The sequence below is a fragment of the Passer montanus genome, unplaced genomic scaffold (assembly GCF_014805655.1).
Source record: "Passer montanus isolate IOZ18808 unplaced genomic scaffold, ASM1480565v1 scaffold41, whole genome shotgun sequence".
Lineage (NCBI taxonomy): Eukaryota > Metazoa > Chordata > Aves > Passeriformes > Passeridae > Passer > Passer montanus.
Genome location: NW_024368930.1, coordinates 2092748 through 2236138, shown reverse-complemented (window position 1 = coordinate 2236138; position 143391 = coordinate 2092748). Strand labels below are relative to the sequence as shown.

Sequence of the window (143391 nt, the reverse complement as noted above, 5' to 3'; positions counted from 1 at the left end):
TGAATCATGAAGGTGAGATAATGAGGCTAGCTGATAAGCTGAATGTGAACAAAAATGATACCAGGAAAGGAATATCCATATGCAATTGATAAACATATTTATTAGTGAAGTTCTGGGTCACGGATCCTCAAGTACATACAATCAGCTTTCAGGGACATCTTTCTTCTCAAGCAAAACCAGTAGAAAGTCATTAAATCTCGGTATCTTCTACTCAAATGGGGGAAGACTGCACTACTAGGATTGCTAAATCCAGTGAAATCCAGCCCAGGCATTTTCATCCTTGAGAGGACTTCAGGGCAAGAAAAATTTCTCAACAGGACAGCAAAGAAGGAATTACTTGTTTATTTTGCCTGGAAATCCTTGAAGAATGGGGCTGTGTGGGCCTGTCCTGGAGATGTGTGGGAATCTGATTGTCCAGGCAAGGGGAACTCTGGGTTCACCTCAAATCCTACTTGTTTATTTTGCCTGGAAATCCTTGAAGAATGGGGCTGTGTGGGCCTGTCCTGGAGATGTGTGGGAATCTGTGATTGTCCAGGCAAAGGGAACTGTGGGTTCACCTCAAATCTTCCTTAATCCGGCAATTTATGTGGATCCTCTGCACAAGGGGGAATTTCCTCTACCCAGCAGGTCTTGATCTTTAACCCCTTAGTCTAGCTGGGCAAAAAGAGGTGTAAAGTCAACACAGAGGAAAATAGAAGTGAGAATATCCATATTGCTTGTGTGGATGGGTTTTGCTGCTGATTCATGTGTGGAGGAGCAGACTGGTGCTGCTGAGCAGTGAGGCTCGCTCCCTTCCTGGGGACGAAGCAGAATTCTTTCAGCATCTTGGTCCCTTTGTCACCGAAGCTGCGGGAAGTATAAAAACCCTCCAATGATATTTGTAGTGTTAAAGATTCAAGGCATTACTTTATTTCTGGCCAGCATGTTGTTCTGGCCAGGATGTATCACAGAAATAATTTCATCTACATACAGCCCGCGTACGCAGAGAAAATGATTCCGTGACACGCGGATTTTACTGGATTTTCCACCAATTTTATGCAGTCAAAACCCACAGAGATTCACTGGTTCAATGTTCATTGGTTGCAAGTCATGTAGTTCTTAGCATTTGGTTTCCTAATGGTTACAGATCTCTTCTGATGCTAATTTGGTCTCATTCTTATTTCTTTTTCCCAGACCAGGTGTCTCAGAGCACCCCAGCGCTGTTGTTTGGAGTTGATGGTTCATTAATAGCCATTGATGGATGTTATCCTTTGAGTGTCTTGTGTGCTACTCTCAGTCTGCTGAGACAATGCCCATGGAAAGAAACTCTAATTCCCTTCCCCGGGGCAAAGGAGAACAGAGTTTGGATGAGAAAATGATTCCGTGACACGCGGATTTTACTGGATTTTCCACCAATTTTATGCAGTCAAAACCCACAGAGATTCACTGGTTCAATGTTCATTGGTTGCAAGTCATGTAGTTCTTAGCATTTGGTTTCCTAATGGTTACAGATCTCTTCTGATGCTAATTTGGTCTCATTCTTATTTCTTTTTCCCAGACCAGGTGTCTCAGAGCACCCCAGCGCTGTTGTTTGGAGTTGATGGTTCATTAATAGCCATTGATGGATGTTATCCTTTGAGTGTCTTGTGTGCTACTCTCAGTCTGCTGAGACAATGCCCATGGAAAGAAACTCTAATTCCCTTCCCCGGGGCAAAGGAGAGTTTGGATTTGGTGATATCAAGTCTTTTCCAACCTAGTTCATTCTGTGATTCTGTGAAAACTGACTAAAGTTATAAAATAAAATAAAAAATTAAACTTGGTGTATTTTCCAACACCTTGGTTGACACAAGGCAGCAGCATTAATTCTCCTCTCCACAAGATCCTCGCCAGTGATCCTCTGATGAGAGGTTTTTCCATTTGGCTGGTGTGATGTGCAGCCTTTTGGATGTGAGTGAGTGCGAATCGCATCCTGCGGGGTGTGGGATTGATAGCCCGGCAGAGCAGGGAGGTTATTTCCTCCCGGAGCAGCTGAACCCCAGGAGTGACAGGAGACTCTTCCTTGGCACCCACCGTGTCACCCCGACGGGGTGGCTCAGCTCCGTGCCCAAACAGCTCCCGTGCCCTGGCTCTGGGAGCCCTGGGCCACACAAAACTCCCTTCACAGAAGCACTGCAGCTCTCACCTTGCTGAATCCATCCACCTGGGCGACGTGTGAGGAGCAATAACTGCTGCACCCATTGCTGGCTCCTTGAGGTGTGTTTGCCACGGAGCCATTCCCCACTGGAACACAGGCTTTAACATAAACACATCTTTTTTGGTGCCCAGCAAAGTTTGCATAACTCACGTCTGTGAAGAATTTGTCAACTTCTACCCTTAGATTGATATTTATGTTGCACTGAAGTGCAAACAGTCACTGCTGTACCTGGGGTTTGGCATTTGGAGAAGATTTTGGATGGTTATTTATTTACCATTCAGTGCAGCCCACTATTTGTCATTCAGTGCAGCCCACTCCGAGGTGAGGTGTCGGCTCCAGACCTGCACCTCTAGAAAAGAGCTTTCAAACTTTGAGTAGCCCAGCAAAAGTGCAGTGTCTTGTGCTGATTGCTAAACACAGAGAGGCTGCAAATGATGCTGTGTGCCGAGTTCTGGCTCACATCTGCTGCCACTAGCACGGGCAAAGTGGTATTTTGTGAATACCACAAAATGATGGGGCCAAATTTGGAAGCTGAGCGTTTAAACTGCTTTGCCTCCTCAAGTGTGTCACACCTCACCTGATTCCCATGGACTTTCAAATTTGCACTGAGATTCTTCTTTAAATGTCAAAGCTTTTTATTTAGATTTAATTTTTGATTCCTCTCACTACTGATGATAACTTAGCTTCATGAGAACTTAAGAAAAATAAGCAAGAGATGTTTCAGGCTTTTAGGGAAGAGATTGTCCAAGGCCAGGTTGGACGGGGCTTGGGGCAGCCTGGGGTAGTGGGAGGTGTCCCACTGGATGGGACAGGATGATCTTGAAACTCCCCTCCAACCCAAACGTTCTACGTGGTTTGTATTTGTTTTTCTAAATGTTCAGCAATTTCAAATTGTTTTCCCGGTACAAGAGCCAGTTGTCCTCTTCCCCTTCAGGCTGAAAGCTGTGTAAATAGTTGATAACATCCTCTTGTAGCAGCTCATAACTCGCGTTCCCAAGGGCAGATTTTGCTGCCCTTTGCTCCTCACCAATTTTGCTGTGAAGCCAATTGTCAGTCCACTTAGATGGAACAAGTAACAGCCAAGGCCACATTCCCTCTTTTCCACCTCTCACTGCATAATGCCATAATGAGATTCTGCTCAAACTGTTCAGTGCAATGCAATATTCAATCTCTACTCGGAAAAGGCTGCTCTGAATTGCTGGGCGCGGTGATTAGCCCCTGTTTGTCCGAGGTTAGTGGAAATTGTCACCACATCTTGCAGGTGCTGTGCTGCTGTGCTGGGACACGGCCTTGGGGAGGAGTGACGCACTCTGTGCTGAAGGGACAGCGCCTGGGGTCTGGAACAGACAGCTTTGCTTTGCTCTGCAGGTCCTGGCAGAAGGAAAAACCCACCCGTGAACAGCCCTAGAGCAGGAGAGAGTGTTGCTGTGGATGCTCCAAGTGTGGGCACACGAGGCTTGACTCCATTTTCCTCAGAAGGCTGATTTATTATGTTATATATTATATTAAAATACTACATTAAAACTATACTAAAAGAACAGAGAGAGAAGACAGATCTGAAGGCTACAAAGAACAAGAATAGAATAGAATAGAATAGAACAGAATGCATAACAAAATCCTGTGACTGCTCACAGCCTCGGCACAGGTAGCTGTGGTTGGTCACTAATTGAAAACAATCCACATGAACCAATGGAAGATGCACCTGTTGCATTCCACAGCAGCACACAGTTATTGTTTACATTTCTTTCCTGAGGCTCTCAGCTCCTCAGGATGGGAAAAATCCTAGGAAAGGATTTTTCATAAAATATCATGGCTACAAGAGAGGGACCAAGGGGTCCTCAAATCCTGCCGGCTCAGCAGAGGAGCAAACAGCAAGTTCTGCACAAGGGGAGGTGCCCATGCTTGCACCTCATCTCTGTTCTTGCATCTGGCAGAGGGATAGATGGGATATTAGAAAAAAATTCCTGCCTGTGAGGGAGGTGAGGCCCTGGCACAGAGCACAGAGCACAGAGCAGCTGTGGCTGCCCCTGGGTCCCTGGCAGTGCCAAGGCCAGGCTGGACAGGGCTGGGAGCAGCCTGGGACAGTGCGAGGTGTCCCTGCCATGGCAAGTTCCAACCCAAACCATTCCATGTTTCTCTACGTGTCCTGACACCAGCAGGAGAGGTGCTTTCTTTTGGTGTCTTCTTCTGCTCTCCTTTTCAGCCAGAATTTGAGACACACCAAAAATTGAAACTACTTGAGTGGCCAAACTTTAAATAGTGATAATGTTGCAAATATCCAGGCACTTCACAGATGTGAGTAGTTTATAATGAGCCCGTGGCTAGGGAACAATGTCAATTACAGCCACAGCTATAAGCACCTTTTTATTCTGCTGATCTTCTTAACATTTAACAATGGGGAACATTCTGTTAAAGCATCTAACCTATCATTTATAAAAGATTTATGCCATGTTTTCAAGTGTGAATTGGTGAAGTAGCACCACTATAAATAGAGTCATTGTGTCTGAGGTTGTTGGCTTTGAGATATTACAAAATAAGGAACCTTTTCTGGGGCTCTGGTGCCCTGTTCCCATCTGGGTTGTAGTGCCAGGAGTGCCTGGTTCTGATCTTGCTTTATGGTGGAGCTGATTGTGTGACCTCAGGAGGAGGAGAGAGCCTGTTCTGTGCCTCTGGGAGTGTGCCCACCCTGGGACTCGCTGTGTGCTCTGTGGCACTGGCACAGGTGCCCGTCCCTCAGGCTGGGTGTGAGCAGAGATGTTCTGTGTGTATCCGTGAAATCCTTTAACACATCTGAACAGGCACTGCAGGAACTTGCTGGAGACCAGTGCCAAACTCCCTGCACCAGCAGGGAGGATGAGTGGAGGGATGTTGCCAGGCTGCTGATGGCATTTCTGCCCTGCCAGGCACATGCCTTACATCCTTCAGTCAATGGATGGCACTGCTGGCTTTTCACAGCTGGGCTGAATTCTGGAGTGCATTTATGACTCACGGCTCACTTTGAGACCAGCTGCTGGGAAGGGGCTCCTGCAGCAGCCGGGTGCAGCTCCTGGAGCAGGGGTGGGCACAGGCCTTGGGGCTCTGCCAGGGGGGAAGTGGCCCCAGGCAGCCTCCCCCCCAGTTCTGGTGGGCAGCCAGGCTTGCTGTGCCTCAGCTGGCTGTGCACAGACCAGAGGGGGCTCTTGCTTGCTGAGAAGGCTTCAAGAACATTTTGGGAGCTCAACCTGCTTGGGCTCAGCCCGGGGCCACTGCCAAGTATGAGCAGATCTCTGGGAATATCATGAAATCCCATCAGAGAATCATGGAATGGTTTGGGTTGGAGGGATCTTAAAGACCACCCAGTGCCACCCCTGCCATGGCAGGGACACCTCCCACTGTCCCAGGTGCTCCCAGCCCTGCCCAGCCTGGCCTTGGGCACTGCCAGGGATCCAGGGGCAGCCACAGCTGCTCTGGGCACCTGTGCCAGGGCCTCACCTCCCTCACAGGCAGGAATTTCTTCCCAATATCCCATTATTCATTATTTCTTATTAATAATGAGTAACATATTCTTCATTATTTGCTATCCTGTGGGATAGTGCATGAGAATTCACTTATTATTCATGGATTTAGCAAATTTATTGGTTTGTCACAGACTGCTCGCTTGAGCTTGCTGAGGCAAATTCTTAATTACACTGTTGTGATCCCAGAGTTGGTAAAATGGGAAAGAAGAGCAAGGAGATAGAGTAATGTGAATTTAAAGGGGAATCAGAAAGGAGAGCTGAAAAATGGAAAGCTATGAGAACCTGGAATGTTGTACAAAGGTTATTAAGCATTCAAAGCAAAGAAGAAACAGAAGAAGTGGAAGGGAAGGTTAAGAAGAAGAAAAGCCATCTGTGAACAGATCTTTTTCCAGAAGCCTGGATAACCCCTAAAAAATAACCCAATTCCAAAAGATCCTGAAGAAACAACCTGAAAACAGTCTTGGTTTAGCTGAGTGCAGCTCAGTGACATGAGTAGTGCTGCAATTATAAAATGGATGTAAATCAGCGTGATCTGTGCCTTAATTACCAGTCTGACAGAACAGCAGACCCAGTCCTGTGGGAACCCCAAGTGGTTTCTGTGGTGTCTCACCCCACAGACTAATTGGTCACTTGCCTTCTAGAAATGCTTTCAAGATAATTAAGAAAAATAATAAATTGGGAGAATATTTTGCTTCTAATTGGGTGTCAGATGTATTAAACCCTTGAGAAACTGAAGAGTTTGCTAATAACAAGAAACCCTCAGCTTTCTCTGGTGCTGCCTGCTTTGTTCTGAGTTGTTTTTGGAATAATCAGGTTTTAATGGATGTGACATTCACCACAGCTAACCAAGCATTTAGGAGAGCTGGGAGAAGTTCTGCTGCTGCCAATGTGGCAACAAATTTTGCTGGCCTGAAAAGAAAGAATTCCTCATTTTTGGTGTTACAAAACCCAGTTTTGCCTGTTATTTAAAATTGTTATTCCAGCTGCCTCTGACAGTACTGCAGGAAAAGTAATTGTACTGGAGAAAAAGGCCTAAAATACACATTGTCTGCATTAAACTTCTCTGGGCTGAGCAGCTCTGTTTTCTGCTGGCTTGTGAAGCAAATAAACATCAGTGTGTATCCATTGCTGGGAATGGACCTCAGGAATTCAGGTTATTGATGCAGCCTTTGGGGTTTGGAGCTCCTGGATGATGCTTGAACCCACAAACATCAGGCATGTGCTTCTAAGTGGTTTCCATGGAAATAACATTAAAAGCTATTTAAAGAGTGGAAGAAAAATGTACACATCTTTTATGGATTTTTACACCAAAATAATTGATTCTAAAAGCTGGTGTGAAGCAGTTCACTCTGATGCAGTGAGGCCCAGAGCTGTTGAATTCTGGTTTTGTGAGAAGTGAAGTGTTTCTAAACGCTTGTGACAGGAAAATACTGTGTAGACAGAAGTTACATGAGCATTTATAATTCTGTTTTGTCTTCACTTTACTCTCCTGATGAACATGGCAGTCTTTTGTAAGCCAGTATTTAACACCAGTATTTAATTCTCAGTGAGTAGAAAGGCTTAGTTCAGATTCTTTCTTTTTAGTTTTCAGAATAAACTCAAGAATTTAGGAGGAAACTATGAACTCTTTGGTCTATGTTGAAGTTGAGGAGATGGCACTGAAGTGACAAACAGAGACCCCAGAATAATAACCTGGCATGAAAACAGGCAGTGAAAAAAGGAGGAAACCAGCACCTCTGCCTTTCCTGGTAACTGCAGGAGCAGGGAAGGGAAAGAACGGGCTGGGAATGGGGGCAGAGGTGATTTGAGAAGCAGCAGAGGGTGGGAGTGGGGGCAGAAGTGATTTGAGAAGCAGCAGAGGGTGGGAATGGAGGCAGAAATGATTTGAGAAGCAGCTGCCAGGGGATGGTGACTACAGAAAATGTCCATTATTAATGCAACAGGACTGGATCTGCCTGGGCAGTGTCGTTGTGAGCTGGGTCACTGCTGCTCCAGTGTGACATCACCACCAGGGCTGCAGATGATGACATTAATAGAAACTGGGCATGTTAATTAAGAGCCAGGTCAGCTGTCCTCTGCTCTTAGTGACAGTGTCATCCAGCTGTGATAGCTGAGTAGATTTTCTCACCCGCCAGTGGCAGACAGGAATTTTTAGCCGCTGATAGACCCCAGATCAATAACTTACATAAAGCAGCTCCTGAGTCACCTCCAGCAAGCGCACACACGTGAAATTGGGGAGAAATAGTCTTGAGCTTGTGCTGCTCTGGGATCACAGAGTGGGGGAGATTGAGAGGGCCTCAGTGGTTCTCCAGTCTCCCACTGTTCCTCTTGGAGCAGGATTTCTCCCAGGTGTCTCCCACAGTTTCTCTTGGAACCAGATATTCTCTCCAGGTGTCTCCACAGCTGTTTCTCCTGGAACCAGATGTTCTCCCCAGTGTCTCCCATGGTTTCTCTTGGAACAGGATTTTTCCCCAGGTGTCTCCCCAGCTGTTTCTCCAGAACCAGATGTTCTCCCCAGATGCAGAGGGGCAGCCCTGCCCCCTGTGCCACTCCTGCCTGCTCCTCTGAGCTGCTCTGCACTGAGCAGCAGCAGCAGCCCCAGGAACTGGAATTTCCCTCCTTTCAGAAAGTTTCCCTTTCAGGCTGGAACAGATAGAAAATGTGACCCTGGAAGCACATGGCAACATTTGCCTCTGCCCACGTTGCCAAACACAGCCTGGCCTTGTAGCAAAGCATGGTGTAAGCAAGAAATGCTTAAAAAACCTTGGGACTGTTCAGATTTTTAGTTGAAGGAATGAGGAGATAATTAGTTCACAGGAAATACTTCAGTGGACAATGCCAATCCAATTGAAACTTTAAGCTGTATATTCACGCTCAGCAGTAGATTTATTTTTTTTTTTTAATGATGTAAAATGCCAGCTAGAAAAGTGTTTTCCATTTAGGTTAACAATAGGGGTTCTTGGATAAGCCACTGGAGCTTTCAAAAAATGCTTAAAAATAATTTCTTGCAAACTTTAAATGGAGTGGACTGAAGATAAAATTTGGAATAATTTCCATGGGGACCTACATTATGTTTAACTGGTTGGTATCAACACTTGAATTGAATTTCTAAGGCAGCAGCCATAGGTGCTCACAAATTAGGGTCTGTATTACATGCTTTTATTTTCATTGTCACAAATGCTCCAAATGAATGGAGGGACCATTATTTTTAGGAAAAAAAATTCCTAATGTTAACTTAAAAACCTCACCTCATCCAGCTTTTTATTTCCTGCTGTAGAATACCAGGGGCCAACTTTACATTTTTCTTCTGTAGCTGGAGCATCTGTGTCTTAGAAAGGTCAAGAATGTCCAATATTCAACTTTCTGGACAGTTTTTGAAGATCACGGAACATTACCAACTGTTTTTCTCTTCTAAATATACAATTTTCTTCTAAACATGCAGTTGTGCATTTCGTAAAGGTTACAGAGTTTGTGACATTCCCATTTCTTTGTTAATATGAAAGGACGTGAAGGTTGCACATTTGAATGCTCAGAGGTTGGCAACTAGAAAACAAACCCAGATGAGTAACCTGTAATGAATACTGGTTCTGCTTGGGGTTTTTTGGGGTTTCTGGGGGTGTATGAGCACAGGGAAAAAATCTGATTAACAGATTTGTCTCTGGTTTGCAAACAATTCCGATCTCTTCTTCACTTTCTTTCTTAGACCACAGTGTAAGGCTACTGTGAGCTCTCAGGCTCAGGTTTAACTGTACCTCAGAAGAATTAGTGGCTTTTTGAACATTTCTTGAAGCACATAAGATAAAAAGAATTCTGGTGCTGAGCAAGTACTTCAAAGCTGTATTTGGGACTCCATAAAAAGCCCAAACAACTCTTGTCCTCTGTTGCAGAAAAGTTTGAATGCAGCTGCTTCCTCCTTCACATGAAATTTTATTTTACTGAAGAATAAATCCTTTTGTAATGTGCTTTTTAACGAGCACCGTGGGCTGTTGTGGTGCTGACTTGTGTCTCCTGCTGGCTGCACATGGGGGTGTGGGACAGCTCCTTGCTGGCCAGCTGCTTCCCAGCATTAATCCAACATGCAGATCCTGAACCTTAATGAAGGACTAATTGATGATCTGGCAGAGCCTCAGCAGCCTGGCTGCCACTGCCACACTGGCTTTATCTCCTGAGCTCCTGGCTCAGCTCTGTCACTCTCTTGGCCCAGAAGGTGGAGCAGAAAAACATCCAATTCCTTTAAATTCCCCTCGGAGCTCAGTGCCAGCTTCAGAAGGGGCAGTTCTAATGACCTAGAGGTGATTCATCCATTATCAGGTAATCTGAATTAGCTGAAGTGATTTAAATTCACGACAAAAACCTCATCCTTTAACAGAGAGCTGCCCATAGAAATGAGCAAAGAATTTGAACAGAACACTTCCAAAATTGAAAAGCTCTGCCTGCTTTGGCCTGCTCAGTGGAAGCAAAGCTGAAGGAAATCTGATTTCCCGTGGCTTTAGATGGACTTTCTGGGATTCTGGGGCTCTGAGTAAGGCAGAGAAGAGGCTCACACATGGATACTCTGTGCATCTGAAATATCCCCAGGGAGGGAACAGGCTGAGTGCCCCATCCTGCAGCTCTGCTGACAGCAAAGCTCATATTAAATCCTGGCTTGCCCCTGAAGAAGTCATCATCTGGCAGAGTATTGACCAGTAAATAAGTCATCTCTTGGTTTTACAAAGCTGACATTACTGCATGAGCAGTTCCATGTCTTATTTTATGTCCCTGGATGAGAATGGAGCCTGGAAAGTGCTCTTCAACACAGCTTTACTGTCCAACGGAATACCTTCCATTTTAGTTACTTTTGTATTTATAAAAGAGTACATGGATGACACAAGGTTTTGGAAGAACCAGTGGATATTTTAAATTTTGTTTTGTTTTTCCATGCCTTGACATCTCTCTTTCCTATATCCTGGCTCTGAGTCACCCTCAGCCTGCAGTTAAGTATTGCTGATGAATTCTCCCCTGTATCACTCACAGGTCATTTGTTTCTTTGTCTCTTGTGTTTGATTTTCATCTTGCAGTGATGAAACCTTGCACGAGCTCTCCAGGGTGGCTACCCCGGCCTCCAAACTAACACAAGATTTTTCTCCCTTCACATATTTTTGCCATTTTTGAATTTAAGCAGCCGTATCACACACAGAGCTGGGATTGAACTGCCCAGCGATAACTCCCTGCCTCCTCCACATCCGTTCTTTGTTCCCTTCTTCCATTTTCTGTGCTCCTGTGGTTTTGTACCCTGGGCTGACAGAACTGACCTCTGCAAGTTACCAGTTCTGGAAGAGTCCTTAAAAATCCTTTGTGTGACTGAAGAGAAATTCCTGCCACTGAGCCCTTGATTGCTTTTCTGTCTGCACAGAGCAGCAGCCTCTGAGTGCTGGGGCACCCTGAGGTTGAGTGCCCTGGCTCTGCAGGCAGAGTGAGAGGGGGTTTTGAAGAGGGGTCCTTCCCATGGAGAGAGAATATTCCGTGTTAGAGGGCAGCAAGGAATTTCACTCCACTTGAAACAATGGCTGTTTCTTCGAATTAAGTTGTGAAGTTACCCTAAGAGGGGAGGAGGAAGAAAGAAGGAAGAAATAATCTGTGGGTTTCTTCCACCCACCTTGACCCCACAAACAGGGATGGTTTTTTGTGCTTTGAAAAAGTATCTGTGGTTAAAAAAACAAAACCCAAACCAAACAAACAGCCCAAACAACAAAACAACAAGAAAAACCTCTAAAACCAACCCCCTCTAATAAAAAAGTTCCTTTGCTGCTGTTTTGCTTTTCTAGAGATTAACCATGGAGCTGCCAGCTTGGGGCAGCTCTGGGGCGGTTGGGAGTGTGGAGGGATGAATTGCAGAAGAGCTGGGGCTGGAATCTGCACCCAGGGAACCCAAACCACATCCAGCTGTTTGTCACAGCCAGGGGTTATCCAGAGAGGGCTCTGGGGGGTGACAAATGAGCAGGAAAGCTTTCAGATGTACCACCTTGTTTTCTCTTTCACACCCAAGGCAAAAGCAGCATTTCACACCTTAGAGCAGTCCAGCTGCATAATTGAAGGATTAAGTGAAAGGTTAAGTGATACAGAAAGCCACAGACGATCCAGAACAATTTCTTCTTTTGAATGCTTATTAATTCTTTTGAAATCTTGCCTTTTGACATAGGCTGGCTCAAAATTTGAATTCCTGGCTCTGGGAAACTGGACCTCAGCCCTGCTCTGAGACTTTCTGACTGTGTCCTGTTGAAGGTCTGGATCCCCTCAGCACCCAGCAGGATTCCTCCTGCCTCAGTCCTGCCTCCAGCCTCAGCAGCTGAGAACAGACAGTTAGGCCATGATAGTTTCAGGTTGTATCCAGATGAACTCTGTACTTTCAATCTAATCTAATGTTTGATCTTTCCGACCCCAAATCAAAGCTATTTTCTGAAGCATTGCCATGGTGATGCACAACACACGGTGTTGTCATTGCCAGGGCTTTTAGAGCTTTATTGAAATGCTTTTGAGCTGCAGAAAAAGATCTATGGGAAATAATGGTACATTATGTCAGAGATTGATTTACAATGGGCTGCTCTATAAAATATTTAATAGAATCTCTAAAATTGTATCAAGACAAGTTACCAGAAAATTAAAAATACCAAAGTATATAGAGCTGCAAACATGGGCATTAGTGTGTGAGTACAACCAGGCCTCTCCTTCCAGAGCTAGGAAGGAAAATATGTTTGCTGGCAAATTGAGTAATTGTTTCTGAAAATTGGCAGCTCCCTCGTTTCTGGGTAAGCCTTCAGCATTACCTATTCCTAAGAAACTTCTTTGTATTCACAGAGTGCTTACTATTGTGAGGCTAATAGATATGTTTTTGATGAACACATTTTTCCATTTGAACTGTGAGAGCAGTAACCTTTAGTCATCCACAGACAAGATCATTTAAATTCTAGGCTCAGTGCAGCAAATTTGCTCGATTCAGACTCTGATATGCACATTGGCTTAATTATTCTTGGGGTTTGGCTTTTTTTTTCATTGTGATGAATCTTATGTGATGATCAGATAGTGAAGTTTATTTTATCTGTGTGACAAATTCATTTGTGGTCTGATGAATTAATTTCCCCCCTATTCAACCCTGCTCTTTAAAACACAGGATTGCTTTTATTGTTTTTTCAGAGCGCCCTTTGTAAACATCAGATTCTGTACATCTAATTCCATCTCTCCCAAAAACCAGCAGTGGGTGTTGGATGTGAAATCCTGACCCTGCTGAGGATTCAGCAGAATCTTGAACCATTCCCAGGCAGTTCATGAAATAAATGGGCAGGAGATCTTTCTCCTTTTTAATGCCTTTATTAAGAAGAATCAGCTCAGGTGGGGAGCAATCGACGGGTCGAGCCTTCACCGCTGCTGCTCCCGGGCGTGGCACGGAGGAGGAGGGTGATGGAGCTGTGTCCGCTGGTCTGCAGACAGAGCTGGGGACTCTGTCCTCACCGGAGAGTCGCAGATTCCTGCTTGTTTGTTTAACACCCCGGGGCGTCTCTTTAATCAACATCTTTTGAGGTCAGGGTGAGAAGCAAAAAGGATCCAAGCAGGTACGGGGCTACGCTCCCATCCTTAGACGTCACTTAGGTCACTTGTTGGCTCGTGATTTTAGGGGTTTTTCTTGTAAAAACTGTAAAAATTCGGGGCGCAGTGCATTTCTCATCTGCACACTGGCTCTGATGTCACTCCTATCCTCCTCGTACCTGGAGGGTCTGTCCCAAGTCCCTCCCTGGCAAGCGACCAGCATCAGGGGGACAATGGTTAATCACCAGCCATTAACAGGTAACTGAAGAACTCCTCTTTAACAGTGAAACTAACTTACAGCATTTGGTCTGACTTGTTTTTAACTCTGCAACCTAAAAAAAAAATAGGTAACTTTTTATTCATAACAGTTCAGACTCCACCCCGTGGAAATGAGGCCCAAACCCCCTCCAGTCCCCAGGTCAGGCCAGGTCCTGCAGCTGTTCCTGGGATGTGGGAGTTGATGAATCAGGGCCTGGGATTCAGGCTGCTAAAACAGCAGTCAGTGCTCTGCCTTTCACCTTGCAGAGCATTAATTCAAACATATTCTGTCATTTCCTCTCAAACTTCTCCTTGCCATTAATGGCAATAGAAACATTAAATTTGCATACATCAATTACTCAGCAGATCTATTAACCAGATTGTTAGGCTCATTAATACTGCTTGAAAGTGAAGCTAATTATATCCTGCTTCCCATTTGGGGTGTTGTTTCTGTCTGAGTTGTAATGTGACTAAATTATTATTTTGATTATGCTGATGAGTTAGTTCAGTCTCATTTGTCTCCTGATTCTTTTCATTCAGAAACCTTTGAAATCTGCACAGATGCTGCAGTCTGAGAAGCCTCCCACTGAAATTCAAGCAGTACAGTTCTGTTCTTCCCAGGACAGGGCTCTTGGAGACTGGGAGGAGGAAGAGAGTGGGACATTCTCATCCATAGGGGTATATTAGGTCACCATATGGATTTTCTGAGTGAGTTTGGGCAAGTTATTACAAATCAATGCAAACTAGTTCGGCTTTGCATCCAAGCAGCCCAATAAATGGATTGAAGCAGCAGATTGGAACTTGCTTGTGCTAACAGTCATCCTGATCACTCCTTTTTCCAGCAGGCCCTTACCAGGTCTGGAAAAATCCTTTCCCAAGGATCTTTGTTTGCCATCCCATGTGAAAAATCCTTTCCTAAGGATCTTTGTTTTCCATCTCATATGAAAAATCCTTTTCCAAGGATCTTTGTTTTCCATCCCATGTGAAAAATCCTTTCCCAAGGATCTCTGTTTTCCACTGCTGTGCCGTTTCCCGAGCCTGACAGCTCTGCCAGTCTGTAAAATGCTGTCTCTCCTGAAGGAGGCACCTGACACATTCACGGGGCCATTTCCTAAATAATGGCAGAGATTGTACAAGTCCTTTGGTGATCAACAAGAGCTCTCAGTGGTGAGGCTGACAGGCACTCCTGCCTGTTCCTATTCTCTCCCTGCCATGTCAATGGAGCTCCAGGGAATCAGGAGGGAGAAGAATGATGCTGAGTGCCAGGAGAGTCTCCAATCCAGCACACACCAAAGAAGTGGCACAGCTTTGCCTTTCCTCATCCCTTCACAAGGCACATTAGCACTTGGTTTACCGTGTAAAAATAAAAGAGAATGGAAGCAGAGCAGTTAAGGAGCAAATTGGGAATGACAGAATTGTGTCAGAGCACTGGAGCCCATTTGGTCATTTGAGGGCTGTGGCTTTACATGTTTGGGGTCAGTGCCACTCTGCTTTCCCACCCCTGCAGGTGTCCCAGGAACACCTGGAGGTGACACTCTGTGCTCTGGACTGGGTGACAAGGTGGCATCAGGCACAGCTTGGACTCTTGGAGATCATTTCCATGCTCAGTGACTCCGTGATTCTGTAACAAGAAAATTCTTCTTTGCCAGAGCTCTCTTCTTCCTGGCTGTGACATCCAGAGCAGCCTCGAGCTACAGAAAAGTGACACAGCCACCAGAGCTGTGCCCCCACACCCTGTGTCTGACCTTGGCATTTGTGCCATTGACTTCTCCATTCTCAGTGAACCATAAGGACAAACCACCAGCCACCAAAACTTGTTAATTAAACCAATAAATGGATTAAACACTGCACTTCTTTATATTAATAAAAGAAATGCTTCAGATTACCAAAGAGATTTTTGGGTTTGGGATACCTGGAGCACAGTCCTGCTGCCTGAGTAGTTGTAGCCAGTCCATTCTGTGGTTGCAGGCTGTCTCCTCCCACAGGAACACCAGCTCCTATTCCTATTCCTATTCCTATTCCTATTCCCATTCCCATTCCCATTCCCATTCCCATTCCCATTCCCATTCCCATTCCCATTCCCATTCCCATTCCCATTCCCATTCCCATTCCTGCTCCTATTCCCATTCCTATTCACATTCCTATTCCCGTTCCCATTCCTATTCCTGTTCCTATTTCCTATTCCCATTCCTGTCTCTGTTTCTGCCTCTCTCTCTCGAATGCACGCTGTGCACTATCCCCGTGTCCCTTGGCAGGCTGGATACAGTGCAGAGTAACTTAATTAAGTTGCTCTGGGGGGAAAAGCAGAGTTTGCAGCAGCCAGACGAGAGCACAAAAAAGCAGAGCATCCTCTGCAGCTAAATGATCAGTTATATTGCAGAGGAATAGAACAGAAATAGGAATAACTGATCCAGCTGGAAAAAAGGCTCTTTAGATAAGCCCAGGGATCTCACATTATGCTCGGAATCAGGACCCAGCTCATTATTAAAAAAGCAGTACAAGTGTTGTGCCTTTGTGTTGCTTGGTCTTTCTAATTGGGCAGCGACATTTAATGAAACGGTGATTTTTTTCCTCATTAATAATGCAAAATATTTAAGCAGCATGCAGCAGTGCTTTTAGAGGCTTTGCTGATAATTTGTGTTGCTCGAAGCAGGACTGGTCAGTGTCAGTGAGAGGAAAAGCTTGGTCTGGTCATGTCATGCAGCTCAGGAGCTGCAGGGCTCCTGCAGGAGAATCTCCAGGTCTGTTTTCAGGACCTGATTCCCCCAGGTTGGACAAATATCTCTGCTACCCTGCCAGCAGTGTCCAGCACCCTGGGTGTGAGCCATCCTGAGGCACAGCTCAGCGGGGAGTGCCCAGAGATGTGGACACGTCTTCCACCTTGGCACTGATTGTCTTCTTTTCTTTTTAGGACTTTTATCTCTGTGTGTGGCACAGGATGGTGGGTCAGAGATTGAACAAGTCTCCATTCTGTTGCTTTACTTCTCTCACAAAACTTCCTGATTCCCTGAGGCTTTTAGAGAGAGAAATGGCCTCTAACTTGTTCTTGGACAGAAAATAAAATGTCCACATGCTCTCCACTCTGCTTGGGGCATCATTAAGGCAGCTATAATTGCACTAATTTTAGTAGAAAGGAACCTGCTTCAGTTCCCTGAGTGCAGCAGGAGTTTTGAGATTGTTGTGATGCTGAAATGATTTTAAAAGTTAAGCACTGCAGCTGTTTCAGAAGCTGGCTTTAAAAATTACAAATCCAAACTCATTTTGATGTTAATTGCACTGAACAATGTACTGAGCTAATTGAAAGCTTTTAGCTGTTTTGGTTGTCCATGCACTCCTCACTTCCTTGTCCAGGAGTCCCAAATTACATATAATGAAAAAAATGGAAGCATTAAATGGTTGCTGCAAGTGCTTGGAGTGCAGTGTGCCATAGCACCCACGTCACCAGCACAGGAAACAGAAAATGTTCTTGTCTGGAACATTTCCATTCACAGAATGATTTGCTTGGAGAGGGAGCTCAAAGGAATCTCCACCCCTGCCATGGCAGGGACACCTCCCACTGTTCCAGGCTGCTCCAAGCCCTGTCCAGCCTGGCCTTGGGCACTGCCAGGGATCCAGGGCAGCCACATCTGTGCCAGGGCTTGCCCAGCCTCTGGGTAAATAAAGAATTTTTTCCTTGTAATTAATCCCAGTCTTCCCTCTGTGTGCCTGAAGCCATTCCCTTGTCACTCCTTGTCCTTGTAAAAGTCCTTCTCCAGCTCTCTTGAAGCCCCTTTAGATACTGCAAAAAAGAATGAGGTTCATCTACAAGACATCGGGAAGGATTAACTTGAGTTCTACATGAAAAATTCCTTTATCTTTAGATACCACAAAAAAGTTTTCTTAGCAGCCCCAGCACCTGGCAGTGAGCAGAGCACTGCTGGAGGGCTGTGCCTGCCTGGCTGTGGCAGCACAGCCATGATTAATGTATTGATGGTGCTTGGCAGGTACCTGAAAACAATTTTCCTTGAAAACAGTGCTGTGTTGTGTCCTCCAGTTACCTCCTCCTGCTGGAACTGCTGTGAGGAAGATCTTTGCTATTGATAGTAGAGGTGAGAAGATGGAAAAAAACCCACACCATCGTTTTGTGCCAATAGGTCCTAGGAAGGAAAAGAACTGAGTGTCCGTGGTTCTTTGGACTTCTGGTGTGTCCTGACTGTTTTACTCTGTAGTTACACCCTTATCCCTGTAGCATAAAAATACCTCCATAAAACATGAATTCGTCTCCTGGAGGAGAAGGGAGCTGAGTGAGAAGAGAGGGAAGCTTTAAGTCTCTAAATTAAATTAGTATTTGTATTACAGCTCTTCCCAGTCCTGAGATGGAGCTGCTGGTCTTTGGCATGAGCTGCACCATGGCATGACAGCAGCTTTGACATGAGCCGCACCATCAGGGTGGATGGGGAGCAGCTGTGCTTTCCAAAGAGGATGAAACCCTTTGGAACAGCTGTCAGGAGGAGTTTGTAGAGCCATGGAATTACTGAGGTTGGATCAATAATGGCGAGGGTGCTTTAAGCCCATCAAGTCTCCTTGTGAACCCAACACTGCCTCTAAACACCTCTAAACACCAAAGACAATCAAAGTCCACCTCTAAACATCAAAAACAATCAAAAGCCTTGGGAAGGGGCAGGAAAATGGTTGATTCTTCAATTTCTGAAGGGGCTGGAGAAGCCTCCTGCTTTGGGCCTCCCCACTTGCTCTGCCCACAGGAATTCTCCTGCAGCCCCTCTTGAGGTGAGTTACCCCAAACCTGTGTGGAAAACTGGCAGCTGGAACATGGTATTGAGGAAAAGAGGTCTCAGATAAATTCAGCATGAAATATTTACCATGTGTGGCACAAGCCTTCCTCCTTTTTAAACTATTTAACATTGTTCTCAGATCTACTCCTTGCAGCAGTAATCACAAAATCCCGTGTTGGTCATTTTGAAACATGTAATGAAATTTGCTAAAAAGTGTATGAAGTCTGCTTTTGATTACAGATGTAGCAGGATCTTTCCAGTCTTCCTCCCTTTATTATGTGGAGGAGGAAAAAAAAAATCCCTTTCCAGTGCATTATGGCAAACTTTTAAGTGGCAGCATGGCTGAAGTGAAAATGTGATCGGGTTGGCACAGCCAGGGTAAATCAGAGTGAGATTTCGGGATGATCTCTTCCCACTGTTCAGAAACACCACTGTGAGCCTCACAGCTGGCTTTTTTGGCTTTGCAGGAGCCCCCCAGAGAGAGAAGAATCATCTATTGTCCAAAACCCCCCCATTTTCTAACAGGACCAGGAGAAGGAGAGGCACGGCTGTGGAATTGTGGCAGCGTGTCACAAACGAGAGCGGCCAGGAGACAAGCAATGCACAAATCTGCTTCCTGAGGGAGCACAGGCAAGGTGCCACTGCCACCATCCAGGACAATAAAAGCAGCACGAAAAGAATCACTGATGATATGAGGAGTGCTGAAGCACTGGAAATGTCTTTCCTCCCATTCATTCTCCGTGGACACTTCCTTCAATGTCCATGGCCAGCAGCTGCTGGCAGTTTAATTTTATTTGGAGAATGTAGATGGAGAATTTGGAGTTGTAAATATTTGCATTTCAGCAGCCACACCACATAGTGACCAGTGGGCCACTTGTGTTGCTGCTGTGGCTTGTAGCTGCTCCCAGTCCCACTGCTCAGGGGTTCTTCTCCCAGTGAGGCTTCCAGCAGCACCTGAGCCCTCTGGGAAGCCCTCTGCCAGATTTTGGGAGCAATTTTTAGACATTCTCAAGCATTTTTGTGACTGAAGTGGGCCAGTGTAACAAGCCAGAGCTTGCAGCGTTTTTCAGACTAGAAAACCCCTGCCAGTCCCTCACAGTGTGGCATCAAGAAAGCTTTAATTATCATGTGCTTGACAGTAAGAGGTAATTGATTTGTAATTCGTCTTGGGTTTGTGGCTTGGTTTGGGTTTGGCTTTTAATAAGGAACTGCTCTAATTGCCATTTAATGTGCACTGTTCCATCCAATACTTATATTTTTCCACTTGAGTGACTCTGCCCATAGTGGTGTCTGTTTAAAAGGAAGTTTTTTGTCAAAGCAAGAATTGTGACGGGCCATAATCTTCCTCCCTCGAAAGAAAGCAATTATTCAGGCAAAATATGTACACTCTGGTGATTATGTCGATGTATCACTTCCTGCTGGGTATTAAACTGTATTATTTCTGGAGTCTGAACTGGGAATATGATTAATAACAGCTTCTGATACAGCAGATAGCAAATGAAGGCCGAGTAATAGTAATTTTTCATTTGAATCTCAGCCAAATTGGCTGTTTTGCAGTACTGGTCCGTGGCAATTATTTGTTGTTCTGCTTCCTAATGCTGATTTCCTTCCAGAGCTGAGCAGCATGAATCTCAGGGAAGCACTGGCACATTGCTTGTGTCCATAAACACTTGTGGCCAGGTGGAGAAGGCAGAACTGCTGACGGGAGCTGCTTGAATCCAGGCCCTCCTGCAGGACAGGGCTTTTGTGGAGTGCCTGCTCCTCCTCCTGCTCCTGGTTGTGGTCGTGGTTGTGGTCCTGGTCATAGTCCTGGTTCTGATTCTGGCCATGGTTCTGCTCCTGGTTATGGTCCTGGTTCTGGTCCTGGTCATGGTCCTGGTTCTAATTCTGGTCATGGTGCTGGTTCTGATTCTGGTTCTGGTTCTGCTCCTGGTCACGGTCCTGGTTATGGTCCTGGTCGTGGTCATGGTTGTGGTCCTGGTCCTGCTTCTGCTTCTGCTTCTGGTCCTGGTTCTGCTTCTAGTCCTGGTCCTGGTTCTGGTTCTGCTCCTGGTTATGGTCCTGGTCATGGTCATGGTCATGATCTTGCTCCTGGTCCTGGTTCTGGTCATGGTCCTGGTTCTGATTCTGGTCCTGGTTCTGTTCCTGCTCCTGCTCCTGCCCTGGGGTGGCAGAGCAGTGCCCACCTGCCCACCTTGGCCACCTGCAGACACCTCGTTGTGGATATTTGGGTCCAGGATGTGCAAACCCTCTGCAGGTGGCTGAGCTCCCCAAGCCACAGCATCCCCTGGCTGCCTAAATTTGCTTTGTTCCACTTGAGCTGCGGGTTTGGGGCTCTGCTGGGGAGCTGGGCTGGGCTCCTCAGAGGCTCCTCACTCATTTGTTATTCCAAACCAGGATCTGGTTGGGAACTGTTCAGGAGTGCTGCCCTGCTGAGATAGGTTTGGAGTCAAGCTTTGGGTGGATTTGCACGAGGAGTGCTCAGCACTGCACAGTTTGTGGTGCTTGTGGTCAAGATGCTGTTCTCTCCCAGAACTCAATGTTCCCATTCTCTGAATAAATTTCATAAAATCACAGAATTCTTTGGGTTGGAAGGATTTTAAAGCTCCTCTCATTCCGTGGGCAGGAACAGCTCCCACTGTCCCAGGGGGCTCCAGCCTGGCCTTGGGCACTGCCGGGGATCCAGGGGCAGCCAGAGCTGCTCTGGGAATTCCATCCCAGGGCCTCCCCACCCTCACAGAGAAAAATTCCTGCCCAATATCCCATTTTACCCTCCTCTCTGCCAGTGTGAAGCCATTCCCTGTGTGCTGTCCCTCCATCCCCTGGAAATCCTCTCTCATTTTTCCTGCAGCTCCTTCAGGCCCTGGAGGCCACACTGAGCTCACCCCAAAGCTTTTCTTCCCCAGGCTGAACAATCCCAATTCTTTTGGCCTTATCCCACTTTTCTTAGCCTGAAATTTGGCCCCAGCATGTCTTGAAATACACAGAGAAATTAAAGGGGAGAAAAATAAAATTTTTAAAAAGTCACCTTAATTTTAGAATTTCTCCATCCAATTTCTCCAGCTGTGTTTTGAAGTTCTACAAAATAAGATAAAAATCATAAGCTTGGATTGAGTTGACAGAATGTTTAGAAGAGAACCATTTGTTCATCTTTCTAAGTAAATTGTAAATTGCTTTGTGCCAGTTTATCTTCAAATGACCCTTGTAAATGTGTGGATCTTGTTTGTTTTCCACATTTTAATTGAAACTAGCTGGGTGTAAGGCAGCACAACTCAGGGTGCTTAAATTCTCATTAAAACAACATGAACAAAACCAACTTTCATATGTGCAAGGAACCAATGTGACTGCAAAACCCAGATAATTCCAGATTTTCTGTGAATTGTCAGCCACTGATTCCAAGTGTGGCTTCATCAGGAAAATGGAACATGGCTTGTACATACACTGGTATAAATGCATAGATATATATATATATATAAATATGTATAAATGCATCTCTAACTCATGATGACTGGAAGGTTCTTAACAAGCTGCTATTTTTTCCTGTGAGCTACCAACTGCAGGATGTGAAATGCCCATCTTGGCTACTTAGAGCCCATAAATGTCCAGCCCAAGTGGGTGTGATTACCCAGCTTCCAGCACACTGGCCCAGGCGCTGCTGGATTCACAAAGAAAACAAAATGATGTTTGAAATCCATTCATTACAGCATTAACATGAGTGTGCCAAGCAATTTTTTTGGGAACAATTACAACTTTTCAATCAGAAAAGGCCTTTTTTCCAGACTTTTCTCCCTTACAGAAATTACTTTTTGCTTTTAACACATGCTCACTGATTATGCAGATGGCTTAATGACCTTGTATTCACTGCTGCTTCAGTGTGGGAGCTGTATTCTTAGTTAATTCCATCTTTGCCTTTATTTGGAGTATCAGATTGCTCCAGGTTCTTTGATGTGGTGGTTTTGATCATGGAGGGCTCTTGCTCACCATTTACAGAGCTGTCCAGATGTACTTATCTCTTCAGAAAAAGTGATATTAAACCTTGTGCTGCACGTCCTGCTCATCCCAGCTCCCAACAGAGCAAGGAAGGGGGCAGTCCAGCAGTGATTTAATTTTCCAAATAGGAATATTTGTGCAAATGTCTCAGAAGTTATTTGCCTTTTCTGCTCAGCAGTTAGGCAACAAATTGGTAGTAATTATCACATTAAAAGGAAAGCATTACTTTGGGATAGCTGAATAATTTTTCATTAAGGAGAACTTCCAAAGGGACGGCATTTAAGAAAACAAAGCACAAAACTGTCACACAGCTCCAGCTCTCCCAGGGAATTCTGCTCCCTGAGCTGTCTCCTGAAGATGCTGTTCCCCGGGCTAAACATCCTCCCTGCCAACTTTTCTAGTTTCATTATTTGACTTTGATGAAGATGTGGGGTCCCCTACCTATTCTCTGATATCTCCCCTTCCAGGATGAGATCTCCTGAGCAGCAGGTTTTGGTGGCTAAATAAGAACTCCTGCTCCTTCAGGAGGGAGCACCAGCAGGGAGGGATGCGAGAGGTGCTTCTGTCCATGGTACCACTTAAGTCCCATTTTGGTCTGCAAGGCATCAACCAGAGCAAAGCAAAGCCCTTCCTGCAGCTTTTTTAAAGAAAAGCAAACCTGAGGTGCCCAGTGGGAAATCCAACACCTCTCCACATATTGCTTTGCACATAATAATTGAGCTGGGCTTGAATATTTCTCCTCCGTTCAGCCTGGCAGTGATTTAACAGCTCTTAGGTTCTGGTGAGGAGCTGCACGTAGGTCAAAAGATGATATTTAAAATCCACCCTGCCTGAGAAATAATGAGTTCCATTTGGAAGGAGAGCATTGATTTTTCACTGTGCTTGTGCTATCACACAGAACCTGTTAGAATATTTTTTGTTATTTGAACAAAAAAAAATTGTTATTCGTTATTGAAATTTGTTATTTGGTCTTGGGTGCTTTAAATGTCTGTATTTTAAGTTTTAAAGGATTATTGGCTTATTTGTCATTTAACCCTTACAAGTACAATATGATTTTAGCTAATACAAATTAACAATACTAAAACAGAAAGGCCAAAGCCACAGGGCAAAATTTTCTGGAATCTTTTGGAGTTTTTCCTTTTGGGAGCAGTGTTTGGGACTAATTCCCATCAAACCAACAGAAGGGTAGATAAAATAATGTAAAGTCTTCTTGCTAAGGGAGCAGGGTGGAGGCAAATGTTTTCTTGCCTCATTTCTGTGTTTGCCTCTGGAAACAGCTGAGCATGGGAAGTGCAGCTGCTGCAGCTTTTTCTGTCAGCCAGCAAAGGAGATATTTTAATACAAGAGCGAAAACCCTTTACAAGGAGAAGTCACAGTGGTGTGTCAGCTCCTGGTGAAGCTGCCAAATAAACAGCCAGAGAAAGTAGAAATCAAACCCAAACCAAGTTAGATAATATGATATGAGAAAAGAAAGCAATGAATTGAAATTTGGAGAACATAATGTTTTTTCTGCTTGGTGAATTGGTTTTTAAGAAGAATATTTGGTCACTTCTGTGTGCCCTGTCTGACTCCATGTATACCTGGTTTAATTTCAATGGATTTTGTACCTGTTTATTACCCACTCATAGAAATTCTGAAAAAGAAAGAACCACACTTTTATCTCTTGATAAACACATACTGTTCTATGATCATTTGCCTGCTTTCAATGTCATTCCCATTTTTCCAGCATTTAAAACTTAGTATTTAGTAGTTATTATCTGTGTAACAGAATTTATGAAATGTCTGGTTCGTATTTGGAAGAGACTTGTGTTAAGAACAAAAGAATCTATGGATTTTGGGCAATAACAAAAGGATGCACTTATCAAACTGTGTATCAGATCATCCACAATGAGTCTAAATTCCATGAATCAGTGATGGAAGCAATGCTTGCACTGTTATTACACCCACAAGTCCACTTGTACTTGTTCTCAGGTGGAAATAATTTCAGTTTCAACTTCTCTTGCTTAGTTAAAAGCAAAACTCCTGTGTTTTTTTTATCTAAATGCAGGTAGCCAAAGAGAACAATGGCTCATTAGCAAAAGCTTTTTACCACTGAAATATGCAACTGTCCCTTTGTCTACAAACACACACAATTCCTGATTTAACAGGAACTGTTGAATTGTGTCCCAGTGCACATTTTCCTGCTGCTTCTCTTTTTAATCAAAGGATTCTTTGATTTCATGAAGAATCCCATGTGGGGTGATGCTGGCTGATTGAATTTACCTGGGTTGAATGAAATGTTTATTCTGGCCTCTCCAAAGTGGATTTGCCAAGAGGAAGTTGCTCAGAGCTGCTCCTGGGCACACATTTGCTTTTTTTTGGGAATAGGAATGACATCCCAGCACCTGGAGCCACACAGCTGTAGGTTTATTTATGGCATGGCAGCTTTGTGTCACGTTACACGTGGATTATTGGGGTTTTTTAGACTTCTTCCAGCAGAAAATAGGGAAGCACCGTCAAATATTACAGAGGGGGAATTATTTATCTGTTGAATTTCATTTGAGGAACAGCAGAGGAGAGAGCTGAGAGGCTGCCCAGAGCTCTGGGGTGTGGCTGGCAGGGAGCTTTGGCAGACCCAAAGCAGCCTCTTCCAGCCCTGATTTGTTGGTGTCCCTGTCAGCTTAAACAAACTGGAGAGGAAAACTGATTTTAGAGAATTGTAGCTGATTCTGCTTTAAAAAAAGATCTGTTTTAGCCCTGCTTTGGTGTTCAGTGGTGGGCATTGTGTCCATTTTTGCTGTTGCCTTCCCCTGGAGCTGAATGTTCAGGTCACAGCACAATGCAGGAGTTGGTATTCTGCCTTGATCTGTGGTTTTAAATAGCCCCTGCTTTCAGTGAGCCACAGCTGTCCTTCAGGAGAAATAGATGTTCTGTTACATAAACATCAAAGACAATGCAGGTCCCCTTGTGATGACAGCAGTGAAGTGTTTGGTTTAAGTTTTGTGCATCAAGCTGGATGTTCAAACACATTAATTACTTTCTTAAAGATAAATTTACTGCACACCTCATATTTGGTCCTGCCTCCTTTCCGTTTTGTTTTGCCAAAAGTTTTGGATTCCCCAAGTCAGTTCCTTTCATGCAGAGAAATTTGAAAATGAAAGATGACATTTATTTACTCTCTCTGTGCCATTTCAAACCCTGAAATTATGAGTCCTTGATTTAGATTTAGACCTTTCCAAGTACATGCTGTACAATTTTAAGATTACTAAAGGCAAACTTCTTCACAAGTAGCACATAATTGACTGCAAGTAGAGGCAATAAAAGGCTGCCAGTGCAAGGTCTGGTGTTTTGCCCAAGTGAAGAATAAGCTCAGACTCACTTTGAGAGACAAGGGCTTTGTGAAGAGGTTCTTTGGTCCTGAAGGCTGAAGACAGGAGTAAGGTGCAGGCTTTGTGAGATCAGGCAGGAGCAAGGATGATCTCTGTCCTAATTAGCTGCACACTCTTGATTTCACATTTTGTCTCCTGCCTGGCACCAAAGATATTCACCCCCAGGGATGTCCCTGTCCCACATCTCAAACCTCACCAGGCACCCAGGGCTGTTTGCACACCTGCTCACACTCTGTGCCCACCCTGCCTTCTCCTGACTCTTTTTCACCTGATCTTTCCTTACAGGTGTTTCCTGGGTGAGGAAAGTCTGCACTGCACTGCCAGAGGGAGCTCCTGGTGTGTTAACATTCCTGGCTGCAGGCAGGGCTGGGGGATCGAGGAATGGTTTGGGTTGGGAGGGACCTTAAATCCCACCCAGTGCCACCCCTGCCATGGCAGGGACACCTCCCACTGTCCCAGGCTGCTCCAAACCCTGGCCTCGGGCACTGCCAGGGATCCAGGGCAGGCACAGCTGCTCTGGGCACCTGTGCCAGGGCTGCCCACCCTGCCAGGGAACAATTCCTTCTCAGTATCCCATCCAGCCCTCCTCTATTTCACTCTGAAGACTTGAACCACCCCATCAGAGTGGATTTTGCACTGATGTGGGGCCAGGGAGCCGTGGATCAGCTGCTGTGCCCCTGCTGGGTCTCAGTGCCCAGGTCCCAGGGCTGTGGAGCTGAGACTGGGCTGCAAACAGCAAAGGGATTTCCAGTGTGACACCCCCTCTGTGGGTTCCTCCCAGATCACCTCAGTGGTTTAGGTGAAGCCACCAAACAGCAAACCCTGGTCCTCAACAAATAGAAACTTCTAATTTCAGTGGCAGTGTAATGTTTGTACTAATGGCCTGAATAATGACCTTGTTTGACTGCAGAGTTCTGTGCCTGACTTGGTTATTTGCCCATTAATACAAATGCTGTCAATTATGAAATATTTAGACATTATTGATGGGGAAATTGCCTGCACAGTGCTGAGTTTAATATGAAAGAAACAAATCTGCCTGTAATTGGCAGAATATGCTGTGCTGAGTTGACTTAGCAGGATAACTCATGTTCCTGGGAATTCAAATATTTGTCTTAAATATATGAGGATTTCCTAACACATCTTTGAGCAAATGGCAATCCTACAGTGTCTGTGAACTTCTTGATTTTTCCTGCAGAAAAACTGACTCAATAAATCCATAATAATGATACCTTTAGATGCAAAATATATTATTTAGCCTGTAATTTCTTAGACCAGCTGGAGGAAACTGCACATATCTTGTTCAGCCCAGCACTCTCCTCAAAGAAGGAAGAAACATTTCTTGTTATGAGCAGATTAGATGTTGTTTTACAAGTGACAGCTCTGCAGTTGGTGGTATTTCACTGCAGCCCTGCTGAGGGGCAGATTCCCAGCTGGAAGTGCTGCTGTGGCTGCCAGCAGGGCAGAGGGGCCCTGCCCTGCCCAGGCTGGGTTGGGTTGCTGTGTGCACAGCCCCAGGGTGCAGGGCTGGCAGTGGGGCTGGGCTGGGCACTGCCCGTGGCTCTGGGTCTCCTGGGTGGGTCCTGCTGCAGTTCTGTCCCTGGAGGTGGCTGAGCACCACTTCCAGGGCCCCCCTCTCATCAAAATGTTTGTTTGTCCTGCTGGCTGCAGTGCAGCCATGTTCTTCCCTTCCTTTCCCTTTCCCTTTCCCTTTCCCTTTCCCTTTCCCTTTCCCTTTCCCTTCAATTTCCCTTTCTTTCCCCTTCAGTTTCCCTTCTTTTTCCTATTTCCCTTTTCCCTTTTTTCCCTTTTCCCTTTTTCTTTCCCCTTCCATTTCCCTTTCTTTGCCCTCCCATTTCCCTTCCCATTTTCCCTTTCCCTTCTCATTTTCCCTTTCCCTTCCCTTTCCCTTCCCATTTTCCCTTTCCCCTTCCCTTTCCCTTCCCATTTTCCCTTTCCTATTTTCCCTTTCCCTTTCCCTTCCCCTTCCCATTCAATTTCCCTTTCTTTCCCCTTCCTTTTCCCTTTTCCCTTTTCCCTTCCATTTCCCTTCCATTTTCCCTTTCCCTTTCCTCCCCCCCGGTCAGTAGCTGTGCGTATTCCCTCTCTAACTGCTGTTTTGGGGCTCAGCCCCACGGTCCTTCCTTGCTGTGATCCTGCAGCCCTGGATCCATCAGTGCCCCAAGAATTCCAAAGCCGGCTGGGAGCTGAGGGTGTGCACCTGGGGCTGAACAACCCACCCCACCTCCTGCACAGCCTGGTGCCACAAGGGCTGAGGGATCTTCGGGGGGTTTTATGGATTCTCTTCCTGTCGTGTTTGCTCATGGCACTGAGAATTTGGCTTTTCCCCCTCCTTTTTGTGGAGCTCTGTGGGCAGATGAAGAGTTCCAGGCCAGCAGCAGCTGGGACAGTGGGAGGTGTCCCTGCCCATGGCAGGGGTGGGACTGGCTGACAAAGGTCCCTTCCAACCCAAACCATTCCAAGATTCTCTGAATTAAGAGTCTTTTACCCAGTGTTAGACTGTGTTTTCAGTTTTGTGAGCCCCCAGACCGGTTTGCTGTGGTGTGCTGCTCTGACAGAAGCAAACACGATTCTCAGTGACCTCTCCAGATTTTATTCAGCAGAGTATGTTTTGCATAAAGGCAAAGCACTGTGTGAATCAGTCCTGCTAAAATTGCTTTTAAAAGAGAAAAAAGGAGGACATCAGAGAAATATGGAAGGACATCAGGTGCAACAAGAGCTAAATACACAATAACCTGAGGCAGAACATCGTGGCAAACCATGCTCCAGAGTGCAGGGATACAGAACACTGAGAAAAAGCAGAGATTTGTTACAACAGGTAGGCACAGTCTTTGCACACCACAAAAGTTTTGTGGCTGCCCATGCTGATCTCACCTCCCTGTGCCACATCAGCTGCTGCAAGGTGAGACAGGCTGGGCTGGCAGAGCACAGCTTGGTGCTGCTGAGCTGGGCTTTGTGACACACACGTAAAGCTGAAAGCATTTGGCTTTGCCACTCACTGGGATTGTCTTTGGTCTCTTCTTGAAACAGGAGATTTTTCATTTGTGCCTGCTCTGCTCCACAGTGAGGTTTTGCTTTTTTTTTTAAATTTTAAATTTAACCTTTCTGAAATGAAGGGTTATAGGGTTGGGTAAGTGTTGGAACAGAGAGAGTGCTGGAAAGGGGGAAGTCTGGAGGATGTGATTATGACAGGAAGTGAGAACTCAATTAGGGAATTTTGGGTGTGATCAGAGGGCAGCAGAAATAGGGAACCAGAGGTTGGTGTGTGGTGGGACAGAGTGTGGCTGGAGCACGGGGAGAGGTGGCTCTTGGCCCCAGGAGGATTATCCAGCCCATGAGACTGGGAGATGGGGCTGTTCCCTGTGGGGTGCTGAGGATCAAACCCAGGCCAGAGGTGCAGAGTGGGAAATGTGACTCCCCAGGGGCAGCAGGGCTGGGTGTGGAGCCACTGGCACTGGAACACCAGCACCAGTGTGGGGCAGAACTGAGGACACAGGAGCTGGGGAAGGTCTGGGTGCATGGACAGATTCTCACCTGGCAGAGGGCAGTCCCAAGGGAAAAAAAATAATCAACCCAGTAACTTCACCCAAAATAAGAAGGTGGGGATAATAAACCAGAGTTTTAAGTCAAATGAGATCTTTGAGATGTTTGAAAGCATCAAACAACTCTGAGGGTTTGGGGATCCCCTCCCACTGAAAGCAAGGTACCAGAAAGGTGCCAAGCAGCCTCTAGGATGGCTCAGGGTGCTCTCAGCCTGGCACTGTGGTGCCACTGCCCGTGCCATGTCTGCAGCAGCCCTGGCTCGGTGACACTGTGCTGGCCACCTGCAGGGTTTGCTCCTCACAGAGCAGAGGCAAAGGCTGAGCTGGGGCAGCTGCAGGTGCTTGCTCTGTGTGCCACTGACACAGGGGGCTGCAGAGGGTGGCAGCCAGCCCTGGTGCTCTCCTGTCCCCAGGGCAGGGGGACCCAGCCCCTGAGTGCAGGCTGGAGCTGAAGGAAGGACATTTACATTGTCCTGCCCCAGGAGATTTATTTCTCAATGGATAAAGTCCTCTCTGCCACACACATCTATTCCTTCCAGCTGCTGAACTTAGAGGTGGATCCTTCTAAGGACTCCCTGCAGCTCTTACACAAAGCTGCATTCAAAGTATTTTGCATTTTAGCTCTTTCTGCTGTTCAGATCCATGGATCTCATTAGTGAGGGTTTATCAAAAGGAGGCTTCTGTGAGGTTTTACAAACAGCAATTACTACACTGATCAGGGCATTCCAGCTTTAAAAAAATAATCAAAAATTCAAGGGTGTAATACTCTTATATCACAATAAATATTGCAAAAGCCTTCACATGAGTCAATCCTATCAGGCAGCTGTTGAAGCCACGCTGTCACTGACACTGTAGTGATAACTGATTTCAGAGCAAGAGAAATGTTTGCTTTCACCCTTTGAAAATGTACTCAGGCTGCAAGCAGCAAAAATGTCAACCTACTCTTTCATTAAAAGGTGGGTGTAGAACAATGCTGTTACCTGCTGGTGTTTGGAAAAATAGCTTTTCACAGAGGTTACCAATGAAATCTTTCAGAAAACACTGACTTGTTGGCAGTGGCATGGAGATAAAGCACCAGGCACAAATGAATGCTAGAGGGAATAGTATCTCAGTCTCTAGAAAGTGGCATTCCCTTTCAGGATTCCTTTTACCCAGTAAGTTTTTGAAGCTGTTTTGTAAGCCACTCTGGATTTCCTTCCATTACAACTATTTAAAAAACATCAAATAATTCAGTTGAAACCGGTTTTCACTCTAAAAAGTAGGAAACAAGGCATCATGTAGGAGGCTTTTGTCTTTCCTGCACCCTTCCTTCAGGCACTGCGTTTAAAGTGAGCTGCTCTGTATCTCAATATATACATCAATATATTGATATTTATACACCTAGGGCGTGTTTATTCCACCCCAAAACCAGGCGTTTACAGCATGCACTGTCCCACACTCATGCCATAGCAGCAACACACGATTTCTTTGAAAGTCTTCCTCATCTCCAGGCTCCTGAAGGCGTAAATGAGCGGGTCAATGACCGAGTTGCACATGATCAGCACCAGGTAGGTGTTGAAGTGCGCGGCGTAGCAGACGCAGTAGGGGTTCATGGGGCAGGAGATGATGAGGATGAGGTGGAGGAAGAAAGGCGCCCAGCAGACGATGAAGACGCCCAGGAGGATGGTGATGGTGACGGCCCCCTTCATGCAGGTGCGCTGGGGGGGCACGCCCTCGACGGGCAGCGCCGCGATGCGCTTGACGTGCAGGCGGGCAAACAGGAACATGTGCACGTACAGCGAGGCCATCAGCAGCAGCATGGTGAAGAACATGGTGATGAGACACACAATGACAGTTTTGCTCTCCGAGTAGGCAATGAAAATGATGCCACAGATGATGCAAGCCACCCAAATGAGCACAATGAGGGTCAGGGCTTTCTTCACCGTCATGATGCTGTGGTAACGGAGGGCATAGAAAATAGTGATGTACCTGTCGATGGCTATGACCAAGAGGTTGCAAATGGAGGCTACCAGAGAAATACAAATCATTGAGTCAAAAACATTGTCCATGTGCTGGATGAAGTGGTCGTCAATGATCAGGTAGCCACTGCTGAGGATTGCAATCATGACGGTCTCCAGGGCGTTCGACATGCTCACCAACATATCTGCCACGGCCAGGCTGCAGAGGAAGAAATACATGGGGGAGTGCAGGTTCCCGTTCTTCAGCACTGCCAGGATGACAAGGATGTTCTCCAGCAGGCTGATGATCCCCAAAGTCAAGAAGACCTCGGCTTTGATGAAGACCTGCTCGCAAAATCCGTCGCCGCTCCGGTTGGTCGGGATGGAGTCGTTGAAGTCCTCGGTGGTGTTGAGCAGCACGGGCTGGAATGAGAATGCAAAGCGTGTGGTGTTCATTGTCAGCAGAGCAGCTGAGCTCACCAGTGACTGGGGACCTGAGGCAGCACAGGTTAAAAAGAGAAAAAAAAAAGAAGAGGGAAAACGAGTCCTTCCAAGCTGCTGCTGTGCATATGGGGTGCAATCAAGCAGGACTTTAGCCACTTTTACCAGGGCAAACATCAAACAATCTGCATTTACAGTGGATTTTATGCCAGGCTGCTCTTTCCTTTAGAAGAAAGTGAGCTCCAAAGCCTGCAGGCAGCAAACAGCTCTCTCTGCAGGGAGGAATCGGCAGCAGGACACGGCTGGGCTCAGCTCTCCCGGTGATGAAAAGCCGGGAGTTTCCCCTTCTGCCGGGGCAGCTGGGCTGCCAGCATGCTGCAGCTCAGCCCAGCATCTGTTGCTATTCCAGTGCGAAGAAAGGAGACGAGAACGAAGGGATTTATACATGCAAGAAAGAAAAACCAACTCCTACTTCACCCTGCGAGCAGAGCATTGGCCACTGGAGAGCGAGCACCTTTGTGAGTGACAGCTGGAGCACCTGGAGAGGCATCCCGGCACATCCCAAACCGTCTGGCGCCCTCTGCAGAGACCCAGCAGCGTGGGTTTGCCCTAAAATCCCTCTGCAAAATGAGCTTTTCAGCCGGAAAAACTTTCTGCCTGCTCGGTGGGAGGGTTTGGGGCAGGCAGGATGCTCGTACGCCCTCCGTGCACCTCTGGGTAGCCACTAGGACTGGTCTGAACTGGGATTGTACCCATTTAAACCTCGGCAGCACTGAGGAGATTTTCATTTATCACATGTGAGCAGGCAAGCATAAGGTAGATTTTCCTTGCACTTCATTCCTTGTGTATTTCTGTGGTGTAATTTTCTTAGTTTGATTTTTCAAAAGCTGATGTCTAAACTCTTCCCACCTCATTAATTTGCAGAAATACTTTGGAATCAAGTGCAATGCCACTTATATTAATGTTTGGGGCTTCTGTTGCAGGTTTGTAGCTTAAAAAAGTAACAAATCTCTCCCAGTTTCATTGTGAGCACACAGAATTATTGTCTTGCACCCATAGTTCAATACCAAGAGGCAGCACTTCTCACATTTAACCTCCAGGTGACAGATTTACAAGGACAGTGTCCAGTGCAGCAGTTTTAAGTGAATAAATAGCTGGGGATTTGCTCACCAAGTGGCACAGGTAATATGCTGGGATAGGAAGCCATTAAATGTGTTTGCATCATGAATTTCTGAATGTATGTGACAGCAGGACAAGCTACCATTTGCACTGAGGTGCAATTTGAAGTGGAAATGGAATGTTGTACATCCAAGTGGATTAATGGCACCATCAGCTGTGCCATTAAGCACTAAAAACAGTGGGCTGGAGCCTCCTGTGTGACAGCCAACTCACACTGACACTGAGACCTGTGCTGAGAGGGGGAGAAGCTGTGTCTGCATGAAAGACAGCAACATGTGAGCCCTTATTTCCAACAGGATTTCTCTGCTCAGCACTGGAAAACCTCTGTGATCTGAAATGTCACTAAATATTTTGTTTTCTCCTTATTTCCAGAAGGATTTCTCTGCTCAGCACTGGAAAACCCCCATGATCTGTCACAAAATATTTTGTATTCTCATGTAGAAAGTTGCTGCTGCTCAGCTGCCAGTTCCTGCTTCATGTCCAGGGATCCAGAGAGTGACTGGGATTATTGCAATGTAAAAACAATGGCAATTGCAATTATTGCAAAGCAGGCAGGCTGCTCTCACATCCACCCCAGTGCTGCAGTGGATTTGTGTCCTGGCAATGCTGCTCTGCACCTGAGGAGTGGAAAATTGCCAGAATGATGTCTCACAATCCTGTCCTCAGTGTCCTGGGCAGTGATGTCCACTCGTCTTGGACAGGAGAGCAGAGTAAGGGCAGAGCATTGCTCCAGTCCATGGTGTATAAAATGAAATTATAGTTTGGTTTGGGTCCCCTTTCCATCAGAACCTGGTGAAGAGAAGGTTGGAGAGTTAGGGATGGGGATGTCTGTGTGTATTCCCCAAGTTTTCCTTGTCCATTGCTCTTCCACCTCTTTGCCAAGGCCTGGGGGGAAGGAGCTGCAGCCTGGGGCTGCTCAGGGCTGCTGGCAGTGCAGATCCACCATGGCAAACAGCCTGGGTGGCCCAGCCAAGGCTGGCATCTCCTGGCTTTGCTGCCTCAGGGCGGGTCAGGAAGCTCATGGAACAGCTGAAGGTTTCCTCGCAGCTCTGGCAATGTCCAGAAAGTGCCACCATCTGAAATCAGTGACTGAAATGCCCTCCCCACCTCTTGTCCTGCATCTCTGACCAGTGCTCCACTCACAGCCTGCTCTCCAGGCACTGTGCAGCACATTTGTTTGGCACCCAGGGAGCAGAGTCCTCCTTCAGCTGTGCTCTTGTTCACTCCCTGGACCCAAACCTGCTGTTTTTCCATCCCCTGGTGAGTGAACAAGAGGAGTCCTTGCTGCTGTCCCTGTAGCTGCTATGCAGCTGGCACTGCTGGAGCTCTCATGCCATGTTTGAGTCCCACAGCCCTGGGGCCAGAGGCCAGGGGAGAACGAGTTCTTGGGATGAAAAACATCCCTTGCACCATTGTTCATCCCCTCTCTGTTTTCCCTCTGCATCTCCTTCCCATATTTTATTCTTTCAGAATCCCTGACCTGTTCTGTTCCCTGCAGATGGAGAGGAAATGTGTATTTCAAAAACCTGCCATGACTCAGACTCTCACAGCTGTGCTCATCAAACAGGTAGGAAAGAAATCTCTGTGGGTTTGGCTGCCACAATCCCCCTCTCTGAGTATTTCTTAGAAGCTTTCACACCCCCAGAAGTTTATAGAGACAAGGGGGGATTTTCCTGCTTGTTTTACTTGACCCCCAGACTGATTCTGACTGCAGAGGAGCTCTTCAGCCCCCAGAGTGATTTACTGGGGGTGGGTTCTGGAGATGGGCTTCAGGGTCCCACTCAGCTGAGGAACAGAAACCTTTTGGGATGCACCTCGAGCTCAAAACTTTTCTGTGTGCAAACTCCAGCCCTTGGGTGGGCTGCTGCAGTTAAAGCCTGTTCTCTAACTAGGGCAGTTTTACAGAGGAAAACACCCCCTGTGCCTCTATAATGATTGTTTAAAACTCCACAAAAATGATGTTAAATGCCCAGATTGGACAATAGTTATCAGCAGCCTCATCCTTTTGGAGTGTGTTCAGGGGAAAACGCCTCTGTGCTGTTCTGCATTCTGGGCTCCTGACCTGTGCCCCTGCCAGGGATGTGCAGGACCCAGTTCCCACTCCTTCCTTGGCCAGAAAAGATGAGACATCCCGAGCACAAAGCTGGATTTGTCAGCTTTGCACTGCCAGACCTTTCCTTCAGCAGCAGCCTCTGATCCAGCCCTGCCACCATCTCTGCCTCTGTACCCACGCCGGGGCTGCCCTTCACTGTCTGAGGCTTCCAAACCTGAAATTATTATCCAGCCCAAGAATCTCTAATGAAAGTTTTGTGTGCTTTAATCATAGCAGATGGATTCCTTAAAGAATCCTGAGCAGCCCTTAAAAAAAGGTCAGGGCAACCTGCCCCGAGCCCACAAAGATGCAGTGGGTTAAATGTGGAAATCAGATTCATTGTGATGTCTCTTACATTATTCTCATTCGTGTTCTGTCCTAAAATAACTCCTTTTCTAAGAAAAATAACTGTAAATAAGAGGATGTCTGCACAGTTAATGAAATATTGGCTCTGATGAAGGGAGAGCAAAGGTTTGGTTGTTTTATCTACCAGCAGAAATGAACAATTTGCCCAGGTAAAACCTCTGCCATGTTTTACAAAGCAGTTAAAAGCAAGGCTGATTTATTTTTTAAATGCTGTTATTTCTCAGTTGTTTCTTCACTAGTGAAACTATTTAATCTTCAGGGAAAGAGAAAGTAGCATTTACTGCTAAATGTGGATCATGGAATTTCCTAAGAGAATTCCCCTGTGTTGTTGAATGAAAAATCTTGTTTAATGCTTGACATGAGACTAGGCTGATAATGGCTGATAAATGTGTATCACTTTCCTTTATTTTCACTCTTTTTAGTAACAGTTTCTGCCAGACAAAAGTGGCAATTTTAAAGGAAATTAGAGGATAATAAGTAGATATTTTCACCCATGCAGCAGGGAATTATTGTTGTCCTGAAGTTTCAAGTAGCCAAACCAGTGAGTGCAAAACTCCTGAAGATCTTTTCTCTGTGTTATTTTTTATGGAAAAGGACTTAAAAGATGAAATATTTTCTCTCAGCAATGCAAATGACGCTGGTTTTGAATTCTGTGCCCATTTCTGGCCTGTGCACTCGGGTTTGATTGGGAATATCTGTAAGCCCAGGCTGGAATTCATCACTGGACACTTCACAGAGGCTGCTCAGAGCTCTGCTGACCTGCAGAGCTGCTCAGTGCTCAGAGGCTGCCTCAGTAGAGTTGAAGTTTTTGATAAAGGAACACTTGACAAAATAAAGGAAACTTCAGATCTGATTCAGCGCTTGTAGAACATGAACTGCTTGACTACTGACTTAATTAAAGAAAAAACCTCTTTATTAATTTTCGCTGGAACACGGAGAGATCACTCGTTATGATAAAGAGCAGAAACACACATTGGGACATTTTCTACTATTATATAAAATGATTATGAAGTACTTAAAATTATATAAAATGATTTCTAATTAATGATAATTCAAAAAAATCTGGATTTAGGAACCTCACAAGAACCTGGCAGGTGAGGAGACCAAAGTAAACAGAGAGGTGATTAAGTTCTGTCTACTGAAAAGCTGTGTTTTTCTTCAGCATTGAGGTAACAGCTTTCCAAGAGCAATTTTTGTCCTGTCAGAGTCACAGGCTTCAGGATCACTTGCAATATCAGGTATTGAATATAATAATAGAAAGATTTCCATGCTCTTCCTCCAAGAAGTTGAAAAAGAGACAGCTCCCAGTCATGCCCAGTCATGCCCAGAGCTGATCATGTTATTTTCTAGTCTGAGGCAAGGATGAATCTGACATCTGCTGAGGTCAGTGGAAGTTAAATTTGTCTGTACCACATTTCTGGCAGAGGTTTTCACATTGGAAGAGTAAATCCTCACCTTACCCAAGGAGCTGAGTCCCTGCTGAAGCCAAGCACCAGGAGTTTGCATCTTTGGGATGTTATCCTCTCAATTTTCCTTCAGCCCTGCGAGTGGGGAGGCAGCCTGCCAAGCTGTGATTAATGAGGAGAAGGAGCACGAAATCCTGATTGCAATGAGGGGGCTTTCAGATGAAGATTTCTATAATTTCAGCCAGTTAAAAGGTTAATTTAAACAGACTCAACTTTGGGACATTTTGGACAATTCTCCTTCTCATCCCTGCGTAAAAGGAGACAAAGCAGACCTGATTGCAAAACACTCCCCAGCACCTGCAGGTGCTTCTCATGTGAAAGGGATTTTAAGGGCTTTAGGCTTAATAATGCTCAGCGTCAGTTTTGTTCTCTCATTTGCAGAGTGAGAGACAAGCAGACGTGATTGATCCAGCTGCATTCTGCTCTTCAGCTTCATCAGGGCCAGATATCCCTGGGATGTCTTCCTCATCTCCCTGGAAGCTTCCTGGATCTCCTTGCCCTGTGCTGCTGGGGCTGAGGGATGGGTGAATTTGGCATTTTCAAACCCGACTGCTGCTGCTGACTGACCTCATTCCTGGACCAGAGAGAACTGAGGGATGGAAAGATTTAAAGATGATTTTACTGAGCTGTGCTGTGGGTGGAGGGATATTGGGGCAAATTGTTCTGCTAATGCTCAAAGCTCCTCAGTTTGTTGCAGTACTTGCAGTGTTGGAGCTTTCCAGGCAAGAAGGACAGAAAAAAGCTCCACAACTAGACTAAATCCTTTAATTTTATTTACCAGTTAGATCTAACTTCTGCCTTTCTAATTTAGTCCAAGTCTTCCCTGCTCTATTCTTTGTTTTGTGTGGAAGATGGTGTCCTATGGTTATAAAAATTCCAACTTCAGTGCTTTTATCTGCGCTGCTTTTGCCAGTAACTTCTAGGACAGAGAGAGATTGGTTATTTGTTATGGTTTGGGGATAACAAGGAATTTGCTGCCCTCCAAAATGTTACTTCTCAACAATAAAATGGGATTTAAATGCTCTTCAGGTTTATAGAGGTTTTTTTCCCCAGACTCTGCATTTGCAAAGTGAGCCAGCTCTTTTCAGTAATGTCAGACTACAAGGTGACAATACAGAATATTTTCTGTCAGAAACAGAACCGCCTTGATTTAGAAAGCAAAATAGATTTGGAAAGCCAATCTGATTCATGTAACCTTGAATGAATTTATTATGGAAAACAGAAGTGACAACTAGCTATTCTACTGTTTCTTTCCTTCTTTTTATTTTCAGTTGAAGAGTACAAGGTTATTTACACATCTTTGAGTCTAATAATAATCTATAGTTAGGTGTTTCTGAATAGCACATTTTCCCATTTGGCACAAAAGGAGAAGCTGAGGTTAAAGTTTTGTTTGCTCTGAATATTGTCTTGAAAAGAAAAGGGGGTGTCATGAAAAGGTTACATCTGTCACTCATCCTGCACCACTTCTGATGGCAGAAATAATGGAATTGCAGCTGATTTCACACTTTTGTGGCTGCTTGGAAAGCTCCCAAAATGTTTTGCAGCCTTGCTCTTCCAGGCCAGTGCCCTGGAGGACTCAGGTGCCAGAAGCTCCAAGCAATAAAGGCTGACCTGAGGAGCTCCCTGGGCCACAGAAGGGTTTTGTGTCACTGCTCCACAGCCTGTGGCAGAGGGGCAGAGTGACCCCTCAATGCTCCCCCACTCCTCCCCAACCCCCTCTTTGAATCTGTGCTCTATTATTGTCTTCTGGTGGTTATTAATTATTTTTGGATATAAATCTGTCTTGGTTTGAAAAGGCAGATTTATGTACAAAAGGCAGGAGCCTCCCCTGAAATGAAGAATGTAAACCCTCTCTCTCCAAACTGTTATAATTTTGAAAGTAAGGGGCTCTCAGGGGAAGATGTGGGGGTAGAATACACACCCCCAGCCACATCTTTTACCCTAAGACAATAGCTGTGTCTAGATATAATATCTAAGAGACATTATCACTTAGGATTTTCTTGATTTCAGCCATGCCAGCTTGAAAGGCTTGTGTGGAAGGAGAGCCTCTGTGCTGAGAGGGTGTCCAGAGATCTGTCACTGCTGCAGATTCCCCCCCTGCCTCGTGGGTTATTGTTCCTTGCCTGGCTAATTAAGTGTCAGAGCATAAATTACTGCTTTGAGTGTTGTGCAGTGCAGAGCTGAGACTGGAAGCCAGCTACATCATTCCTGTATCTTAACTACAAGACAGGGGTTTTTTTCTCCTCAGTTTAGTTCTCCCTTCCCTCTCACTCCATGAAAAGCAGAGCATGAAGCTCATTCAGCCTGGGATCTGAGTTTTCTCCTCTGTAGCAGGACAGGGATTTTTAATGGAAATTTCCTTAATTTCCCTGTGAAGAGAGAAGTGAGGAGTGAGCACAGCCAAGCTGTGCAGACTCCTCCTGCTCTTCCCATTCCTCAGCCACGAGCCTGGCGATAAAAACGAGCAAAGAGCCTGAATAACTCCCTGACCCTGACACTGAGGCTGGAATTTCCAAAAGCTCTCACTAACAACAGCCAAACATCAGTGGCTGAGGTTTCCTAAGAGCAAAAACACAGGAGAGGGCAGAGCTGCGTGCTCCCCACAGTGTAAGACAGAGGATAAGGATGAATTCCTCCTGGAGGGAACACTGCCAGGCCTGGGCTCAGTTTAGCCCTTTTCAGATTTGTGGCTGCTGCTCCCAGGACTGTGTCCTCAGGGCTCTTCCCCTGGGGATGCTCCCCCAGCCCCTGTGCCAGAGTGCTGCCCAAAGGTGAGATTGTTTTCCACGGATTTCATCCTCTGAACAGCAGTTCTGTCAGTCCTTGTGGAGGAAAGCTGCCTGGTGTTCTCTGTGCCACAGCTTCAGGAAAGATGGCCCTTCACTCCTGCTTGCTGAATTTTGGGTGATTCAGTGCCTTGCTTGGGCTTCAAGTTCCACCACTGGATGTGAAAAGGGTGAGGATTTTGGGCAGTGCTTGGATGTTGAATGCAATTCCTGACTGCAATGGAATTCCCCGTGCAGGGCACAGATGGATGAGGAGCTCCAGTGGAATCTCTGACCTGGGGCACAGTGGGGAACCTTTGCTTCATTCTCATCTTGCTGCCCAAGACTGAAAACAGGGCCAGGGACTGGAGCAGAGCTGCCTCAGCCTGTGCTGTCCACACCAGACAGGTAAGGAGGCAGCTGCAATCTCCTGTTATGATTTTTAATATTTTGTGATTAAAAAAAATAATATTTGGTTTGTCAAAAACAGAATATCTGTTTTAATGATGAAAGGATTGAAGTTTCAAAAGGAAGCTGCAGCAGAAGGGGCACCCCTTGGTCACAGAGCTCTTCCAGGAGGAACATCCATCCTGGACCATGCAAGACCCTGGCTCTGTGCCCCTTCAGAGGGTGCTGCTGTTTCCCAGCTTTCAGAAGATGATCCAGCTGCCCCCAGGACTGCTTTAGCTCCATCTTTGATTCCACAGCCAGTTCCTTGCTGTCTCAGACCTTTCAGCAGCTGCTGCCTGCCCCTGCCGTGCCCTGGCCCCAGTCCCTGAGAGTCCCTGGCTTTCTGCCTCCTCTCGTTTAAACCCACAAACTCTTCAAAGGTTTTGCTTTATGACCCACTTTTTATAGCCTGAAATTCAGGCAGTTTCTGGTGCCACCTTGTGTCACAGAGGAGCAGATCTGTGGAGCTGTCACTTCCTCTGGGTATTGGAACAATGTGGGTTTAACTTCTTTATTTTTAACTTTTCTTTTGGGGTGCAGCATCAGAATTAACAAGGTCAGGTCACCAGGGAGATTCAGAGGGTGACACTTCTGCATGCAATGAGTTTGAAGCAGTTGAAAAATTAATTAAGTTATGAATTGGTGCTTTGGCTTTTCCTGGAATTGTTCAAGGCCAGGTTGGACAGGGCTTGGAGCAACCTGGGATAGTGAAAGGTGTCTCACAGTCCAGGTTGGACAGGGCTTGGAGCAGCCTGGGATAGTGGAAGGTGTCTCACAGCGAGGGATGGAACGAGATGAGATTTAAATTTCTTTTTCAACCCAGACATTCTGTGATTCTGTGATCTCCTTTATCGCTGTTTGCTGCACACAGTGAGGAGCTCAAAGCAAATTGCTCAGGTAGATGAAGAATTGTTATTTTTGGAAATGTGTGGGCTGCCCCTTTCCTTGATGCTGACCATGACCACTGTCCAAGGCAGAAAGCTGCTGGGAAAATTTTTGTTGTTCAAAATTCAGCAACTGGGTAGTTTGTGCATTGTCAATCAAGGGAATTACTAATAGCTCCATTGCTAATTACTGATTTGCTTTATTTATGTGTCAAGCCACCACTGTGCTTTGCAGATGTATTGGAAAATAAGTGAAAAATAAGAAAAGAAGCCAAAAAATGACACTTCCATCAATAAGACCTCGTGTACCAACTTCCTCATTGTCATGAGCACATGTATTTCCTCTACCTCCAAGTCCCTACTTTTATTTTTTTTGCTTTTATAGATCCTCCCATATGCATTCAGCATACTGAATTAATTTAAAAATTAACTCATATTGCCCCCAAAAAATTAAAACTCACATTTTATAGGAAAATATTTATTTCATGGCACATCTGGTGAAACATGGTAAAAGTTTAAATTTTCCTCATGAGTGAGGGTGCTGCAATAATGGGCAGAATTTGTGCTGAGCATCACTAGATGTCACCCTCGACCTGAATTTAGTTTCACAGAAGTTTTAAATTTAAATTACTCCTCTTCTGTTCTTAGACTCCTCCCTTCTTTTCCCCCCTTTGCATTTAATGCATCTTCCAGTTCAGTGCAGCACAACCTGTCGTGCATCAATATTTTCCTTAAAACCAGAATCAAAATTAGGCCAAATAGCAATTGCTGGGATCTGCAGTACCATCAATTTCTGTGCTAGGTCAGCACTGAGGAGACAGAAAAACCAAAACCTCCTGGGACAGGGTTTCTGTCTAAGGGGTCTGGTTGGATTTTGTTCAGATCCTGTTGGAATCTCCATCGTGGGAAATGAAGAGGAATGCTGAGGTCAAATGCCCATAAAGTCACGAGGAGCTCTGACTTCTCTGTTTCAGCACCATTTCCACAGGGAAAAAAAAAAAAAGAAAAAGAAAGGGCCCTTTTTATAAAACAGGTTTAGGCAGTAATTTTCAGGTGAAGTGAGTTTTCAGGGAAAGGCTTTGTTTTTCAGCTCTGAAATTCTTTGTGGGAGCATTCCGGCCGTGCTGGAACATTCATGCTTGAATGAGAGGCAAAAATGTGTTTATGAAGTTCATGCTGTATTTATTTAAAGAATGAATTAATTCAGCTCTCATTTTTTTAACCTGAAATAACTTATTTCATGATGTTAATTTCTTATGTATGAAAAAGTTTTGGAAAGTTCTTTAATGAAATGAAAAAGAGACTTTTGCCTATTAAACACATATTTAGGTTGACTGAAAACCTACTGGTCATAGATTTAGAGTTTTTTCCTTTAACTTTAACAAAAAGCACAAAACAATGAGTCCACATGGGGTTATCTGAGACTGGAAAACCCTTTGGGGTTTAGAATTTCAGGGAGAAGGCAGGGAGTTTGGTTTGTGGCCTGTGAAGTCACCGTGAGGTAACAGAGAGCAGGAGGTTGGAGGGGATGCTCACACCGCGTGGCTGGAAGGAAGCTTGGGAAAAGGTGTTCAGAACCCCTGGGAGTGAATCTGAGAGAATCCGGCCCTTTTAGCCTAAAAACCATGGGGTTTAGGGAGAGAATTGGCATAGTTCAGCCTGGAGAGGCTTTGGGGTGAGCTCAGTGTGGCCTTGCAGGGCCTGAAGGAGCTGCAGGAAAGATGGAGAGAGAGGATTTCCAAGGGATGGAGGGACAGCACACAGGGAATGGCTCCAGACTGACAGAGAATAGGTTTAGATGGGATATTAGCAAAAAGTCCCCCTGTGAGGGTGGTGAGGCCCTGGCACAGGTGTCAGAGCAGCTGTGGGAAGTGCCCCAGGCCAGGCTGAGCAGAGTTGATGTTTTTCTACAGCCAAACTTGCACTGCTGGTCCAAAACTTTCACCTGGTGCACTGCTCAGACAATGCACAAAGAGTTCTTGCTCTTCCAGGCTGGTTCCAAGCCCTTTCCCCCATGGTTTCCATCCCCTCTGGAGGGTGCTTTGTTCCAGCAGGGAATTTGCTGCAGCTCCTGGTTCTGGCATGTGCTGGAATCCATTCACTGAGAGCAAAGAGAGGGAAATTCCACCAGAGCCTTTATTCAAGGAAGGTGTAATTAAGGGCTTCAGATTAATTGAAAATGTTTGCTCCAAGAGCAGCAATTGAGCTCTGCTCTGATTAAGTGCTTGCTCCCAGCCTCTGTGGCCTCGCAGAGGGGAAAGGAGCCTCTCACATCTCTGCAGAGCCTTTGTGAGGGAAACCTGTCATTTCCCCACTCTGAAATGTTCTGTGCTGCTGTAATCATGTTGGAAAGAGAAGTTCCTTGGGATTCTCTAATTTCAAAAGAAAATTGTTGTTCCTCAAGGGCTGAGCATTCTAAGGGGAGCAGGCCAGTACTAGAAATGGGATTCTGGGTGAATTAGTTGCTATTTTATTTTAACCAAATGGCTTCAGATAGCTGTCGAAGAATTGTGTTTCCAATGAATCCTGTTTCTAGTTTAGTGGAAAATTTCCATCTATCACACTGGACATAGAGCACTCAGAACTGAGGGCATTGAAAGACAATCTTTTATTAAATATTTCTTTAGAAGAGCTGGATTAAGCCAGGCCCTGTTACATTATTGGCTGTGTTAAGCTAACACTCCATCAAAGAATTACTTTTAATCAGTTCAAATAAACCCTGGTTATATCAGTATGTATTGACCTTCCATTTAATTTCCAGTGCCTTGAGTGATCTGGGAGAGTTTATCCCTAATCCTTTCTCTCCCATTTGCTGCAGAGCTCTGGCACTGATGGATGGGATTTGTACTGGGGGGGTGTCACTGTGATATTTTCTGGAAAAATCCCTTCGCCAGGATTTCTCTCCTGGGAAGCTGAGAAGCCTCAGAGAAAAAGGAAAACAATTCCTATCTCATTTGCTTCTCCTGTGTTTTGCTGCTTTGGAATGTGTTTGGAGATTGTTTACCCACAGGCGATTGTTTCATTGGTTTCATGTGAATTGTTTTTACTTATTGGCCAACTGGGGCCGAGCTGTGTCACGGCTTTGGAAAGAGTAATGAGTTTTTCATTAGTATCTTCAGCCTTCTGTCTGTATCCTTTCTGTATTCTTTAGTATAGTTTAGTATTCTTTAAGACAATATAGATCATAAAATAATCAATTAGCCTTCTGGAAACATGGAATCAGGCTCATAATTTCCTTCCAACGTCGGGGCACCCCCCAAACACAAGAGTGGGGGCTGAGCCAGAGCCCACCCTGGGCTCACAGAGACCCAGTGGCACCTGCTCTGCCCTGACCCCTCAGCTTCCTGCCTTGTTTCTGTTAAAAATCTGCTTTTAGAGCAGCAGAGGAAGGAACTCAACCTTCATCAACCCCAAATGTTTTCAATTCCTGTTGCTTCTTAAAAACTCTGCTTTGCATTGACGTTTCAGAGCTTTTGATTTTCTCCTCTGCCTCTGCTTGGAGTAGAAGAACTTTCAAAATGTGCAGAGTTTCACCTTCCAGCTGTGTCTCCTCAGAACTTTCAGCCTCACCATTGACTCTGACACGGGTTTGTGATGTTGCAGGAGTCACCACAGAAAGGTGGGGAAACCAAGGAGTGTTTTCCCTGCAGCTGCTGAACAATTTTTGTCAGGGCTGGGGTTTGATTTCAGGAATGCTTTGCTGGTCATTCCCTCTCCTAATCACAATTCTCTCCAGCAGTACAGACAGCAAAGAGAAAGTTTAAAATGCTCTTTATCTTTAGAAGGAGCTTGTGCATTAAGCTGCAGGTGCTCCCCCCAATGTGCAGCTGCCCATGCTGGAGTTTGGAGATGTGTTAGAATTGCTGCTGTGCACAAAAACACTGCTGGGAACACTCAGCATTGTGTTTGTGGCTCCTCAGGCAAACTCCCTCACATTTAGCATGGAATTTATGTGGGAACCGACATATGTTGGGTGTTCAGACAGATGCAATGTAATCAATCATAACAAATAGTAATAAATCACCATTTCAGTGTTCAGGGCTCAGTGATTCCAGGAAGGCTCTGGAACATAAATATCAGTTCAGGAAAAGCAAACAAACAACTTCTACATTTTTTTAGTCTTTCCACAGAGCTGCCATAAGGAAGCAAAGCATCATTATTGTTTCTTTCAGTTCTCAGCATAAAAGGAAGTAACACTTAATAAAAGCCATTGGCTGCAAGATTTCATAAGAGAGAGAGGCAGAGAGAGAGAGGAGCAGCATGCTGTGGAGAAGCAGGTGTGATTCATGAATAAACTGCTCTTTGGCACCCTGTAGGATACTGATGAAACAAATAGAATTTCCCCAGACATGGATAATACAAGAACAGCAGACACTTTTTCACAGGTAAAGCACTAAGTGTTATGGCTGGTGTGGAAGTGCTGCTTGTTGTGTGTAGCTGAGATGGTTTGTCAGAAACTGGGGATGACTTTGTGCTTTATTGGCAAGGGATTTGCAGTAGGTTTTGGTGTAATGGACTATTATGTGATATGAGCTCAGACTGCTCTAATATATCCCAGAGTGTTTGCAGAAGGTGTGCAGGAGACAATATTTTTCTGTGCTTTATTCTTGAGAAAGTTGAAATGTGCAAACTTTTCCTGATACAAGGAGAGAAAATCAGTCTTTCTCCTGCCATGCTAGAGAGGATTTATTAACACTTTATATTATCTGTGCTAAAAATTTCCATAAGGTAATTGGAGGGGAGAAAAAGTGCTTTATATTATAGGCAAAAGCAGTCTTTTGATAATCCTAGTGAAATCGGAGGTGATTGATATGCCAGGATTGAACATACATCAGCTTGCAGCACTGTGGGTTTGTCTGAGTGCCTGCCACACACAGAGACCTGGAGCAGTCTGCTTGTTTCAATATTTGGGAGTATTGAGTCGTGGGAAGCTCCTCTGTGCCTGGGACAGCTGATGGGATTGGCAGAGGGAAAGAGGAGCCAGGGAGAAAAGCAGTCAGGGAAAAGAGGAATCAGGGAAAAGAGGGGATTGGCAACTAAGGAAAAGAGCAATCCAGGAAAAGAGGAATCAGGGAGAAGAGCAGGCAGGGAAAAGAGGAATCCAGGAAAAGAGGGGATTGGCAGAGGGACAGAAGAAAAGAGGAATCAGGGAGAAGAGCAGTCAGGGAAAAGAGGAATCCATGCAAAGAGGAATCTGGGAAAAGAGGGGATTGGCAGAGGGAAAGATGAATCGGTAAAAGAGGAACCAGGAAAAGAAGGATTGTGTTGTGTGCAGGCTCTGAGCTCTCCTGGCTGGCCAGGGGTGAGGGCTGGGTGGATCCAGCCCTGCTTGCTTGGCTCCTCTTGGTTCTCCAAGTGAGAGATTTGCCAGGCCAGGCTCTGGCAAACCCCAGAGCAATCACACAGACGAGGAGGAAAACAAAACCTCTTTATGGCTTTCTGGTTTGCCACAGGGAAAAGGGCAGGGGCTGCCCTTGCACATTTTGAAAGTTCTTCTCCTCTGAGCAGAGGCAGAGGAGAAAATCAGAAGGGCACGGATGGGTGGTCCAAACACTGAATTCTTGAGCTTGCCACACATCAATTGCTCCACCTGAAGTGCCATAAAATTGCAGCTCCCATCTGGCACTGCTGGAGGAGATGCTGAGGTGCTGCCATCCCTTTGGAGCAGCTGCTGGGGTTGGGAGGGCACAAGCCCAGCCCTGCAGGGTTTTTTCCCCTCTCCCTGCTGACCTGGGTGTTTCTGGCTGGCACAGACACTCGGGCAGCTCAGGGATCTCTCATCGTCCCCCTTGCTCTGCTGGGGGCTCAGGGGCAGCACAGGTGTGGAAATAATCAAATGTTTGCCTCCAGAGAGGGCTTTACTGAGGAGAGCAAGCAGGAAACCACGGCCAGGTGGTGCCACTTGTCACTGGCTTCACCCCCAGGAAAGCACATGCACAGAGCTGGGCTTGCAGGAGCACGAAAACACCCACAAAGACAAAACACCCACAGAGAAAAACCAGTTTGAAACTTCTTGTGAGCTCCTTTTAAAAGCAGACTTTATGTCTTCCTGAGGCTTTTCATCTGAGAGCTGCTAAGATCGTGCTGCAAGGTCAGACCCTTTTGCTTTTCCACCCTGCTTTTCTTTAATCAACTGCTTTAAAGCACTTTATCCCCATGGATTTCCCCTACAATTTTCATTAGACTTTTTCTTAAAGGCCACCTCTCTTAGATGATTGATTTTTTTTCCCTATTTCTTTTTTTTTCTTTTATTTTTTTTATTTCCCTGGTCTTTTCTAAGGTAGTGTAAAGTGGATTTTCACTGTATACTTACCAAGGGATCAATTCTATTTAAATGAGGCCAAATGAGTCCATATTTTCTGGTGTGTGTTCATGAAGGTGCACCCAGCCTTGGCAGCAGCTCTGAGGAACAGGGCTGAAGCACATCCTGAGGTGTGTCCTCCTCACACCAAGTTAAATTTCCTGCTCCTGAGCCATTTGGAGCTCCCTGTTCCTTTCTCAATATTGCCAAAATTCCTTGGAGATTTTGACGTTGTTACAGTCAATCACACCTTTATACCAGTAAGAAATAAATTACAATAAAATGTATTTTTATATACCAGTAAGAAATAAATTACAATAAAATGTCTTTGGGTTCCTCCATCTCCTTCTGGAAGTGGCAGAATGAATATTCCCAATATTCATTCTCCTGGGAGCACAATGAATGTCCCCAAGCCTTTTTTTTTTCTGAACAGAAATGATTTTCTGACTTTAAGACCCAGCTTAAATAGATTTCCAGGTAGCTGATCCTGAGGAATCTGCCCATTTGAAAAAAAAATAGTGTATTTTTAAAGTATTGAGAAAGAACAGAACAAAACCATGTACAGAGACAAGGATCACATCCTGCTGAACCTGTCAGAGTTCAGGAGGAGATGGACAAGGAGAAATTTACCTCAAGGTTTTGCTGGGATGATTTAACAACAACCCAGAATCCTGGAAAGGAAAAGCCAGGTCAGAAATGATACATCAGCAGATGGAAGCTCGTTGGGGTTTTTTTTTCCAAGCTCTTAGTCCATGTTTTGATTAGTGCATAATGAAGGGGTTGTTCATTAAATGTTCCAGCTAATTAACAGGAAACTGGTGGAGCCCCTGGATCCTCAGTTGCACGTGCATGAAATCAGTGCTGCTCTCTCTCTGCCACACTTCGTACCTTTTGCTTAGCAGGTGTTAATGTGATTTAATAAACCTCCAGCAGGATGAGACCTCTTGTTCAGCATTTAGCAATTTTAGCATTCCATTTAGAACAAATCTTTCTGTTACAAGACATGAGGGCACAGGGTGAGGTTGTGAGCAGAAGGATGCATGTTTTTCTCCTAAAAAATTAGATGTGGCTGTAAAGGAACCCAGCAATCTTTGTTTCCTCACAAAATTAATTTGACTCTCACATTAATAAGCAAATATGATAATCCTTGATACTTCTTATCACTGTGGATCATTTTAATTGCCATCACTAAGGGCACAGAGTGTTATTATTTTAGTAGCAAACTGAAATGCTCCTGTATGAGGCACCTCCTTTATTCTATTTCAGTCCATTTTGCAGCAGAGCATTTAAACTGTCCCTTGGTTCCCAAAAATCTGGGTAAATTCACAGTGAAGTATTGTTCTGAAATCAAGTCTAATTTAAACTATTCAGGCCTGTGGTGATGCTGAGGCTGGTTCTGACACACAACAATGATGCCTGAAGGAGATTTCCAAGGAATATCTCTGCCTTGGAAATAAAGGCTTGCAGGTTGGATGGAGTTTTCCAACATTTTTAAATCTCTGCCTGCCCCTTTCCCTGGAAAAGCAGTGGAGCCTTCAGTTCTTTGCAGGCTTGCACAGAATTAAAGTGCAAAACAAGGTTAGATATGGGCCAGGGCATTTGTTTAATTCTTCTTAAGGATGTGCAGTGGTGGGAGACTCCATAATTTTCCTTGGAATGGCTCAGTGTTATCCTTATATTTTCTAAACATCTCAGCAGAACCTCTTTTGCTGTAATTAATTTCTCTCTTTTGCTGTAATTAATTTCTCTCTTTTGCTGTAATGTAATTTCCCTCTTTTGCTGTAATTTCTCTCTTTTGCTGTAATGTAAATTCTCTCTTTTGTAATTTTCTCTCCTATTTGTCCTTACCCCACCACAGAGGGAGCCTCCTGCTCCCTCCCTTATGAACCTGTGCCTGTCCCAGGCTGTGAAATCCCAATCCTTCCCTTGGAAATCCCATTTTTCCAAAGCTCTGCTTACTCTCACTATCCTGAGCTGGACTCATCTAGCTTTTTTTCATGGAAATCCTGCCCCCCATTCCAGCAGGATCCTGTCAGTGCTGAGCTCTCTGATTTCAGTGTTTTGCTGCTGTCTGGAATCTCCCCGAGGGAAATTCCTTTTTATTGCAGCAGCACCACGGTGGGAGCTGCTGTCACTTTGCAAGCTGCTCAAACTTCTGGGCTTTTTCTGCAAAAAATATGTTCCTCAGCCAGTGCTTGTGAAGCTGGCAGCTCCTGCTGAACATCCAGATTTTTTCCTCCCTCTGCTTGCTGAATTATAGATTATTGCTGCTCTCATTTGTCAAGGTTGTTTGGAATTTGAATCCCCCTCTCAGTTCTCTCCAGCTGCCCAGCAAATCTGCAAATTTAATAAAAATAATCTCCAGCCCTTCAGCAGATCACTGATGAAACAGTGATCAAGTAGCACAAACTACATCAGTCTCCTGTGCAAGCAGCTCCATGCAATTTATCCTGAATTTTCACAGTGAAATGACTTTCCAAGTGTCATTTCCTGATGAGTTCTCAGAGCTGAAGGAGCAGGAGGCTCCGTGTTGGTCACTGAGGGAAAACCTGAAGTGTTTTCCTCGTGTGAGGCCTAGAAAGTGTCATTTTTTCAGAGGGAATTTTAAGAAATGTCAAGGCTTCGAGATTCCTCAATGTGGTGATATTTTCAATATTGAAAATAGTTAAAATTGTTGGCATTGTAGCCATGCTGTGGACACATCACTGGGCACCACTTTATATTTTCATGGTTTTGAGAACTGTTCTTGGAGATTTTGATGTTGCAATCAATCACTCCATACCTTTATACCAGTAAGAAATAAATTACAATAAAATGTCTTTGGGTTCCTCCATCTCCTCCTGGAAGTGGCAGAATTTCCAATATTTTCAAGGAAATCAAGCTCCCGTTTGATGAATCCCTTCTTCTTTGAATAAATGTTGACAGATACTATTCAGCCAGATATGGATCTGCAAAAATAATGCAAAACATTATTACAGATGGATAATTTAAATGATGAATAGCAGCTCTGTTTGACAAATAATATTGGTCTGTCTCTAGGCTGCAAGAGGTGGTATTGCCACATAAAATACCACATCAGTCAGCTGGTTTGGGGTTTCCTGTAAATTGAAACTGAAGGCCTTTCAGATACCCCAGTCCTAGGAGAAAACCACTGGAAATGTTTGGGAGCACTCAGCACCTTTTGGGCCGAGTTCAAACCTGGTGAAAGTGAATAAATTAGGAGAGGGAAGTTGATAACACCAGGCTGGAGCTTTAAGGCAATCCAGATTGTGTCTGTTGTCTTGAAAATGGCACATTCAGCATGCAGGCAGAGCCAGCCTCAGTCAGATTTATGCCTCAAAATTAATGAATTCTCTGTAAAGCATCAATTAGCCCTGACCTGATGCTTTTCCTTGGAGCCAGAAGCTGCTGCTGGAGGGCAGAGGATTTGGAGCAAGCCCTCCCAGCCCCTTCCCTCTGCATCCTGCCCTCCCAGGAGCTGCAGGGAGCAGTGAGGATGTTCAATGTTTCATCAGGACAAGAGTAAGGAATGCTTAACAATGAAAAGCTTGGCTAGAGCTGAATGAAAACCTCTCCTCTTTGGTGCAGGGAGCAGGATTTCTGCATGACTGGGCTTTGTTATCTCAGGAGATGATAGAGCAGGGTGGGTGAGCTGTGATCTCCCCCAGGTGTGTCTGGGATGATGTCTGACCCTGTCACACCAGTGTGTGTGACATTTCTGTGGGGTGGGAGCCACATTTCCTGCTCTGTGTCCCCAGAGAGGATAAAACAGGGCTGGGTGAGCTCTGAATTCCCCCCAGGTGTGCCTGGGATGATGTCTGACCCTGTCACCAGTGTGTGTGACACTGCTGTGGGGCTGGGTGAGCTCTGATTTCCCCCCAGGTGTGCCTGGGGTGATGTCTGACCCTGTCACACCAGTGTGTGTGACACTGCTGTGGGGCTGGGTGAGCTGTGATTTCCCCCCAGGTGTACCTGGGATGACGTCTGACCCTGTCACACCAGTGTGTGTGACACTGCTGTGGGGCTGGGTGAGCTGTGATCTCCCCCCAGGTGTGCTTGGGATGATGTCTGACCCTGTCACCAGTGTGTGTGACACCTCTGTGGGATGGGAGCCACATTTCCTGCTCTGTGCCCCGTGGGTGCACGTGCACACATCCCAGGAGCATTTCTGCAGGGGATTGCCTGGTGCTGTGGGAAGAGAGGAATAAGAACAAGCTGAGCCAAAGCCACGGCTGGCTCCAGTTCCTCTGCAGGCAGTGCAGGAAGGGCTCTCAGGTGGCACTGGGGGGATTGTCCCTGGGGAAGCCCAGGAGCCAGAGCCATGCTGTGACCCTCTGGGGCAGTGAACTGCAGGCTGAGAGTCAGAGAGAGCAGCCAGAGGTTTGGTGTTTTACCCCTGGCAGTGCCCCAGCTGCTGGGTGTTCCCTCTGCCTCTCATCCTGCTGTCAGGATGACCCCGAGAGTCTCTTTTTCCCAACCCAATGGTTTAATAAAGAGTTGGGATTCTTCAGCTCTGGTTCACAAGGTTGTTTATTGTCTCTTGTCTAAAACACTCTTTTTCTGACCCGCAGAGCTCTGTCCATCAGGTCTGTCAAGGGCACACTGCCTGTCCCTGGGCTGGTGTCTGCATTTTATACTGTGAACTACCTGTACTTCATTTATCGTTATTTTCCAATACCTGTCACCTATGTTAGACTGTCTACTTCTGCTCTAAACCAATCAAATGTGCCACCATCACCCAGAAGATGGAGGCTATGAAGAAGAGCAGGACAACACCCACATCCCTCCATCTTGCCTCCCAGACCCCTGTAGTAAAATCCCCAAAACTCCACTCTTCACCCTGTGATTAATTCATCATCTCTCTATTTAAACTTCTGTGACTTGTGATTCTTCACACAAGGTTGGTCATTTGCTCCAAGGGTTAGGATTGAAATCCCAAGTGTCTCTGGCCCCCTGGCCGGGGTGTCCTGGGCTCTGACCCCTGCCCAGCTCAGAACCTCCTGGGTGATGTGGCTTCAACCCTTTTCCTTCACGGGCTCCTGGCATTCCTGGGGTTTTCTCAGTGATGTTCTACGGCATCCAGACTCCCTGCAAACCCTCTAGTGGGTCCTTTTAGGGAAATGGGAGAGGCAGGAAGGCCTGGGAGGGGCCATGTGCAGGGCACTGCTGGCAGCTGCCCCAGAGCAGGGCAGAAATCTCCTCTCTCCCCACTAAACACATTTTATTCCAGGCCAAAAGCAGAAAAACCTCAGCTCTCCTTCCAGAGAAAGTCTGGAGCCCCAGGCTCTTCCTTCAATTGTGAATTCTTTCAAAGCCCTTGTGTGGCTCTGCTGAATTTGGGGAGGGTGATGACAATTTAATCTGTTTTAAACAAGCTGCTGTAACCTGGCAGGTGAGTGATTATTAACACAATCTTGTGTATTTCCTTAATGTGCCTGCTTTGTAATAGAAGAATTTATTTTTTTTCCTAAGTTTTGTTATTCAGTCTCGTGTGAAACATTCAGTTTGGTTGCTCCAGTCACATTTTATTAGGCAATATAACACAGACTGGCTTAGTGGCATTTTGGTGGATAATATGACAAATTTAGTTTCTTTTTTAAGAAAAATGTAACCAAAACAAACACATGATAAAAATTATGTCATGCTGAGAGAAAAGCCCCAGAGACACAAAAAGATAAAGGTCAGGGTCTGGTACAGAAGTCTTATTTGCAAGTAAAAATACCATGAAATGTGATTGTCAACAACCTAAAAGCGAGCCAGGCAGACTTCTGACAAATAATTCTGACAGTTCTCATGAGCTGAAAAATGCTTTTTTTACATCTCTTAGCTGTGGAAATGTTTCACTCCTGCTTCCAGATGTGCAGAGAGTTAAGAGAGGTGTAAAATAACAAGGTGCTGTTAAAAATAACCTGCCCCAAGCAGAGTCTTTTGTGCTCCTTGGGGATGGATTCCCTGTCAGGAGTCTGACTCCCTAACAAACCTTCCTGGATTTAAATACACAGAATGATTTGTTTCTCTTTTGTTAACATTTTTTCCCTCATCCATTATTAAGCAAATTAAGAAATGTTTCTTGTTGCTCTCACGTCTTGGGCAGAAATCCATTTGAGTGTAGAAGAGACTTTGGTGAAGGTAAGGAAGAAGAATTGAGTTGAATATCTTCCTTTCTGCAATTTATTTTTAAAAGAAAATATCTTAAAACATTAAATTTGAAAAAAAAAAAATTAAAATTGTCATTGTGCTGCAAAAATTCTTTGACCCTTTCTCCAAAAGGGCAAAGAGGCAAAAACACGTCCTGAGTTCCACAGGCTCCTGCAGTTTGGGGCTGGCACAGCTTTTCCTGAAGGTAACTCTATTTTCCAGTTCAAATAGGGCCACATTCCTGTTTGCTCACACAGAGCCTGTCCAGTGGGGAATGGTCTTGTCTGTCACAGTCATATTTTATGGAAAAATCCCTTTGTCCAGGATTTTCCCCCTGGGAAGCTGAGAAGCCTCAGAGAAAAAGGAAAACAATAATTATCTGATTGCTTCTCCTGTGTTTTGCTGCTTTGGAATGTGTTTGGAGATTGTTTACCCACAGGTGATTGTTTCATTGGTTTCATGTGAATTATTTTGATTTATTGGCCAATCAGTGCCAAGCTGTGTCAGGACTCTGGAGAGAGTCACCAGTTTTCATTATTATCTTTTTAAGCCTTCTGTCTGTATCCTTTCTGTATTCTTTAGTATAGTTTAATATTCTTTAATATAATATAGTGTCATAAAATAATCAATTAGCCTTCTGAGAATGCGGAGTCAAGTTCATCATTCCTCCCTTCACCTGGGCACCCCACAAATACAACACTCGTCCAGATCTCGTCCCACCCAGTGCACGTGAGGTGTGAAATGTGGCCATTTCAAATCCCAGCAGCGAGGTCACTGTGGGACCTGCTGAGAATGGACGACCAGGCAGCTCTCCCTCCTTCCCCACCGCTCCCATTTCTGTGTGCAGCTGGAGCTGGGCCATAAATTACCTTTACATTAGCACTGGAAACTCCAGGCCTTTAAAACCGGAATATTTCTCCTGCTCTGGGTTTCCTCTGGGGGCTGTAAAGGCGTGCAGAGTGTGTGTGTGTCCCAGGGAGTGGCTGAGATGGCAGAAATTTGGTGAAATGGAGTGTGGGGCACAGTGTGGTGTGGGAAAAGGGGGATCTGGGGGTTTGCTGCACCTCTGGGGCTGGTGGCTTTTATGGGGCTGGGGTGGCCAAGGAAGGACTGGCCGTGCTGGGGATCCATCACAGGCTGGGCACCATGGTCTGGAGGGGTTTTCCTGCCTCAGTGATGCTGTGTGGCTCCAAGAGGAGCTCGTGCTGCCCTGCTGGGTGCTCAGCAGAGGAGCTGCTCTGTTTGGGGGGTAGAACAAGCAGGGCAGGTCCTCAACAGCTCCAGCTGCAGGGGAGGCTCCTTCCCAACCCTCCTGGACCATTTTCAACCCTCCTAGACCCTTTCCCACCCTTCTGCCCCTTCTCAACCCTCCTGACCCCTTCCCTGTCCCTTCCCTGTCCTCCCTGAACCTTTCCCAACCTTCCTGTTTGCTGCACCTCTGGGGCTGGTGGCTTTTATGGGGCTGGGGTGGCCAAGGAAGGACTGGCCGTGCTGGGGATCCATCACAGGCTGGGCACCATGGTCTGGAGGGGTTTTCCTGCCTCAGTGATGCTGTGTGGCTCCAAGAGGAGCTCGTGCTGCCCTGCTCAGCAGAGGAGCTGCTCTGTTTGGGGGGTAGAACAAGCAGGGCAGGTCCTCAACAGCTCCAGCTGCAGGGGAGGCTCCTTCCCAACCCTCCTGGACCATTTTCAACCCTCCTGGACCCTTTTCCACCCTCCTGAACCCCTTCCCAACCCTCCTGGACCCTTTTCCACCCTCCTGATCCCCTTCCCAACCCTCCTGACCCGTTCCCTGCCCCTTTCCCAACCCTCCTGTCCCTTCCCAACCCTCCTGGACCCTTCCCAACCCTCCTGCACATCCTGTTCTGGGATCTGCACCCGGGTGTCCACTGGAGACTTTGAGAAGAACATTTGGAAGCCCCTGGAATCTCTCCAGGTGGTGCAGCTGCTCTCAGGGCACAGGGAACCCCTTGGATCTTGGAGTCTGGATAAAAATTTCCAAGTTCCTGAGCTGTGCTGGTAAAACCTCCAGGCTCTTCCAAGCTCCCATCCCTGCTGGGGAGTGGCTGTCACACGGGGTCTGTCTCAAAGGTTGTTTTTCCCCCCCAAAACCCTGGCACTGCCTTGCCAGTGGTGTCACAGCTGCACTCCTGTGCCCCCCGAGCCTCCCCTCTCCTTTCTTCTTGGCTTGGCTCCTGTTTGCCATCACAGCCACACCTGCTGCACTCAGCAGTGACAGAAATTCCTGGGGGAGTTCACTGGCAGCTCAAGCTGCTGTTTTGGGCAGAGAAAAAGGGGAAGTGGAACTCTGGCTTTTCCTGCGTCACTGAGTCCCCGTGGCAGCTGCACCTCCCTGTACCAACAGCAGTTTGCCCCCTCTTCATCCTGAACATTTCAAATGCTCCTGATTTTTCTTTCATGTTGTCCTGTGTGCAGGGCTTTACACTCAGGATGAGACAGCCTGCCATGCAAAATTGATGTTTTCACTTCTTGCCAGGGTTTCTAGCTCAAAAGGGTTTCCCCCTGGCAGTTCTATCTCCAGATATTACCAACACATCTTCTGAAGTTGTAAAAGCCCCTGTATATTTGATATCTTGTGGACTTTGACCAGGTTTCAAAGGGAGATTCTATTTGCTGGGCAGGTTGTCAGTAGAAGATAAAATATGAGTGAAATTGTAATTATATGGCAGCTACCATGGCTGTGTCACGAGCACTCTGTGCTCCACAGCCAGATGAAAAACCAGTCTCTAAAAACATTTGATTGGCCTTTTGTTTGTTTTTTTTTTCCCCCGCCTAGTTAAGCCAGGAAAAAATCCTCAAAATCATGAACATGGTGAAGAATAAAGAAGTGAGCATTGAAGGAGCTCTGCATCTGGCACAGAAGGAGGTGTATGCTGGGAAGGTGAGGCTGCTCCTTTGATGAGTTTGGTAACAAGCTCAGATGTTCTGGAGAGCCCTGCTGAGCTGAGAGGGTGTCTGGTTGCTCTCCAGGATACAATCCTGGTCTGGGAATCACAAAGAGCCCAATTGCCAGCCCAACACTGGCTGGTGCTGCCCGTGCCCTGTGTGATGCTGCTCCATGGAAAGGCTGGCATTGCCTGGGTTGGGGAGCTCAAACCCACACAAGGGGTGTTATTCCAAGGGTAGCAACGAGTCCTGCATTGATAAATGTGGGGCAGAATCCCAGAACTGCAGAATCACAGACTGGTTTGGGTTGGAAGGGACCTTGAAGCTCATCCTGTGCCACCTCCCTGCACCTCCCACTGTCCCAAGCCCTGGCCAGCCTGGCCTGGAACATTTCCAGGGGCAGCCCCAGCTGCTCTGGGCACCTGTGCCAGGGCCTGCCCACCCTCACAAGGAAGAATTTCATCCCAATATCCCATCTAACCCTCCTCAATTTCAGTGTGAAGCCATTCCCTGTGTGCTGTCCCTCCTGTAAATCCCATTCCCTGTGTGCTGTCCCTCCATCCCCTGTAAATCCCCTCTCTCCATCTTCCCTGCAGCTCCTGCAAGGCTCCTCTTCTCCAGGGCCTCACCACCCTCAGGGTAAAGAATTTCTTCCTCATAGTCAATCCAAACTCCCTCTCTGTCAATGTGGAGTCATTCCCTGTGTCCTGTCCCTGCCCTTGGGGATAATCTCTCTCCCCACCTTCATTAAGGTGATTAACAAAAACCAGGAGGATTTTTCCATCTGTCTCCACGCAGAATTCTCCTGCAGGGCTCCTGTGTTGTTTCTGCTCACAGAGAGAGATTTCACCTGAGCACAGCAGGGTTTGGGTGGCCCAAGGTTATCCCAGCGTGGGATGTGTTCCTGATGTCTGTTCTGCTTTCCAGGATGCCCAGGATTTGTTAACTGGCTCCCAATTTAACTTCATTATCTACAAATACAAACACTACCGGTGGCAGAAACGGATCCTGCAGGTACCCTTAACAATTCTCACTTTTGGTGCAGTGTATAAAATATAATAAAGCCAGCTTCTGTCAACATCACCTGATGGTGATTTCCTGTTTCATGAAGTCAGGGACTAAGGTTTCATGTTTTTTTCCTGGATTTCACTAAAACTTTTTTCAGTTTGGACAACATTTGATAAGGAACAACCCAAATAATGCATACGACAGGGTGGATTTTATTTACTACATCTTAACTGTACAAAATATAACTTTTCCAGCATTATCCACCATTTTTTTGGAATGAAAAGGTTATTTCTTTAGACATAAAGAGGAAAAATGGAGAGACGTGTAGTAGATGTGGAAGTTACCAGTCTGGGAAGCTGGATTAGCTTAATTTCAGTTCCCTAATTACCAGCAGCCTTCAAAAGTCAGAGATAATCTTGAGAAAGGTTCTGCTTTGGAGGTTTCCTGCTATAAACAGGACCGAGGAAAAGGCCACAGTGTGGGCATTTGGTGGTGTGGTCTGAGCAAGTTTTAACTTCTAACTTAGAACTGCTTTTCTGACCCCCTGCATTTCAGAGAGCGAAGGAGTGAGGAACTGGATGAGTGGTTCTGCTGTTAGCTTTTGCTGAAGGGGAAGTTTCTGCACTGGGTTTTGTGAGACAAGGAGAATTTAAAAAGAAATTACATTCCAGAGTGATAAATTGATGGATATTCATCAAAAGAGACGTGTGGAAACACAGCTTACAAGGAATATCTGGGGGGGGTTTTGTCACTAACACAAATATTGGGCATTTTGTCACTAAAACAAATGTGACATTCTTGATGGTGGGATGTAATTATAAATTATATTTATTCTGCTCTTTTATCTAAACACCTTCACGTGGCAAAATTGGGATTCTGCCTTTGCCTTTCTACAAAGATTTAGTTGGTTTTTTTTAACATCACTTGCCTGGAGTGCTGCAGAACTTTCTCTTGCAGCTTGATTTCAGCACCAGGACCATTTTCAACATCGAGAAGGGCACAATCAGGAAGCAGTTCCCCTTCTCCCAAGTGAAAGGCTGCGAGGACTCGGAGAGGAGGCGTTTCAGCATCCTGTTCCACGGGAGGCAGCACTACGAGCTGGAGGCGGTGTCCCTGGATGACAAAAGGAAGGTGAGCTGGGAAGGCACTGCAGTGAATCCCAGCCGGGATGGAGGCTCCAGCAGGTGCAGGCAGCTGTGGCTGCATTTCCCTCCACAGGGAAAAGCAAGGCTCAGCTTCCCAGGGGTATTTTCTGGGAATCACAGCAAGGAACCTCAGAGAAAGAAAAAACCAATTTTTATCTCATTGTTTGTGCCAAAGTAGAATGGAATATGGAGGTTGTTTACCCAGAGTGATGGGTTTTGTTTCTTTGACCCAATCTCTGCAAGCTGTGTCCTATGGGTCAGGAGACAGCCACAAGGTTCTGAGCACGGGACCTGAGTGCTTGTGCAGATCCAGTTTAGATGTAGTGTAAGATAATATAGAATAATATATTAATATAATATAACGTAATACAATATAATCTAATCTATTATAATATAATATAATATAATATATCTATAATTAATATAATATAATATATCTATAATTAATATAATATAATATATCTATAATTAATATAATATAATATATCTATAATTAATATAATATAATATATCTATAATTAATATAATATAACATGACATGACATAACATAATATCTATAATTAATATAATATAATGTAATATAATATTGTATTACATTATATCACATTATATTACATTATATTGCATTATATATAATATAATATAATACTATTATAGTGCTATAATACCATAATAAAATTCTATAAGAATTCTTTATTATAATCCAATAAAGTAATTAATTAGCCTTCTGATATCAATGGAGTCCTCCTCATCATTTCCCCCTGCCATGGGGGTTGTTTGAGTCCTACAGGCAGGGGAGGAGGGATGGATTTGTTCTGCTGGGACATGGAACAAAGGCAGTGTGAGCTCGGGGTGGAGTCTGGCCTCAGATTTTGGCACAGTTCAGAGGAGCTGTAAAGGCAGCTCGAGGTGAGATGGGAGAGTGGGGCAGCTCTGCAGCCACAGCATGGCTGGAGCTGCTCTGGATGTTAAAACAAGCAAACAAAGCTGGTGATGCGCACTGCTGAATCCTAATTGGAGCTTTCCAAGCACTTTTTGTTCCCTCTATAAGATATTTCATAAAGTGCCCCATTTTAAGGATGAATTAGGATTGTCCTCATGCTGAGAAAAGAGCCAGTGGTTCATCTTTGAGCTTTGTCTGAGAATTTCAGCTGAATCAATCAAGTGCTGCTTGGGCTTGAACTGAGCTGAACAGAAACTTTGTGCTGGACTGCTTTGTACATGAATTAAAAAGTTCTGGTTTACAGTAACCCCTTCAGAGTAAAATTATATCTTCCTTAGACTGACAGGTTTAGGATTGTGGGAATAAAACCAAATTGCAGTTAAGGAGTTTTGCATCATAGAAAGACCTGAGTTTTTTTATGTGGATTTCTTTTACCCATTTGACTGTGGCTCTGTACTTGTAAAATCCAACTATTGATGTCTTATTCAAGGGAATTTATGTGGAAAATAGTTTTCTCTCTGCTGCCACTTATTATCTAGATAATCTACCTGCTGAGCAGAGTTATTCAGAGCAATTCTTGCAAGAGACCAGCAGAGTCCTGCCCTGGGAGAGCTGCAGGATGTGATGTGATCCACGAAGGGCTGCTGGACCTGCAGCAGAACACCTTAACCTCCTCTGAATGGGTGAAGTATGAGCTCTGGATTTTGTTAAAACTTCTGATAGATGCGTTTAGATTTGAATGTGCTGGTAATAACTTTATTATTTAGTTGGTTTTTAAAGTGTAAAGGTAGATGCCCAGTCTGCACGAGATGGAAGCACAGCAATCAGCTGTCAGGGCACCCAAAAAACCAAAGTTGTGACCTGGAGCCTGCTGGGAGCATTGGCAGCACAAATCTCTAATGGTGATGGTGCTCAGAACCAATTTGATGCTGGGACTTTGTTTCTCTCATGACTTTTTCCTTCCATTTTCAGTAACCCAGTGGTTTTCTTCCATGGTTTGCTCCCCATTCTGCCAACAAACCTGAGACAGCTCCTAAAACACCTGGAAATTTCTTAAACCATCAAAGGAAAGAAATAGAGAGGAAAGAACTTCTGTCTAGCTAATGAAAAAAATTCACATTGTAATTATCTGCACTGGACTCCCCATTCTGCCAACAAACCTGAGACAGCTCCTAAAACACCTGGAAATTTCTTAAAGAAAAAAAATTTCTGTCTAGCTAATGAAAAAAAAAATCACATTGTAATTATCTGCGCAGGGTAATTATCTCAAAAGACTTCACACTTCACAGAAAATGATTTTAATTGGTTTTAAAGGGCTGCCACTGTATGTGCTGTAAACACTATCCTCAAGTGTGTCCAGGATTTGTTACCTTGCAACACTGAACAGGTTTGTGAACAAACACAAATTGATTTCTGTTTATCTGGTGAAGCAAAGCCCTTGTTGTGTTCTTCTCGATATTAATCCTCTCTTTTCCTCCTTTTTTTTTTTTTTTTTTTTTTTCCTGGCAAAGTAAGTGATGGTGGCAGCATCTGGAGATCCGATTAAACCATAAGTCCCTGCTGGAAGAAAGCAGAGATCAATAGCACTGCCAGCCCCATTAAACAACTCTTATCACTTTGACTGCTTGTATGGGAATTGATGCAATTTTTATTTTATGTTTAATTTGTTCTGGAGCAGCTAAACTTACTTAAATTCTTCGCAGAACGCTTTAATCAACCAGCCACACCTTGAAGAGAGAGTGAAGGGAGAGTTTTGTAGAAGTGCCAGAATGAAAAAGAAAGGCAGAAACCCTCCAGAAAAAGGAGCAGGCAAAATGTTAAATAAGAATAAACCCACAGCAAAGCCCAACCCCTTGTTATAAAGAGCAGGGCAGAATTCCAGAGGAGAGGCCAAAGCACAGGACTCTGCTGCAGGGGAAGCTCTGCATGCTCAGGCCATTTCTTCCAGGGTTAATTATAATTTAAAGAGCTTTTCCCCAAATTTTGGCACAGTCAGATCTGCTGGAAGCCCTCAAGAGCAGAATACTTTAACCCTTTCCTGCCTAGTGACTCCTGGGAATGATGGGTCCAGGATGGGTTGCCACGGAGTAACAGGAGCTCCAGGAGAGGGATATTGGGCTGGATGGTGGGGAACTAAATTTGGGGATTTGTTTATAGCTCGGTGGAGTGAAACCTGGAAGACACAGAAACTCTGGAGCCTTATGCACTGCTGGAATCCACAGGTGGAGTCCTTTAGAAGCTCAGAGTCCCAAAGATCCACTACCCCAAATAAACAGGAGGAGCAAATGGAGAGGGAGGGACAGAGCATGGCTGAAAAATTAGCAGGACTTGGGTGATTTTGAATTGATGATCAGATTTAATTTTAGCTCTCACTGGGCATGGCAGGCTGCTCAGATTTTATGTCACACTTTATTTAGGTGTCAGATGAAAACAAGAATCTCTCAAATAAGAACTCAAAGAGTTTATTCTCTGCTATTGATATTTTTGACTGTTCCATGGAGGATGCTGTAACAATGGGGAGGTTTATTGACATTGTGGGTGCTTTAGCAAGGGCCAGGCTGTGTAAGAAGCCATCAGTGAGGAATGAGCTGTGTGTCCATCCCTTGTCCCCCAGGTGCCTGGCAGAGCTGCGGGAAGGAGAACTGGCCTTGTACTGCCTGGGGCTGGGGGGCAGGAGCCCTGCAGCCACAATTCCCCTGGCAGCTGTGAGCCTGGGGGAGGGCAGGGACAGTGCCTGCAGCACCTTCTCCCTGCACACCAGAGACCACCACTACCTGTGAGTACAGCTGCTGCTTAGTGACCTGCTGCAGCAGAGCTGTGGCTGCATTGCCCTCCACAGGGAAAAGCAAGGCTCAGCTTCCCAGGGATATTTTCTGGGAATTGCAGTGAGGAGCTTCAGAGAAAGAAAAAACAATTTTTATTTCACTTGCTGTGCCTGTGTTTGTTCAGAAGTAGAATGGGATATGGAGATTGTTTACCCAGAGTGATGGGGTTTTGTTTCTTTGACCAACCTCTGCAAGCTGTGTCCTGTTGGTCAGGACACAGCCACGAGTTCTGGTTGAGTTCTTGTGTAGACTCAGTTTAGATGTAGTGTTATATAATACAGAATAATATAGTATAATAAAGTAATTAATTAGCCGTCTGATATCGATGGAGTCCTCCTTGTCATTTCTCCTGCTGTGGGGCTGCCTTGAATCCCATAAGCAAGGGCCAGGCTGTGTAGAAGCCATCAGTGAGGAATGAGCTGTGTGTCCATCCCTTGTCCCCCAGGTGCCTGGCAGAGCTGCGGGAAGGAGAACTGGCCTTGTACTGCCTGGGGCTGGGGGGCAGGAGCCCTGCAGCCACAATTCCCCTGGCAGCTGTGAGCCTGGGGGAGGGCAGGGACAGTGCCTGCAGCACCTTCTCCCTGCACACCAGAGACCACCACTACCTGTGAGTACAGCTGCTGCTTAGTGACCTGCTGCAGCAGAGCTGTGGCTGCATTGCCCTCCACAGGGAAAAGCAAGGCTCAGCTTCCCAGGGATATTTTCTGGGAATTGCAGTGAGGAGCTTCAGAGAAAGGAAAAAACAATTTTTATTTCATTTGCTGTGCCTGTGTTTGTGCAGAAGTAGAATGGGATATGGAGATTGTTTACCCAGAGTGATGGGGTTTTGTTTCTTTGACCAACCTCTGCAAGCTGTGTCCTGTTGGTCAGGACACAGCCACGAGTTCTGGTTGAGTTCTTGTGTAGACTCAGTTTAGATGTAGTGTTATATAATACAGAATAATATAGTATAATAAAGTAATTAATTAGCCGTCTGATATCGATGGAGTCCTCCTTGTCATTTCTCCTGCTGTGGGGTTGCCTTGAATCCCATACAGAGGTGTCTTGTCCTCATCAGTGAGAGCTTTGGTATATCCTTATTATAATGGGCATTACGCAGATCAAAAGTTAATTTGATCCTGAGAATTCTGATTAATCTTCCTGCAAGTGCTGCAAACCACAGTTCTTAAATTAATGAATAAAAAGATGAAGCTCCAAAATGCCAGTAGGTTCCAAATTCTGAGAGAGATTTTGAGTGGAACACCAGAGGAAAATGAGAGTTCTGAGAGATCTCCACACTAAATTCAAGGCCAGTATGGGAGAAAATACAAATAAAAGCAAAGTTCTCTAATGGATTCTTGTTGAAAAATGAAATTCCTGCCACACAGGGAGCAGGTATCAGGAAGAGACAAGAAAATCATCCTCAGATTTGTTTTTCCTTGATGACTGCTCTGTAAATTTAAAGAAAATATGAAGACTGAGATTTTGCCTTATGGAAGCAGCTGCTAAATATTTTATATATTTTATATTCTTTTTTAATTCTGCTAAGCATAGATGAGATACTTTGGTGGTTTCCCTTCCCTTGAGCATTTCCTTCCAAGTAACCCAGAATCCTTTTTCTCCAGACATTTTTCTTAAAAGTTTCCGTATAAAACCGAGTGAGCTGAAGGACAAACTCTTCATCATCCACGAGGAGAGTGGTGGGCTCACAGATGAGCAGATTACAGCGCTGAGAAGGTAATTTTGGGGGGAATTGCTGTGTTTTATTAGTCAATAACTGCTCAAAAAGTCATGTAACTAAGGGTCTAGTGACCTTCTGAACCATGCTGTAACGATGTGAGCTGAACTCACCCTTCCTACCTGCGTAGAAAATAAGAAAAATAAACTGAAAAATCATCAAAACTCAACTCAAAAATCCCTTCTCAAATTCCTTCCAAAATTCCCCACAAGTGAATTCTCACACTCAGGATTCAGTCCTGGCACTGCAGCCTCAGTCCAGGATCTCCGTGCTGCTGAAATTGCTGTGGCACCACTGATTTATGGCCTCTGGGCTCTTTGCCATCAGACAATAATAATAATAATGATGGCAATGAAGCTTGAAATATCATATTTTTTTTCCTTGAAGTCTTTCTTTGATGGCAATAATGCTGAGGGAATATTCCCAGCAGTGGAATGTGTAAGGGGTATTGATTGTTGTATTGCTCTGTGCTGTATAATTTCAAGGATTCTAGCCGTGCTATCTGGCTTCAAGGATTCTGTCCCTGGGATTGTTATTTACTGCCAAAATCGATGAATCCATGTGCAAATCTTGCACTGAGAGGAAACTGAATTTTTGTTTCCACCCCAAGAGTTTTGAGTGTAACTGAAACAGTCGAAATTCATCTCAAAATGAAGGCTTGAGTGGTGTTTGTGAGGGTCCCAGGACGAGGGAAGAGATAAATCTGACTCCATGTTCTCAGAAGGCTGATTTATTATCATATTATATTATATTATATTATATTATATTATATTATATTAATTACATTAATGCTATACTAAAACTATACTAAACTATAGAGAAAGGATACATCAGAAGGCTTAACAAGAATGAATAATAAAAACTCGTCACTGACCAGAGCAGGAATTGTTTTGTGTCCCTGCTTTGTGCAGAGCTCACCATCCCCTGATGTGGACCCAGACCCACACACTAAAGCAGCACAGAACCTGAAAAAAATAAAAGCTAAAACCCAAGGCATCAGGAGAGAGAAAATTACTTAAAGATGTCAAAATTCTGCTATTGGAGAGTGAAAAATACTTAAAGTCAAAGCCAAAATTCCATTTTCAAGGCAGAGTGTCCTGCTCATGCATCCAGTGGAAGTGGTGGGATATCATTGGGAAATTCCAGAATAAATTTGATACAGAAACCTCTCCATCTCTGGATGATTCTTTATCCTCATGTCTTACCAGCAAAGCACTCCATGCCTCTCTAAACTTAATTTTTTTTTCAGAGGAATAGGAATCTTTTTCATTGTGCAAATTCCATTAGAGCTGCATTCATGTACAGAGATATTTATGGAATGCATTCACGTGGTTTTGTGCCTCCTTTCTCATGGCTCCCATTGTTTAATGCTTTAAGCTTTAAACCTTCCAGATAATCTGTTATTTCCATTTTCTATGCATAATGCAGCTAAAGAATTTTATGGGGTATCAGACTCTTGATTAAATGAAGATGTTTGCTGTCACCTTTTGAAATACGTTCTATGAATTTGCTTAAAAGCTCAAACTATTTTTAATGATGAGTAAACACCCTTTCATTTGCCAACAGCTAACTTATTTTTAAATGAAAATTCATTTTTTTTCTTAATGGTAAAGTGGGCTGAAAGGATTACATTTTCATCTGCTACAATCCAGAGTTAATTCAAACCCCAGCAATTTTACAATTGAAATGTCATATTAATTATTGACAACAGCAAAATAAGTCTTAGTGCTTGTCCTGTGCTTAACGTGCTAAAATATTTGCTTTTTTCCATGTTTGAGTCAATTCCCTGACTTTTACTGGAAATGCATAGCTCTGCCCATGAATGTTTAATCACTCTTGCTGCAAATTTAGAAGTTTGTTTTAAGAGAAAGTAAAGAGAGCAGACCTGAATACTTATTTCAGCTTCTTTACTCTGCTCACATGTGAGCTGTGACACGGATTCAGCTTTTCTGAAGAAATGCTGTGAATTCCCCCAGTGTGGCTCAGACAGGCAGCAAGATCTCCAAAGGAAGGCAGCTGTGCTGCTGTGTTTGTTTTTCCAAGTGGAGGCATGTTTGAAAACATCAATCTTCTGAAAATCTGTGGCCCTGGAGGATATTCTGCGGCCTTGGGAGGAGGATGTGGGTCTGTGTTTTGTGCTGTCACTGTTTCAGCAAGTAAAAAAATCTGTAAAAATCAAGATAAAGAAGAGAAACCCTCCCAGGCTGGGGTTGTGGGGTGTCTGAGCCAGGAGGGACAGGATGATCCTTGTGGTCCCTTCCACCCCAGGATATTCTGTGATTCTGTGATAACAGAAATTATTCTTGTGGGTTCCTTCCAGCCCAGGATATTCTGTGATTATGAGATAACAAAGATGATTCTTGTGGGTTCCTTCCAGCCCAGGATATTCTGTGATTACAAAGATGATCCTTGTGGGTTCCTTCCAGCCCAGGATATTCTGTGATTCTTTCTGAGATAAGAAAGGATCCAGCCTCTTTGGAAATCAGGGCCTGAGCTCCTCTGCCTCATGGTTTCAGCTTTTCTAAAATATTCTGTCATTCTAAATCCCCTGAATGTCTGCAGGTGGACATTCTGGCTGTTTTCAAGCCTTATCTACATGGAATCATCTCCACATATCCAGAGGTGTCTGCAGATCACTCTTGCTTCCCATCTCCCAGTTGGTTCAAATGCCTCCAAAGGATAAGCAGTAAATATGAACCACACAAACCACACAAAATGCAGGAAATTCCAGGGCAAGGAATGGCAGAATTATTTTATCAGAATGAAGAGGAGCCCTAATTTTAATTTTCTCTTTACAGATATTTGCCCACACCCAAAGATGCAGAAAGGTACCTGTCCTTCAAGGGGCCTTGCTCAGAGCTGCACGTGGTTGACCAGTTTATGTTAGAGGTGAGGAGTTTCAATGCTAAAAGACACCACATCCTATTTTTAGGACATTCTCCAAGCTAAAACCACTGCAAGAAGCTGTTGTTTAGAACTCAGATTTACAGTCTCACCCAGAGTCAGAATGAAAGGATTGTTCTGATGAAGACTTGGGCCAGGTAGATGACAAAAAGAGAACAATGGATCCCTTTGTGTCTCCAAGTCACACTCCCTCCTCTTCCTACAGAGCATTTATCCTGATCTAAATCTAGATTCCCAAAATCTAGAAGCCATAATCTATAAAATTATAGATTTTTAACCATTTTTGCTCACAAGAAACGACTGCACTTGATTTCAATCATGTCTGCCCAGCAGCATACAGGGAATCTGCAGGCATGTCCCAGAGTGTATCCACAGGGTCAAGGGCAAGAGCAAAATGAATAAATGAGCACAGAAATTAGGCAAACAGCTGAATTGCTCAGTCAATAATGAAAGGAATATGCATGTTTTGGTATAAATGTGAGTTTTTTATTCCTGTTCTGCTCCATTCTGTGCAGATGTGTAAAATCCCCCAGCTGGGCCAGAGGCTGGATCTGCTGCTCAGCGTCCGTGAGCTCCCCGAGAGCATCAGAGACCTGGAGCCCGTGAGTACTGGAGCCCTCCTGCTGTGCCTGTCATCCTGACAGCTTGATAACAGAGGCCCAAATCACAGATTTCAAGGCTGTGTAGTTTGGGAGGATTATTTTGTTGTTTGTTTTTGTTTTTTTTTTCCCCCACTTGTGTGATTGATATTGTCCTTATTCCACCAAGGTTCAGGGTAATGGGTGTGGCAGCAGAACAGACTTCCACAAGAGAGAGAGAAAAGAACAGGAAAAGATCTTCAAAATTTTACTGGAGATATTAAACATTCCTCCTTTGGATGAGACAGAAGTGAATTTCACCATTAAAATTCAATTCCCTTTGTGGGGAGGTTCTGGCCTCTGAAAGAAACAGTCTAAGGCAAGGAGGAAGTTTATTTGACAAATCTCCAAGAAATTTATTATTTCCTGAAGACTGAAGGAGCTGTTCCCCCTAAGGATGACAGCTCTGGACTGGAATTTTTGGGAGCCAGGGCTCAAGTCTTCTCTGCCTTTTCCCAGGGTGACTAAGGCTGGGGGGATGCAAACAAACAAGTGCCACTCTCGTGACTGGACCCTGCCTTACCTGCCAGGTTTTGTCCATGCTTTGATGCAAAACAAGCATTTCCACACCACAAAAATGCTTCAGAGGTTTTGCCCTCGTTCTGCGCGGGAATGAAAATAAAATGTGAAAGTTCTGTGAGTTATCCTTTGCCTGGCTGTGATTAAAAGCACAGTAGCAGAGAGGGAAGCTCAGAAGAGGAGCAGATGGGAAGCACAGGGGAGATTCAGACATTCCTGACCCTGCCTGGTGCAGCTGCACCTCTGCTGTCCTCCACTAAAGCCAAATATTGAATATTTGTAAATTATTCCACGCACTGTTTGCTTTGATGGATATTTAATGTTCACTGAAGAGCTAATTAGTGTCTAAGTGTGTTCTTATACATGCTAGCACGTATTTTAAACCACAAAATATACACCTAAAATCCTAAGGGACAATGTCAATTTTGGCTTTCAGCACACTCTGGCCCTGAGCTGGGCTATAAATGCTTTAACAACAGCTTTCAGTGCACCCATGTGCTTCATCCTCTCCCTGTTTTTAAATTTCTGTGTTGGTGAAAAGAGGTGTGGTACTAAAAAAATACAGATTTTTAAACTGAAAACAAAATCCCCTCCTGTGCCTATAGGCCTAGAAGGGAGGTGGCTTCCCTGGGAAAACTGAATTATACTGAGTTTGAGTACAGGAAATTATTATTCTTCCTTGTGGGGAAACTGTGCTAAGAATTTTGATAAGAGCATTGAGCTGGTGTAAATGAAGGGAGGGAGGTGAAGGATGGAGCTCCAGACCCTGCTTCCCCTGATCCCTGGAATTTGGGCACCCAAACAGCAAAAGCCTTTTTGTGCACAGGAGCTGCAGTTGTTTTGGCAGCCACAAAGGATGTGACTCCTTTTGGGGTGGCTGTGCCAGCACAGCTTTGTCTGGGGGAGTTTGGCCCTGCTGAAAATCCCTGAGGGATTTTGGCACTCCAGGGCACGAAACAGAAAGACGTGGCCAATGGGTTTAATAAGGTGAAAAAGAGGGAAGTCTAGTTCTGACTCCAACATTTGTAGATTTCCAAAGGTGACAGTGATTGGAGGGTGGCAGTGCCACCTCTCCAATGGCACTGCACAAACCAAGAGCCCATCAGATTTCTCCTCTTCCAGAAAAGAATGCAAACCAATTATTTATATAAAGTCTGTGAGAAAGTTTGTTACAAGAATATCAACATCAGAAGGCTTAGAAGAACTCAAAGGAACAGGGTGACAGGATTGGGACAGGGAGGGGCTTCAGGTGGGGACAGAGAGGGGTGGCAGAGAGGGCACAGACACCACGGGTTTATCCCCATTTTCAGTCTGTCTGAGGAAGGTCTGTCGATGTGGTTGTGGGTCCCAGGACAAGGGAAAAGATGAATCTGACTCCATGTTCTCAGAAGGCTGATTGTTATATTATATTATATTATATGGGTCCCAGGACAAGGGAAAAGATGAATCTGACTCCATGTTCTCAGAAGGCTGATTGTTATATTACATTACATTACATTACATTACATTACATTACATTACATTACATTACATTACATTACATTACATTACATTACATTACATTATATTATATTATATTATAATTATATTATATTATAATTATATTATATTATATTGCTATACTAAAGTATAGAGAGAAAGGAATACATCAGAAGGTGAGGAGAGGAAAGGAAAAAAGGAATGAATAATAAAAACCCATGACAGACTCAGAGAATCCAACACAGCTGGCTGTGATTGGTCATTAAGCAAAAACAATTCACATGGAACAATCAAAGATCACCTGTTGGTAAACAACCTCCAGACCTCATATCCAAACAAATAGTCATTGTTTACATTTATTTTCTGAGAATTTTTCTCAGCTTCTCAGGAGAAAAATCCTGGCCAAGGTATTTTCAGACAATATTGTGGTGACAAAGGTCTGTGTGTTCCAGCTGATCATCCAGAACATCCAAGCCAGCAAGCAGCTGCAGTCCAGCCCCAAGTTTGTTGCTGTCTTGGAGTACATCTTAGCCATGGGGAACCACCTGAATGAAAAAGCTGGGAAAGAGGTGGCCAAAGGATTCCGACTGTCATCTCTGGCCAAAGTGAGTGAATATCTTCTTCTGATTAAAGTCATCCTGTTCTAAGGTTTGCTAGCATTAGTATCCTAATATTGTTAGCACATTAATGCCATAAAATAATAAATTTAATTCTTTTCAGTGCAGAGAGAGGCAATAACTCCTAATGAGGAGCTCAGATTTTACCACCTGCCCTGGGTTAGAGGAGAATGAACTGCTCTGAGCACTGAATCCTCTCGTGCCTGGGATCACAAGCTGTGCTCCCCATGCAGGCAGCAGCTCTGGCTCTGTGCTGCTGCATGTGCCTCTAACGAGCCAGAATATCAAAATGCTGCCTGCCCTGGTATTAAAATCCCTTGGCATGAGGAACTGTGTGAGCTGCAGGCCCTGCTTAGACAGCAGGTGTGAGCCAGGAACGTGTGTGAAGCAGCAGCATGAAAAGCAGAGCTTGGATTCTGTTGTTTTCTATTCTTGCCAAACATACCTGAGTGTGGTCCCCACATGATGGTGAGGAAAGGAAGGAATCTGACTCCATGTTCTTAGAAAAATTATATTATATTATATTATATTATATTATATATTATATATATTATATGGTATTATAAAATATTATACTAAAACTATAGTAAAGAATAGAGAAAAGATACAGACAGAAAGCTAAAGGATAACAATCAAAACTCGTGATTCTCTGCTCCACAGCCTCGACACAGCCTGGCAGTGATTGGTCAATAAGTAAAAACAATTCACCTGTGGGTAAACAATCTCCAAACCACATTTTAAAGCAGCAAAACACAGCAGAAGCACATCAGATAATATTGTTTTCCTTTTTCTCTGAGGAAAGAGGAGAGATTTCTCTCAGCTTCCCAGGAGAGAAATCCTGGCGAAGGGATTTTTCCAGAAAATATCACAGTGACTCCTGGGTTCTATCAGCATCTCTGCTGTTCCTTTTTCGTGTTTTCTTTCTTTTTGAGGGCTGATAGCTGAGGGTGTTTTTGCCCTGCTCTGTTGCAGCTCTCTCTGCTGAGGGGCAGGGACAGGACGTTCACCCTTCTGCACGCTCTGGTGGAACAGATCCTCCTGCACCAGCCCGAGCTGGCCACCTTTCCTCAGGAGCTGACAGAGTTTGAGGCTGTTCCTGATGGTGAGAGGAGGGAAGGGGGGAAAATAATCAACAAATAAAAAAATAAGTCCTTCACCTTCTGTGCTTCTCACTGTATAAATGATATTATCATTATAAATGTCATCATCATGATTTTCCCCTCTTCTGTTCCAGCGTCCATGAAGGGCCTCAGTGCTGAAGTTGATGGTATGTAAATGTAAAATGTAAAATTCTACATTCACAGGCAGATTTTCAGGCACTGTGCAGTCATTTGGAACAGGTTTTCACTGCCCCTCTGTAGTTTGTAAAGAGAGTTAAAGGTTCAGAACATTGAGGTGAAGTGTTGCCATGGAGATGCTTAACCTGCCATGCTACTGTGAGGAATTAAAAAAAGAAAAGGAATATTGAAGTGTGTCCAGGTGGTTTAGAAATGTAAAAAAAATGTACTGGCCATGGTAAATAGAGTTTGTCATAAAATACAAAAGTTAAGGGGTACAAGTGCTCCATCACAGTGATGGCTGGGAGGGACTCTGGGAGTGCAGCAGGAGAAACTTCCTGCAGTTCAAGAACTTTCTGGAAACAAACTGGTTTCCTTCTCTGAAAAGGACTCCAGCACCAGTGAAATCAACAGGAGGGGCAGAACAAGGTTGTTGAGATGGAAGATGGAGTTTCCTTCTCTGAAAAGGACTCCAGCACCAGTGAAATCAACAGGAGGGGCAGAACAAGGCTGTTGAGATGGAAGATGGATTTTGTAGGATGGTTTTTGTAGGATGGATTTTGTGAGATGGATTTTGTAGGATGGATTTTGTAGGATGGTTTTTGTAGGATGGATTTTGTAGGATGGATTTTGTAGGATGGATTTTGTAGGATGGATTTTGTAGGATGGATTTCCAGCTCTCCCTGGAACAGCCCCATGACCTGTGAGCTCAGTGGGTTCAGCAGGGCAGCCAGGTGGGATTGCCTGGGCTCTTCCCTCCGTGGGTTCCTGCTGTGCCAGGGCAGTCCCAGCAGGGCACAGAGGGAGGACATGCACCCAAATCCTGGGAAGCAGCTTCTGCCAGCTGCAGGCACAGCCTGCAGGAGCTGCAGGAGCTGCCCAGCACTGGCTGGGAGATGCCAGAGGAGCCCAGAGCCCAGGCTGTGCCCTCTGTCCCAGCTGACAAGAATTCTTACTGATCTCTTACTGTTCCACAGAGGATCTTTATTCTTTTATTTTTAAAAGAACCCAGAATTTCCTACACAAAAAGTGGCTTTTCAGGGTGTTATTTCCGTGGCTGATCCCAGTGCTCAGCCTAGGGATTGTCAGGTTTATGGCTGCAGCATTACCACACTCTCGACCTCTGCATTATCCTGCACTTTCAGGGATGTGATCACATTTTTTCCCTGAGGCAATGCCTCCTTCAGGAGCTCTACCTCCCACCAGGAACTCAATACTCCTAGATAAATGTATTGCAGACCCACATTCTCTTTTATTTTCCTTGTGCCCTAAATGAGACAACTGCAGCCCTTTGGACAGCTCTTCATGCTGGTGAAATCCCTCATTTTCTGTTCTTTTTGTTAGTTTTAAAAAAAGAACTGGAGAACCTTGTCCAGTGCAGGAGGCTCCTCAAACCCAAAGCAAGCAAGGCAACACCCCAGGAGTCCCAGTTCTGCAAGGAACTGAAGGTAAATGAAGCACAACCTCCCTGAGGGCTGGAGTAAGGGAGGAGTAACCTGGGAGTTTGTGCTGACACCTGGGAATAAGGAGAATTTGAGGGAAAGTGCCTTTTTATTCCCTTCTGAGGGTGCCTCATGTTGTAATTTGCAGTGTGGGAAGGGTTTTCAGGGTTTCTGCACCTCCTGTTTTCCCTTCCCAGGCAAGGATGAGGAGCAGGCAGCCCTTGGGAAGCACTTTGGGATAACAGGAATTTTAGAGTGAATTTTTAAGAATTTCTTCTGCCCTCAGACATTGTGCTGACACCTGGGAATAAGGAGAATTTGAGGGAAAGTGCCTTTTTATTCCCTTCTGAGGGTGCCTCATGTTGTAATTTGCAGTGTGGGAAGGGTTTTCAGGGTTTCTGCACCTCCTGTTTTCCCTTCCCAGGCAAGGATGAGGAGCAGGCAGCCCTTGAGAAGCACTAACAGCAATTTTAGAGTTTTTAAGAATTTCTTCTGCCCTCAGACAGAAGAGGGTTTAGAGAGGATCAAAGAATCATGGAATGGTTTGGAAGGGACCTTAAAATTGTCTTTAGGATCGTGCCCTGGACCACAGGATCATACAATCCTGATTATCCATCAATCATTTCCAATCCTTCAGGTTGGAAAAGCCCTTGAGGAGCACTGAATGCAAAGCCAGCAGAGCTGACCCCTGTCCCCAAATTCTACCTCCCCTTCCCCTGAGCCTTGCAGGGCTGGGGGCTCCACCTGTGCCCCGGGCAGCTGTGCCAGGGCTGGGAATCCTTTTGGATGGGAAATTCATCCTGGAATGCCTCCCAAGCCTGCCCTGCAGGGCTGCTGGCAGCTCAGTGTCCCCTCTCTGAGTGGTCCTGAAATCCCACACAAACCTGCCCTGGGCAGCTGTGCCAGGGCTGGGAATCCTTTTGGATGGGAAATTCATCCTGAAATCCCACCCAAACCTGCCCTGGGCAGCTGTGCCAGGGCTGGGAATCCTTTTGGATGGGAAATTCATCCTGAAATCCCACACAAACCTGCCCTGGGCAGCTGTGCCAGGGCTGGGAATCCTTCTGGATGGGAAATTCATCCCGGAATCCCTCCCAAGCCTGCCCTGGAGGGCTGCTGGCAGCTCAGTGTCCCACTCTGAGTGGCCACCACCACCTCTTGCTGTCCCACACCTCTTTGTGCTTCCAGGTGTTTCTTTCACAGTTGTTTTGTCTTCTGTAAATAACATTAATTAATAGTTACTACAGTTAATACTGCATAATGTTTAAAAAAATAATTTCCTCCAACACTTACTGCTAATATATTAATTATATAATATAAATCTACTGATTTTTATAATAAAGATTATTTATAAAGTATTATTGTAGTATTTATAACCAATTTTCATATACTTTATCATCTCTTTATATAATCACCTATAAAACACATATCTTTTCAAGATCCTACTTTTGATTCTCCAACTACTTATAATCACTTAAACCAAGTTAACTCTCTAATTAGTCCTTTCACTAACTCTGTAGTTTAACCCAATACCAGCTCATAATTTTAAATGTTTTTCAGAATTCAAAAAGAAAAAAAAAACCTGGGTGTTACAAACAAGGCAAACTGAAGAAATTTTATTTCCAGGCTTGTTTCTAGAGCCCTGTTTCTGCCTCTTAAGCACCTGGAAGTGGCAGTGTTTGCTGCACAGGAAAAAAAGGCCAAATATTCTGGAAATCAGGGCCTTGTGATGCTTCTCTGGCTCTGCCACTTTGAATGGATTTAGGTTTTGTCATTTTATAATACACTTAAAAGTCTCTAATGTTAATATTCCTTTTTTTTGTCTTTGATGTCTTAATACTTGCAGGGGAATGTGTGTGCTTCTCTTTTGTCAAATGTGAAATTTTTATGACATGAAAATTTTGCCTTGAATGATTTTGTTTTCACTGCTGTTTAATTCCTGCTTTAATCCTGTGCTCCTACAGCAAATTAAGAAGTTTTATTTTATTACAGGATTTAATTCAGAAATATGAAGGGGATCTCTCCCAGCTGTCAAAAAGATGTGAGGAAATGAAGAAGCTTTATAGCAACGTACTGGTACATATCACATTAAAATGCAATGAAAATAAAGCTACATTTCTTTTTTAAAGGGAAGAAAGGAGGGGAAGGGAGTGCAAGAAATTCCCACTTGCCTTAAATTTATACTGGCTGCAGAAAAAGAAATAAATCCCATATTTAACAGTGGTCAGAGATATTAAGGAGAGAGACAGAAATGCAGTGATAACCTGTGAAACTGGAGCAATATCCTGGTCCTGGGGTTAGGACATTTTGTACACATTTTCTTTGATTAATGGATTCACCTTCCAAGCTGCAGAGCCAGAAAACTTCAGGATTTGCTGAATTTTCTCCTCTCCAGCTGGAGATGTGTGGTCCAGCCAGAGAGATTAACCCAGGTTACTGAGGTAATTCAGTGTCAGCTCCCTAGATCTCTTTTATTTGGGATATTTTGGATCTCAGTTCCCTGGAGATTCCAGACAGCTCAAAGTTTGCCTCTTCCTCCTCTTCCCCTTCTTCTCTTACCTCTTCTTCCTCTTCTTCTTTCTATTAATATGAACAATAATGGAGGAATTTCACTTTTCTCTGCTCTTTAGATTTCGTTAATCTCCCGGCTTGGATCAGTCAGGTGTGCTGGAGTGAAATATTCTTTATTTCCAATGCAGGTGAGGTTTGGGGAGCCAGCAGACCTGGACTCCCAGGAGCTCTTTGGGTGGATCTCTTCCTTCCTCTGCGAGTTCAGGAAGGCGTGTGCTGAAGTCGCACCATGAGAACACACATTTTATGGGCAGGTGAGGGAAGGAGGAGCCCAGGAAACAATTTTTAATTGGTTTTTTTCATTGTTGATAAGCAGCACCTTGCCAAGCTCAGCTGTGCAGCAGAACACCTTGATTTTGAGAGACATTCTATTTCAAATCTGTAATTTTATGTGGTATTTAACCTGTAATATCCCAGGTCACTGATGAGCCTCTCAATTTTGTGCTTTTTACCTTGAGATTCCCATATATTGAAAAAAACCCTACTTTTGACCTTTTATAATTTCTCTTTTTAGTCTTTTCCTTTGAATACCCCGACTTCTGACCCAGTTTTAATTATTATTTCCATTATTCTGTATGGTGATCTAATTTCTAAAGAATACTTCACACATTTTTATAATGAAATGGGGAGCTGTTACCCACAGAGGAGAATATTTAAACAGATTCTTGTTTATTTTGTTATTAAACATTGCAAACTTACTATGTAATGAAGAAAGTATCTGGCTGAGTGTTTTATTTTGCTATTTTGCCTTGTCCCCACTAAGCAGGATGAAAAAGTAGTACTTTTTATAGCAAATGTCATGTATTTGCCATAAATGCTACAGGAATTAATCAATATATAAGATTTGCATTAGCAGGAAGAGAAGAACATCAGAACAGCAAAATAAAAAACTGTCCTGAAGCATCTAAGGAATGGACATGAGAAGGAATTATCCATGGTTTTTATAAGGGGAGATATTTCTGTTGTGTTTGTTGGCTTTTGCATGTTTTTAATTTGAATAATTACCTGGAGCTCAATGTATGGGAGGAAAAGGAGGCCTAGAGCTGCAAACACAAAATTGTGTTTAGCATTAAAAGCAGCAAACAGCTGTAAAAGGGCATTGACAAAATCTGGCATTTTCCCTGCCAGGTTTGCAAGCAGGGTGGGCTGAGAGAAAAGTGAATCTGACAGTCAGCACCAGAGCAGTGGCACTGCAGGATCTGCAGCTCCCACCCCTCATTCTGCCTGAGAGAGGAAAATTCTGCTCCCTTTTGGTTCCTTGCAGCCCTGTCCCACAGTGCCCTGCCCTGAGAGCACCCCAAATTCTGAATTCTCTTCATTTACGTGGGATGTGTGTGAGCACAGCCCCAAATTCTGAATTCTCTGCATTTACACGGGATGTGTGTGAGCACAGTCCCAAATTCTGAATTCTCTTCATTTACATGGGATGTGTGTGATCAGCCCTGGATGTGTGTGAGCACAGCCCCAAATTCTGAATTCTCTGCATTTACATGGACTCCTGTCACACAATCCTGGATCCCAGAGCCATTCCCATGGCATCAGGATCCCTGCATCCCTGAGCAGCATTCGTGGTGCTCATGATAAGTTTCATGGTTTTTCAGCTCCAAAATCCTGCTAAGTCTCTTTTAACTGAAGATTTTTTCCTTTATTTTTTTCCCTCATTACTTTTCCCCCCAAGTCTTTCTTCTCCATTATTCTGTTTAACAGCTTGTACTTGTTTTATAGCTCAACTGGCAAGGCCTCTCCCAATTAAAAATATATCCTGCCCAGTGGTTGATATCTGTGCCTTTGTGTGAACATCCTGGAGCATTAATTAAAAAAAAAAAATTAAAAATTTTAAAAATACTTCTTGGCATGGACTTCTATCCCCTTCAGAGAGCACAAAGCTTTCCTATGGAGTGAGAGCTGGTTCCATTTTCCTAAATAAGCTGCTCCTTCAGTGCCTGGGAGCTTGAGACATCCTGATTTATATGTAAAAATAACTTGCTCCATACCTCATTCTTTATTTCTGAACTTATTTAGCACAAGGCTGGGGTTTTCAGCTCCCTTAAATTGTATTATTGTGTTTTAGTGGCATAGAGAATAATGCTTTTTACACCTCAACATTTATTGGGGATTATGTAGACGAGCTCCAAGGCTCCCTGTGGATAATGTCCTGGGAATCCCTCCTCAGCAGGTGATGGGTTTATCCTGCAAAAGTCATAAAGGCTTTGGGTGATGCTTCTCTCGGTGGAAAATATTACTTTAGGAGCAGTCTGATCTGCCAGAACTGCAGTATTTTTACACCTTTACATGTTTTTTTTTTTTACAATTTTACATATTTTTCCCCACAGAGCTGATTTTTTGGCATATTTTGGAATATGAAATCTTAACGAAGGTGTTATAAGAAGTTCTGGTCACTGAAATCAATCTCAATATTTGTGTCTGTGGAGCTGTGGGTCAAATCTGCACTGAGTTTCCTCTGCTGCCAGCCCAGCAGTGTCAGAACCACTGGCTCCAGCAGCAAAAGGAGATTTCTTTGCACGTTTTTTTCCTTAAAATGCACATTTCTGGCAGGGTGACAGAGCAGGGAGGATAATTTCTGTATCTGGTGTTGGACAGGAATGTCCTTCAGCAGAGGCAGAGCTCAGAGCAGCCCCACACCCAGGCTGGGGCCCCCAGGAGAAATCCCTGCCTTTATCCAAAGCCTCAGAGCATTGGGACCTGCCCCAGGAAATGCTGGAAGGAATAGAGCTGGTCACTGCAGGGATCTGAGCTCCCACTCACAAGGGCTTTCCAGGAATTCCCAGCTTGAAATACAAATATCTTTCCCCAGGGGCAGAATTCCCCCAGGGTTTCTAACCCATAATGTGAAGAGCAGGGATTATCCAGCACTAGAATGGAAAAAATTTAACTTCCACAAATGGACAATTACATCCCAGGGCAGTGGCTGAACTTTGCTTTCCACTTTTCCTATTTTTTTTTCCCCTTTCCTACTTGAACTGCAGGCACCAGGCAGAGTGCTGCTGTTAATTTTTATAAATGAGCAGTAAAATTAAAACTGTGGTCACTTGGAAGGTGCTCTGTGCAGAAAAGCTTTGATATCACTTATGAATGCTGGTTTCTGGTTTCAATTAATGCCTTTCTAATCCAAACCAGTTTTAGGAGGAGGGAAAATGCTGTTAATAAAGAGAATAAAAGTGCATTTTTGAAAGGGCTGTTGGGTGCTCACTGTGCAACAACCAAAGCTGGAAGAGTCCTCAGAAAATCCTCCAAGAAGCTGATGGCTCAGAAAAACCACAACCAAGCTTGAAACTGCTCATCTTAAAGAAGAAAATGTGGGAAACTCCAAAGCCAGGGGCTGCTCTGATGGAGAGCCTCAAAGAGCTCCTGGGCAGAGCCTGCCCTGCCTCTCCCAGGATTTGGGGTGTGGATATTCCCAGTGCAAGGCTGCACTCCCTGCATCAATGGCTCAGTCAGGCTCCAAAATGCTCAACTGGTAAGTTTTCTCCCCACATTCAATGTAAATATGAATTTTTCCACTGTTTAAAATATCCTGAAAGCTGCTTTATTCCCAGAGTAACAAAGAGCAGGAGAGACTTTGAAAGCTCCAAATAATTCAGGGGTGAGCACTTGGTGAAAATAAGATTTTCTTTAGCACTGACTTGAATCCTTCATCTCCCAGCAGGGCGTGATGTGTGTGAGCAGCACAGAGGTTTTGGGTGTGCACAGAAATGATTGCAGGCATTGCTAAATGAGCTTTAAGCCTCCCCACTTGCTGCCTGTTTACCCAGGGATGAATTTTGCCCACTGGGGACATTTCATACAAAGGCAGTCAGCAGTAATTAAACAAGAGAAAGCCACAAAGCAGCTAAATATTGCTTTAAGCTCATTTGGCAAATGAAACATTTGAAACAAAAGGTTTCAGATGCAGATTTGAGTCCCTGGATGCAGTTTGGAAATGCTGCAATGTGTTCAGAAACAGAAATCACTGACACTTTTGCATAAGGGTAAATAACTGATGAGCTCTGCTGTGGTGATGCCATTTGCTCACAAGCACTGGCCTAAAAAACCCCAAAGGTTATTGTCCAGAAAGATCAAATACTGATGAGCAGATTTATACCCAAATTCTTCTTGTAGCTCCTAGAAATTTTCCTCAACAAGCTCTGTGGGACTTGGCCTGAAATGATGCAATTATAAATAGAAATTTGCTCAATTCCAGCCCAGAACTTTTCTCAGTCAGTAAATAACTCCCAGATAAGATCCCCAGTTGCTGCCATCAGTGCTTACACTGAGGCTTGCTCCTTCAGAACTGTCTGATCTCTCCCTCTGCTGTCAGGAATTCAGCTGATGAGGAAAATCAAACCCCATCCAAACCCTTCAGACGATGGAATTACTGAACTTGCCCTGTGCAAGGACAGCCCTGCTGTGATGCCCCTGCTCTCCGAGCTGCAGCTCCTCAGCCCAAAATGCACAAAACTTTGTGGTTCAGGTGTGTAAATCCTTTTTCTGCATTTGTCTCTCCCTTTCTGCAGGCAGGAAAGCTTTGCTGACACCCACCCAAAGGCTGGAATTCATACAAAAATATAACAGAAATACAGTAGTAAATAAAAATTAAATTTTCCTTTATAACAAGTTTTAAATGCAAATACCTTCTTTAAAAGCAGTTAATGTGTGTACTTGTTTTTTTGCCTTAATCCACCTGACCTCTCTTTTTACAGGAAGGTTAAACATGTGAATATTTCCTGGAAATATTTTGAATAAACATAAACATGAGATATATCAAGCTATTTGTGGATAGTTTAGTGAAGATTAATGATGACATCTGCAGACAACTGACAGCTGGGGTCTCAGGGGGAGCGAGAGGAACTTCCAGGGTCACATTTTCTCTCACTTTTACTCTGATGTAAACCCAGACTAAGCCTTGGACTCAGAGCAGCAGAAAAACTGGAATATTCCCAGACATCCCTGGAGGAGTAGGTGCTGCTGGAAGGACTGGCAGCGTCTGCCTGGGAGAGTTTCAAAGCCCAGGTTTCACCTGGGGCTCAGCTTTGCTCAGGGAGAAGGTCTGGCTGCTCGAAAATGCTGAATGAAGACCTCAGATGCCAGAGCTGTCAGCAGATCTGAGCAGGGCTACCCTGCACATGCAGACATCCTGCTGACTCATTTTCTTAATCACCCTGAAATTCACAGGCAGTTTGAAAATCCCCTTTCCTGAGGAGGCCATCAGAACACAGATTTATCATAGCAGAGTGCCAGGGAAACTAAAGCAGCCCAATAAATACATGTAGGAAATTGGGTTTTATTGTTTTCTCTGTTCTGCTGCTGCAGAAAGTGAAAAAAATTCCTGAAGATGGGACGGACTGAGGTGAGGTGCATTAAAATAGGCAAACTACAGAAAAAGCTTACTTCGAAAACCAAGGAAAATTGGATTTTTAGATTAAAATAAAGCAAGGAAAATCTAGGCTTGAGTCTGCATCAGAGTGAATTAAAGACCAAAACTTTCCACTCCTTGCAATCACGTGTGCAGCAGAAGATTTCATTCTACTCCTACAGGATCCGTTTACATTTTATGCTCCTGTAAATGAAGTGAAATTTCCTTTCTAAAACATTTCCAGGCTGTTTTTAAGCAGGTGAGCTTGTCTTGGGTTTGCCCAGCAAAGTGAGCAGCACAAGCCAGGAGCCAGCAGGCACAGGGACCCTGCGGCACTCCCAGCAGCTGCAGTTCCAGCCTGGAGGGATGGCAGAGCACAGGGAATGGTCTGACAGGTGGGGAATGCCATCGGTGTTACGGGATGGAGCCCCCTGCTCCCCCTCAGCCCCATCTCCTGCTCAGGGTGGGCTCAGCACCGTGCAGAGCCTGGGGGAGACCCTGCAGGGGCTGGGGGTGCTCAGCGCCCTGAAAAACCTCCCCAGGCTCAGCAAACAGAGGGGAAATATAATTAGGCTGAAGAAGAAAAGCCAGGAGAGGAAGGAGGGCTCTGTTACAGAGGGGTTAGAAAGATTCCGAAGGCCTCCAGGCACAGAGGAAGTCTGAGGCAGATTAATCCTCCCGTTTGTAAGGCAAATGACTAATTACACAAAGCAGGATGTTCTGTTGCAGAAGAGATTTGGGAGGTATCATGCAATATTGATGCAGAAATTGTATTTAATGCAGGTTTACAAGGCGAGAGGTAAAAGGAAATGCAAATGCAAACGTGGTGTTTTATCCTGTGGCTCTTCCCTCTGTCAGAAAGCTGCCCCAGTGCTGGAAGTCTCCTGTGAAACAGCAAAATTCCCCAACTGGAGGCAGTTTCAGGCTTCCACAGTGTGTGTCCAGAAAGGGAAAGAAGCTGTGAGCTTAATCTGACTGAATTTCCATTGTAGGGTGCTGTTGCTATTTATTTTACTCATTTTTTCTTTCAAAAGAAGAAACACAAAATCCCTGTTAGAGGGAGCTGGATCAATACTGAGGAATTCTTTGTCAGATAAAGTAAGAGCAATCATTAACCTTGCTGCTTATGAATTAAATGCTATCTCCACTTTTCAGCTCACCTCTCCCACAGCAAACTTCCCTCATTTTCTCAGCAATTAAAGCCCAGCTCAGCCACCCAAAAAAAAGATTGCAAGAAACAAACTTGGTGCCCTCTTCCTTCTGTTTGGGTGGGAAAAAAGAGGTGTTTTCTGACATGGATCAGGATTTTGGTGGTAGGGACTCTCCAGGCTGCTTCCTCGGGTGTGGATTTGTGGATTAGGGATATTATTGATAGCCCTGATGTCTCTTGGAGCAGCACATGGAGAAAGTTAGAGCCACAGCCCAGCTCTGCACTGCTCCAGCTGTGGGGTCCCCTGGCCAAATTCCAGCCCATTTTACTCCAGTGGAAGTCATCCAGGAGCTGGAGCTGCTGGAGAGGGGCCAGAGGAGGCTCCAGGGTGGGCAGGGGATGGGGCAGCTCTGCTGGCACTGCTGGCATTGCTCACTGGGCAGGAGAAGCTCTGGGGTGAGCTCAGTGTGGCCTGGAGGAGCCAAGAGCAAAGATGGAGAGAGGATTTCCAAGGGATGGAGGGACAGAGCACAGGGAATGGCTCCAAGCTGCCAGAGAGCAGGGTTAGAATGGATTTTAGGAGGAATATCTATAGAGACACCTGCCCAGCAGCCCACACCAACCCCTGCCCAGCAACTCCGTGCCCCGGGGGACTCGGGCAGGTTCAGGTGCTGCCTCTCAGGGAGCTGCAGCTCTTTCCCACCCTCCTCCTCCTGCTGAAATCGGGGTGCTGCGATGTCCTGGCGCTCTCCCTCGGGCTGTGCAGCCCCCAGAAGTTGCCAGGGAGGACAGGAGTGTGCGAGAGGAGGGGGCGATTCCCGGGGGAGCCTCTGTGGGGCTGAAACCTCGCCAGGTGAGCGCCGGGCAGGTCTGCTGTGACCTAAGCGCTGCGGAGGGGGGGATTGGTGACGGGAGAGCGGGGGAACAGAGACACAGAGAGAGAGAGGGAGGGAGAGAAGGGGAGTGTGCAGCCCTGCCGCTGCTATCAGAGCAGCAGCTGGCAGCTTTGGGAAGCTCCCACTCTCCGCTCCGAGCATCCCGGATCCGCAGCTGGAACCGCCGGCATGGCAGCGCCAGACGGGCTCATTGCCCCGCCAGCTCTCGCTTCTCCCTCTCAGCAATAATTCACCTGAGGGCTTTTCTGCACCCCACCTCCCTTTCTCACGCTCTTTTTTTGATGTGGAGAGAGGGGAGAAAAGGGGGTTCTGGGCAGCGCGCGTTTCTCTGGGCGGCTTTTGGCGGCGTGGTTTAAAGAAAGAAAGAAAGAAAAAAAAAAAAAAAAAAGAAGAAGAAGAATAAGAAGATAAAAAAAAAAAAAAAAAAAAAAAAAAAAAAAAAAGAAGAAGAAGAGGAAGAAGAGAAGAAGAAGAAGAAGCCATAGAGCGGTGCCGGCGGGAGGCAGAGCGGAGCGGTGGCCGGAGCGGGGCGCGGTGCGGACCATGGGCTGGCGGCTGCTGCTGCTGGCCCTGGCGCTGGGCGGCCGCGTCGCCGCCGCGCAGAACGACACGGAGCCCATCGTGCTGGAGGGCAAGTGCCTGGTGGTGTGCGACTCCAACCCGGCCCCCGACGCCAAGGGCTCGTCCTCCTCGCCGCTGGGCATCTCCGTGCGGGCGGCCAACTCCAAGGTGGCTTTCTCGGCCGTGCGGAGCACCAACCACGAGCCCTCCGAGATGAGCAACAAGACGCGCATCATCTACTTCGACCAGGTGAGCGCCGCGCCCGCCGGGGCTGGGCGAGCATCGCCCGTGGCAACAGGTGCCCGCACCCCGCACTCCGCACCCCGCACCCCGCACTCCGCACCCCGCATCCTGCATCCCGCACCCCGCACCCCGCATCCCGCACCCCGCACCCCGCATCCCGCATCCCGCATCCCGGCCGGGAGCTGGCAGTCCGCCCCGGGAGAGGGGCAGGGCACGGCGGGCTGAGCCTGGGGCTGCGCGGGGTCCCCGTTTGTCCCGCGGGTGCGGAACCCCGGCTCCTCCGCAGCTGCGGCCCCGGAGAGGCGCGGGCGGAGCGCGGGAGGTGCCTCGGCGCTCGGTGGCATCGGCGCGGTGACATCGCCCCGAGGGGTTTGGGACGGTCTCAGGGTTGGGTTTAGATGGTTTGGGCAGCTTTTGAGTGGGGAAGAAGAGAGAATTGTGAGGGAAAACGCTGTAACTTTCCCGGCACATCTGGCGGTCCAGCTGCGCTCAGCTCAGCGCCGATATTAACGGGCAGGTCCCAACACACGCTTCAATGCCAGCTCCCGGAGTCCCTGACACTGATGGCTCTCCTTGTCCCTACACCCTGCCGTGCTCAGCAGTCGGTTGTGGCGGCAGCTGCAGCCAGATGTGCCCCACAGCTTAGTGCTGGCACTAAAATCACCCCAAAACTCCACGGACAGTCCTGGAGGCTCCCGAGGGCTCTGCCTGCCACAGAGGAGCCTGGAAATATCAGTTAAAAATAACGCATGATTAGGTGTTAAGAGAGCAAAATGCAGTCATTACAGAGGATGTGTAGCATACGGGTGATGCACTCATCTCGTACATCCCCCTCTGTCACTGCTCCCTGTTTAATTAAACCCTGATTATGATTATTAGTGCTGGTGCAGAGCTGGTTCTCGCAGCCGGGCTGGGCTGGGCTGTGCCAGGTGCTCCAGTACCTCAGCCTGAGAGCCGGGTTTGCCTCCTGCTGCTCCTGCAGTCCTTGCTCACACCTGGCTCCTTGGGAAGGCAGCCCTGGCTTGGCCACTTTTCACCCAAAATCCACGTGCCACTCCCAAAATTGGTGGGTTTGTGTCATTTTGGGGAATGACGAACAAAAACGCCTCTTTAAAAACATGTGTGGAAGAAAGGACTTGAGGGTATGGTGTAGAAGCAAAGTGAGAAATAATTCCCATCTTAGTTTGTTTGTAGCAAAGTTGTCCTATAAATACAACTAAATACCCATTTAATGAGTTGTTCCAAAGTAAAAGAGAGAAAATGAATAAACCAGCTTAGATGTAGATTAAATTTTCCATGGGCAAATGGTTTCTAAATTAAATAATTTCTTTAGCTGTACTAATCCCCATGCTGTATTTTTCTGTTTGTAGATCCTTGTAAATGTGGGCAATTTCTTCACGTTGGAGTCTGTCTTTGTATCACCACGGAAAGGAATTTACAGTTTCAATTTTCACGTAATTAAAGTCTACCAGAGTCAAACAATTCAGGTATGTTGATGAGTATGATTATAAAATCTTTATTTAAATGGTTTATTTAGGAGAGAATATTGACTGAGCATGGGAGCATTTAATATGATTTAAAGGAGAAATAGCTTCGTTTACAGCAACCTGTGGCGTTGACTACCTAGCAGTAGAGCCCATTAATTTAAAATGAACAGAAATAAATCAGGATCCTCACCTCAGATAAATCACCACAATTTCACTTCCATGCCATGAATATCTTGGTGACATAAAGCATTCCACAGAGTGAGTGATCCAAGAGTAAAGAGAGCTCTGAATTTCCCTGCCATGCTGTTGAAGAGTCGTGTTTGCTCCGGGTTAAACTCACTGTGTGGAGCACAGGAGTTCTGGGTACCAGATTCGAGTGGTTTTGGAACAATTTGTGCCCTGGCATCTGGTGCCAGGTACCTGTTATGCCCTCAGTGTGCTGAGGACCAAGGTTGGTTATATCCCTACAGCAATGTCTTCTGGGGAACATTTACAGCAATTTAAACTCCTTTTTTCATCATATAATGTATAAAAAGTGTGTGATGTATTAGAGAAAAGGGGTAATTCTGCACTTCCTTTTGTACCTTAATAGCAGCAGAGCTGCCTGATTAAACACAAGAGGGAAAAGCCTTTAAATTCCTGAACATCCCCTTGCTGAGCCAACAGCAAATTCCTTAAGTAATTCCTTCATCCCCCTGCCAGGTCACGCAGCTGCTGTGACACCTTCCCGAGCTGGAGGAACCTCTTGGCTCCCCTGCTTTCCACCCAGCAGAGCTCCAGGTCCACAGAATGTCTGAGCTCTTGCTGCTCTCTGCTCTCCTGGGTGGGTTTGGGGCGTGCCAGGCTGAGCTGGGCTGGGTTTCTGCAGGAGCAGTGCTCAGGGATCTCTCTGTGCCTGCTCTGCACCTCCTGGCAGAGCTGGTGAAACCTCGACCCCATCTCTGGGGAAATTCCAATCAGGTCAATGACAAAGCCTTAAATGAAACACTGACTTCACAAAAATCTCTACAATGAGCTTTTCATCTGTTTAATGTGCTCAAAAAGTGTTCTTTTCACTCTCTGGCATGCTGAAGGTTGAATAACTCTTTGTCAACCCCTTCAGCGGATTTTAAATGCCCCTTGCCAAGAAAGATGCCAAGCCTTGGCTTCTGGAAGTCCAGCTCAGACCCTGGAATTTCACAAACCAGGAGCTCAAACGTGGGAGTCTGGGGCTCGTGGCAGGGAGTGTTCCCACCTGTGGCTCATGGCCTGAAATCTTTCATGGATAAGAGGTTCTGAAGTGATGGATGGGCTGTAGAGCAGTCAGTGCGAGACCATCCCTGCAAACCTTCATGTGCCTTCTGGTGTGATTAAATTCCTGTCAGATGATTCCAGTGGAACCTGATGGAGCAGAAAGAGTGAGAAACCCAAGCCAGGCAATGAGTAAAGCCCTGATGCCCTTTTCCTGTGGGGTAAATGGGGAGGAGAACCAGAAACCATTGCAGTGGATCAGACTGGTGTGAGCCTCAGCCACAGCCAGCCCCACTAAATCACCTGCAGGCTCCCCACACAAGTGGTGCTGCTCTGCCCCCACAACATCTGCTAGAGCCATTAAATATCATTAAACTGCAGTTGTTTCCCTGGAGACATCTGATTAAGTGGATTTCCCAGACAGGTGAATCCCAAATAAATACCAGCCTCTGCTGTCCTGACTTCTGCTGAGCACTAATTTATTCTGTGGTGACTCCCATTAAAATTAATGGGACCATATGCACGGCCAGCACCGTGCATGTGGGTAAGCATCCCATCATTCACCCCCTGTGACTGCATTAGAGCTGCTTGGAAAGGAAAAGCAGCAAAGCTGAGAGCTTGCCATGGGGGAAATGAAAAATGCCTGGATCTGCCCATTCCCCCAGGCCCTGCCCATCTTTATTTAGAGATGCTGCTTTCAGAGCTGTTCTGGCTTCAGAAGTGTTTTATAGAAAAAATGGAGCCAGTTCATAAAGGTAAAAATCTGTTCTAAACTTCACAACTAAGTATTGAGAGGGACACACATTTTGTTGCCAGTGAAGTGTGAGCTCCCAGCCCACTGTGGTGTGACACCTCGTGTAACATCTCTGGGTGCCCAAATTTCTTGAAAATATATATTTATTTTTCCTGTGTGACTAAATAACCCTTGAGAGGCAAAGTTGTAGCAGCCGAGGTGATGCCTCACTCAGCTGCAGGTCCAGCTCATGAACATCCACGTGCTTGTGCCAAATAAATGTCATTATTACTTTAAAACAACCCAAAAAGCACTGAAAATCAGGCCCTTGCACCGTGGTTAATATTGAGGGGTAATTATTGATGGTTTGCAGTTAATTAGAGCTTCTCAGGGGCTCTCTTGCAGGTGAATTTGATGCTGAATGGGAAGCCAGTGATCTCTGCTTTCGCTGGGGACAAGGACGTCACCCGTGAAGCCGCCACCAACGGGGTCCTGCTGTACCTGGACAAGGAGGACAAGGTTTACCTGAAGCTGGAGAAGGGAAACCTGGTTGGTGGATGGCAGTACTCCACATTCTCTGGCTTCTTGGTCTTCCCCCTGTAAATCAGTTTTCCCGTGGTGTCCATCCCGGTGTGGACTCATCCTCGCCTCCGCTCCACGAAGATCGTTTTGCCACCATGGAGTGATGGTTCCTTATTGCTTTCTCATGGGTGGTTTTGGATTCTCTCCATGGATTCTGGCCCCATCTGAACCACTCAGAAGTTCCACAGAATTTTGTGTGTCCAATATCTTTGGCCTGAGACTAAAGCAGACAATAAATATCAACGCTTAAGGTTTCAGCCTAAAGCTGCCTGCAAGATTTATCCCAACTTCACTTCCTGGATTCGGGGAAGAAGTGGATTTCCTTTACCTGTGAAAAGACTGGCACTGAGTCTTTCATGTAGGAGAGTTTGAGTTCAGACTTCAAGCAGGAGTTAGTGTGTTGCTGCCAAAGAGTTGTGTGTTGATATATTGATATATTGGTCATGTTTCTGTCCTGGGCACTGCCACCACCCATCCCACTGTCTTAGAGAGGTCATTCAGATCCTGAGTGGCTGGCTTGAGCTCTCCTCTGCGTGTTGTGTGTTGGATGGTTCTCCCAAATATTTCAGCTCAGCCCCAGCCAAGTCCAGCCTCCATGAGCTGAGGGGTCATGGATGTGCTCTGGTTGGGTATGGAAGGGGTTCCTCTTTTCCACGTGCTGGTTCCTAAAAGGAAAAGCAGATTCTACCCATTCAGGGTTACAGGTGGGCGTGCAGGCACAGCTTTGCCAAACAGCTTTGCCCTGCAGGACACCTCACACTTGTTCTTCAATTTAATTAACTTGATTGATAATTACTGCTTTATTCAGCTCCTGAGGGATTCCTTCCTTAGACACAACCACTTTGTCAGCTGGAGATGAGATCCCCCTTGTTTGTATTTCTGTGTATTTCCCAACCCTTCTGTTGTGTTAAAGGTCTTTTCTGGTTTTGCCTTAACTCCACAGGTGTATAAAATTTTAGATTATTTGTTTCACAAATATGAAAGGCAAATAACTGGTACCTAACTGGGTACAAAAGCTTCCCAGCTTTTTGTACAGATCATGTGAATTCATAAACTTATTTATTATCTCATTGTTCCATAATAAAGATTAACATATATTAGCTGAATTTTTGACCTTTGGATTTTGGGAGTTGCTTCATACTATTTTTTTATTGGATATAATTATTATATGCAAAATGGAAGCTTTTGGGATTCACAGAAAATATCCCAGGAGGCAGAAAAGCTGCCATGAGTTAGTTAGCAATCAGAGTGATCTAGAAATAACCTATGCATTTTATTTAAAAATAGAATTTAGGCAGAAATCCTGGCCTCACTGAAGTTGGTGTTAAGAATCACATTGATTCCAAAGGATTTTGGATGAAACCTCTGCTTTAGGTTCTGCCATCAGCATCAAATTCCAGTGCCATCAGATTGATATATTCAATATTCAATATTCAATAAAATGATTTTCACGTGAGCTGCTAACAAAACCTTCATCCCCTGTGCCCCAAATACCCTGAATTGATGGATCTTTGTGCCTTGCATATCATGAAGGATGTGGTTCTGAATTAAAAATTCTGTGTACTTGAAAACGTGTGTGGGTGGAAGCATCTGCAGCAGCCTGGGAGCTTCCCTGGAAGCCACTTTGGGCTGGGATTTTTGGGATCTGTCTCCAATTCCTTCCCTTGCTGTGCTGTTGGTGTTCTGGTGACTGGAAATCTGGTCGGTGGCTGCTTGCTGCTCCAGGTGAGGATATCAGAGGTGGCACAGCTTTGTGCCCAAATTCCTGATTTCTTCACCCACCACAAGAGATTTTGGGCTGTTTCTGGAGGGTTGAGGGTACTTTGCACTCCTGTAAGACAGCTAGGAGATGATTTTTTTACACAGTTTTGTTCCTGTACTGAGCACTGCAGCTGGGGAAGAAGTGGAAGGAGCTGGCAAGAAGGTGAAATGTTCACATTGCTGAAAAATCTTAAAAAGTTGTGATGACCAATCAAAACGTGTTACTGCTGTACCCCCAGATGTGTGTATATAAATATATGTATATCTAAACCACCTGGAACTGCAGATCATAGTTTGCATGATGTTACAAAGAGGTTACTTGTCCTAAGAGTTTATTTCAGATGGAAGCATTGGTATTTTGTATAAAACTGGTCAAATCTGCCATCTCCCCCTGCCCATGGATATATCTGTAATGTAAAAGAAATGTTGCTACTGAGACAGAAGAAAAATGGCATTAAAGGTGTCAGTATAATTTCTGAATGAAGTATTTAACTTCTTTAATTTGTGAACACATGAGCTTTAAAGGCTGCTTCAGCACCCAGCAATAATCCTGAGCTAGCTCCATATTGCTTTGATTGCCCCTCAGCAAAACATTTCTATTTCTTCAGAGTCACAAATGCTTATTTAAACTTGAGCTGGAGAGACTGGGGAGTTATTCACTCAAGGGATACATTTTGATGGAAAAGCTTCCAAAACCAGAATTTCCAATTAATTATTTTGCTGGTGAAAGGAGAGGTTTAAGTGGAGCTGCTGTGCTCACTCAGAGGTGGCCTCTGGGGCCAGGCAGGTCACACTCAAACATTTAAATAAGAACAAACTGCAGGGTTTAGACACAACTTGAGCACCAGATCTTGCCCTCGTTTTTATTGTGCTGTCCCACCTTTATTGTGCCAGCAGAACTGCTCCCAGAAGAGAGAGGATGAGCCAGGCTGGAAAACAAAATTCCTTTTCCCTCTGCCTTCCATGTCCTGCCCCAGCATTTTCCTGCTGAGGAGCCCCAGCTCAGGAGACACTTCCCTTTTTAAGGGCATTTATGGCTGGGGGTTTGATTGGTTTCAGAGAACTCCAGCCCTGCACTGGGCTGCTCTGGAAGGTCAGAGCTGATTTTGGGGAGGGCACAATCCTGCCCTGCTGCACAAGGTGAGGATCCACACCCACATCCTGCTCCCACTTTGCAGCAACTTTGTACCTTACAAAGGCTGAATGTGCCAGAAAACTTTATAGCCACACATGGTAAGGACAAAGGAAAGAAGTTACTTCCTGAGAATAAAATATTTATTTTATTATCAGTGAATTCTTTATGAATGAGAGCAGGATTGTTACTTTTTTATCTGGTTTATTTATATTTTATCCTTTTTTTCTTTGTGAAACTGAGGGGAAAACCCCTCTCTATTTTCCTTTCTTTCACTCCTCAGTGATGTAGATGCTGTTGACAGAGCTCATCTCTGTTCACCCAGTGTGGAAATCTGCTCTGTCTGCTGGATCCTCTGTGCTGTCAGCAATTTGGGCTGCACAAGCCAAAAAACTGCAGAGCCCAAAACAATTCTGCTCAAAAGGACTTGGTGGCAAAAGTATTTTTGAAAAGGCACTGAGGTAACTTTGAACTTTTCACAAGCTCTTTTGTCACTAAATAAAAAGGAAAAACCATCTTTGAACCATAGAGAAGGAAAATATATTCCCTTTTTTAACAAGGCTTTATGTGTGGTTTATGTTACATCATTTTCTAGCAGCGTCTGAACATTTTATCAGTGTTAATTCAATCACTTTGGCCTTTTTATGGCTCAGCAAGTGCTGCAACCAACTGAGAAAATGGGGACAGGGTTTGGGAAATGATTCCCAGGTGCCAGCACATCCAGTCCTGGTCCTGTTCAGTTTGCTGGATCAGTTCTTTTCCTGAGACAGGACATTTTTAAATACAAAGGATGGTTCTGGAGTAAACAGAATTCTGCTGTGTTTTCCCCTTCCACATTTTATCTACATACCATTGCTAGAAAGGCAAATGCAGTGGAAGAGTGTGAGATGCCTGAAGAATTTCCCAATTAGCTGCCAACTCCTTGTTGAAGCCCCCAGAGGAACACAGCTGCACACAGAATATTTTTACAAGTGGATTTTAGAACAGAGAAATAAATGCAAGGAGCTCTATGTCATAATCACACCAAGGGGCTGAGCCATTAATATGAAATACAGGCTGAAGAAAACAGAGAAATGTTCCCTCCCTTGATGTTCTCCTCCTTTTGTAGGGGGTTCTGAGCTGGGAACATCTTTTGCCTCAGCAATTCACGGTGCTCTTTATATTGTAAGAGCTCTATGAAATATTCAGACTCTTTGTTTTCCACAGATAACATCACCCAGATCACTCAATGGGAATACATGAAGATGCCCAGGGACAGAATTTATTGGCTGGCATATGCCACAACAATATTTTTTTTGGTGCTCTTGCTGTCCAGACAGAAAAAGCTCCTTTGAGAAAAGAAAATTGTCCTCAGCTGAGGTTATTTATCTGTTGCTGGGTGGGGATGGGGAAGGGAATAAAGCTCTTTCCTACTCTTGGGGGAATTAATATGAAGAATGATGATCAGATCAGTGCCTGGGATAAAATTGGGATGGGGACAGTGGGGAGGTGGCTGGGGGAGCCTGCCTGGTGTGAGCTGTGAGCTGAGGTGTTTGATGGAGTTGTGATCTCTGTTTTCATCCTCACACCTGGAGGAAAGGGAAATTTGCATCATTTTTAACAGGTTCTTCTCCTTCCCCTCTTCCCCCCATTTTCCTTCTGCCTCGTGCTTCTTTGCTGCAGAGGAACAAAGTGATCTGCAAAGGCTCATTTCTGGAGAGGGAGGCAATTTTTTACTTTTTTTTTCCTTTATTTTCATTAATAAATCTCCCTGGGCACTGAAGGAAGACACTGAAGAGAGCTTCAATCCCAGGAAAATGGAAATAATTCCATTGAGCAGCTGCAGGAGTCAGAGCCAGGGTGGAACTGCTCAGAGCAACCCAGATTTAAGGCAGAACAGGAGATAACACGAGCTACAGATCTCTTTAAGGACACCTCATCCCTCATTTCTTGGAGAGAAATAAACTCTGGCTCATTTCTAGAAAGCCAAATAATGGAAACATGTGAGGAATGAATACCTAAAGCACAGGAATGCTGAGGAACATCAGGGCTGTGTAAGAAATGAATTCTCCAGCAGCATCGAGTGTTTTACTTTTTGTGGAGTGCTTAAATGGATTTCCACAAAAATAATAAAGGCTTCTGGAGGAGATAACTCCAAGGCCATCTATCTCTGTTGCCTTGAATTCAGTAGTGCTAAGTGAGATAGTCTGGGCTTATTCTGCTGCAAACACTGATTCAGTGGGCAGGATTCAGCTGTCAGCTCCTCTTTGTACAGGGATTATTTCCCTGATCCTTTTCTTCAGGTTTCCTGAGAGGCAGCTGAGGGTGTGCAGCTCTGATCACACACCAGGAGCAGGAGCTGTGCTGAGTTCAAAGCCTCAATCTGAGCTGCAGCCCCAAGCCCTGGGTTTTTAGGAGCTGGATTGAATATCCTGCACATCCCTCAGGTGGAAAAGGCTTTTTTGTGCTTGTAGGTGTCAGACACAGGGGTGGCTTAAATGAGGTGTGCAGTAATGACAGCAGCCAAGAGAACAGCTGGGAGCACCTCTGAACTCTGATGATTTGTCAGGAACTCACCCTGAGAGGAGAAATGTCACTGATCTGAGGGTTTGCAGTGAAAGGCTGCTCAGCAGAGCGGGACAAAATGCAGCAAACACGTTTGGTGGAGAAAAAAATGTGATGGCTCACAATATTGAATTATTTTTTAGGTGCAGGAAAGAAAAGAGCAAAGCCTGATGTGCAACAGCACCTGCAAAACTTGCTGAAATAATATTTTAAAAATCACAACAGGAACACATTGTTTAAACAATAAATCAGTAAATCAATAATTCTTTAAGCTCTGCCGGTTGTGCAACTTCAGGGGCAAGCCAGGGGTGCCTACAAGTGGAGTTTTTCCCTCTGTAGTAAATCTGAGTTTAAGGTGCCTAAAAGGGCATTGTTGGGGTTTTTTTTTTCTGGAAAGCTCAGCTAAGGAATTTGCTTTTCATGATGCCCCAGAGGGTCCCCACAAAGTAATAAGTCAGCATCATTTTCTAGCTGCAGCTGATAGCATTTATTGCTAATTCTTTAAACCCTTCTTTAAAAGAAAACAAGTCTGCAACCTGCATTGCACCCACAGGAATAATCTTTCTTTTCCTCAGTTTGGTAATTCAATTGTGACTTGTAAACTTGTGCAGCTGTAGCAAAAAAAAAAAGTCTACAGTCAACTCTAATCTATCTTGAGGAGAGTAAAAAGTGCTTACCAGCACTGGTGTAGTAAATCCTGGCTGCTTTATTAAATAAATGTAGGATTTCACTCAGAAGCCTTAAGGAAGAAGAGTTTTAAAATATCAGAACAATTTAGCACGTTCTGAAGCTGAATAAAGATTGATTGAATTTCGCTGTGAGATAGAAACCGATGAGAACCCAAATGCCACTTAAATAAACTTAGAAATGTGGCATTATTGGTGTCTTCTGAATGGTGAGAGACAAACCAGGAGAATCCCCCAGCCTCGGGGGATTTTTGGAGCAGAACTGACTGAGAGTCCGGGTTGCAAACCCAGCAAGTCAAAATGAGTGTATGAGGTGACAAGAACATCTGCTGCTGGTTTGGGATTTTGTTGAACATGACCTCAAGCACGCTGAAGGAAGAAAAATTCTGCTTTATTGCATTGGTCTGGCCAGAACTGATCTGCTCAGCAGATGATCTATGGATCCAAGAAATCCTTAAAATGAAAAGTTCTTAGCTGATAGAGGACACTTCCTCCAGGAAATGACACCAATGGCAGAGTGATGTGTGAAGAGAGCTCTGAGCTGCACTCTTGAATTTCAGATTTCAGGGGTGGAGGAACTGAACTCGACACGCAGAGTCCTAATTCACCCCTGAGATTCCAGTAAAAGTCACATCCAAATGCAAAATGGAATTGCTTCTGCAGAAATCCTGGGGGAGAATGATGCATATTTCATGCTGGGACTTCAGCTTGGTTCATTCTTGTTCCAGCTCCTGCATATTTCATACACACTGGAGGTGTCCAGGGCCAGGCTTGGGGGTTTGGAACAACCTGGGGTGGTGGAAGGTGCCAGGGGGTGGAATGAGATGATCTTTAGGCTCCCTTCCAACCCAAAACACTCTGGGGTTTTCTATTTACAAATTTGCAAAGCTATAGACAACAGAAATCAAATTAACAGCCTGGAAAACATGGCCACAGAGAAATATCTTCTAATGGCACCACAGCTTGGAAAACCCTTGATGCAAGAAAATTGATTGTTAATTGTCCATTCTCCAACCAAAGCAGGGGGCAAAATTAATCCTGATGAACAAAGTTATACCAAATCACCACTGAGCTTTCCTAAAATTCCTGCCACTGCCTCCTGCCAGGGCTTTCTGGATGCCAAGTGCAAGCACAGATAATTCAGCCTGAAATAAACAGATAAACAAAATAAATAAACAGATAAATAACTTATAATAATAGATATATAATAGATAATAATAGATAGATAATAGATAAGCAAAATAAATAAATACATATGATAAACCTGTACTTTTACTTAGTTAAGAATTTGCCCTATTTACTAAAGCCCTCCCCTCCCTGGGTCAGGAGTGGGGATAAAGAGCAGCAGAAAAAAGAGGGTTTGAGCTCAGTGCTGCTCCCACACGTCTGGAGTAAGGACTGAGTAAAGGCAGCTTAGGAATGGCTCCAGTGATTTATGGGAAGAGCTCTCCTCTTATTTGAGAGGGATTGGAAGGGCAGGGAGGGCTGTGAGCACAGGGAGACCACGTGTGGCAGGAAAGGTCAGGAGCAATATTAGGAGGAATAAGAGAAATCCCAGCACTGGATCATCCTCTGCCTGCAGCCCGGATCAAAACAGTCAAAATAGAAGAAGAAAAGTAGAAAAATAAGATTTCAGGGCAAGCCACTAAAGGCCTGCATCAGGGGCAGCTCAGGGTTGTTTGTCTAAGAGCCTTGGGTGGAATCCAGATTGCTCAGGGTCTTCAGCCACTGAAAAATAAAAAATCTTCAAATAACAAATTCTACTGAAAAATACCAGCCAGAGAGTCTGGAAATCTGAGCCATTTGTTCAGTTAAATGCTGAATTCCCTCCTGTCCTCTCCCTCTTTTCACCCTCACCATAGATCAGGTTTTCAGGAGTCTGTTCCCTGGTTCCATTTGGGTTAAAATTACCCAATTTGGGTTAAAATCACCAAATTTGGGTTAAAATCACCCAATTTCTTGTGTTTGATGAAGCAGCAACCTCTGGCAGAGCAGCCCCTGGCATGGGCTGTGCTGCAGGTCCCTCCCCCCTGAGCCCCAGAGGAGTTTTTGGGGTGAAATCCCTGAAACCCCACTGGGATCCTGCTGGGCTGGGACCATTCCCCTAGGGACATTTAATTAATATAACTCACAGCAAACTGAGCTGATTTTACTGTGCTGTAAAAGAGGACTGTGCTGTTATTGCTTTGCAAACCCTGGCTTGCTTTTGGAGCATTTAAAATGCCTTTTTTAAATGTCAATTAACAACTGACAAACGTGAAAGAAATGTGTTTATGACACAATCCTCACATCCCTCGCTCTTGGAATGTGTCATCACTTTTTACTCAAGTGTAGCTTTTGTTGGAGGCTTCCCTTATTTTAGTTTTAATGAGAATTTAAGAATGGAATGAAAATATAATCCTGCTGCTTAATTCTGGCATGAGCCTAATCGAGTTTATGCATAACAAAAATGTCAAGGCTTGTATATTCTGCTGGAAGCCCTTGTTTGAAGCAATGCAATTAATTACACTTGAACATCCTAAAGGTTTATTGCTTCAGATAAAAGCATCCTGAGCACCTTCTTTACTATTATTTCCAGGAGAAAAACAGTGTAAAATAAAGATAATTGAAGTATCTCTGACAGACAGGTTGTTTTTTCTTCTGAGGAACTGCGTGGCTTTAACAAAGAACCTCCTTAAAGAAATTTAGGAGCAGCTGCTTTGCATAGAAAATTTTGGGTTGTGGCAGCCTAAATCATAATTTACTTTATTCTGGGCCTTTAAATATAGCACTGTACATTTCCACGGGTGATCTGGATGCCAGTTTAATTACCCAACGTGGCTTTATATAAGACTGATCAAACTATTAAAGCAGAGATTCAGTGCTAGGGCAGAATGGTGCTGCTAAAACTGAAAAATATCCCTGCAGCAATCCTGGCACAGCTGAATTCCCTTCCCTGGGAAAGGTGTGGGGTGGGAGGGATGTGGAAGACACACAGAGCTAAATCTGAGGGCTCTGCCTTCCACACTGGTCCTAAACTGGATCTTTGCTGGGATTAGGATTTTGACACTGCTTTGATTGACTGCTGTGAGCATCTTGTGGAAGAGGGGGAAAAAAAATCCACGAAAATGTTAGACTTAAATAAAAGCCCCCAGCAAATTGCTGTGCTGTAGGGGGTGTTTGCATCAGAAGGAAACAAGGATAAAAGCAGCTTTCCCAAACTCCTGGCACGTTTAGTCTGATCAAATGTGTAATTCCTGCTGCTCATTGTGCATTTTCATCATCCTGTCTGGCTGTAAGAATCTCACCCTGATTTTGAGCAGTTTGATTTAAAAACTCTGTATTTTTTTTCCCCAACAGCCAGATTTTGTAATAGTTTCACGTGGAGCTGCTTTTATTTTGTGGAATCAATGATATTGATTTCCCTTTAAATATAAAGATTGCCCAGTTCCACACTGGATGTACAGCAGCATTTCAAAGGTGAAGTGACTGCTGGCTTGTTAAGGTCTCTTCTCAATAAATCACCTTTTGTTCCACAGTTTTGGCTAAAATGAATCCTCAGGAATGAGCAGGTTTTGATCCTCAGCAGTGAAAGCTTTACTACGTGTTACACCAAAGGTTTTATCACTGGCCAGCCAGCCCATAAAAATTCTGGGTTATTTTTACTGATTGATGGTGATTTCAGTAAAATACCATTAAACAACTCAGGGCTCCTCCTGGCCTCACTTTTCTGAGTCTTTCCTTTGGAAATACTGGAGGAAAAGGTTGAAAGCAAGAAAGTTTCAAAAACCTCCAGACTTGTATTTCTACAATCTGCTAAGATTTTTTAATGAGAGTATTCAAAAATATTAATAAGTAAGAATACCTTCAGAGCCAGTCCAAGTTCCTCATCCCATTTTTTGCTTTCCACCAAGGTTTTTCTGCAATAAAAGAAGCCAAAAATGAGGAAAAAAAAATCTTGACACTCTCCCTTTTTCACTTTGTTACACTTTCTTTAAAAGAATTTAAGAAATGCTGGACAATGGTAATGATGAGGGGAATCTATTCCCCAAATAACTCCCCTTTTCCTCTGTGAGAAATTGAAAGGCCCCAGATTTTTATTTCAAATTATTCAGCTGGAATCCAGCTGGAGGAAGAATAGCTGCTTCATCTGGGAGTGGAACTTTTGAGAAAGATTTAATGGGAAATTTCTGAATGGATTCAGAACTGCAAGGAGGAGAAGAAAGAGGGAGCTGAAGCTTTGGCCACGTGCAGCAGGAAATGTCCAGGGCTGATCTTTTCATGCTCTCTGTGCACTCAGGCTGCTGTCTCCTGTGGATTAATCTCTTTTCTGACCCAGAGCTGGGGCAGCTGAGAGGTGTTTTAAAAACTTTTATTCCATTTTCAGTCTCATGTGAAGGGAGGGACAATGCAGATGTTATAATTCACACCATCACCATCAAAAACTATTTGTTAATTACAATACACTCTAAGTGTTTCTTGGCCTATCAATGTTTGATATCCTATAATGCAATAAAAGCCAGCTGCTCTACGTTTGACACCTGAATTGTGTTAAGAGAGGAAAATCATTATGAAATGAATATGGAGAGGCTCCACAACTCTGGATCATTCCCTGCCCAGGAGCCACTGGAGCCAAGGAGAAAGGAAGGACACCCTAAATCCCATAAAGGGCTTTTTCCACGGGCACATTGCTGGGATGTAAACAAACTCTTATTTACTTTGTTCAGTGCCACAATTAGTGGAGATCAAAGAGCCTGCAAGGGTGTTTTATACTGTAAATTATTAGGTAATTAACCTTAATGAACCCTGCTTAAAGTCTCCAGAATAGCTGAGAATATCCTTCAAAAGCAACAGCACATGACTGCATCTCTGTTAATTATAAATAAAAGGAATAAAATGAGCCTCTAATGGGATGTGAGGGATTGGGATGGTGCTAACAGAGAGTGTGCAGGAGGAAGAGGGAGAAAGAGAATTAAATCATCTTTCTTCAGAGCTGAAAGACAGAATTTCATATCACAAAGATGCAAACAAAGCAGCATCCAACCAAAGGATGCTTCACTGGCAAAGCAATCCATTTTATGATGTTTATTGCATTCCATGAGGGATTAGGATTCTTTTCTTTCACAATCAAAACTGGTTTATTTTTATAAAATTATTTGCTATTGAGCTTCCTCTTTGTGCAGCAATTGCTACACAAATTTTCCTGTTGTTTAAGAACCATTTTTGACGTTTGCAGATTTCAATTGTAGCCTGATAAAACAAAGCCTTGCATCCAAAATCAACAGTCCTGTTTTACATTCCAGTTCCAAAGAGACCAGTGTTAAATATTTTATACAATAAATATTGACAGAGAAACTCCTTTTATTGTTTCCTCTTGCAGGCAAATTGATAAATAGAGAGTTATAGGTATTATAATAATCCTGCCCAGCTTCATAACCATCCATCTTAAAATAAAATCTATTTAAGGAATCAGAAGTTTATCCTTTAGTGGGAAAGAAACTTCCTGGAGCAGGAGGTGTCCTGGTGGGGAACATTCTGGAATCAATGTGTGGAAAAGGACTTTACATTTCCTGTGGAAATATCCTGAGGATAATATTGGGTATTTCCTGTGGTTACAGACTGACTCTGTCACAATATGATGGAGAAAATCCTTCCATTGGAGTTGGCTGAGGGCAAGGAGAGGAGATGGGATGTGGATTTTTCTCTGGTTTGGCATGTGAATATGGAAATTGCTTTGGGCAATTATAGAAAATGGCATGAGGTGCAAATCCTGGGAAAGAGGAGCCAGACCTGCTTGCAGGAAGAAAATCAGAACTTGCCAGAGCTTGGGGAGAGTTGTGATCAATTTTTAAGATGAGGTGACATTTCCTAAAGCTTCCCCACTGTGGGACAGCTCTGAGAGCCACAAGGCCCTGGGGGACCACTGGCCCCAGAGCTGCACAAGACTTCTAAATATCCTGAAAAAGGCAAAAAATGCTAAAGAAAAAGAGAAGAAAATTTTCCAGCAGCCTGAACTGTTTTCTGTGGATAATTTCAGGCTGTACAGATGCAGCTGGCCAAGGGAATGAGAGCTGGCAGCCCCATGGGTTCCAGCATCCTCCATCACACACAGCAGGGAGCTTCCACCCCTTCCACCCCCAGACTGATCCACCACCAATCAAACCTGCAGAAGATCTTTCTACAATTCTAATTTTACCAATTTCAGAGTTTTATGGCAGGGAAAAAACAACGGAATCCTTTTTAAAGGGTTTTAAATTATTATTTCTCCTGAGCCACAGGAGTGCCAATGCAGGAAATAAACACAGCAAGAGCTGGAAATCATCACCTAAACACAGAAATCTCCTGGAATTAGAGCTGGAGCTGCTCAGCCCTGACTGCAAAGGTTTGGGAGGCAGGGCCAGAAATGTCTCTCAGCTTTTAATGATTTCTGGAATGCTGCTGTATTTTTATGGATGGAACTCTTGGAAGTGACAGAAACTGCAATGACTTCCATGGAGCAGTGCCAGCCCATCCTTTCATGCAATCTGGCTCTGTTTGGGAATGAGAGGTAAGATTAAATATAGTTAACATGAGAGTAGAACTTTTTTCAGCATTTGTTAAAAATACCCCCATTTTCTCACCATTTTAATGAGTAAGTAACCTTTTGTGGTAAAAGTATTTGGAGTTTTTTGGGTTTTTTTTTCAAAAAGTTGATCATAGTCATAGGAAGTTAAGGAAGCTTTTTGATCTTTGAAAGTAGCTGCCATTTGGAGTGTTCTGTGGATGCTTTCAAACCAAATGAATTAAACTGTTTTCCTATTTTAATTATACTCTTCTGGCTGAAAAGGTGGTACAGTAATTAATTCATTCATTCCAAACCACGAAAGCCCAAATTACACAGATCTTTCAGCTGCATTTCTGTTCAAAGTTCTGCAAACTCGAAATCATGAACGTGGTCAATATGAACCAATTCAGACCCTGGCAGAGGAGAATAAAAATGTTGATCCCGTGAACCATTGGAGCCATCTGGAAGCATCAATTGCCATGGAAGGAAATTCATTCCCAGACAAAACATTGGCTCCAGCTCTCCCCAGCCTGCCAAGCCGAGCCAGCTCCTTCCAGGAGAATTATTTCTCTATTCCCTGACAAGTTATCAAGCACCAGCTCCCCGAATGAAGCTCACATCAGAGAGAGACTTTGTCAGAAATAAACGGAGTTTCAAACTTGGACTTGTCACTGCAAGGCAAATTCTCATCTCAGAGCTGCTCCTCATCAGGGTCAGCCCAGAGCCGGGCACCTGAAAGGGCTGCAAAAATCATCAGCGGGGTTTGAGGAAAAAATACAGCCTGGATAAGCTCCAAGGGTTTGTTTTTTCACTCAAAAGATGAGCTTAGTGACAGGATTTTTTATGTAGAGACGGGAAATCATTTTTATGGAGAAGCAGAGCCCTGCCAGGGCTGCTGCTGTGGTTCCCTGTCTCCGGGAGGCTGGGATGGAGCTCCTCGGATCCCTCCCTGTTTGGAATTTGTGCTTTATTGCTTGTGAAAAATGTGTATTTTATGATTGGCTTTTTGCAAATGAATGAATAAAATAAAATCAATATGATATGTGCTGTGTTAGAAAGTGGTGCTGTGTTCATTTTCTTAACTAGTGTGTTAAATATTTTTAGGTTAGTTTATTAAACAAATAATTTGTTAAAATAGTTTTAGGTTATAACATAATGTTAAAATAGAAACTATGCTATGTAGGATAATTTTTTTAAAAGAAAGGACTCACACTGCGATAGCAGCCACAGGACACCCAAATCTTTCAGAGAAAGAGAATTTATTGCTCCGTTATCAGAAGAAACGAAATTCTTCCTGCCTAGCTCATTAGGATTAAGAGGAAGAAGCTGACACTGACCAGACAGAATCCTTTGTTTGAATGGAATTTAAATGCATCATGGATGAGATTTATGAATATGCAACAGGCTGTTGTTTTTAAGGGTTAATCCTTTGTTAACTGAGGTCCTTTTTGGGTTTATTTTGCCCACAGAGAGGTACCTGGACTGTCTGTAACTCTTTGTTTTTATTGTCTTGTATTGTCTAATCTCAATTGTTCAAATTTTCATTACTCTATCTATATTACTATTTTTATATCCATTTCATTACGATCAAACTTTTAACATTTTAAAAACAAGCGATTGGCGTTTTTCGCGCTGCTGCTGTGCACCGAGGGCTCTCCTCCAGCAGCACCAGAGTGAGCATTTCATCCAGAACTGCTCTGGGTTCTGTCCCTCTGGGCAGCTGAAGGGAGGGCGGGCAGAACCCAAACCCTGCTGGGCTGGGGAGCCAGCATTTCCTGCCTGCTCCCATCCATTGGCCTCTGGAGCATTTGCAGGAGGTGTTTTAAAAGGAAAAACATTTTTAAAGCCACAGCCAGGGGTTTATTGCTTCCTCATAACTGATTTAGTGCCTCAAATCAGAGGTTTTACCTTCCTCCTCCAGCAAAAATATGCAGAGCACAGAGACAGATCATCTGTCATCTCTGTAAAAACGTCACCCGCTATTACTTCCTTCTATTAAAATGCATCTTTATTACCTGCTGTAATTATGAGGCATTTGGGCTGGTTCATATATTTTCCAAGGGAAGGGAATGAACAGCATCTCCTTTTTCCAGTGGGCCTTTCTCAGAGCCAAGTGTGCCTTTAGCAGCTGGGCCCAGGCAGGGATGCCCAACACAGAACACCATGTTAATGGAATTATTCTAATTTTGTTATGGATGGCTGGAATGGGCGCAGCAGATCCCAGAGGGTGTGAGGCACTGAGAGCTTTTCTGATCCAGGATTGAACCATCCCAGCCTAAGGAGTCCTTGCAGCCCAGCTGAGACTGGACATCCAGAGGCAGAGAAAAGAGAATTTCCATTGGGCTTAGGGACAAGCTGGCACGAGGCTGTTCATCAGTGACGTGAACTTTTCACTAGGCCTTAGTTATAGTACTAGGCTGTGTTTGGACTTTCAAAGCTGTTTTCTCCCAGGTCACAAATCCCCCCAGGTGGATTTTTCAGAGCCTGGGAGGTTTCACACCCCTGGTGAAGCTTTCTCAGCCTTTTGAATCTGGAAGTGTTTGTAGCTCTGCTGGCTGTGCAGATTCCCCCACTCTAGGTTTTTCTCACTTGTTGAGCAAAACTGGAACCAAACAATGGAAATTTGGAGAATGTAGCAGAGAAGCACAGATGAATTTGCATAAACCTCCCACCCACCCTGAAAAAATGAGGGGTTTCCTAAGGGAACCAGGCTAAAAATGAGAGGAAATATTTCCCAGTGTTTGTGCACCTTTGCAGGAGCTTGTGCTGCCTGGAATACAGAATGGAATTCTGCCTGGAAGGCAGAGAATTCCCTGGAGATCTCAAGGTACACCAGTGCAGGAATTTGTAGTAGCAGGAGCACAAAGAGCTCTTTGCCAGGATCCTGAGCAGCTCTGGATCCCCACATCCCAGATTTACACTTTGCTGCAGCCCTGCAAGGGGAGAACTGCAAACTCATCATTATAAAGAGATATGCAAATCCCTCTTCTGTTTTCCAAGGAACCATTTAATTGTCTATTTTTCATCCTCAGATTTTCCCCAGCAGCTCCATTAGCCGACGTGACAAAATGCCAGCTTGTTTCATATTTAAATATAGGAGCAATTTGAAATAATACATCTTGACTTTGGGAGCATATTCATCTCTTATTACTCCATGAATTATGTCCAAAAGAAAGAACCTAAGCCCTTTTCTCTTATTTGCAAGGTTGACAGAAAGCTTCTGTTTTCTGTATGAAATAAGGTGCTTTTGGTTGGTTTATTTTTAAATATTTTTTCTGCTTTAATTTCTTTTTCTCTTTCCCAGCTCCCACTAAAATAAAGGGTGTAGATCCTCTTGCTTGGGAATTTCCACAATACGGCAGAGCTTTGATCCCTTTTCTCATGAATGCTTGGATTTATTGCCTGAAATCTCCACTTCATTAAGCTGTCAAGTGTTCCTTGGTGGCCTGCTGGAGAGTGAGATGCTAAATTTGATTTAAAGGTCAGGGGAGACGTGTGGCACCTGCAATCTGCCTCGGAATTGTTTTTGTAACACTAAACAGAGTTTACAAGGAGAGAAAATTGGAGGTGGTCAGCGTAAGTCAGCGCAGCCCCAGTGTCTTGGAAAAAGAGAGTTTTCCTTTGGCTCCACTAAAAATAAAGGCAATGGACACAGCAGTGTGGTGCTCTGGGATTTATGGAACCCCAAGCAGAGTTCTGGGGCTCCAACTGTAGCAGGGAAAACATCAGGAAAACGCTTCTGCTTCAATGTTATTGCAGCAGCCACAATTCCAACAAAGCTTCATTTGGGGAGACATTTTAATCTGAATTTCCTAGAGGTCTAAATAAACTCTCACCAATTGTCTCGGAGCATTCTCCCAGCAGACCTTGTTATTCTTCCTGCATCTCCACATCTTTTAATTCACCACCCAAATAAGGCCCCAGAAGAGATCATTTTCCTTTAAAATAATTTTACAACCACAGCCCAATATATTATCATTTTAATTAAATATATGAAGTATAACAAGGGCCAAGATATAAATTTCCAGGGGACTGAAGCTTAATTTAATTTCCACATTGAATATATAAAGCTTGGGACATAGAAAAACTCCTAATATCCCCATTTGCCTCTCAGCACAGCCCTTTATCTTGGGCATTTCATTAGTCACAGAGATAAAAGAAAACAATTACAAACTAACTGGGAATTCTATAGGAGACTTTCCTTGGGAAGGAAATTAGGTATTACACTAAGTGGAAATTTCTGTCTCAGGAAAAATTTTTAAAAAAAGTTGTCAGGCAATTTCCCTGTGCTCATTAAAGGAAATAGAAATTCACTGGTAACCAGCAGGAAATTCTCTGGGAGTGCCAGCCTGCTCCTGATTTCCCTGCTTGGAAACTGAGAGAGCAGCAGCTCTTCCCCAGAAATCTGGGAAAAGACTGAACCTTCAAGGGACCACGCTGGAACCTTGCTCCTCTCAGTGTGGAAAAAGAACTGAAACAACCCAGACTAGAGTGAGAAAAATGAAAATACTGATACTCAGCTGAGGCAGCAGACAAGAGTGAGATAAATTAAAATACTGATACTCAGCTGAGGAAGGAGCTGGGAGCTGAACTTCCCCCAGATTGCTGGTTCCAGCTCGGCCAGGGGAATGGGCAGGGCTGACCCCGGGAACATTCCCTGGATTCAGGGTGAGGGGCAGGAACGTGCTGGGGCTGCTCCCTCTGCTCCTCCTGCAGCTCCTGAGACAGCCCCTGGCCCTCAGCAGCCTGGCTTGGAGAAAAACACCCATTTTCTGTCACACTGCCCCATCCTCTGTCACACTGCCCCATCCTCTGTCACACTGCCCCATCCTCTGTCACACTGCCCCATCCTCTGTCACACTGCCCCATCCTCTGTCACACTGCCCCATCCTCTGTCACACTGCCCCATCCTCTGTCACACTGCCCCATCCTCTGTCACACTGCCCCATCCTCTGTCACACTGCCCCATCCTCTGTCACACTGCCCCATCCTCTGTCACACTGCCCCATCCTCTGTCACACTGCCCCATCCTCTGTCACACTGCCCCATCCTCTGTCACACTGCCCCATCCTCTGTCACACTGCCCCATCCTCTGTCACACTGCCCCATCCTCTGTCACACTGCCCCATCCTCTGTCACACTGCCCCATCCTCTGTCACACTGCCCCATCCTCTGTCACACTGCCCCATCCTCTGTCACACTGCCCCATCCTCTGTCACACTGCCCCATCCTCTGTCACACTGCCCCATCCTCTGTCACACTGCCCCATCCTCTGTCACACTGCCCCATCCTCTGTCACACTGCCCCATCCTCTGTCACACTGCCCCATCCTCTGTCACACTGCCCCATCCTCTGTCACACTGCCCCATCCTCTGTCACACTGCCCCATCCTCTGTCACACTGCCCCATCCTCTGTCACACTGCCCCATCCTCTGTCACACTGCCCCATCCTCTGTCACACTGCCCCATCCTCTGTCACACTGCCCCATCCTCTGTCACACTGCCCCATCCTCTGTCACACTGCCCCATCCTCTGTCACACTGCCCCATCCTCTGTCACACTGCCCCATCCTCTGTCACACTGCCCCATCCTCTGTCACACTGCCCCATCCTCTGTCACACTGCCCCATCCTCTGTCACACTGCCCCATCCTCTGTCACACTGCCCCATCCTCTGTCACACTGCCCCATCCTCTGTCACACTGCCCCATCCTCTGTCACACTGCCCCATCCTCTGTCACACTGCCCCATCCTCTGTCACACTGCCCCATCCTCTGTCACACTGCCCCATCCTCTGTCACACTGCCCCATCCTCTGTCACACTGCCCCATCCTCTGTCACACTGCCCCATCCTCTGTCACACTGCCCCATCCTCTGTCACACTGCCCCATCCTCTGTCACACTGCCCCATCCTCTGTCACACTGCCCCATCCTCTGTCACACTGCCCCATCCTCTGTCACACTGCCCCATCCTCTGTCACACTGCCCCATCCTCTGTCACACTGCCCCATCCTCTGTCACACTGCCCCATCCTCTGTCACACTGCCCCATCCTCTGTCACACTGCCCCATCCTCTGTCACACTGCCCCATCCTCTGTCACACTGCCCCATCCTCTGTCACACTGCCCCATCCTCTGTCACACTGCCCCATCCTCTGTCACACTGCCCCATCCTCTGTCACACTGCCCCATCCTCTGTCACACTGCCCCATCCTCTGTCACACTGCCCCATCCTCTGTCACACTGCCCCATCCTCTGTCACACTGCCCCATCCTCTGTCACACTGCCCCATCCTCTGTCACACTGCCCCATCCTCTGTCACACTGCCCCATCCTCTGTCACACTGCCCCATCCTCTGTCACACTGCCCCATCCTCTGTCACACTGCCCCATCCTCTGTCACACTGCCCCATCCTCTGTCACACTGCCCCATCCTCTGTCACACTGCCCCATCCTCTGTCACACTGCCCCATCCTCTGTCACACTGCCCCATCCTCTGTCACACTGCCCCATCCTCTGTCACACTGCCCCATCCTCTGTCACACTGCCCCATCCTCTGTCACACTGCCCCATCCTCTGTCACACTGCCCCATCCTCTGTCACACTGCCCCATCCTCTGTCACACTGCCCCATCCTCTGTCACACTGCCCCATCCTCTGTCACACTGCCCCATCTCCTGTCACGCTGTCCCTGCAGAGGCTGCTCTGAAGCTCAGCAGCAAGATCCCTATCAGAGCACTGAGGAAATGAAACCATCCCTGCCAGGTTCCCCAGTGACCTCCACGAGTCCTGGCTCACCACCAGTGATATTTGTCCACAACAAAATTAACTTTTATGATTTCCTTTCTGTGGCTGGGTTGGCCAACGTTCATTTTGGAAGCCACTGAGAGCAACCAGAAGAGATAAATCAGATTAAATTCTGTTTGCTGGCCAAGATGTGAGGACACAAACATAACTGAGGCTTGCATTGAGGTGTGGTTTGACTTCATAGAATGCTGTGCATTAATGAGGGAAAGGAAGGGAAAGAATTTTTATCCCTGGTGCTCACAGAGCATCCTCGGGGTGCTGCATCCAGCAGCAGCCACCTCCCAGCCTGACACGCAGCTTTCACTGCTCTGTGGCAGGAAATATCAAAAAATATTGATATTTCCAAATGAAATCAAATGGAATCTTTCACCCAGGGGGTGCCAGTGGGGCTGTGCAAGTGCTGAGCACCAGATCCCAACGTGGGGACACAGGGTGGGCTCTGAGCTGCCAGAACAGCAGCAGGAATTGGGCTCTCCTGCCTCTCCTGCCTGAGGCACCCAAAATTCATCCCTTCTTCCAACAGGAGGGAAAATAAAGGTAAAGGAGTGGTCAGGGATGGGAATGACAGCCCCAGGCCCTGGGAGTGGTGGGTCCCAGCTTTGGGAAGTGGTTTTTCTCAAGGCAAAGCAGTGCAGGTGGCAATGCCTATAAATAAATAATTCTTTTGGAAGATTTTCTTTGGCTGGGCACTGAGAGCTGCCACAGCCCTGAGGGGCTGTCCCAGCCCTGCCTCTGCTCCTGGCAGGGCTCATTAACTGAAATTAACTGAAATTAACTGAAAATCACATCCTAAGGGGTGCTGGTGACCACAGGCAGGACAATCCTGAATTTTACTTTTTTTCTGCTGTCCTGCTGTCTCCTCCTGTGTCAGAGCCAAGGAGAGATTGAATCCAGCTCTGGTGCACAATGACCTTGGCTCTCACTGTGAAAATCTGCCAAGCAAAGAGAGAAATGATTCCTTTTTATCCCATCAACATTGTCTACAGGCAGCAGGAAATACATTTTTTTAATACATTGCCTTGATTCTGGAGTTTTCCTTGACACGTTTGTGCTGTTTATGAAGAGGGGAGCTGAGGATCCTTGGCAGAAATGTAAATTACATTAATATTTCCTTAACAATTCTTCAGCTGGGATTTTTGTGAGAAACCAGAGGTGAGGATTTATGAAGGACACTCCTGACAGGTCTCCTCTGCAAAAACCAAAGAAGGGACAAACAATAAACAGCTTTAAAAAAAAAAAAAAAAAAAGGCATTAAAGCATTAAAATAAAGATTTTTTTTAAAAAAACCCTTGAAAATGTCTCCAAATTTTTCTGATCCATCTCTAACCAAGTTCCCATCAATGCACCAATAACTTCCAGAGCTCTGCATTAATCAAGTGATGTGGAGTTAAGACAATTAAAAGTGCAAAAGGAACTGAAGAGATAAAATTTATCTCCCTCCAACTTGGCTTCCTCCAGCTCTGCAGCTGCTCCAGTGAAGTCCCCGAGGTTTTTCAGGTGGGAATTCCTGGAATTTCTGGAATTCCCACGGGGCAGTGTCGCCCCTGGGACAAAAATCACCCTGGGGCCTCACCCTGGGCATGGAAATGTGGGGGGAGCTTGGTTTGGTCCAAAAAAAGGGAAAATTCCTAAATTTGACCTGGAGAAGAAGTTAATTCCTAAACCATCACCCCTCAGTGTGCAAAGGCAAAAGATCTTCCAGTCCTTCCTTTCACTGCTGGGTGACTTTTGGCCCGAGAGGCACAGCTGGCATTATCTCTGCTAATAATGCTGATATCTCTGTCATTATCTCTGCTGCTAATGAAGGGAAGGGGCTATTCTGGGGCTAAGAACAATTTTAAGAACAATTTATTGCCCAGATAAAGATCAGTCTCAGACGTGTGAGGGTTTGGAGGAGCAGGCAGCCAGCCTCAGCTCAGAGCAGCCCCAAGGTCTTTGTCACAAGGAAATACAGAACTTTCTGACCCAAGGAACAGCTGCCACAGGGTTTATTTTGCTTTTCTAACCTATCACTTTTACTCACCTCTGCTGCACTGCGGATGCTTTTTTCCAATGGGCTTTGTTACTTTCATATACAAACGCTTCTATTATAACTGTTAAACTCTCAGTTTATTCCATACAACCACACCCCTTCAGTATAAACCCTTCACCATTTTATCAATAATTTCTCACTTAATTAAGACATTTTCTTTCTTACAACTATAGAAACATGTTGATGATTTTTCTGCCTAATGTCTGTGTCTTGTATTTTTACACCAATCCAAGCTTAAGACTGTAAATCAAACTCTTCAGTGCCAGTGGAAGTTTCTGTTTGTCCAGTTCCCAGGAGGAGTATTTCTGTAAAGACCCAGTGATCAATTAGCCCAGGATCTGATGAACTCAGAGCTGTGACCAGTTTTATTTTAACTTGGGAGCTGTTGTGGTAACCTGAGCCCCAGAGCTGCTCCAAAAGGTGGAGTTCCAGAGGCAGGGAATTGTTTGGGAAGGGAAACCTGTGCTCCGTGCTGAGCCTGCAAAGCAGCAGCTGCACTTTAATTAAAACTTATGTCCTGTATATCTCTGTGTGTTTGAGTGTTGCTTTGTTTTTAATGAAATTTTTAGATAAAGAGAGCTTTTCTCATTATACTTCTGCCTCCTGGTGCTCTCCTTCCCTATTCATTTTTGCTATCATGCCTTTTTTCAATTTCTGTGACCAGATTAGGCCCTATCAGAGTTTATTAAAGGTGATGGCAGCAGAACACAGCTCTGTTCCTTTACCCAGCCAATAAAAATCTCTTTGCTCATCCTCCTTTATCCCTCTCCACTCCACACAAGCTTTAATTAAGGTGACACATATGGATTTTAACCATATTTGACAAAGAGTAATGAATGAATTCTCCACAATCGTCAAGAATTGCTTCAGCATCAGCATAAATTAACACTGTTATGGTTCTGGGGACCTGCAGGGTAAAATTGGGGATTTTTCACTCGGGGAGTGGGGCTGGAGCAGCAGTTCCTGAAGAGCTGCTCTTCCAAAGGCTTTCCTTGCACAGAGCAAGTTGAATTTTGGCAGTGCTGAACTCCAGCCCAGCAGGAGTCAGAGAAGGATTTTTGGCTGCTTTAGATCACTGTCAGTGTGAAATGCTGAATTTTCTAAAGTGCTGGCTGTTCATTTTCCTGCCATTGCCTTGCTCATGTAGTCTCCTTCAGTTTTCCTTTTACAGACTGAGAAGAGCAAATTTTCCTTCATTTGTAGAAAGCAGATTTTTAAAAAATGTATCTATAAATTACAATAACAATATAAGGCTACCCTTGAAAATCAGGAAAATCTGGTTTAAATTTATTCCCAAGGAACTGATCAGGAAAAGAGAGAATTTGGATAAAAGAGGTCCACTTTTGAGATACCAGTCCTGGCAATTTCATTTTCTGAGCCCCTTTTTTTCAAGACTCCATATCTCACCCACTGCTTACTTCAGTTTTAATCTTCCTGCAAAACAGCTGCTGAGCATAAAAGTGTGTTTACATCACTCACCCCAGAGAGGCAAACAGACCAGAGGCAGTGGAATTATGAATGAAGGGTTGATTGGTGACAGAGATTTGTGATAACGAAGGGATGAGCACTGCTTGCCTGGCAATGTGCCAGTGACTCACAATTAATTTTGCTCTCTGGGCAGCGGGAAGCCTGCAGGGTGCAAGGGCAGGAGTTTTCTCCCCAGGTTGGTGTGCAGTTAAAAACCATTTTGCAGTGAAATATTTGTAATACTGGGTGGCTCTGGGCTGGAATAACAAAAGCACAGTGGATCTTGGAGCCCTGAAACCATTTGGAGTTAAATTCAGGTGCTCTAAGCACAGATTGTTGTTTCCAATCCTCAAATCCCTGGGTTTCAGCAGCTGCTCCTGGCCCTGCCCAGAGTGACTTTTTGGTGGCAGTGATAAAGGAACAGCTCAGTTCACACAGTGGTTGGAGAGTGTTGAGAGGAGGGAGTCCCAGATTTATCTACCACTAAAATCATCCTCCTGTGAAAAACGCCACTCATTTTTAAAATGTTAAAAGTTTAATATTAATAAAATGGTTATAAAAATAGTAATATAATTAGAGTAATAAAAATTTGAACAATTGAGATTAGGACAATATGAGACAACAAAAACAAAGAGTTAAGGACAGTCCGGGTGCCTCTTTCTGGGCAAAATAAGCCAGAAAAAGGACATACATTAACAGAGGATTAACCCTTAAAAACAACAGCCTGTTGCATATTCAGACATCTCATCAATGATGCATAAATTCCATTCAAACACAGGATTCTGTCCGTTCATCATCAACTTCTTCTCTTAATCTTAACGGTGTCTTTTTGACTGAACCAGGTGGGAAGAAGTTCATTTCTCCTGGTAAAAGAGCAATAAATTCTCTTTCTCTGAAAGATTTAGGTGTCCTGCAGCCACCATCCGGTGGGAGCCCCTCATTCCTTTCTAAAAGAAAATATTCCACATACACAGTTCCTATTTTAACTACAAAAGTTACCTTTTAGCTATGAAACCACATTTACCGTACTATTAAAATGTTGATACAGCACTACTACTCAATACAACTTAATGTGTACAGTAAATATCTGTATAGAGCCATATAATATGCTATAATATGCACTTTTCACACTCTGCTGGCGCTGAGGAAAGAGCTCTGAGATGAAAATTGACTCTGGCAGTGGGAGAGTCCCCCTGGCTCTCAGCAGCAGGGCTGGAGGTGTTCCCTCCCTGCAGGACACACCTGGGACCTGGCTGGTACTGCCTGGGGTAAATGCCAGCTTCTCCTCACTGAAACAAGGCTCTCAGAGCACAAATGAGAGCTACAGGGGTGCCACAGCTCAGGATGTTGGATATCAGCTATCCCATAGTGGATACTGGCTGGGGAAGGAGGTCTGGGCTTCAGACCCTGCCCCACAAAATGGGGGAACAGAAGCCACTCTTCCCACTGAGCTCCTCTGCCCAGAAAAGCAGATTTTTGTGGGGCATTCATCAGTTCTGCCTCAGAGAGACAGAGGTGGGCTGAGAGGGATGAGCTGGGATGTGCCAGATGCAGAAATGTCCCTGGAATCAGAAGCAAAGGAGTGACACCCGTGGACAGCGAAGCCCTGGTGCTGATCACAGCTCCCAGGCTGCTTGAAAAACACCAAAAACCCCAAATCAAACCTTCAGAAAAAGCACAGGGTCAATGAAACAACTCCCTTACCCGCCTTAAACTCTGCAAAATGCCCATTTTTATCTGCTGGCTGAAGTGTTTAACTATTCCCCAGCGCAGGCTGATGATCAATCAATGCCCAGCCAATCAATCCATTGAATTCAGGAGTACCCAGCACCTCACAGGCTTTGTGAGAGCTACTGAAGGAGAAGGATTTTAAAAAAATCCATCAAATTGAGTGGGTCCAGTGTTCCTCTCTGTTACAGACAAATTATCAACACATTACAAAAGAAGTCTGGAGGTAAGATAATTAAATTGCAAAGTTTTTCTGATTACATGGTTTGGAGCATGAAGAAAAAGCAGGAGGTGAGAGTGTGAAGGTAAAGTAATAAAAGGAAAGCAAATGATTCATTAAATTAAAGGGCTGGTTAAACTTGAAGACTTGTTATATCTCACATTTTTCATTAGCAAACATTTCTATTTAGGGGATTTTTTTTTCATTTTCTTTATTGAAGCTCTTGCAGATACAGTGGGTGATTTAGGGACACTGCTTCTTTTGAAATCTTCACACTGATTAAAAAATCAGACTTTATACAGGCAAAACTCCTTTTTTCCTTGATGAATTCTCATTTCAGCTACAGTTTTGTCAATCCCTAATGATTTTATGATCGAAGACTTTGGTGTCACAAAATGTTAGGAATGCAATTAGATTTTTTTTTCTCTGTGATATTACTGAGATGTAAAGGATCTTAGAACCTACAGGCAGAGATTATAAATTCCCTTCCCCATGATTCTATTGCATTGTCAACACTGGGCACAGTTTTGTTATTGAAATCTCTCTTAGAGGGCAAATTAATAATTGTTATTAGAACAATATTAAAATTTAATGAGGTTGCATTTAGCTGGTGCCAAGTAATTAAATAGAAAGTAATTAAGTGCTAAATATATCCAAAACTTTGAGATCTGAGCTTTTAATGTAGGATTTGTGACAGAGAGCAAGAGGGAGAAAGAAAGAGTCCAAGTCATTTAATCTTTTCTACTTCTGTCTTTTAATTTCCAGCCATTCATCCACTGGAACAGGCTCATTTCAGATTTCACTGTGCAGCTGACAAGGAGGGAAATTAAATCTTTTCTAAAATGTGCTGAAACTGCCCCAAAACCTTGGAGACCTCGTTCACTCCAAGTTGTACTCAATTAGAACTGTTAAAAGCATGGTTCAAACTCTGTGTGCACAACCACAGGAATTAATTGCTGGGTGCAAAATGAACCTTTCCTCAGGGGCACCTCTGCACACAGAATTTCAAACATCAAGGTCCAGAATCTTCCCCAGGATCTCTGGTCTGTAAAATTTTGCAGAAAATCTGCATAACACTGAAGTTATTTATATTTTACAACTCCCTGACTGACACAGCCCAAAGGCAAATCCTTGGTCCCCAGAGGTCAAAATTGAGAGAGAAAATCTGGGCCCTGGGAGGGCTTAATTCCAGATTCCTGCCTGATGTTTGCTGGGCAGAAACTGGAAATTTAAAATGCTTAAAATGTTCATTCTCTCCCTGTTCTTGGCCCAATAAGTAATGGATTTGATTTACCCCTCCCAGTCAAGCACCATTGTTGAATATATGCAGCAATCAAGTGAAAACGTGATTTATAACTAATTACAGCCACGGAGGAATTTCAATCCCAACACTTCTGTGCTGATTTCAGTGAGAATTAATCCTGTTTCAAACCCCTGGTATTGGGAATGAAATGCCTATAAATCACTGCTTGTTATGAATGCATCAGTAAAGATTCATCAGTGAATGAAAATTCACGGTGCAAAAATACACCTGTAGCAGAAGATTTGTGCCACATTTTAAAAGTGATAAAAATCCCAGCATTTTATTGATAAAATCACTTAAACTCTCTCTCTGTGTTTCTCTTGGGAGCTTTAAACTCAAACGACTCTGATAAAATATGAAAGCTCCCATTGATTTATTGATAATAGCAAATAAATAAATGTAGGGGAGAAAATACTCTCAGAGACATTATTGGCACTGAGGGACCAGTGATATCTTCAATTTCCATAGATCTGCAGAGAAATCTGGTGAAAATCTCTTCTGCATGTTCCTGGCCATGGGCATTCCAGTGGGGAATATCTACAAGCAGCATTTTTCCCTCCCTCGTGTCTTTGGTTTACAGGAAAAAACTCATCCTGAGTATTTAGCTAAAAGTATTTCTAATATTAATTATAGAAATATTAATATTCTATTAAATAGAATGTTAAAAGTGTTTTTTTTCCTGGAGTGAAACAAAAAGGATGTTTATAGACACATCAAGGTTTTCCTTTTCTTATCCCAGTGTTAATACAGAAGGAACAGGAGTAGTTTGGATTGTTGGATTCTTAGGAGTGTTTCTGGCAGTGTCTTTGCTTTGCTGACAAAAAACCCAATTCACTGCCTTGGATTTTATTTTCCTTTTTCCTCTGTTACTTTGTTTATTGCTGGAGTATTTTAAAATATTTTTATTGCAGATTCTGTGCTGCATTTAGGGCTAAAAGTAAATATTATGCTCCACACTGCTGCTAAAGTAAAGCTTATATTGTAGTATTTACTGGCAGCAGACTCTGTCTTATCTTCCATATTTCACAAATGTTGTGAAGTCCCACTTTAAAGAAAATCGTGGTCTCACAGCCTAAAACTTGTTATTTAAAATCAAAATTTTGGGATAAATCAAGCCCCCTACACAGCAATAAAATTTTCTCTCCATTCCTCCAGAATTCCTTACACTTGCTGTGCTCTCCAAGCGCTGAATAAAAACATCTCTGCTGAAATGCCACCCAGCTTGGCCAAGCAGGAGGAAAATGCCTCCAAACCCACTCCTCCTCCCTCCTCCCACAGCCTATAAATACAAACCACCGTGGAGATTTATGAGGGAAAAGACAGGAGAGAAAAAAGGCCCAGTCTGACACTTTGTTCCAGCTGAAGGCTTGTTTAGAAAAACGTGATTTATGTCTCAGCTGACAACTCATCCATGGAGTGATTTCCCAGCCCTGCCGTTTTCCCATCACCCATTTGAACCAGACTTTCATTTTCCTGGTCTAGAAACCCGGGTTGGGATGGGATTTCAGTGAATTTCAGCCCTGGAATTGAAAGAATAAAGCAGAGGGAAAGCCGGGCTGTCTCCAGGATCACCAAGGTCTCAGCAGCAGATCTCCTGGTGCTGGAGGAGACCCAGCTGCCCTGGAAGGAGCCTCTGCAGGGGCTGAGCTCCACAGGTGTCCCCAAGGTCCTGTTTGTCCCCAAACACCCACGGGTGTCCCCAAACCCCTCCCCTGTGCCCTGGGTGGGCAGAGCCCTCCTTGGCCCCACAGAGCCTTCCTCCACCCGGGGCTGTCACAAACACAAAGAGCACCAGGGATTCCCTCCATCAAGAGGTGAGCCCTCCTTGGCCCCACAGAGCCTTCCTCCACCCGGGACTGTCACAAAGAGCACCAGGGATTCCCTCCATTAAGAGGACACCAAAATTACCAAAAATGGTCAAAATGGCCCATAAATAGCCTTAAATTACCCACAATTATCCATAAATGACCAAATATTGAAAAAAAATGGCCAAAAACAAGCCCAAAAAGGCCCCAAATAACTTTGAGTGACCCAAGTGATGACTGAGTGACCACAACCCCAAGCTGCCCCAAAAACGACCCCAAAATGCCCCAAAAATTTCAAAAATGGCACAGAATGCTCCCTTCAACCACCTAATTCAGCATCCCTGGCGTGTGGAGAGCTGCAATTGGACCCGTTTCTGTGTGGACTTGCAGGCTCCCAGTCTGAGGGACAAACTGGGCAAGCCTTTTGTTTCCAGGGTTGGAACAGCTTTGCTTTTCCTGCACAGAGCAATTTCAGCTCTCAGCTCTCTGTGGGGACCAGAAAATGCAGTTTGGAGTGGTTTGGCTCAGATTTTCGAGCAGCTGTTAAAAAAGAGCCCAAACGTGAGGGAGCATTGCTGTCATCTGAGGGCTCTTTGGTGTTCCTCATGAAAGGAGCTCGACCTAAAATGTCCCAGCACGTTTGACAAGCTCATTGAAACCTTCAGCAGAGAGGCCTGTTTCAGTTTTACAGCTGACAATTGAGGCAGAAAATGCGGGGTTGTGAGGATGTTTCTTCTTTTCTTCCACTGATGTTGACAACTTTATGTGCAGAAATCTTTGCCCAACAGTTTTGCTCACATCCCAGATCAGCAAAGCTTTTGGGAGCAGGCAGAACCTCAGTGCTGGGATTTTTCTGATTAATTCTCTGCCAGTTCCTCACAGGACTCGCTGTCCTAAAAATATTGATAATTTGGGGCTTGGATTCGTGTGGAGTGCGGCAGAGGAGTGAGAAAGGAAAAGGGTGTGATGGTTTCTTATTGATTTCTGCTGTTTTGGTGGCATTTTCTGTGGCTTTATTGAAGTGCTCGTTAGCACAGCCTTGCCTGCTTTGTCATCTACAGAGATAAATAAAACAAACATTTGCATATGCAATGAAAATGCAAATGAAGCACCTCCTAGCAAATGTTCCTCATAGCAAAACCAGAGTCTGGCTGGTGCTGTGTCCCCTCTCTGAGGGTTTTATGCAAATATTCAGTCAGATATACAACACAAAAGGTGTTTGGGGGACAAGGAATTAATCAAGAGAGCGCTGAAATGGTACCAAGTTCCCAATTCTCGCAGCATAAATGGCAATATCACCCTAAACTGTACTTGGAATCCTTGGCATCCTCCACCTTCCCTTCCACTTTCCTCTTTCCTCCCCCTCTGTGTCCTGGTTTGTGATCTGCTTCCAAACTCCCTGAATTCTCCAGCTGGGAAAGCACAAAATCGAATGTGGGAGTTAATACCTGATTCTCACCTTTTGTGTCTATTTTATTTTGCCATTTTCATTTTTAGCTGCAGTGTAATTTTTTCCCTGCTCCCTTGAGAAATTTTCCTTGGAAACGGACCTGAAACTTCACAGGTTTTATTCTCTTTCCCTCCACTGTCCTAATCCTTATAATACATAATTTTAGGTTCTTTGTGGTTATTGAACTTCTTCTCTCTTCATCTTTGAACTGTCTCAGTGACTGAGGAATGGACTGAAATACTGATATTGAATCACAGTAAGAGAGGTAGGAAAACTGTAATCACCCCAAAAATCACCTTAAAAATCTCTGTATGATCCAAAAACTGAGCAAATTTTATTGTGGTGAGCACAGGAGTGAAGGAAAGCTGAGTGGAACAAGCACAATCAGAATCCTCATCTTACAGTCCCTTTTTAACTTTTTTCTTTCTTTTTAAAATTTCCTTTTCTCTATATGGGACCTCAGACCAGGAAGATTGTTACAGTTTGATGTGTTAATTCTTCAGTTTATGCAGCCCATTAGTACAATCCACTTTATTTAATAATTAATGGCCATTTCAATTAATTGAGCAGGAATATGCAAGCTTAACAAGCTCATTTACTTTAAAGACTGGAGCCCTTTGCTGAAGCAGTGCTCGGGGATCTGCCTTCCTTGCAGTGCCCTCCCAGCACTTCCCAATTCCCAGAATTTCCCATTTGCCCTCCCATTCCTCTGAATTTCCAGGGTTTTCCATACCTCAGATGAATCCTGCCTGCTGGTGTTTGCAATTCCTATTTAACAGAATTGTGTAACAATTGTTCAGAGCTGCTCCCGCCTTCCCTTCCTAATCAATGGCTAAAGCAATTGGCAGCAAAAGTCAAATAGGAAATCAGGGCAGTAGAAAAGGTAAAATTGGCCCAGAATGCCACTCTCAGAGTCTAGGAGAGACTGATTTCATTACCAGTTATTTCCCCAGGTTTGAGCTTTTCTCAGTTGCTGGTTTGATTGATGCAGCAAATTTTATTTCCACATTTAACAGGTTTTAATCTGGGGAACGTTTCTGTATCACAATGAACCTGGAGATGCTTCTTACAAGGTTTACCTGGCAATAAACTTGTGGGGACTTCTCCCAGGCTGGCCCTGAGCCTGCCAGTCCAAGTTTAGCAGCAGATTTTTGGGAAAGGCTGGGCCCTGGTGACACATTCACAGTGCAGTAATTTCACTTTGTCCATAACCTTGAAGAATCCAGAATTACTCCCACACTGGAATGCACAAGTTTTGTTTCCTGTATTAAGCCCACAGAGCACCAAGGGGGATAATTAAACACATAATTAATGTTTAGGAGCCTGGGGAAAATCCTACAATGAGACAAAACACAGCTCCATTCACACACAGCTCTGACCTGACAAAATTGCTCTTAATACATCAAAATCTGTACAACAAAGTGGGGCAATGCTTGAGCCAATCTATAAATGTACCACAAATCCCATTAACACCCCAAATCAACAACACCCACCCCATTTTCCACTCCTGACAGGAGATCTTGACTGTGCTGAAACCACCTCTCAATAAAACCCTTCAGCATTGCAAATGAAAATAAAGTTAGGAAATGTTTGGACCAGCTCCAAGGTTTGGTTTGTTTTTTGTTTGGTTTTTTTTTTTTAATTACTTGGGCCTGGAGATTTGCACAGACAGACACAGAGCTGGGAGAGCAGAGGGAGTTTCACACACATCCATGGCATCCAGACCTTGGAAAATGCAGGCAAGGTCCCACATTTCCAGGAGCAGCTGCTGTTACATAGATGAAAAATAGAATGAATTTCCATCTGTCGTTGTAAAAGGATAATTTTAACCCCCCAAATTTATAATGCTATTATCTGACCCATTCTTAGCAGCTCATACACCAAGCAGAACACTGAAAATATTCACCTTTGAAAGCAGCACTGCTCATTTTGGGAGATAAAAGTAAAAACCTGCCTTTGTTTTCTATGGCAACATAACCCAGCGTGGGGGAAATGGTGTTTTAAATCAGAAATCCTACAGTTCTCATTGTTAATACAAGCCTGAAAACTTGATTTAGGTAACACCTGCCTGCCTTGCTGCAGCAGGTTTGCTCTGAGGTACAAAGGGCTTTGGAGCTGTAAGTAACAACAATTATAAAGTGTATTTGATGTTGGAAAACTCACCCCTCACTCTCTGCACTGACTTTTCTAATGTGCCAAGCTGAGCCTGTTGAGCCTGTCAGTGATTATAGACAGGAGCAGTGATTTATCCTGCAAGCACACAGGAAATGCTCTTGTTCTGGAGACTGCAGCTCAATCCTCTTCAATTATTCAGTGTTTTATCCTGCTGATGGTACAGGCAGCACCCCTGTGAGGAGGAGGTGAGGGAGGCTCAGGTTTGTTTGGCAGGTTTCAGCTTTTCTGTTTTTCAGATTCTGTGCTGCTTTAGTTTGCAGTTCTCCTTTGAATCAATCCCTGCTTTATTCTTAGCTCTGTCCAGTCTCTGCTCCAGCTCAGCCTCTCAAGGCATCACAGGTACCACACACTGAATTCACACTCCTTGGACAGCTTTGAGCACATTTTAAAGAGACCACCCTGACTCATCCCCTTAACTGGTGGATGTTTCATTTACAAAAATGGCTGAAAAGCAGTTTACAGCCATTCCTGTGCCTAAAATCCTTTCATTTGGCCATAAATCAGTGCAATGTCTGTTCAGGTCAGTGTGAGAAACTCCCAAAGAGACGAGGCAGGAGTTCACAGCCTGTGGCCCTCCCTGCTCTCCAACACTTCAGAATGGGATCACCCTGAGACTAATAGAACAAAATAGAAGAGACTACAAAACCCCACAGCAAAGCCCTCTTGGAGCAGCATTTCCTGTAAGGAATCAGGCTCTGAATTAGTGCAATTCCCCCTGGGAATGCATTGCACTGTAACCCTTCATCACAGCAAGCACCTTCAGGATTATTACTGCTTCTCCTTTGATTTTATGGGTGACAGAACCCTGGAAAGGCTGGGAGAGACTTTTCCTCTCCTTTGCTTCTCAGCAGACACAAATGGCATCAGTGCTGTCTGTGCAGGGAATAAATTTGGTGGTGCTGAGCAGAATCCATGGATTACTGCCAGGAGTGGCTGTGGGCAGGGCTGCCATCCCCTCTGCCCAGATTTACTGCCCTTGCTGGCACTTCATTCTGTGCAACCCTTCTGCTGGAATTTGCTGAGGAAAACGAGCAGGGCTTTCCTTCCCCTGCTGCTGCCAGGGAAATCCCAGGGCTGGCACACTGAGCAGGGTAAAACACATCAGTGATCCCTGTCTGGAGACTGCCAGCACCCCTCCTGTCAAACCTCACTGCCCACACAATTCAGTGATCACTTAAGGAGGGAAAAATCAGTCTTGCATTTCACTCTAACTTTTCTGTGAAGGCCTCACAAAGAGTTAAAAGAGAAGGAAATAATTTCCTAGTTAAAAATCTTCCCAATGCATTATTCTGTCAGCTATTATATCTCTGATATATCTGATTAAAGAAACAAAAACCAAACCCAAACAACACATTGAAGCACAGTGTAAATTGTTTTATAGGATAAATACAGAATGGACAGAGCTGTGGGATGAAAATAAATCAAAGTGCTTTGTCATGCACTCGATCTTAGCACAGAGGAAGATATTTTCTATTTGTAATACAAAGAGGAAGATATTTCTATTTGTAATACACCCTCTGAATATTGTTTCGTATTAAATGATGATATAGAAACATTGTGTAGCTGAGCAGGAGGAGAAAGACAAGACAGAGTGTGTCAAAAAAAGATGATGTAGGCATGAAACCCTGCCCTGCTGAACTCTTTGTGAATTCTGCAGGTGCTTTCAGCAAAACCAGCATTATCAGAGCTAATCTTGTAAGTGATGGAGGAAAAAACCAACCCCACTAACTTCAGCTGAGCTGAATCGCTTTCTAAAGGAAAAGTAATCCAGTTTTGACAGGGCCAAAAAAATGGTGAGAAAAGATTTTGACAAATAATGATAGGAAGTTAGGCAAGAGGAGATGAATGCAGTGCTTTGTGTCTAATTGTGTGCCTGGAGTACAAAACCTTTATTTCAGGAATAAAGTGCTATGATAGCTGCCAAATACCAAATCTATCAGTGCACAGCATCCCCCAGAAACTTCCATTTGAAGTCATCCAGGCCTTCTGAAAGAACTGTCAGGTTAAATGAATTATTAGCCCTAAGACAAGAAAGTTCTTTGCTTTTATTACTCAATAGAACTATTTCATCTGATTAAAGTTCTGTTTGCATCATGTGGCGGCTTTATCTCTGCCACTCTGAATTATTCATTTCAAATCTTTCCTTTTGGTCACTGGGACATTTTTTTTTTCTCAGAGAATTTTCACTGAGAGTGATTTCCAGCCGCATCCTGAGCTCAAACAGTTTAGGTGAAATGAGAGCAAGATTAAATATTAGCTCTGCTTTAATTCCAAGCTTTACATTTGTGCTGCTAACACTAACTGAGTTGGCTCCTGCTTGTCACAGCAATCTCTGCTCCAGGCCAGTAATTCATTAGCAGGATAATGAATGAGTAATTTATTGACTTGCAGGCCAAAAGAGACTCAGAATCATTAGGGACTGACGAGGGCAGTGGCTTGCGCTGGAAATGTGGTGCAGGAATTTGATTATTTGGAATTTCTACCCAAGAACCAAGACACAAACAGCACGTGCAGTGTTGGAGTCAAATGGCCAGAATTAGTAAATAGGAATCACTAAATCAGTCCAGGTTAGGTCAGTGACAGACCATCCATGATTGATCATGGATTTGTACACCAAGTCTTTCCAGGGGTACAACTCAAAGATAAAATGATGATTTCTGCTCAGTCCTGGAGGAAAACACCACATCCCAACCAAGTGCTGAAGTGGGTGGGTGTTTGTGCCCATTCAAACAGCAACAACCTGCATTTACCCCCAGAGACAGAGGGGACTCACTGGGAAATTGGCATTTATTTAATATATCCCTATATGTACACAGCTGTGATTTTCCCTGGGAAAACTGTGCACGGGTGACCCTGAACATTAAAACAAGATTGAGCCCTTCCCTGGCCAACTCTTCCTTCATTGCTTCCCTGGCAGTTTCCTTCTTGCTTTTTGTTTGTTTTCATTGCAAACTTTGCTTCCCCCATTTCAGCTAAGCTCACCAGCCATTCAACAACACCATTTTCAATAATTCCCTGAATAATATCTTCAAACTTTTATAGCACGTCAGGTTTGCAGGCTGGAAGGGTTTTTACAGCCCCTGAAGCCCCCACAAATCAGAGAATTCATTATACGACAAAATGCGCTCTCAAATGGAGACCGTTCTTAAAAACAAGCCTATGTTTTCCTGCGGTGTTGTAAAATAACTGGAGGTTTCAAGCCAAATGGACTCCTTCACCCAGGAAATAAGAACTAGCTGTGTGAAAATACTTTTCCAGGCAGACACAGAACTCCAGTGCAGAGAGAGTGCAGCAAATTCACATTCCAGCACAGAGAGTTCCCACCTCTCTGTTCCACCAAAGTGACCTGGCCAAAATGAATTTTTCATCACTTGGGGAGCGGCTGGAAAGGCTCAGACCACTGCAGATCACATTCAGCTTGCTCCTGGGTGACCCTCTAGTGAACTATTGACCAGAGAAAGAATTTGGGGTTGGGTTGGTTTGGTTTCTCTAGCTCAGGGTGAGGGAGATGCGCTCACGCTTTGAAATACCAAAAGCAGGGTTTAATCACAAAGAAAAATAAATGGGAATGAAAAAGAACCCTGGAGTTGGTGGCGTTCTCTGCTCCCTGTTTACCTGTGCAGGATGAGGAAGAGTGTGGCTGCATTTTTGGGCTCCAGCAGGATGATTCCAGCGGGCAGCAGCCAGGGCAGGCACTGGCACTGGCAGGGGCAGCTGCTGTGGGCAGAGGCAGAGGAGGAGCAGGGGCTGCTGTGCCACAGCAAACTGAAAACATTTCATCATTTTGCTGTGGTTTGGAACAGAAAGGGAAGTAAATTTTGGGTGTCTGCAAAGCAATGCCAGGAAATATCACAGAATCAGGGAATGGTTTGGGTGGGAAGAGAGTTTAAATATAATCCATGCCACCCCTGCCATGGCAGGGACACCTCCCACTGTCCCAGCCCTGCCCAGCCTGGCCTTGGGCACTGCCAGGGATCCAGAACAGTCCCAGCTGCTCTGGGAATTCCATCCCATGGCCTCCCCATCCTCACAGGGAAGAACTTTTTCCTCATATCCCATCCAGACCCGCTTGGGGTCAGTTTGAAGCCATTCTGTCACCACAGACCCCTGTGAGATAGGGCAGCTTTATCCAGGACACTCCCTGATTTCTCCTTTCCCTGGACATAAACTGATGGCTTTTGGCAACAATCCCATCAGCACAACCTCACTGCACTGCTTTGCTGAGTGTCTCCATATTACAGGAGATCTACTGCCTTTAGGAGAGGGAAAAAACCTCCAGTAATTTGCTTTAAATTGGGATAAGAGATGAAAACACATCCTGTTGCTCTTACAGACTTAATCTCCTTTCCTGGGAAACTCTGCTGAAGACAAATTGGGCTTTCTCACTCTTTTACTAAGTCCTCAACAATCAAATAACAGAATTGTTAAGTAACACACGATGAAGTAAATAATTTACTTACTGCAGGGCTTCCTAAGCAGGCTCTTTCCTGTCTGAAGATAAAGGGCTGTCAGCATCCTTCAAAATCTGTTGCTTTTCCCTTGCCAGGAATACATCTGCCTCATCTGAGTGCCTGTGAACGCTGAGCTTTAATTGCTTGCTGGGAAATCTGCATGACAAATCTACAACCCCGAGTCCTCATTTAAAGAACTTCCTGAACATCTTTATTGAGGGAAAAAAAAAACAACAAAAAAGCAAAACAAAACCTGCAGCCCAAACCTGGCTTGATCTCACAGTGTGTCTTTGTTCATGCTGCATCAAAAGAACAGCAACAACAAAAACCCACATTGGTCTCTGTTTCCTTCCATTCTTATTACCCTACACTCCAGCTGCTGTACAAATTTAATGTGTGGGTATCGTTTTAAACACAAAGGGTCACATTTTAGACACACAGGGGCAAGAAAATGATGGTAAAAATCCTGGTGCTCTTGTAACCACACCCAGTTTTCTCGCAGCAGCCCTTCCTGGCATCATGGCACCAGGAGCACAAGGGGTGGCACCAACCCCAAATCTGTGGGTAAAATGGCACCAGGAGCACAAGAGATGGCATCAGGGTCACAGGTGATGGCATCAGGAGTACAAGGGATGGCACCAACCCCAAATCTGTGGGTAAAATGGCACCAGGAGCACAAGGAATGGCACCAGGAGTACAAGGGATGGCACCAACCCCAAATCTGTGGGTAAAATGGCACCAGGAGCACAAGGAATGGCACCAGGAGCACAAAGGGTGGCACCAACCCCAAATCTTTGGGTAACTCTGCTGAAGACAAATTGGGCTTTCTCACTCTTTTACTAAGTCCTCAACAATCAAATAACAGAATTGTTAAGTAACACACGACGAAGTAAATAATTTACTTACTGCAGGGCTTCCTAAGCAGGCTCTTTCCTGTCTGAAGATAAAGGGCTGTCAGCATCCTTCAAAATCTGTTGCTTTTCCCTTGCCAGGAATACATCTGCCTCATCTGAGTGCCTGTGAACGCTGAGCTTTAATTGCTTGCTGGGAAATCTGCATGACAAATCTACAACCCCGAGTCCTCATTTAAAGAACTTCCTGAACATCTTTATTGAGGGAAAAAAAAACCCAACAAAAAAGCAAAACAAAACCTGCAGCCTAAACCTGGCTTGATCTCACACTGTGTTTTTGTTCATGCTGCATCAAAAGTACAGCAACAACAAAAACCCACATTGGTCTCTGTTTCCTTCCATTCTTATTACCCTACACTCCAGCTGCTGTACAAATTTAATGTGTGGGTATCGTTTTAAACACAAAGGGTCACATTTTAGACACACAGGGGCAAGAAAATGATGGTAAAAATCCTGGTGCTCTTGTAACCACACCCAGTTTTCTTGCAGCAGCCCTTCCTGACACCATGGCACTAGGAGCACAAGGGGTGGCACCAACCCCAAATCTGTGGGTAAAATGGCACCAGGAGCACAAGGAATGGCACCAGGAGCACAAAGGGTGGCACCAACCCCAAATCTTTGGGTCAGATGGCACCAGGATCACAGGTGATGGCACCAAGATCTGTAAACTGAAGTGAAACACTTGACCCCAGCAAACCAAATTCTGAATATTTCCAGCACCTGAGGTGGGCTGAAAACACCCCAGCACAGCCAGGCAAAGCCCTGGAGGACATCCCACACCTGGAAGATGTAAACTGAGCACAGTTTATGTTAAAATAAACATCCCCACCAGTGGCAATACCTGGGGATTTAACAAATGCAGGTAAATATCTGGAATTTCTCTGTGGAATTCAGTTTTTTAAACTTGTTTCGTGATGTTTTGCCAACTTTTCCCTCACTGGTTAATAATTAAACCCCACTCCTGCAAGTATTTTGCATCTGAGACATATTTTATTGTTTTCAGCATCACCCTCTACTATACACAATTATTAAAAATATTTCTATATGTTGAATTGAGGAACATTTTGCTGCTTGGATAGGGACAAAAATATTTTTCAAGGCAACATCAGCTGTACTGATTGTGCTGAAATATTAAAAAGTATAAATTATTTATACAGAGACAGACAATGCTTTCTTCAGAACACCACATATATAAATGACATACAGTGCTTGATTCAGGATGTTGAGTTGGTGAGAAAACATCCACCTGAACTCACTTCTTTCCATTTTCTTCTTTTAAAAATCAATGCTAGCAACAATAATATTGGAAATTGAGCTCATCACTTTGAAAATAGGGGGGAAAAAGTTCCATCAGCTACAAACATTGTCTAGAACAAACCCAAGTGCATTTATTGAAGATAAAGATGTGCTCTGAAAAAAAGGGAGCAGATTTTTATTGCAGCAATAAAGGCCTTCATCAAATCATTTCTGAGATATTGTTTCAGCATTGGAGTTCTGAGCATTCCCTGCAGGACAGCTGCAGAGCAAAATGCCACCCAAAACCTCCCAGCTCTTTATGGCTCTTAGTGAAGTTTTTATTTAATTATGTTGCAGTAAACCAAGCACAGCTTTAACAGCAAAATTGTTTAATAATAATAATAAAAAACCCTTTCTAAGAGCATGGTTTGTTTTACTAAAATAATATTCTAAAAACCCTTCCAAAGCTTTCTAAGAACATGGTTTGTTTTACTAAAATAATACTCTCACTTGCATTATTTCAGGTTTATTGCGGTTTTTCTGCTGAGATTTGTTGAGATCTGGATCAAAGCTCCAGCTGAATTTTATTTTGCACTGGGCAGTTTCACTTATCCCTTATAAACCTGCAGCAGGGAAATAAATATCCCTCACCTTAAGTGCTCATTTTTTGCTCTTGATCTGATGAGTGGCCCATCCAGGATCAAACCCTCAGCCTTGGTGTTTTTAATCACCAAACACATCAAAATTTAGAATTTGACAAACCTTTTTGTCAATAGAAAATTCCTTTCTTTCTGGAATTCTTTTCCCTTTTTGCATTAAACCCTAATTACTGGTAGAAATATACTAATGATCAGAATATTTTGGCCCTTGCTTAGAGCCTGAGTATCTTTTTCTAAGTCTTTCATGGTTTCAAGCCTGCTGAAACCCCACCATGACACAAAGATCAAGTTTTAAGGAGTTTGCAGGGATCACACCCATGGAGTGAGTCTGAGCAGATCCAGCAGCACCATCAAAGCGTTCCCAAGGAGGGAACCACCACAGGGAGTCAATCCTTTACAGCTCAGGGGTAGCTGGAGCTGTTTGATGTTCCTCCCCAGATAAACCTTTCTCAGAAAAGCTCGGTTTTGATGGATCAGATGTGAGCTTATTTCACAGGGCTGTGAATCCCCTGGGGGTTTGCCACAACAAAAATCCAATTTTTTGGCCAGCCACCATCCAGCCTCCAGCTCCTGGGAGCAGCAGTGACAGCTCTGACAATCCCTGGGGTGTTCCACCCTGGATCATTCCCCTGGAAGATTATTTGTTTTGATTATTGGAAAAATCAAAACTTACTGGAAATGACATCAATTGATTGAACCTGGTGACCTTTCACAACTGTCAGCCCAGAGTAGCTCCAGCTTTCCTGAGCATCCCTGGCCCTGCTGGAAGGGAAGGGGGTTTTGTCTGGTGCCAGGGATGTGCTGGAGCCTCAGAGGGTCCCTGAGGAGCTGCAGTGCCAAGGAAAAGGACAATGCACAGGAAAATGACATCTCTTGGTTTTGAGATGTCTCTCAGGCCCTTTTGGAGTGAGCATTCATGGCTCTGAAATGCCTTGCTCATAAATGCATTTCAGAAACGTCCTGGATTGCAGTTATTACGAAAATACTCATAGGAATTAGAATATGAAAGTAGATAAAAGACTCTATTCCTATACTTTCGTACTTTCAGCTTCATAGATTATGCTATTAAAATCTGACAAGTTGGCAATCAAAATAAAACACTGGCTTTGTTCAAAAGCAATAAAGATTCAGACTCTGCAACTGTGTTAAGCAGCTCCAGGAGAAAAAGGAATAGTCTGAGTATTTGGTTTTTACTATTACAGTTGCTCTGGTCTCTCCAGGCACAAAAGATAGTGAGAATACTCTGATTTTTGCTTTTCCTGACAGATACAGTGAATCCAACCCAACGTGTGGGTTTAAATTAACCCATTTCATTTTGTTACCCATGATAAAATGGATCTGTCCAGACAGATCTGCTCAAGCTCATGAAAGCAGAATTTTCAGTGAGTTGATCTACTTAACAGAAACAGCCTCATAAAAGTCAGAAGAACTCTTTAAAAGGAGCTGGGAGGAAGCAGGAGCAGCTCCTTGAGCAGCTTGAGGCAGCAGGAGCACCGTGAGCTGATTGGCAATCCAGTGCCCCATTCTCACCCTGAATTCCCACTGTGCATGTTCTACACAGCTCTGTATTTGCCAGCCAGTCCTGCTGGTTATTTATTCTCATTTCTGCTCAGCCCCTGGCTGATATTTACAGATACCCGTGCAGCTGGTAGCTGTAAATGCTGTAAATACATGAATATTTTAAGGATGAGAAGACAGCCAGCTCTGTCTCCTCTCCTGTGCAGTGTCTGCTTTACCACCTGCACACAGCTCTGCCCTGGGCTGAGCTGGATTTGCACATAAAGGTGCTGGGAAAAACCAGCCTGGTGCAGGTGCCAGAGCCAGGGAATGCTTTGGGCTGCTTGGCCTTGGAAGGGACCTTAAAGCTCATCCCATCCCACCCCCAGGGACCCCTCCCACCATCCCAGGGAGCTCCAGCCTGGCCTTGGGCACTGCCAGGGATCCAGGGGCAGCCAAGCTGCTCTGGGCACCCTGTGCCCACCCTCCCAGGGAAGAATTCCTCCCCAGTATCCCAAAATCCCAATAGCTCATCTAACCCCTCCTGTTTGCAGCTGGCCTCCCTGGCCTTGCTGGTTCCTCACAGATCTCGTGCTGCAGCTCCTGTGAGGAGCAAACAGAATTTCCTTCCCCAAATCCAGTTCATTTTTCCTCCCCATGCTTCATTACCTCCACTATCAGTTTGGCAATTCCTCTTTTCAGTTTTAAAGGTCTTTTTTTTTTTCCATGTGGGGAGATTCCAGCAAAGAATTCCTAACCCAGTCAGCTGAGGGGAGTGATTGATGCCCTGAGCATCCTGAGAACTCCCAAGCAAGCTGTTCTTGACCCAGCAGTTCCTTCTCCACATGCAGGTGCTTCATTTTCCTTTAATTTCCTTATATCAAACAAATCCATGAAACTGTTTTGATTTAAGAAACATTTCAGCTAGCACCGAGTACATAAAATTTATTGCAATCAGAGGAGGTTTGTTTGCTTAATGAATTTTATAAAGAAAGTGTATGTGAGTTATGGATTTGAATTTGGTTCCTATGAGCAAGGTAAATGTTTTGGGACCCATTTTTTACTGTTGCCATCACACACAGGAGGCACCAGAGGAAAAATTCTTTAGTTTAAGAGTGAAATTCCCCAAAAGGGATGCCAGTCTCTGGAATAAATTCCTGACAATTTTCTAACTAGGAGCAAAGGAAGCCAGGCACAAAAATACCTTTGGAAGACTTGAATAAAATTGCTGATTGGAGTTGCCAGTTTTTAAAGACTAAATGAACTCCCCTGATTAGAAGAAACATCTCCCTCCCCTCTAAACCAGTATCATTTTTGGTGATACATTGATTTTTTGTCAAGTTCCCCCATCTTATCCATTATTAGCAGCCTGGGAACACTGTTGCAGAGGGGAGGAAATGGGAGGTGTTGAATCCTTCACCTTTCAGAAACTTTTCAGAACTTCACCCTTCAGAAACTGCAGCGTCAGGAGATCTGAGGCAGATCAGTGCTGTAAAGAAATGCTCAAACCCAACAGCGCAGCAATAAAAGGAGCTGGGATGGCTGCTCCAGGAAGGGCTGTGGAATTCTGGCCAGGCAGGAGATCACAGAACAATCCCGGGGATCTGGGCTCCTCCTGGGGGCTCGGTGCAGGAAAGCAAAGCAGATTCTCTGGCACAGGAGAGGAAGAGCAGTGAGATCCCTGGGAGCAGCCCCTTCCCAAAAAGCCACCAAATGGTCCCAGGAGGGCCTGAGAGCCAGGAGTGGATAATGTAGCTGGAAAAGCATCAGCTGAGGGAAAAAAAACAGGGAAAATGTGATGTTTTCTGTGTGGGGAGAGGTCAGGATGAGAGCTGTTTTATGCTTGTTTTACCAGGTCAGAATTCCCCTCAGGTTTTGGGGTTTAAATGCACCGGGTCAATACCAAATAATCTCTATTCTATTGCACAGCAGCAAAATCTTATCCTAAATCAGTCCAAATCTCCTCAAAGTGGCTCTTTCATCAGCAGGTGGAAGAGGGAAGAAAATGACTGCAAACATCTTGGTTAAGATTGCACAGCTAATAAAAAAACTGCAAACAAACCCCTTGTACCACTTCTTTGTCTGGTAATTGGTAGTTGTCAATTCTTAAAAATACAGATAATGAATAGAAACACAGCAGAATTCTCCTCAAACACAGCATTCCAGGATGCCAGATGGAGCCTTGTGGATTTTAATAACAGCCTGATTTTCCGAGGTTCTTTAGGAATTAGCCTTTTTTTTTATAAACTGTTAGCACAGAACCAGCTATAGGAATTTTACTCATTTTGAGTGACATGTTTGGAAGGAATTGTTTCCCAACAATCTCCTCTAGGTCACTGCAAGCTGTTGGCACCCCAAAGAAATATTTCCTGCAGTGAAAAGGGTCATTGGTGATCAGGGGCTTTTAACTCTGCGTTTCTATCGATGGTCTATAGGGAAAATGGGAATTTCCATTTCACCTCCAGGGCCTTGACTGATTTTTACTCCAAAAATCAACCAGCAATTGCATTAAAAGCTTTCAGCTCTTTCCTCCTCTCTTTCCAAACGATCAGGAAGGAATTTACCCATGTGTTTAGCAGGAGCCCATTAACACAATGCCATAATCTCAAAGAGAAGTGCCAGGGGCTCTGGCACACCCTGGTGAATAAATATCCCTGAATAAACATCCCTGTCCTCGCACAGGGCCCCTGCAGCTCTGCAGGGGCACAACCCCTGCTCTCCTTGGCCTTGGGGACACCTCAAGTGACAGCAGCTGGCCCTCCTGCAAGGCCAGCATTCCAGAAAACAGCAACAACCCTCTATTTCTCTTATCCTGTATCATTTTTGTTTTGAGCACTTGAGCAGCTTCTCCAGGCACGGAGCCAGAGCAGCGCTTGTGGAGCTTAATTCAGGATTTTTGAGTGGTTCCATCACACTCAAGACTCACACCTCAAGCTCCTCCAGAGCCCAAAGCCGGGCAGGGACAGGCCAAGGAGGAACAGGCCGCCCTGACAGTTCCCTGGCTGTGTTTAACAAACACCCACAGGGAGGGAAAAAACTCCTCCACGTCCAGGAACCTCTGGAAAAGAGTCAGCATTAAGGAGGAAATGTAAGGGGAAAGCTCTGGATGCAGGATAAATCCCAGAAGTTTTGGCCTTGCTCTGAAACGTGGACCAGGATGAAGGAAACTAAACAGGGAAATCCACTTTAGGAACTTCTAGGAAGTTAAATACCTGTCAGTCAGGCAGGGTTTATCACTCAGCTGACGGCAAATCTATTTCCCTGCAATGTTCTCCCACCTAACTGAGCTGCTGCTGCTGCCCTCCCTTGGCTTCCCCAGTTAATGAAATGGAGCAAATCTCATCATTGCTTTCTGATCTCACCTCCCCAGAGCTCATTTCCCATTCTGGCTCTCAAATCCAGCTGTTCGGATCTGAATTGCTGCACCCACACAGCAAAACCCAGAGGGGCAAAGTGGAGTTCTTTGTACAAATAATCCTGATATTATCCTCATTTCAATGATCACTCTGATCTCCACAATGGGGGAATATCAGCATTTCTGCAAGCGGGGGCTCAGAAAATCAGGTAGGAGTTGGGAAACTGAGGGACACCAGCAGGGATGAGCTGCCTGCACACAAGGAGTGTGTGACAAGAGCATGGACACATCTTGTTTTTCCTTCTCCCACCCCCTTATTGCACTGGAGAACTTCAGTGCAACAGGAATTCCAATGGAAAATGAATTTCTTTGCTGCAAAGCCTCAAGTCCCAGACATCATTTCCATCCAGGCACTGAAAAACACAAATCCCTGTGAAAAAGGTAGCACAGTCAATAATTAGCTGTGGCATTTTTTTTCTGTGTGAGAGAGAAAGACCAAAGTGAAATTGCATTGGCATTTCAATGCTGGTGTTTCCTAACTCTTGCAAAATTATTTTTGGCACCCTTCATAATAAGTATTCAAGCAGGAGATGCAATTTTGTAGCGACGCCACAGGTTTAGAAAATAAATAATCTGAGGGGAAAAAAACCACCTCAGCACAGAGAAATGTCACCCATATAATCCATCATTACCTTTGGATGTGCTTGGAAAAGCTCAGAAACCATTTATTTCAGCATCAGCACCTCAGCAGTGAGCTCTCCTGGGCCAGGAGCTCTGTCAGGACTTCACCAGGAGCTGAAAGGTTCCTGCAACCTCTGATTAACCTGTCCTGGCCCCTCTGCTCCCCACTGGAGCCTTGGGACAGAGCAGTTGCAAGGAGTACTCAAAATAAAGTAATTAGGCAAGGAAAGGCCACTGCTCACAGTAATTAGTACAAGAACTGCTGCAGCACTGGCTTGAAAATTGGGCAATTATTGAAACCTGGGTGGGAAATTTGTATCGAGGTCACACTCGGAGTGGCAAATATTTTAGCTTTTCTTTTAGTCTTCCATAAACTCAGCATGGATAACAAGTGAGGAAAGGCTCCCCTGGCCACTGACACCTTGTCCAGGGTTTGATTCATTTGCTGCTGAAGTCAGAGGAGATTTTTCACTTGGAGTTCAAAGCTCTAATATTAATTTATGTCTGACTTCTGGTACAATTTATTTCCCCTTCCCCTCTATTGTTTTTGGTGCAGGCAAACACCAAAACTCCTTAAATATAAGTTGCTCTCCATGTTTTCTTTGGTTTCTACTGGAAGAAAAATGTGATCATGTCCTTTGCTCTGTTATTGGCCATGAGATTTTCACAAAATTTACAACAGAGCTGTATTTTCACAAAAAAAACAATCCACCAATGCAGTTGCACACCTTGGACACTCCCAAATGTCTGAGGTTTGGCTTAATACAACAAAATGATGTTTTTAAGAGAGTTTCTTCCTCCCAAGTATTTCACAGGCCCCCAAGTCACAGCTCTGCAATATTTTAATCCTGAGGCACAACAGAATCCTCAGGGAGGGTTTGATGCCACCAATAACTCTGTGAGACCCGGACTTCATTCAGAATATTTGAAAAGGTCACAACTTCTTTATCAGGAAATTAAGTTAACCCTGCAGCAAGGAGTTTCTGGTGGTTTTAAAGCTGATATTTCCCTCGAGAATCCAGGGATGTCCCTCTCATGTTTCGTGTGTGTCTCACTGGCTGCTGCCCCAGAGAGGAGAACAGGGCAGCACACAGCCCAAGCTGCTGCTGTCCCTTAGAAGGAATTTCTTGATGGCTTTACTTGGCCTGCCACATCCCCAGCTCTAAAAAACCATCTGCAATTTAATATTTTAATATAATCTGGATGTAGGAGATGAATTTATTGTGGCACTTTTCCAGAAACTGATGCCTAGACAGAGGAAACCTGAAAAATGAGGTTGCAGGTTTATTTTTGTTGACAGAATATTGTTTGTTTATTTTCATTTTTTTTTTCCCTGAGGACAACAAATACTTAGGAAACTCCCAAAGCACTTGAAGAACAACCAAAATAAATCAGAAATTCAGCTCAGCTGAGCTGATTTGCCCTTTCAGCCCTGTCAGACAGGCAGTGTTTAGTGCTGGAATGTTTGAATGGAAGCTGTGCTCCCCAATGCACAGGGCTCAGCTGGATGCTGCACCTGCAGGCACAGAGATCCCTGCTGTTCCTGAAAGGGTCAGAGGCACAAAGGGACAACCTGAAACATGAAAAGATCACAAGGGATGCAAATCACAGAGCTCTGCTCTGCAGCTGGCTGCAGGAGGTGGGAAATGGTCTGCAGAGGATTCTCCTTGGTGGAGCTGGTGCATCTCCACATCTTGGATTAAATGAGGATGCAGAATTCCTTAGCATTGTACCTGTGCCTGTTTGACCAAGGGATGCTGGAAAAATCAACCTTCCTGGGTGCATCTGAACCCAAAATAATCAGCACCACCTATTCCAATGGACTAAACTCTCCCTATTTTGGCTCTCCAACCATTATTGCCCAAGAGTTAAACCCAAACTATCTGCAGGAAAAGCTAACCCAAGGCTGGATGCTTGTTTGTAAACAATCTTGGTGCTAACGCAATATTGCCACCACTCAGATGCAGCTTGTTACAATATTTGCTATTTAAGAGATTATTTGACAAAATAAAAGAGAGAGATCATAAGTTTTGCTGTGTTTGATCTAAAAAAACCCCACAAACAAATCCCTCTGAGCCTGTTCTGTGAACATGCTGAATTTTGGAGGATGAAAGGCAAGGCAGGAAAAGGTCATGCCTATTAATTTCAATCCTTGTGCAAACCCAGCATATTCCACACTTGCCTTGTAAGATTTGTGGCATTTGGGTAAATACATTTGTATTCCTTTCATGCCATTTACAGCCTCCACGCTCTGCATTGCTCAGTGCATTGCAAGTGGGGTCTTTTGCAATGCTGATGCCCCTCAGTTAATTCAAATGTGATATTTCAGGTTTATAATTTACTATTTCCATCACATTAGCTCCATTTAAGTTGGTGAAATCCTATATAATTTGACAGGTTTGGTGATAGGATTGGACGTTTTTATGCTTTCCACTATAAATTTGTACCTTGACATGGCAATAATCTGGCAAAATTCTGAGGTATTTGAGCAATTAAAATGGAATTGGGAAGATTTGAGAGGAGCAGGACACCCCCATCCCACTAACAGAGATCTCCATGATTTGTGGGCAGCCACAGGATGGGGAGAGGAGCTCCTCTCCACTGTGAAAACAGGAACAAAAAGTCTTCTTTCACCTCAGGATGAAACCCAGTCCCTGCTGAGCTTCTGTGTGAGTGCAGAGAGAAGAGAGAGCCCAGGCCAGGACAGTCTGGTATCAGCACCTCCACCTGGGGAGCAAAGCCAGGTTCAGGTGTCAGGTCACTGCCCGGGACACTCAGGACAGGACAGGACAGGACAGACCACCACCACCACCACAGGAGATTTTCTCTCTGCGTTTTCTCACTGCTCGTGGCCAGAAATCCATCCTGGCTGTGAGGATTTGCAGCCAGAGATGAAGATTTGGTGTTGGTGGCAGGGGAAGCTGTGCTGTCTCTCTCTCAGCAATGCCTGTCCTGTTCTGTGGCGTTCACATTTTCTGAAAAATCCCTTTGCCCAGGATTCTTCTCCTGGGAAGCTGAGAAGCCTCAGAGAAAAACTAAACCAATTCTTACCTCATTTGCTTCTCCTGTGTTTTGCTGCTTTGGAATGTGTTTGGGGATTGTTCACCCACAGGTGATTGTTTCATTGGTTCCATGTGAATTATTTTCACTCTTTGGCCAATCAGGGCCAAGCTGTGTCAGACACTGGAGAGAGTCACGAGTTTCATTATTATCTTTTTAACCTTCTGTAAGTATCCTTCCTGTATTCTTTAATATAATACAGTATCATAAAATAATAAATTAGCTTTCTGAGGACATGGAGTCGGGTCCATCATTCCTCCCTTCATTGGGGCACCCCACAAACAACTCTATTCCACGGCATTTCTCAGTCAGCATTTCCTCTCTCACACACCTGGATGCACACCGTGTGAGCCTCCTGCCAGGCTGAGATCTCTGCAAATCCGTGTCCCACGCTGTGGGGAGGGAGGTGAGGGGTGATCCAGAGCAGCAGAGCTCAGGCTTGTCCCCACGCTGTGAGCAGTGACGAGGCCATGGGTGGGCAGTGGGGAGCAGCAATCATTCCTGAGCACTCTGTGCCTCACCCTGCACACAGCAGGCACGGGTCTGTCACCTCCCTGTCCCTGCTATGGCTCAGCAGAACAGCAGGAGTGCAGGGCAGGAGGGGAGACACTGCACGCAGCAGGGAAGGAACTCAGGGATGAGATGAAGAGGAAATTGGGGATGGATGTGCAACACTGATCCTTTCAGAGGGCACTGATGGGTTTGTGGTGCTCATCAGCTCTGCTTACCCCAGGTGGGAGATGCTGCTGAGGAAATGCTAAAAGGAAATGCTGCTGAGGAAAAACTGATGAGGAGATGCTGCTGAGGAAATGCTGAGGAAAAGCTGCTCAGGAAATGCTGCTGAGAAGGAAATGCTGCTGAGGAAAAACTGATGAGGAAGTGCTGATGAGGAAATGCTGCTGAGGAAAAACTGATGAGGAAATGCTGAGGAAAAGCTGCTGAGGAAATGCTGCTGAGAAGGAAATGCTGCTGAGGAAATGTTGAGAAGGAAATGCTGCTGAGGAAAACCTGCTGAGGAAAAGCTGCTTAGGAAATGCTGATGAAATGCTGCTGATGAGGAGATGCTGCTGAGGAATGTTTCCCTGCTTTGCCTGCATCAGGATTCACTGGAGAGGGCTCTGTCAGGAAATGAAGGTGAAACAGGAGCTCATCAGCAGCTCTTGGGGCTGTCCATCACTGCTGAGGCAGCAGGCACAGGGGATCCTGGCTGTGCTCGAGGAATGCTCTCGTTAGCACGGGGAGGAGCAGCTGAATGAAGCACTAAAATGAGAATTTGAGCACTAATTACACCACTCCCTGACATAACAGTATCAACAGCAATTTGCTGTTCCATCTTCATTTACTAAACACCAAGCCCACACTCATTAATTAGGGATATGATCAGGCAGCAGCACAAACAGCAATTTTACCCTGGTGAGTGTATCCATTGATGACAATGTCATCTGCTCCTGTGCCTGCAGAATTGCACACCAGACACACAACCTGGCTCAAACTCCAGCCCTATCAAACATTCCCTGCCTGAAAACAGCCTCCCAGGATCAAATCTGGCTCAGTTCTGCTGCAGAGAAATCTATATGCATATGGGTTCAGACCTGTTGGTGTATTAGCTCATCTCACACTGGATTTTTCAGAATGAGCTTCCTCTCTGCACAGGTTCTCAGCTCAGGGCCTGAGAAGGATTGGAATTGGTAAGGCCATGAGTGGTTTGGGGCTGCATTATAAATCTGAAGCGACCATGAATTAAACATTGATGTTTTCACAGCTTTACTGACTGTCCTGTGAGGGGCTCTCTGAGATCAATCAGCTTTCAGGGGTGAATTCCCTCCCACAACCCCACGAGCAGAGATCCCCCCGTTCCCCTGAGCTGCAGCCCCATTAATTCGTGCCACAGGACCCTGCTCAGGGGTATTTACACCCTGACCTTGTTCTGGAGCAATGCAGTGGCAGGCAGGGAGGTGCAGGTGAGGAATTGTGCTCTGGAGACAGGGCAGGTTTGGCCACTGTGATGTGGTTTAACTGCAAACCCAGGAGATCAACCTGGGATGGAGACTCCACCACCCACCCAGGCATCTCCTTCCTATCTTTCATTTTGGTGCAGCAGCAAAGAATTTCTCATTGTGTTCTTCCATGTGGGAAAAAAACTTTTTTACCTCATCCAAACCCAAAGCCAGAATATGCCAGCAAGGACTGACCCCTTAATACAAACTGAAAATATTTAGAATTTCTCTCCAAAGGCAATATTCCTCCTGCTGAGCACAGTCTGTCTTCTCCACTTTTCCCTATTTTTGAGCTGAAGTCTGAGTCCTTCACAGAAGTTTTATCCCACTCCCACCTAAGGAAAACCCAATTTTTGGGAGCAGAAGATCACAGGCAATTACAGCTCCATCGTGGATGCTGCAGCTGGGAGGGGAAATCTTCCCAAATATCCAGGCACGGTGTAAAAGCCTTCTGAAACCATTCAATTTCCAGCAAAATAGAGGTGGGAGTTTATTGAGGCTCTGCAAGGCTGGGGAAGGTGATAGGAGAAGGAGCCAGACTTTTATTTGCATTATTTTATTCTTGTGCAAACCCAGCAAAATATGGGATTGACCCTGAGTGAAAGAAGCCTCAGCTGCAAATTCAGTGGAGAGTTTATTTTTGAAAGATGCAGCTTTTACCTGTGGAGAATTTTAGCCCTGTTTAGTGTCAGTTCCTTTATTACTGAATCTCTGCCCAGGATTGAGCAGTCCTTTCAAAAAGAGGCAATTTCAGTGGTTTTAGACCAAATTTCAGCTTCACTTGGCACAGATGGGAACTTCAGGGACTTCTCACAAGTCCGAAGTCCCAAACTCTGAAGATTCTTCATGTTTAGGGTGTCTCTATATTGTTACATCTACAAAAATAAAACAAACATTGAGAAAATAGCACTTTTCCCTCAATTGCAATTAAACCATAGAAGGAAAAATTAAAACATTAAACCTAGAAGAAAATCCAGAAAATTAACGTCAAAATCACCTTTCAGGGACTAAATTCAGACAAAATTTGGAGCCTGTAAAGTGTTAGACGTGAATATTGATCTTAATTAAACAAAATTGATACAGGAAGGGATCAAGGGCTCGCCATTCCTCAGAGATAAATGAAATAAATATCTTCATACTAAAGATAAAGTGCACAATCCATTTTCTCCAGGAATTCCTGCAGCTTGCCTACAAAGGACCACAGGGATGCTTTGGAAGGAGATGGTTCTGCTGCTCAGCTGGAGCTGGAACTCAGAACAAAGGATGTGGCAGAGTCTGAGTGATTCCCAAGGCAGGTCCAGACCCACGGAGAAGCAGGAGAATACAGCAGGAAAAAAAAAAAAAAAGGAAAGGAGAAAACCCTGAGAGCCGAAATTCTGAAAAAAAAAAGAAGAAAAAAAAAAGTGAAGAATGGCTACAGAAAGCTTGAATAATGTGGGGTTTTGAATCAGCAAAGAATGGTAAAAAGAAGAAAAAAAAAAAAAAAAGGAAAGGAGAAAACCCCTGAGAGCTGAAATTCTGAAAAAAAAAAAAGAAGAAAAAAAAAGTGAAGAATGGCTACAGAAAGCTTGAATAATGTGGGGTTTTGAATCAGCAAAGAATGGTGCCAGAAAAAAAAAAAAAAAAAAAAAGAAAAAAAAGGAAAATAAAGAAACTCAGAGGGATTTCTCTTTTTTCCATTCTTTTCCCAGACAATATCTTCTTCTCCAGCTCTTGGTGTCTTTAAATAGTTTTCTTTGAAGTTGGGCAAAGCAGACTTGCCATGAACTGTAGCATAGAAATATGAGGGATAGTGCTTGAAAATGAAATCTCAGTGGGGTAAAGAAGGAAAAACTTGTATAAAACAATTTGTTTTTGATATTCTAAAAATTATCAATTATAAACATATCTGCCACCAACCTTTCTACCCTTCCTCCCCTCCTTTTCCTCAAAATAAAAGTTACTTTTTCCTTTACAAATAAATGGGGTTCATGCAGTTTCTGCTAGTTTATGCCTTGAATTCCTACATCTGAAAAATCTGGATGAATATTCCTACATCAGCTGGAAAAACTCTAGAGAATTCACCAGCACAGTTAAAAAACAACACAAAAATCAACAACAAAGCTGCCTTGTCCCAGAGAGGAGCTGCATGAGGCTCAAGAAAGGAGGTTTGGCCATGGATAAAGAGATTAAAAAATGCATTTATCTCCAGTATCAGCTGTAAATCTGATTAATCCTATCTGGGTTCTCATCTGTTGGTTTTTTGATGGCAGGAAATGAACCCAGAGATGCCTCAAATGTTCCAGGGAAGTTGGGCCCAGGGCTGTGGCTCCAGTTTCCATTGCAAAAATATCCACCATAATTGAATTTAAATAAATAATTATTTAAAAAACACCTTATTAAGAGTAGTTTTATCTACCAGCTCATTCTTTTGAGGGCCTCTGGGGTGGCTGGGAGGGTTTTCCTTTGAGAAAAGCCATTTTTCAGGGCTTTGGAAGAAGCCCTGAGGTCCCACCTGAGCTGGCGCGGGCTGAAGTGATGCAGAAATCTTAGAGGACTCAGTGGGTGTTAAAGTGGAGGAGAAAGCACCTAAAAATGCTGCAGCTCAACAAAAGAATCCTTCTTTTTTTCAGCTGGAAAAAAGGCCTTGAAGTGGAACAAATCTCAGCGTGGAGCAAGGTGAATCTCCTGGCCAAACGTTCAGGGAACAAAAGAGTAACAGAGCTGATGGAGCCAGGCCATGGCAGGAGAAATAAAGAATAAAACCTGAGGAATTTGAAGAAATTATAACAGAAATAAAGAATAAAATCTGAGGAAGCTGAAGAAATTATGACAACAGAAATAAAGAATAAAATCTGATGAACCTGGAGAAATTATGCAAGAGAAATAAAGAATAATACCAGAAGAAATTATGAGAAGAGAAATAAAGAATGAAATGTGAGGAACCTGAAGAAATTATGACAGTAAAAATTAAGAATAAAACCTGAGGAAGCTGGAGAAATGATGGCTGAAAAATTCATCAAAAATTCATCAAACCAATCAAGAAACTTTCACACAGAGAAATGAAAGGAAACTCTCAACTTCAGAACGATTTTGGTTCTAAACAGAAATGAGAACATCTGTTAAGTACTGAAGCAACTTTTCTTTTTATTTTCCCATAAAGAAAGGATCCGTCACCCCAGCATTGTGGGTGTCTGTGAGAAACCAGGCTGGGAGAACAGCAGTGGTTCCATTCTGTTTCTCATGGGATAGAAGAACAAGGAGAAGGATTCTGAGCAATGCAGCCCAGCTGCAGTGTTGGGCCACGTGCAGCACAAGTTTCTTAATGGAATAAAAGGGGAAAAAAATCCAAACTAAATTTGATTCCTCAAAATTTGGGTAATTCCTCAATGTTTGGGTAATCTAGGCTAAGTTATGTGGCAGGGTAGGCAGGCGCTGATAAAAGACAGAAGTGGGAATGAGGAAATTTCCCAGTGTGTATTAGCAATCACAATGGGAGTGATAAACCACATTTTTTCCTGCTTCCTAAATGCAGCATCTCTACAATTTTCCTCCAAATGCCACTGAATTTAGGAGAAACCCACATTTTGAACTCGCAGGAAATGGCATCAAATCAAATATTGAGTTCTACTGAAATTTGCCAGTTCTAAATGCAAATTGCTCTTTTACTTTTCCATCATTAAATGTAGCATTTTAACCCCAAATCCATCTGACTCACATTTTTTTCCCACACAAGCAGATGGTATTTTAGTTGCAAATAAATGTGACTTCTCTTCACGATGTTTTATCCATAAATATAAAAATAGGCAGAAGAAAATTTCTTTTTTCCAGAGATTTCACTTGAGTTTGGACAGGGTGGAATGGAGCAGAAGGAAAATTTGTGTTTAAATTCTTGTCTGGTTTTGTACACTCACGGAGCCAAACAATTTCCCTATTTAAATCCAGGAAAAGTTTCACATCCACTCATTTTTTAGACCCTCAGGGACTCCATCCCTGCCCTGGGTGTCTGTTCCAATGTTTTACCACTCCTCAGGGCAGGAATTTTTCCTGATATCCGACCTGAGCCTCCCCTGGTGGAACTTGGAGTTTTTCCCTTGTCCTGCCCATCAGGTCCTGCTCAAACCTGAGGTTTCCCCTTTTCCCTGTGAAACCTGGACCAAGAGCCCTCTTTGTCCTCCTGGGAGGAGCAGCTGGAGGGAGGAAATTGAATTCCACATTTCCCTTTCAGCCCTTTAATTTGTTTCTGTTCCACTCTTAGGCGCTTTGATTGAAACCCATTCAAAGAATCCCACCCCTAAATCCAGGTTCTGTTCAGGCTCCAGGTGAACATTAGGCTGAAATTATCACAGCCACCAACAACAAAGATTTCTCACTATTTTTGTACCAACTTGTTATGAACAGATACAAACAATTTCATATAAACACAGATACATCCCCGCATTAACCATGAACGGAGACACTTTTAAAATCCTTCTCATTTGGAAGAAAAGAGTTTGATAAACACCGGGTGTCATTTCACTTTGGGATGATTTTGTGCTGTCAGAGCTCTTTTCTGCCATGCAGTCCCATTATTTTTGAGATGGTAGGACAGGAGCATTTATCATGCCCTGCCCTGCTGAGCAGACACAGACCCATCTATCTGCTCTGTGAGAGCACCACTGGTGCCTTTATTTATTTATTTCGGGAGCATCCATTCCATCCCTCAAATTTAGCTTGTCCGGGAGAGGAAAGAACCCTGTATTCAGATAGATGGGGATGATTTTGCACTGTGCATTTACACAAATGTCATTTTTCATCACTTAATTGGAGCCAATCCTGGCCCAGGGTTTGAGTGGCTTCGTATTGATGGTAAAAAATTGTGACAGCAGAACAAAACCAGGTGACAAACTGCATCATGTACAATTAGCAAATCTCACCCTGCTGCTGCTAGAGGGGAATGAAAGGCAGACCCACTCTGAAATGATCCATTTTGGGGGGGAAGTCGTTGCAAAAATGATTTTTCCACTCTCTGGGGCAGTAACTCAGCCCTGGAAATGCCTGTCACGAGGCTCACAGGGAACATTTCCTTCTTAAACCTCATTTTCCTGTAGGGACTGAGCATTCCATGCTTCTCTTCCCTTTGGAGAGCCAGTGAGGCTGCAGGGAGCAGGGCAGGGATGTTCTGCCAGGCTCTTCATCACTGCTGAAATCAGGATTTATGGAGTGCCAGCCCCTGTCTGTCCTAAATCTTGGCCTGAAAACAAATTGGGAAGGCAAAGTGGAGCTGCTGAGGATGAGGGTGAGAAACAGCCTGGCTAATCCTTGGGAATGCCATAATAATGATAATTATTTAGAGAACACAAACATGGAGCAACCAAAATCTCCCAGTTCTTGAACACAGAAAAACATTTTGACAGGGAAATGGATATTTAGGGGTGTTTCATTCTGACTTCTTGTAAATGAATTGTTTTGCTTTCCCATGAGAAAGGAGGTCAGGAAGGAAATCAGAGTTGGGGGAATCAGGTAATCAAAGTTCAAGTACTGCAAACACTAAAGGCTTCCTCAGAAGCAGTAAAACCCACCAAAATTGTATTATTTTAACTTTCTCTGCAATAATGTGGGCTGTGCTTTCATTGCCAGCCATTCGGGATAATGGCATTACCAGACTGAGGTAATATCTGAAATATTTATGACACAGAGCTTGCCTGAATATGTTGTTTTTATGTAATTAAGGGCTGTGTTTGACATGGATTAATGCTCATGGAAATGTGGTATATTGAATGTTTTGGTAAATATTTCCTTGCTCATTCTCCATGCTATTTTATGCTGTTTTTAATGAAACCATCAAAAAAATTTACAAATCTGCTCCTGAAATGGCAGCTTTTGATGTCTTAATTTTCCCATGAAGTATGGTTGGCCTTCATTAGAATTCAGGATTTTAAGACTCTTGGATATAATCCCTCTATATAATTTACATGGAGCTTAAAACTAATAAACAAAACCTTTCCTCCGTGGTCTCTCTGAGAACACAGAGCTTTGTTTGGCTGGTTTATTTCAATTTTAATCAGAATATTTCTGCAGAGCAAAGGAGATGTGCTGAGGCAGAGCTGCAGAGTGAGAGGTGGATTCAGTTCCTGCAGGTGTGCAGAAGACTTTGAGGGAAATTGTAGAAGAAATAATAAAGATTTCACAGACTGGGAGAGGTTTTATCCCTGACTTTCACGGAAGTGATTTGGGGTTGGAATAGGGATCATTGAGAGGTTACAAAAGACAAGGGAGGTGGAGCCACCCCTTGTAGGTAAACCCCTATATTATTATCTTTATTATTATATTATTTATTCTATAATTATATCATTATTATTATTATATTTTCCACCTAAAGAGATATTTTCTGATGTGTAGGGATTGAAATAGTTTGTTCAGCATGAAATAGTTCTTGTTGTGTGACTTCCCTTTGAAAACTGGACTAATGCCATGAGAAACACTTGTCTGAGCATCACCAAAACTGTAAATAAATATCTTTTTTCCTCATGG

The 143391-nt window shown here is 44.5% G+C and overlaps 3 protein-coding genes across 3 annotated transcripts; 2 read left to right on the top strand and 1 right to left on the bottom strand.

The window, feature by feature from the left end:
* Positions 1-30593: 30593 nt before the first annotated feature.
* On the bottom strand, positions 30594-31571 carry MC3R (melanocortin 3 receptor). The gene has a single exon (XM_039719295.1). The coding sequence runs from the start codon at positions 31569-31571 to the stop codon at positions 30594-30596; it is 978 nt and encodes a 325-aa protein (XP_039575229.1).
* Positions 31572-45025: 13454 nt separating this feature from the next.
* LOC120506979 (formin-F-like) lies at positions 45026-76029 on the top strand. Its single transcript, XM_039719118.1, has 16 exons — positions 45026-45143; positions 55994-56098; positions 57031-57117; positions 58069-58242; positions 59740-59888; positions 61815-61976; positions 62471-62526; positions 63630-63741; positions 66541-66631; positions 67162-67248; positions 69735-69887; positions 70872-71001; positions 71134-71166; positions 72521-72624; positions 74611-74694; positions 75318-76029. Exons 1-16 carry the CDS (start codon positions 45108-45110, stop codon positions 75420-75422), a joined length of 1668 nt encoding a protein of 555 aa, XP_039575052.1. The 5' UTR covers positions 45026-45107; the 3' UTR covers positions 75423-76029.
* Positions 76030-83052: 7023 nt separating this feature from the next.
* Positions 83053-89618, top strand: CBLN4 (cerebellin 4 precursor). Its single transcript, XM_039719279.1, has 3 exons — positions 83053-83398; positions 84763-84879; positions 87248-89618. Exons 1-3 carry the CDS (start codon positions 83132-83134, stop codon positions 87443-87445), a joined length of 582 nt encoding a protein of 193 aa, XP_039575213.1. The 5' UTR covers positions 83053-83131; the 3' UTR covers positions 87446-89618.
* The last annotated feature ends 53773 nt before the right edge of the window (positions 89619-143391 follow it).

Bases quoted from the DNA above. Each gene is read 5' to 3' on its own strand.
- CBLN4 (XM_039719279.1), top strand. From the start codon at position 83,132: ATGGGCTGGCGGCTGCTGCTGCTGGCCCTGGCGCTGGGCGGCCGCGTC. The intron at 83,399-84,762 runs GTGAGCGCCGCG...TTCTGTTTGTAG, and splicing joins GCATCATCTACTTCGACCAG to ATCCTTGTAAATGTGGGCAA. The intron at 84,880-87,247 runs GTATGTTGATGA...GCTCTCTTGCAG, and splicing joins ACCAGAGTCAAACAATTCAG to GTGAATTTGATGCTGAATGG.
- MC3R (XM_039719295.1), bottom strand. From the start codon at position 31,571: ATGAACACCACACGCTTTGCATTCTCATTCCAGCCCGTGCTGCTCAAC.
- LOC120506979 (XM_039719118.1), top strand. From the start codon at position 45,108: ATGGATAATACAAGAACAGCAGACACTTTTTCACAG. The intron at 62,527-63,629 runs GCAGGAGCCCTG...CTTTTTCTCCAG, and splicing joins GTACTGCCTGGGGCTGGGGG to ACATTTTTCTTAAAAGTTTC. The intron at 67,249-69,734 runs GTGAGTACTGGA...TGTGTGTTCCAG, and splicing joins GCATCAGAGACCTGGAGCCC to CTGATCATCCAGAACATCCA.